This window comes from Saccostrea cucullata, unplaced genomic scaffold (genome assembly GCF_032062105.1).
Source record: "Saccostrea cucullata isolate Sc308-1 unplaced genomic scaffold, CSIRO_AGI_Scuc_v1 ctg3229, whole genome shotgun sequence".
Classification (NCBI taxonomy): Eukaryota; Metazoa; Mollusca; class Bivalvia; order Ostreida; family Ostreidae; genus Saccostrea; species Saccostrea cuccullata.
Window position 1 is genome coordinate 45,095 of NW_026925664.1, and position 104,356 is coordinate 149,450.

Genomic DNA, 104,356 nt, shown 5'->3' on the forward strand with positions numbered 1-104,356 from the left:
TTGAGCTTCTTTAAGGTTCGTTATCTCCGCAACGTGAATTACATTGTAGTACGAAATTTGCTTTTAATGCATACTCGTACATATTAGATAGCCAAACGTCTCCAACTATCGTTGATGGTACGTAGGATACCCGACAAACTAAACAGTGACTCCTTTTATTTTTATGTTTCTGTGTGAATCAAAATGGTAAAATATAGATTTTAAAATATCTAAAGGATTCCAAATACAGAAGATTATTAGTGCCCATCCACTGACCTCAGACACAAACATTGCCGGACGAGAAACACACACAGTCGCATTTCATTGGGAAAAATGCATTTTGACCACTAAAATAATTGTACAAAATGGTATGTACTAGCATTTTATTCCAGTAAGATGACATTTAGATTTCAACAAAAGACATACGAAAAAGAATTCAAATACGTTTTATATCTTAATTCGAGAGAAGAAAATACATTTAAAAGGCAGTATACTTTTGTTACAAAAAATCTAAATAATATTGAGTGTATTTAAACTAGGGATGGCAATCGATTGCAGAAATGCTAATCGGTTAGCCGTTTAACGTTCCGAACGATTACACTGTATCCGTTAATCGTTTCAAGATAAACTTTTTGAGTTCTCTTTTCATACACACAGGAACACTTAAAAAGCCGTTAGAATTTACTATCTGTGAATTATTTTGATCGGATAATGTTATGTACATAAGAGAAAACTAGTATCTTATTTTTATTTCAACAGACAAAAAATAACAAAATTATTAATCTTGCTTGAGAAATCAGACAGGGATAATTTTCCGACACAGTTGTTATAGAAGTTAATTCTGCATTGGTACCATTATCAAAAGTATGTCTGAACTCTCATTTTACATACAAATTACACCCTTATTTCTAATAATATGAGTACCGGTAAATAAATAACGGCAAAATATAAACATACCATAATAAAAAGTGCTAAGACTTTGCGCACGATGTTGGTGTCAGTTTCGGTAACGTCAAAATGACGTTATTTTACGTGAAATTCTAGAAAATCTATTTGACAGTACTCTTTTGTTGCATTTTTATGAGGAAAAAATGAAAACCCAGTAATGCCGACAATTTTATAATGCAGTTCATTGAAAACACATTTTATAAAATTCTTTGCCATTTTGCATGCATATTACGGGAGGGAAATATAAGCATGATTTGTCTCATTTAATAAAAAGCTTTAAATTATGAGTTTACAAAAAGTTGTTCGACAATGCATTTTAAATTTACATGCTTTTCATTTAATTGAGATATATTCAGAACAATTCCATATCATATCAGTAGGCCTTAGAATCTGTCCTTTGTAAATTGTACGATTGTAGACATGTTGCTGATTTAGCATTGAATTTTTTTTCGTTCAAAGTCCCCATTCCCATCCCATCTTTACCCCCATCACATATACATTGTACCATTACATTGTACATACTGAGTACTTTTCTCTTAAGTATAATTATCTAAATATTTCAAATAATTCCATTTAAAACAAGAGGCCCATGGGCCACATCGCTCACCTGAGAAGCTTTGACCATTCTGTTCTTTACCAGATTTCACCCTTGTTATACATAATGCATCCCCACCCTACCCCACTGATCATAATTTAAACATTTTGAAATCTACACTACCCCATGATCCTTCCATGGGCACATATGTTTCAGCTTTTTTGGCCCAGTGGTTCCTGAGAAGAAGATTTTCAAAGATTTTTCCTATATATTTCTATGTAAAACTTTGATTCCCTATAAAGGCCCCGCCCTTCCCCCGGGGGTCATGATTCCTACAATTTAGAATTTACACTACCCCAGAATGCTTCCACATAAGCTTCACTTTTTCTGGCCCAGTGGTTCTTGAGAAAATGATTTTCAAAGATTTTTCCTATATATTTCTATATAAAACTTTGATTCCCCATTATGGCCCCGTCCTTCCCCCGGGGGTCATTATTTGAACAATTTAGAATCTACATTATACCAGGATGCTTCCACATACGTTTCAGCTTTTCTGGCCCAGTGGTTCTTGAGAAGAAAATTTTCAAAGATTTTTCCTATATATTTCTATGTAAAACTTTGATACCCCATTGTGGCCCCGCCCTTCCCCTGGGGGTCATGATTTGAACAATTTAGAATCTACACTATACCAGGATGCTTCCACATAAGTTTCAGCTTTTCTGGCCCAGTGGTTCTTGAGAAGAAGATTTTCAAATTTTTTCCTATATATTTCTATATAAAATTTTGATTCCCCATTGTGGCCCCACCCATCCCCCGGGGGTCATTATTTGAACAATTTAGAATCTACACTATACCAGGATGCTTCCATATAAGTTTCAGCTTTTCTGGCCCAGTGGTTCTTGAGAAGAAGATTTTCAAAGATTTTTCCTATATATTCCTATGTAAAACTTTGATACCCCATTATGGCCCCGCCCTTCCCCTGGGGGTCATGATTTGAACAATTTCGAATCTACACTATACCAGGATGCTTCCACATAAGATTCAGCTTTTCTGGCCCAGTGGTTCTTGAGAAGAAGATTTTCAAAGATTTTTCCTATATATTTCTATATAAAACTTTGATTCCCCATTGTGGCCCCGCCCTACCCCCGGGGGTCATTATTTGAACAATTTAGAATCTAAATTATAGCAGAATGCTTCCACATAAGTTTCAGCTTTTCTGGCCCAGTGGTTCTTGAGAAGAAAATTTTCAAAGATTTTTCCTATATATTTCTATATAAAACTTTGATTCCCCATTGTGGCCCCGCCCTTCCCCCGGGGGTCATTATTTGAACAATTTAGAATCTACATTATACCAGGATGCTTCCACATACGTTTCAGCTTTTCTGGCCCAGTGGTTCTTGAGAAGAAGATTTTCAAAGATTTTTCCTATATATTTCTATGTAAAACTTTGATACCCCATTGTGGCCCCGCCCTTCCCCTGGGGGTCATTATTTGAACAATTTAGAATCTACACTATACCAGGATGCTTCTATATAAGTTTCAGCTTTTCTAGCCCAGTGGTTCTTGAGAAGAAGATTTTCAAAGATTTTTCCTATATATTTCTATGTAAAACTTTGATACCCCATTGTGGCCCCGCCCTTCCCCTGGGTGTCATGATTTGAACAATCTAGAATCTACACTATACCAGGATGCTTCCACATAAGTTTCAGCTTTTCTGGCCCAGTGGTTCTTGAGAAGAAGATTTTCAAAGTTTTTTCCTATATATTTCTATATAAAATTTTGATTCCCCATTGTGGCCCCACCCATCCCCCGGGGGTCATTATTTGAACAATTTAGAATCTACACTATACCAGGATGCTTCCATATAAGTTTCAGCTTTTCTGGCCCAGTGGTTCTTGAGAAGAAGATTTTCAAAGATTTTTCCTATATATTTCTATATAAAACTTTGATTCCCCATTGTGGCCCCGCCCTTCCCCCGGGGGTCATGATTTTAACAATTTTGAATCTACACTACCCCAGGATGCTTCCACATAAGTTTCAGCTTTACTGGCCCAGTGGTTCTTGAGAAGAAGATTTTTTAATGACCCCACCATATTTTTGTCTTTTCTTGATTATCTCCCCTTGCAAGGGGATATGTCCCTTCATTTTAACAATTTAAATTTCCCTTTATCCAAGGATGCTTTGTACCAAGTTTGGTCAAAATTGGCCCAGTGGTTCTTGAGAAGAAGTCGAAAATGTGAAAAGTTTACAGACGGACAGACAGACAGACAGACGGACAGACGGACGGACGGACAGACGGACGGACGACGGACAAAATGTGATCAGAAAAGCTCACTTGAGCCTTCGGCTCAGGTGAGCTAAAAAGAGAGAAATTGAACCTGAAAATTATCGACCCCTTCATATCCTTCACTGTTAGTTCTCCATGTTTCGATGAAGCACAGTATAGACTTTAGAGTATTCAGCGGTTTCCTCTCATAAAAAGGGGGGTGTAATGAAATTGCGTTCAAATTCACATATATTTTAATTTTTTTATGACTAATTGATTACAGATTTTCTAACTGATTAGCATCGTTTTGACCAATTAATCGATTAACTGGTTCCATCCCATTTTGTTTATAATGATTAAATTAAAAACATGAAGAGTAAGAATCTCAATTATCTAAAGGAAATATGTACAATATTCCTAGTTTGAGTAAAAGGAAAACATACATTGGTTAAGAAATTTAACAATTGAAACCAACAGAATACAGTAAAAACATAGATATTATAATCCACATTAAATAGTGTCCTAGAATAAATTTGAAAAAAAATGCAGACAAATGCACTCATTCAAAAAAACCGCAGATCGCTACATTTGAAGAGTGTTTATTCTTAACAATGTTGCTTCCTGAAGCTTGTTGAATGGTACTTGTTGTAGGGAATATTGATATGAATGGAGAGATCCCGAATAGTCTTTACAGATTTGTTGACAGATAACAAGTATTTGCCAAGAAATATCTCTAAGGTGATTTGGTACTTTAACTCCGTCATCATATAGAAGCAGAGTCTGTAGATCACGTATAGATTGTTGTGATCTGACTGTGTCACCCAGTCTGTGGTGATTCAGTATAAACAACATGTGTAACATCACTAAAGGTGGGATGATTAATAAAGGCCAGCCATGCTTCTTGCAAATCTGCTGTTCTAACAAAAATTCTTCTATGTAATAGTACTTTTGAAATAGCATAATGTTTTGTAATATTGCTCTCCTCATCTTAGTACCAAGGGTATTCCTTTCCATGCAGTGCGTGTACATTTCTAAATTAACATGATTATCATACATAATATTGGGTAATGACATCCTCTCATGTGCTTTACGTAAACAGCTAAGTGAATATTCGTATCTACGTGTTCTGTAGAAGTACATAGCAAGATACAGAATTTCAGATAAAAATCCAAACTTACACGACAGTTTTAGAAAAGTATCTTCTTTTGCCTTATAGAAAACCTTATTCCGAATTTCATTTTGATATCTACTACTCTGTAAGTACATGGCAGTATTCCGTAACACATATGATGTGATACATTGTAAAGAGACTTTTTCATATAATTTAAGCCTACTCCCAATCATATTTTGTATCTGTTTCATGTAAACTGCAAATTCTGCAATGCTATGAATTTCTTGATAAAATCTAGATAATTCTCTAAATAATCTTATATCTAATTCAGTTGTAGATATAATACTGTTATCGTTTGCATGAACTCTAAGTGTTCTGTTTACTAATGCAATACTGAGGAGAGGTCGATTGTTTCACTTAATAGTAGACTTGATATCCCCTCACCATACAAATCATACAGCTGACTAAACAGTAAGGTTTGTACAGAACCAGTGACTTTCAGTCTGAACATATTGTTTTGTGGAATGAAAAAATTTGGACATTCTCCTTTATACACCATGTATATTAATAGTTTAAAGCCTTTCCAGAAACAAGACAATAGGTTATCAGGTGTCCAGGACAAGGAAGTATGTTTCTGTATGACCCAAAATACAATAGTTTTTATAAAATATGAGCAGAGAACCGGTGTATTGGTCTGACTATTAATTACTTCATTCAGAAATAATTTGAAGAGACCATAACACAAAAATTGACAGTGATTCATTGAATAAACGAGTTTTTGTTCTGCTCGAGAGAATGAGATTCTCCATTCTAGTTCATTTTCTGGTTTACTTCCGATGGGAACAACATGATATCCACTGTTTAATATATCTGATAAAACATTCTGGTTTGGCCAGCCCGATTCACGACATCTCTGAATCCATGGAAGTGCTACCGTCGGCCAGTGATGTGACTGGAAACAGAACGCAGTGTCGGTCTCTTTATCCTGGGCTAAAGAAAAGGTAGAACAAGGTCCATGATGGAAAGCAGTGGGAACAAAGGTATTTACGTATCCCAAATGGTTATCTCTAAATAATGTACTTGAAATGTAGAAAGTGGTATGTATTGAAACACAGGAGAAATTTATTATTGGATCATTTGATTTATTCATAAGTATAAGTCTGGTAAACCCCGGTGAAAGACCATCACACTCCATCAGAATGATGATGTTTTGTGGAATACGATACAGTTTTACCTGAAAGAGATCACATATCACATAGTGGTTTGGAAGCCAAACCATCCAATCATTATCCGAAGTTTCCAGTCTGAATCCCTCACGTTTACTCCCACTCTTCATGCTGTCATATCTTCTTGTGATAATCGCAGGTTTTTTCACATTCTCTATAGTGTCCATCACTTCTCTTCTGATCCTTACCTCTGTGGGAGTCCCTACCCGATAACAAAGTCCCACGTATAATACTTCTGACATACCAGGTGTGTGATACATCCCAATATATTAAGATACTCAAAAGCCACAACTCTGGAAAAATAAATGACTTTAAGCTTAATTTTTTTCTGTTTAATTTCTTCCAAATATAGAAAAAGTGTTCAGCTTTCGACCATTTTATTCGTTATGCTTTTATTCTTGATTAATTTTTTTTTTATTTTTACAAAGGGCTTATGAAGTTAATGTTATCAATCTGAGGAAAAATTACATTCATGAATAAACTTTTGTATATTTTACACTGAATTAAATACAGTGTAGAATATTATATAAAAAATATAGTTAATCTTTAGTTTAAATCAAAAAATTAGAAAAAGAAAATAGTGTAGAATATTATATAAAAATATAGCTAGGCTTTAGCTTTATAAATACTCTATGATCTGTTGGTTAATAACAAAAAAAAAGGCGCAATACCAACAGTTGACAAAATGAGCAAAGGCATGTAGAATTAGGGAATAGAGTAAATAATAGGAAATGCTTTTAATGGATACATGAATTATTTGGAGAAAAGAACAATATTATTTAAAGGAAACATGCATTGAGGTTGTTGAAAAACCAAATTCATTTTTTTCAGTAAATTAGAAGGCTTCAATCTTTTTTACATATGAAATAAAACAACACCTACCAGTACCTGTTTCATAAACGTCCCAACAAACAAATGAAAAATACCCCGACTAAATTTAACTTTCGGTTTGTATTATGCACGGTTACCTGTACTAAATTCATGAAATCAATACCAAATCAATAAAAGTAACAGCATTTAAAAAAGGTTGCCTGACTAACTCAATCAATAGCTGCATGAGGAGTGATAAATGTTTTGAGTAATACTTTGTGGGTTTTAAATTTTTCCTTACTTTATGTTTTGAAAACCATGTGTAAATGAAATCCTTGATTTTTATTTAACTTACAGAAGAATCATTTCTACACTGCATACTAAAGAGTTGTTATACTGTGTGTGTGTGTGTGTGGGGGCTGCAAGTGGAGGGGTCTGCCTTTGGATGTAAATTGAAAGCTACATTATACATATTATTATATAATACTATCTGTAATGAAATCATGTATTGTGATTATTTCAAAAGATGTATATAATTCAAAATATACATTTTGTTGGAGTGTATTTATTCCACTGAAGTAAACAATAGTGATTTTTTCATTTATTTTTTATCTTAAAAGGAGTGGGATGCCACTATCATATATTTAGAATAAAATAAGAAAATTCTATATTTAGGCCTTTGTGGAAAGAAAAATCCTAGATTTTGTACAGGTTTATTATCCATAGTGTGCATCTGAAACGGGGATCGATCTATACAAATGTTCATGCATCTGGAGACCATGACTTGAACTGTGTTGTGTATAACTGGACAAGTCCATTGATATAGTAAACAATATCGGGATCGGGAAACAAATTAGAACAAAAACCATTTCTTAAGTGTTCCTTGTATCGGAAAACGAAATAGTTAACATTTGTTAACAAATAAGAATTATCGTGCCTTGCAGTGCTGTGTTTATCGTTTCTTAATGATTATTTTAAAAGTAAGGTCACCAAGCCAAGACACATAACAAACCAAAAATAGCAGATACCTAGTCTTAGATTTGCCAAAATTTTCAGATACCAAGACTGATTATCTTTGTTTTTATTCGCTTGATTTTTTTATAATCACAGAGAGACCCTAGTTTATATGCAAAATTACTTTTTAATTGCTTTTATTCTGGAATGTACGGAAGCCCTGGAGGGACATTGACTTGTTATTTGTTATGACTCAATTGTTATAACTTTTTTTGTTTTAACTTATTTGTTGTGAATGTTTCGTACTAGAGATAATTAAACGTAAGAAGGCTATTGAAACATGTTGCTTGGCTTAATTTTTATAATAAAAATAGTGTTTAGTCCTATTTTAACTGTGGTTTTTGAATTAGAAATTGTAAAAGTAAATATTATTTGTGTTGTTATAACTTATAAACGTTTTCCTAAAAAATTATTACTTAATTCTTATAGGTTACTTCCAGCTTCCATAATGATTGAATACAAGATCATGACAACTATTTTATCTTGTCGTTAGTAATAAATTCAGGGACATTTTTTTTTTCTGAAACTATACGTGCCCCAATCTTTCAGGCCACTTTGTGTGAAGTAAACTTGTCATAACAAATTTAAAATAACTACTGTATGTGACCATAAAAGAGTTATAATTGCATTTTTACGCTATATATTTCATTGAAAAACCAATTTTTATAAAAATTTGTTTTGAAAATTCAAGCTCAATTTTTTATGATTTTTTTACTGTATCGTGCAAAATTATTCAAATTTTCTTGTCTTAAAATGATAAACAAAACAATTCTCAAATCACTGAGAATAAATTATAAAATTAACAAGACAAAAATTTCTAACCTCAAAATACTATGATTTCTGAACAAAATTAAGTCTTAGAAATTTTATTTTGTACTTGACCTTTAATTTCATTGTAATGCCTATAGATAAAAGTATTTTGAAATAATATGAAGAAACTAAAAAGAATTCTGCATTTTATGGGTTTTGGTCATAAAAAATGATCAAGAAATAATATTGCATTAGTATTGCAGAAAAGTACATTTTTTAATGAAATGTATAGTTGAAAAATGAAATTATAACTCACTTATAACCAGGTACTGTAGAATGCGAAGTTAAGTCACAAGAATTCTGTCAAAACACATAGCAAGAGGCCCACGGGCCTTATAGGTCACCTGAGTATTATGCAACAACTTTCCAGTGATTGTATTTGGTTCGTGTTTTAATCCAAAAGCCATGAAATTCACAAATTTGGAAAGAGGCACCATTGCTTATCAAAGGGCAGATTTCAAAGCATTAATTTATTTTTAGTCAAAGTACCCCCCTGGTACCCCTGACCCAGCGGCCCTGAAATTATCTATTTCAAAAGAGGCCCCTTTCTTCATTACAAGGCCAGCATTTTTTTTTATGTTTTAGGTTTAGTTATGAACATGAGAATAAAAATGTCCCGAATGAGAAGAGAATATTTTTTTTTTTGATAAATCAATTATCAACATTTGTACATTCTATTTTTATGCCATTCTAATAGGCTCACTACCACTGGACACATAATGCTTACAAATACGAAAGTAGAACATTGCTTATTTCATCGTCTGCCAGTTTGGGCCAGTTAAATAAATTTTGTGATGTTGGTATGTATGTATCTAAAAAAATCAATTTTTTAAATGTCTTTCAATATATCCTCATTTTTTTTTATATGTGTTAGGTGAATATGTAGGTATAGTTCTAAAATTTACTTGATGTCTAAAATTATATAATTCCCATCATAAAACAGACAGGGAGTACTAGGGAGTAGGGTGAACATTTTTTCAATTAAGTGTAAAATAATTTTAATGGCTGATACAAATGATACTTCATGCCTGTATATATTTGTATATTTTTGCCATTTAATAGTCGATTTTTTCTTTATTTCTTCAGGTTATTGTTTATTTCTTCCTCAAATGGACTTAACCTCTCCCATAATTTTATTCATTACATCTGATGCATAAGCAACCCTTTTCTGAAGAATAATGCCTTGACTGTAAGCTATAACAGAGATCTAAACAATGTCGCTGACAATATGCATTAGCTACCACTGGCAGTTTAAAACCTGGGGGAGGAAAATAATTTACAGACAGATGCTTCTGAAACTTACACATAATTATCTCACCAGCATGTCATTGTGCAACAAAGTCGTAAGCATTTAATTTGTCCTTTTAACGGGTGAAACGTTTTGAATGGCACTTGAATCGATGAATTTTACACTAAACCAAGCTATCTTCTCAGATAGATCTAGCATTATTTACCCGCCGTTTCATCTTAAAACCGGAAGTGCGACTTTGTAAATTTGAAATCTCGAACCCGACTCAAATTTGACATCGGAAAGAAAAAATTGTTTTATTTTTTCTGAAAATTCTAAACCTTGAGCGGAGGGTTTATAAAACTGAAAATAAAATAAATCCTGGCCTTAAATACATGTATGTAATTAGATCATTAGCATATTAACCAAGAGCAAAGGATAAGATGCTCAAAGAAGTCATGCATTTCACTATATATAATCATTAGAGCCCAACCCTAAAACAAGAACCCTTGACCCTGGGGCCATAAAATTCACAATTTTGGTAGAGGTAATCTTGTTTTTCATAACTATGTACTTAGTTAGTTTATTTAATACCCAGAGCAGAGAAGAAGATTTTCAAAGAAATCATGGATTTTCACTTTATAATCAATAGAGCCCCGCCTTAACAACAGATCCCCTGAACCTTGGACCATCAAATTCACAATTTTGGTAGAAGCACTCTTGCTCATCATAACTATGTACATAGTTGGTTTATTCAATACCCAGGAGCAGAGAAGAAGATTTTCAAAGAAATAATGCATTTTCACTACCTACTTATTTAGCCCCACCCTAGCACTAGAACCCCTGACCCCAGGGCCATGAATTTCACAATTTTGGTAGAGGACTCATTGCTGATTACAATCATGCAAACAGATTGACTGCTTGATGTCCAGGAGTAAAGAAGAAGATTTTTAAAGATTGCATTAATTTCAGTGGTTTTGGCCCTACCCCTCAGGCCCCAGGGAGGCAGGGATCATGAAATTCACAATTTTTGTTCCCCTTTACCCATACATGCTTTGTGCCAAATATGGTTAAAATTTTTTCAGTGGTTTCAGAAAAGAAGCTGAAAATGTTCAAATGTTAACACACGACGCACGACGGACGACGGACGACGCACGACTCAGGTGACCTAAAAACTAAATCAAAACACTTAAGAAATAAGTCAATATCCCTCAAGGGCGCAAGTAATTAACAGATAAAAATTTAGTTATCACAGCAGTTTTGTACGTTTTACAACAAAACAACAATTAATCGTTCTCAATAGTTTACCAACACTTAGTTAGAACTAACAAAAAAAGATCTAAACAAAATTAGGCAAAACAAATAATTATAATAAAAAAGTCATAACAAGTAAATCAATGCCCCTCCTTGGCTTCCTTATTTATGTGCAGCAAAGAACGAGAATAAAAACTTAACTAAAATACCAAAATTGATTTCAAGAAAATTAAACTAACAACATCTATACACATAATTTTGAAATTTGACAAATCTTCATGAACATTTGACAACATTCCTTTTTTGTAAAGTACGTTATTATACATTAAGGGATACGATTTTAATCGATGGAATTATGATTTACTATGAATACTCAAATATAAGCATTGAACTTCATTCTCTAATAAATATAAAGTGCATTTAGAAACTGAAAAGAAATGATAAATGCATGTATTAGCCAAACTGGTGATTATTGTAAATCTTCAATCCCCTATACTACATTGTATGTCACTAAACTAACATTGTCAGTTTAACAAAACTGCGCGCTGCTTGTAAACGAATGCGATTCGTCGGGGGAGGGGGGGGGGGGGCTAGATTTGCCCTAAGTCACTAAAGGTTGAGATAGCGTTACATTATTACATATAAAATTATTTGGGTAACAAATTTATCATGAGATATAGCTTAATTTTTAGATATTTTATCTTAAATTCTCATTTTTCATTTGACAAGGAGAATGTTTATACACTTTAGTTTAAAATTTTGATATTTTTGTGTTTCTATCAAGAGTTCTTCTTTTAAAGGGTAACACAATAGTCTCAAATTGGCCTCGACCACTAAGCCCATTCAAAAGAAAAAAAAAAACAGAGATGGAAATCGGATTTAAATGCGTTAAAATGAGAAACATAAATTGAACCAGCACTTTTAGTCATTTTGTCGATGTAAAAATAGCCAATGCATGCTTAAAAGAAATTAGTTAAAACGCATATCATAGGTGTTTTATACTATCTTACAATGTAAATACAACCATTCATTGCAATCGAAAATATAAATATTTGCTGAAAAAATGGCAATATGTCTTTTACTTATTACAATTGATTTGGAAGTCTTTTCTTTCCAATCTTATTCATGTTTAGAAAACAATTCTGCAATAATACTTAATTATATTGTGATTTTAACATAATCTGCGGTGTATTTGGATTGAAATTATGCAAATCTTGTTTATATATATTTTTTACCGAAATGGTTTAGAATATAACGACTTATTCGTAAAAAAGTCATCTTAGGAGTCAAAACAAAACAGATATACTTATTGATACATTAAATATCTCTTCATGTTCATACACATGATTGCTTCTCCGAAGAACATTTTAGAGGACCATCTTCGTCCGATGACTCAGAATTAAATAAATTGGAAAATTTCTCTGATAATGAAACGACAGATATATACCAGCAAAAAGTATCAAAACTTGAGTCGCTGAGCTTCGTGGAGAAAAATGATTTTAGTCAGGAACCAAAAGGAACTAATAGTCAACCAACTCAAGACTGATACATCCCTTCCCATTAAATTGTTACACTCCGGATTTGAAACTGCCAGTTTAATTGAAATATTCAGAAATTCTAAACTGAACCAATCACAAAAGAATTTGGAGCTACGTTTATGCCTATTGAAGGTACCAATACAATATATACGGTATATCCAACTCCAGATCCATCATAATCACCAATATATCCAACAAAGGAAGCTTCAAATAACTCAAAATAATTCAGCCAATTATCGTTTTTGGAAGAAGAGTCGAGGTAAAATGAATCCATAACTGAAACTTTATCAGCAACATATGAATGAAGTAAGAGGGTGACTATGGATTGACCCCATTAGACGTGGGTCATACTCGGAGACGCCACGAAGAGTCCGTCTCGTCAGAATTAAGTGATAGTGAGACCGAGGCTTTACTTAATTAAGGAGGAGGCTCTTCTAACGAAGTAGATATATTAAAGACAAAGATCAACTTTGTGGATGATGTATTCATATTAGACGTTCTTCCAGCAATTTATAGTGAAGATGATTTAAGATTATTCATATTGGATTTCTTTTGTTGTTTGTTTATTTGTTAACTTCTATTTTTCTTTCTTTTCTTCCTTTTCTTTCATTCGTTCTTTTCATCTTTTTTTCTTTTACTTTCTCCTTTGTCAAATCATCGATATGTGTAATTGATTAGGAAAATTGAATTAAATCTGATTTTGTTTCAAAATACACCTTAATAAAAATCTCTTTCAATCTTGATTCAGTTCCATCAGATTGGCTTTGTTATACACATACCTTGTACATATGAACAGGTCGGAAAGAATACTCGAAATTGGGTATTATCCGTGAAATCGCGTATAATACTGTACTCGATATTAGGGTATCGTTGAATCCGCGAAATCGGGTATAGGAGGTGTAAACACCTAATAAAACTTAAAGAATGGGATGGCGCATGTTGCCGAGTTAACTTTCATCTAGATACACATGTTTTTTAAAGATATCACTAGCCAAGTAAGAATTTGGATTTCGAGATTAATACGCTCGGGACAACAATTACCCGTGGAGCTCAGTACATTTCATGATCTGTACACAAAAAGGATTCGATTTGCTTTATATTTTACCTTATGTTGAAAGTATATGCATCTTCCTAATGTTCATTCCCTACACAACAGAATTGTAAAGTATCAGTGTACTGTTTGGAAAACAGTAAGTATAACCAAGTCACACTGATGTTCAGAATTCTTTAATCAGTTGCATATGTGTGAATGTGTGGTAAAGAGCTGAAAAAATACATAACAAAAAACATAAGTACATATGACAATCAAGACACAAAACAAAATACAAATTCATATCAAATTAATTCACATAATAACCTAACTTAAATACAACAATGCTAAGACAATGAAAAAATGTACATGTAATTTATAGCAAGGTGTCTAGCAAGGGAAATGACCATGAAAATAGGACAGAATTAAATATTAATATAATGTGCACCATGGGAATAAATAGTAAGCCTAAATAAATCAGTTATTGTAAGAAATAAGATTAACTCACAGAAAATAGATGTCAACTTAGTAAGACTTCAACATGTAAACACGAGAAAAAATGGCGGTCTTTATAAAGTAGCAAGGCAAACTATTTTACAAGATAAATAACCATGCGTGCTGAAAATGCTATTGCAACATATACTTATGAAAACATGATGTATAAATAACTTACATTTTGAGAGGACATAGATGGAACAAAGTAGCAGAGGTATACTGCACAAAACATACATGCGGCGGGACCGCTCCACGTTGGGTCAACGCAGGTAGAGAATACAAGAACACAGGAGAGTTACATTAAAGAGCGATAACTCCTAACATTAACAGTAAACACAGGAAAGACAACTCTCCGTTCCACTACACTCCCCGTCTGGCATGAGTAAAATGCCACTACAAAGTATATATGAGGCAAAATATTTCCAACATGCATTTCTAAGAAAAAACATATAAAAGGTTATGGAAAAATCAGCCAATACATGTACAATGCACTTTGAATACATCTAAACAATTACATAACTGTCACACGTTAAGCCAAAAATGTGTCACTGAGATTCGATCAGAAGCACCAGTTCATGAATAGGGCGGATATAAAAGGTTGGTTTATCGCCTCTAATGGTTCGAACGACCACTTTTCGCACCAAGCCATCATCACTGGTAAACACACGGTCAATAACACCCATTGGCCAACAGTTACGATGTTCTGCAGGGTCTCTCAGCAACACTACATCATCCACTTTTACGTTTCTCTGTTCACGATCCCATTTTCTTCTACTCTGTAAAATACACAAATATTGTTTACGCCACTGTCGCCAGAAAATGTCGGCTAGATGTTGCACATGTTTCCACTGAGAACGGTAAACATCTTGAGGGCTGAGTGAATCGGACACAACAGGTAAGAATTCCACTTTCCCAGTAAGGAGCATGGACGGTGTAAGTATCAAAGGTTCATTAGGATCCGATGAAATAGGTGCAATTGGACGGGAGTTTATAATGGCGCAAACTTCACATAAGAACGTTGATAGTGTTTTTTATGAGTGAGGGTTTTGTTACTACATTCCAAAAGCATAGAGTCCAATATTTTACGGGTCATTCCTATGATTCGTTCCCAGATGCCTCCCATATGGGAGGAATGAGGCACATTGAAAATCCAAGTGATCCCAGATTTGTTTAAATATTTCTGTACTGTTCCTTCTTCTACCTTCACAGTGTTCACCTTCATCTCTTCAGCCGCTCCGATGAAATTAGAGCCACGATCTGATTGTATGAACTTCACTGGTCCACGGACTGCAAGGAATCTTCGTAAAGCATTTATGAATGACGAACTTGTCATTTTCTCAAGAACTTCGATGTGTGCTGCTCTAGAAGTAAGACAAGTAAACAACAACCCCCATCGTTTACTATTTGCTGCTCCTCCACGAGTCTTACGAGTGGAAACATCCCATGGTCCAAATACATCAATTCCAACAGACGTAAATACTGGTCCTGGTGTAATTCTGTCAGGTGGAACATCCGCCATCTTCTGTGTTTCGAGGCTGCGACGAAGTTTGCGACAAGTGACACACTTGTGTATCATAGAAGCAATCATGCGCTTGGCACCAATAACCCAATATCCTGCGCTGCGAAGGGCTCCTTCCGTAAATATTCTCCCTTGATGTTTTACTTGTTCATGAATATGACGAATCAGAAGACAAGATATATGATTCTGTTTAGGAAGAATAATTGGGTTGATTTCCTTTCCATGTATTATTCCAGTAGCTTTGTTTATTCTACCTCCAACTCGAAGTAGTCCTTTCTCATCCAAAAAGGGTGAAAGTGTTGTAATGTTGCTATCCTTGGTCAACGGATTTCCAGCAATCAGTTTCTTTATATCTTTAGAAAAGTTCTCTTGCTGAACTTGTTTCAACACAAAGTTTTCGGCTATCTGTATCTCATCATTGCGGCTGAGTGTGACAGGTTTCTTTTGTAGACCAAGTTTACGACAGAATCGTTGAAGGCATGTAATTCCAGTGATAAGATCACACCAATTAGAAAAATGTTCAAATCTGTTAGTATTGAGACTGGGTTGTGGTGTTGACACAGTGACGGCAGTGTGAATACAAGTAGCGATTTTCACATCCAATGGTCTAACTTCCTGGTCAGTTTCAGGTTCAATGAGAGGATACTGTGTAGGTGTCACCTCTGATTCTGAGTCGTTGCAAAGCCATTGAGGTCCGATGAACCATGGTAGTTGCATGATGTCAACAACCGTCGTGATGCATCTTGTACAAGAGTCAGCAGGGTTTTTCTCACTGGAGATAAAGTTCCATTGGTCCGCAGAAGATATTCTCAAAATTCGGTCGACTCTGTTGCTCACATATGTATAAAAACGACGAGTGTGGTTGTTAATATATCCTAAAACCACTCGACTGTCTGTGTAAAATTTCATTGATGACAATGGAATATGGAGTTGGACAGATATAATTTCTGCAATCTCAGACGCTAGGACCGCACCGCATAACTCCAGGCGAGGGACGGTTATACCCTTGAGTGGGGCTAACTTGCCTTTGCCTATGATGAAACGAACACTGGTAAGCCCATCGTTATCCACTGTTTTCAGGTAGGCTGACGCAGCTATTGCTTTTTCTGAAGCATCAGAAAATATATGGACTTCTGACACTTTGACTAAACTGCCTGATGTATGGGACAGCATACGGGGTATGGCAATGTCACTGAGGCAGTCAATAGAAGATTGCCATTCTTTCCATTTGTGAAGATGATCTGTGGGTAGTGGTTCATCCCAGTCGATTCCTTCTGGTGTACATTCTCGTAGGAGAATTTTGCCACTAATGGTAATAGGAGCAATAAAGCCGATGGGGTCAAACAAGCTGTTTACCGTTGACAGCAAACCACGACGGGTAAAGGGCTTTTCATCCTTAGGTACAGTAAACACGAAGGTGTCCTCCTTCAAATTCCAACAGAGTCCAAGAGATCTATGAACCAAATGATCATTGTCAATTTCTTTCACTTCTTCTCCTCTATCACTAATGTCAAAGGCTTCCATAACTGCAGCTCTATTGGATGTTATTTTATGTAGTCTAATTTGTCCTTCTGTTTTCATGATGTCTTGAGTACGTCTCATCAATCCAATAGCATCTGATTCACTCGTTAAGGAAATGAGTCCATCGTCAACATAAAAGTTATGTTTCACGAAATTTTTAACATCTGGGTCAGCATTTTCTACTGTTTTTAAGAGTCCGTAACAGGCAACTGCGGGTGATGGACTGTTTCCAAATACGTGTGAGGTCATCCTTTACTCTATCAAATCCTCCTCAGGGTTGTTATCTCTGTACCAGAGAAAGCGTAGAAAATCACGGTGGTTCTCATCTACACGAAACCGGTAAAACATCTGTTCGATGTCTGTAGTCATGGCAACCTCATCCTTTCTAAAGCGTAGTAATATTCCAAGGAGGCTATTTATCATGTCTGGGCCCGTCATAAGCATAGAGTTGGGTGAAACGCCTCCATATTTGGCTGACGAATCAAAAACACCCCTTATCTGATTCGGTTTCTTTGGGTTGCTTACACCAAACAGCGGTAAGTACCAGCAGGCGTAGCTTGTAGAATTTGGGGCAACTTCTGCGGCTCCACTTTTCAATACTTTGTCCATGAATTTCACGAATTGTTCCTTTTTAACAGAGTCTCTTTGCAAACTGATATGTAGAATTTGTGCCCTGTGGACAGCTTGAGATCTGTTATTTGGCATGTTGACAGGAGACTGTCGGAAAGGGAGAGGAGCAGTCCATAACCCTTCACTGTTCTTCGTAAATGATTTTTCCATAAGTTTCAAGAATTGTCTGTCTTCCACAGATAGGCCAATACGGTCATCCTCTGGGGTTTTCAAGAAAACGTCATCACCATGAAACTGAAAATCACGGTTACTATCTTTGTAGTCTGATGAGATCTGTTTCTTTACTAGCATATAGTTTGGACAAGGTTCATTACATGTCACTCTTCCGTCATTGAGAATGGAGACTTTCTTGACATTAAGTGATGTTCGTTGGTGAATCTTTCCGTGACAAACTTCACCAATTATGACCCAGCCAAAACCACGCAGGGGGAATAAGGAAGCATACAAGATTTTCTACCATGGCTAAATCAGTGCTGCATTATGACGTCATAGTAGGCAAGATGACGTCAATTTTAGAAATACAGTTTTCGTAATATTGGTATTTAGCTATGTAATTTAAATCTAGAAAATGATTAGAAACGTGTAAACATTAACAAAAATAAAATGCGTTTATCTTGTTATGTTGTAGCAGTCATTATGATTGAAATCTATTATCGATGACGTCATATGGGTACATCAAGTAACTTGGAAATTGATTATGTCGTGTAAAGAGAATTTGGCTAAGACGGCAAGTTCAAAGATACGTAAAATGGAGTTTAAAAGGAATTATCGAAAATACTGTGTTAAATTCATATGGAGTTCAATTAATTTGACAGGTATGCTTATTTATTTTCATCGATTATATTCTCTTTCGAAGACAGTCAGCTATATTACGTATCCGGGTCGGCCTATCGTCTGTCATTCTTGACCAAAAAATGCAACAGAACAACAATAAGCTTGATATTTCAAAACATACGATTAGTAAATATTCAAAGTTTGCGCTAAAACAAACTTGGAAAGTGCTGCTAGAATCCCGAGTTAAGCATGGTTGTACGAAAAATCACGATTCATATGTATAAAATTCAAAACAAAGGGTAAGGTTTCGTGCGAATGTGTGGAATAAATATTTTACGGACAAGATAGTGGGATTTAGCAGCACTTTTTAGATAAAATAGATGTTTTCAGTTATATTACATACTCAAAGAAATTATCAAACTCCGGGGTATTGTTGTTCTGTAAGCCTTTTTATTAAGGAAAATTTTTCTATTGATAGAAGTCACGTGATACCATGGCGGTGATGCACGTCTTTGCCGTAGACAGGTTGTTATCTGTATGCAATAGTAAATAAAAGTTTACGTTTATCAGTGGTTTTGGTAATTTATTAAACTAAATTTTCTTCAAAAAGTCTAAATTTCCCGAGAAATTACTCATATGCTTCCTTAACATACCTGCGCAAGCCTCTGAGCAAATGGCGCTCCTCGGGGTCCAAGGATTTGCTCTTTGATATGGTGGGCTTCCAACAAATCTCTGCCGATAAGTAGGTGAATTTTAGAATTCGGATCAAACTCCGGAATCTTAGATGCAATAACACTAAGATGTGTGTAAGATTTCGCAATTTCTGGTGTGGGAATCTCCGACACGTCATTAGGTATATCTTCACATTCAAGGACAGATGGAAGATCCAAAGTAACTGTCCTGTCAATAGAACGCACTTTTAGTCCAAGAACATTCCTGCCATACATAGCTGTTTTTCCCGAACAAGTGGCTAAGGTAAACTTTGTAGGAATGCTAGATGTATCTAATGTGTCTAACAGTTCTGGTGAAGCAAGTGTCTGATTACACTGATCATCAACAATTGCATAAACACGGAGCACATTGTTTGGGTTATCATGATGATAGACATCCACAAGAAATGTTTTACTACAAGATCTTCCTTGGAAGATATCTCCGCAAAAGGTGGTACACATTGACGTCACAAAACTATCAGTGTCCTTTGACTCCTTAGGTAGTGGGGGAAGATTTTCTTTGCCATGTCCAGATGCTTTTGGTTGAGCAAAGGAATTACGAATTCCCTCCCCGCCATGAACGCTCGCACTTGCAGATGAAGCTTTATCTAGATGTAGTGCTGTGGTATGGTTGTTACGCCCACAAGTTTTACATTGAATATTCACTTGACAATCTCTAGCACAGTGTCTGGCAGATACACAACATCTTGTACATATGTTCTTACTTTGAAGAAAGTTTCTTCTTTCAGTGAGTGGTTTTGCACGAAAAGCCTTGCAGTCATGAATGCTGTGATTAGCTTTATGGTAAGGACAACGAATCTGCAAGTGGCTAACAGAATTAGTGACGTCAGATTTCTTCGCATGGACTTGTCGTTTATTCACTGTAGATTGTCGACTACTGATGAAAGAAAAGGCAGGGTCATTTCTCACTTCACTGATTTCTCTGATGAATGCCACAAAGTATGTAAATGGTGGAAATGGCACACTATTTGTTTTCTTGTATGTTGAAGCTCGGGTGATCCACTTTTCTTGAAGATTGAAAGGTAACTTAGTGATGATTGGGTTTACACCGGTTGACGAATTGAAATAAGCTAGACTGCTAGCAAACACAGAGTTTGTCATTAACGATTCTATCTTGATAAGAATGTTCAGTAAATCATAGAGTCGTTTGTTTTCTCCTGATTTGACTGGCTGAAAGTTTTCTAGCTGTTGGCGAATTGAGGCTTCCACCATTTCCGGTCTGCCATACATATGGTCTAGTCTCTCCCAAATAAGACCTAATGCATGTTTAGGCTTTCCTGGGTTTGCATTCCGAATTCCAGATGCTGCTTGCTTGGAATTTCCAGTAAGTTTATTTATAAGCAGCTCAAGTTCCTCATAAGCTGAAGCTTTCAGTTCACCGATAATGTTCTTAAAGGAGGATTTCCATGCTGTGTAAGATTCAGGTGTATCCTCAAAATTTGAAAAGCGTTCAGGTAGCAACTGCTTTCTCATGAGAAACAATGACATTTCAGACATCATTGTCTGGGAATCACTTCCTACAGCATGTACAGTTTTTTGTTTACTTGAATCGACATTAGGCTGATTAGGGATCTCACTGGGAATCTCATCAGGTAAACTGGACACATACTTAGACGCTCTTTGACTGGAAGTTTCCTCATCCAACTGTAGATCTTCCACAGATTCCTCGTCGCTAGCCGCTTCTATAATGCTTTCTTGTTTAAGTAGTTTTAAGTCAATCTCCAATTCCTCTTTCTTCCTCTTTAGTTCTGCCTTCTGAATGCTCTCTTCAACTTCCAGACGTAGTTTCTCTTTCTTTAACTCTGCTTCTTTTTTCATTAGTTCTAATTTGCGTTCCCCTCTTCTTTTCTTCTCTGAACTAGATATAGATACATTTGAGACCGAGTCTAACAGGTCAAGTTTCAGTTTTTTAATATTGTTGAGAGCTTTCTGCACTACAGATTTTCCCTTATCAAAATCATCAGCACATCTTTGCCTTTCATTTCTTGTTAACTCACTGTTATACTGTCGCAGAAATGACAAATAGTCTTCAGTGTGTCTTTGATAATCACTAAAGGCACTGTTGATTTGACTTTCTAATTCTCTGTAATGATCAATGTTCTTGTCAGTTTGTTGTATGCTAAGGATAAAGTCTTCTATTACCTTCCAACTTCTGAATAAAGGCTTCTTATATTTCATACAGGTTTCTTCAAAATGAACATGTCCTTTTTCACTAAATTTGGTTTCACGTTTTGTCAACGTATTAGTATCTTCAGCCTTGTCTGTGGAGAGTTTCTCTGCTGAAGCCATAGTTCCGTGTTGTCTCAAATCTCTTTACTGTACTGTTTGGAAAACAGTAAGTATAACCAAGTCACACTGATGTTCAGAATTCTTTAATCAGTTGCATATGTGTGAATGTGTGGTAAAGAGCTGAAAAAATACATAACAAAAAACATAAGTATATATGACAATCAAGACACAAAACAAAATACAAATTCATATCAAATTAATTCACATAATAACCTAACTTTAATACAACAATATTGAGACAATGAAAAAGTGTACATGTAATTTAAAGCAAGGTGCCTAGCCAGGGAAAAAACCACAAAAATAGGACGTAATTAAATATAAATATAATGCGCACCATGGGAAAAAATAGTAAGCCTAAATAAATCAGTTATTATGAAAAATAAGATTAACTCACAGAAAATAGATGTCAACTTAGTAAGACTTCAACATGTAAACACGAGAAAAAATGGCGGTCTTTATAAAGTAGCAAGGCAAACTATTTTACAAGATAAATAACCATGCGTGCTGAAAATGCTATTGCAACATATACTTATGAAAACATGATGTATAAATAACTTACATTTTGAGAGGACATAGATGGAACAAAGTAGCAGAGGTATACTGCACAAAACATACATGCGGCGGGACCGCTCCACGTTGGGTCAACGCAGGTATAGAATACAAGAACACAGGAGAGTTACATTAAAGAGCGATAACTCCTAACATTACCAGTAAACACAGGAAAGACAACTCTCCGTTCCACTACAATCAGAATTCGGGAATTTATAATAATTCCACATCAACACGACAAACATGAACAATTTGTAAATAAATCAAATTATACGGAAACACATTTCACACACCAGATATGATGCCATGTATAAACAAGAGATTGCCTATTCTATCTAATTATGCGTAATTAATTACTTTCACATTCATCTTGTGCATAAAATCAAATTTATTTTTGAATGTATAAATAATGCAATGATAAAAATGTCTAAAATTTTGGCTAAAAGAACCCTCTTTCTCTTTTTTTGAACATCTTTTCTTATCTTATTTATCATTCAAACATATTTGCAGAATATGTCTTCAAAAGTTTGGCAGAGACAATGATAGTTACAGGAATACAATTTATGAGAGAACATAACTGTTGATCGTTTAATTACGCTGTCATCAATATTTTACCATTTCCTGGCGACTTCAAAAGGGAGGGGGGGGGGGGCTAAAGGCTTCTTGACCACCTCTGACAAAACAGCCTCGACTGTGTAATACATGTGTCTAAAAGACCTCTCTTTGGATGTCACGGTCGGTTAAACTCGGTCATATATTTTTAATCGTAAGGAAGAATGGGGGGGGGGGGGTTAGGTTCGAACTTTAGTACCTTAATTTTTCTCCAAACACCAAAACTTTACCAATTTTTAGCCTATACTGTGAGGTATCTGTGGAAAGTGGGGGGGGGGGTCTTTACCTATGTAACAAGGTTCAATGTATATACTAAGAATCTACAGTAAAACAAGTTTAGTACGAACACGGATATAGCGATTTCACGAATATAACGAAGTTTTTCTGGGTCCCCGGCAAAATTCTTATCAAATCTTTGTAAAATTCTATGGTTATAACGAATTCTGATATAATGAATTTACGGATATAGCGAACTGCTTTTGAGTCCCGTTGAGATTAAATATAATGAATTTTACATCTTTTATAACGAACTTTCAAAGATTTTAAAATTTGAATAATTGAACTGACTTTATTTTCTCTCAGCATTTGTATATGAAATTCAATTCATAATAAAACCTTAGTTATCAAAGGTTTGTTTTGTAATATTTACTTCCCTAACATATTTGATAGTAGTAACACTTGAAGGAAAACATGCATATTGCGAATTCGCTATATATGGTTATATGAATTCGGATATAACGATTTACAGATATAGCGAATTAAGTTCACTGGTCCCTAGGACTTCACTATAACCGTGTTTTACTGTATTGGGAAAAAAGTGAGTGGGGGGGGGGGGGGGTAAGCCCCCCCCCCCCCGGTTCCGACGCCAATGATAAAGAAAGGAAATGGCTACGATTTTTATGAAATTTTAATGTCCGATGAGGAATTATATTCCCAAAAGGTAAGACAAGAGTTTCCAAGGCAATTGAACACTCCATTATTTTAGATTGTTCATTAACATGTTCATAAACGTAAAAACTATAAGAAATGTGAAAACTTGACTATGTAATTCATATATCAATATGACTGTACTTCGATCTATATTGAGAAATTCAATAAAATAAATTTATTGACATAAAAAAGATACCCCGCTTCAATTAGCTATTTTCAAACTGTTTTCCCGTGCGTATTTATTTCATCTTATTTTATCTTCTTCTTTATAATAACGTTGGTATTCTATAATGGCAGAGATATACAATTATGACTCGCTTATACTGTACTCTCTAACTGTTAGGAGTAATTTATATTTCACGAGAAAGGGACGCCATACATTTTTCAGTAAAAATACATAACACGGCGTTGGTCGTTTAATTTCTTTAAAATTTCACGTTTTGTGAAAAGTGCACAAATTAGAAAATTTAGTTTATCACATATTTTCCCTTTTATCCCGTTGATATAGCTCATGTGATATCGTTTTCGTATCAACACTATGTATTCCTACGCCGCGCGACTTGATGTAAATAAACAGATGCATGTGTATGATAGAGAGAATTACTTAATTTGTCAAATTTCACTTTATTTGATGTATTTTAACAAAATTTCATTCCTGAACTAAAAAATAAGCGCTGAAATATTTTCTCTCTTTTATATTTGTACGAACTATTTCATACAGCGTGATTTTATTTCTTACGTTATTTGGTCCGAGGTAACCGAAAAAGAACTTTGGATTAGAAATAACGACAAAATACACATCTATAGTGAACAAAAATATGTGATAAAAAGAATCTCCCATGGTTTGTGATTTGATATACTTTAATTGGAAATAAAGACAAACGAAGTGTAGTTATTTGTTTTTAGAAATTATATTGGAAAATGATAACGCCACTGTGTCCTCTTTGTTACCCCCAGCAGAGTTTGTTGTGTTATTTTAAAGTTATTTGAGAACCTTATGAATAAGGTTTAATAAAAATAAATCCACAAGATACTGATATACAAGTAACAGTTACTGGCATAATGCGCTGTTGCTTTATTCTTAAGTTTTTATAGAAAGTTGCACGGAATACCCGATTTCGCGGATTCAACGATACCCTAATATCGAGTATTATACTAGATAAGAGACGATAAACAAAAGTGATGAAAATAATGTGCATTCTACAATTTTCGAATTTTGCATTAAGGGTCATCTTTGGCCTGCTGAGAATTATTCAAGTTTAAAGCATCTGAGGTTTTGAATATATTTTACCATATATTGTAATGTATTTTCAGTTTTTCACATTTCTTTCCATCGCATGTCCAATATATCTCCCCCATAAAACAAGACATTTTCCTCCAACAACGAAAATTTGACCGCCCTCCCCCAAGAAAAAAATTATATAGAGATTTTACATTATATATATGCATCATGACATTCTTCACATTGTTTAAAAATAAAGCTCTGAAATTTCCTTAATAACTTTTATTCCAAAATGAGCTTAATTTTTTCCACTGTATTGTGGAGGAGATAAATTGCTCTAAAATATTGAAAATGGTTATCTCTCCTAAGGCAGTACATATAAATAAGATTCGGTTATTCAAAGTTAATGGTTATCCAGGAGACGTTTTCCTAAAAGTAAGATAAATAGCCCAATCAATCATGTAAATGGAATTATATTAATAGGTATTAAAATCCTGAAGTTATATTTAAACCACCAAAGATTTTTAAAAAGCTATCCTACTTAAATAAGTTACACATAATGTAAATTTTGCTTCCTCCTGGGTCGAATTTCAGAGCTTAACAATACAATTTACATCACGCAATGGAATACGTTTTTTTTTTCAAAAACGCCCATTCTATTAATTCAAATGCAAGCTATACATAGTGGTGTACTTTAAACACTGTGTACTTTCCGAAATCAGTTTCCTGTTTTTTGACATGTACTTTCACTTCAATTTCTTGGTAACTGAAATCATCCCTTATAAACATTTTTTTATCAAATATTACTGTGTAAAATAAAAAGAGACAACGTCCTCTTTACAGGTAAGAACTCAATCACCATTTCTGAAAATTTAACACAAATTACAAAAAGATGGTATAAATTGATTGAAAAGAAAATGATATACATGTATAGTAAATTTATGTTTTTTAAATAAATCCTTCAGCTTATTGTTTAAATGATATGAGTGACCAAGTACTCATTTTTAAAACTTTTTAAGAATAAAACTGATTTTTTTTGCTCTTGGATAAAATTTGTTTTCATCTTCAGGAAGGCAGCGATGATATGAATTGTATTTGATAATACACCGATGTGTATAAATTTATTGTCACCATCTTCAATTTCGGTTTATTGAAATAAATATTAGATGACATACTGCATGGCAGGAGATATAACTTTTTTATATTATACTATTGCTTATCAATACAAAAACATTAAATTAAACACAACTTTCATTTGGTCTTGGTGTTTATTCAGATTCATATATAAAGAATAGAAAAGTACCTTAATTCAACCAAAATATTGATCTCTTCTATTTTGCAAAGAAGGATATGGAAATAACGAACAGTATTCAATCTCAAGGTCCATTAAACAAATATACAAAATAAGAGCAGAGCAAACACGTCCCTCCGAAACATCAGAGGTGGGATCAGGTGCCATGGAGGAGTGAGCATCCCCTGCCGACCGGTCACACCCGCCGTGTGCTCGTTGTCATAATCAGGAAATAACGGAAAAAATCCGTGGTTAATTCAGTGTATAAATAATGGACTAACAATTGGTATAAAAAACGTCAGTCAGCATTTCATTCAAAGATAAATTGTATTTGCTGACAAGGTCATTGTATCGACCATAGAATTTACGAAATGATTACTTTAAACGAGACTGTTAATATTCTTGTTTCATCAACGTGCTTGTCAATAATTTACCTCGTTTAAGAAATTGTTCCTACGTAGAGCATGCTCTTGCGTATCGAATCAACTCCGTATGCAGGTGATGAAGGTATATTGCTGCATAAGTAAGGGAAGTTGACGATAGAAAAGTTAAAGTCATCACGTTTATCATATAGCTTGGTTGTTAGATTACCATTAATGTCTTTTTCAAGTAAAATATCCAAGTATGAAGCAGAAGTGTCGGACTCTGTGGTATCTTTTATCTCAAGCTCACCAGGATATATCGTGTCGACGTAGGAATAGAAACTATCATTATTAATTGACGATACGTCGTCGATATATCTAAATGTCGAGTTGAAGGCCACAGCAAAGACAATGAACTGAGTAGCTTTCAAATAAATATCTGTAAATATTATAAACATAACTAGCTAATAACTATAAAACCCAATGTAAATATTAAACGCCAAGTTTTACATAATGGTAACTTATCATAAATACAGAATATCCTGCTTTCACAACATATAACCAAATTATTTTATTCCTTTTAGTATTTGTTTTATTCACATGTTTCAGATGACATATAGATGTATAAGACTCAATATGGATTTTGAACCTAGACAATCGGCGGTGAACAAACGCAAATGTATGTATATGAATATAAAATATAGCTCAGTGGTAGTAATGTTGGGTCAAAATTAAGTATATTATGTAATACAAAGGATTTTTTCATCTATAAGTCTATTAAAACTTCATTTATCTAGACATTACTCAACATAGCCAGGATTAATCTTCAAAATTAAACATTTGTATTGTTTGTAAGGATGAATGCATTTTTCCGATTTTTTTATTGTATTGCTACTTAATTTTAAGACATATCAAATGTCTACGTGTTAGTGTATTTTTCTCTTTCAGAAATTTAATTGTCTATAAATATTTGTATAAATGATTTAAACAATAGGGTCAGGCGAAGAGGAATGTGAATTTGAAGAAAAGAAACGGAAGATTCAATCTGACACAGATCTGAATGGTTCACTACCACCTTCAATTTATCATGGTAAGGAAAGTCTTCTCGAACAGCAAGTATCCAAAATCCAACCAATCAAAATCGGCTCTGAAAATGATGATCAACAAGGAAGAGGAAATAAGAACAATTTGGATTCCGATTGTTTTAGAGAAAGGGGCGAGTTTGTTGCCTACACCATTCACAGAAAAGAAATATTACCCCTTCCTGTGGGAACATTAACCTTTGAATCCGAAACTACTTTTTCGACAAACTTGACAAATGTCAAAGAAGATAAAGATGGAAATTACATTGAACTTGCTGAAGATTCTAGAAAGAATTACAGACCTATTGAAGTAAGCAGCACAAACAACCTTGAGAATGGAAATAACAGTCAAGCACAATCGCCCTAATATAAAGAAAAGCAGTTTGGAAATCTCTCAAAGGAATCAATCCCAATTTTCTTGGATGAGGATTCAAACACTTTTGACTCCAAAACTGAGAGTAGAACTTCACTACAGCTACGTATACATCTACCAGAAAACAAAGATGATGAAGATTTGAATCATCAAGGAGAGACCAGTGAAGTATATAAATGCGATGAAAGGTCTTTGGATTTAGAAAGATTGGGCGAAATCGAGTTTTCAAAACATTACGACATTTATTTACATAAAAAAAGATGACGATACAAAAATAAGCGAGTCAACATTGATTGTCAAAGAAATAGTTATTGAAGAAAAAGTACCAGCTTCTCCAAGTCACACACAGACAGGAAGTATCGATGACGTCATTGGGTCTTTAGAAGAAAATGATGACGACACTGAAGACAGGAATGATGAGACCGATTCAGACAAATATTTGTACAGACTACTGCGACCTGAATTCGAAGAAACTTATAATTCTGGAATCTTTCCCAAAAATAGAAATTCCAGTACAAGCCTTGAAGATCATGTTTGTAGTGGGTCTAGTAGCAGTATAGAGTCAAAGTTCATTTCCTGCTCTAAATCGTTAGACAAGATCAAGCTATTTGCCGGAATGATCCGGAGAAGATGGCGCAACGAACTAAGACACATTGTGCGGATTGACCGCACCCTTATGGGAAGCGATGTAGAGGTAATAGATCTCACTGACACAAGCGTCCGAGAAACACACCTCATCAGTGACAGATCAAGAAGAAATTCCTTAAGATTTCATGAGATTATATTGGTTCCAAAAGAATGCATTCCTGCTGAAAGCGTTAAGAGGATTGGCCATGTGCAGAATGGTTCTTTTCATTTTGATGAATAAAATTCAACAGATATCTTCGATGACAGATATCTTCGATATCAAAAAAAAAGTTAAGACGAAATATTGAAGAAGACTTCTATTTTTAATGTAATGTTATGTGATGATATGACCTTAAACAATATGTCTGTTTGTGATATTTTTAAGCGTAATATTGTTTTCCTATAAGTCTGTTTATAAGTTTCTTAATGCAAACAAACATGCTATTTATTTATTTATCTTTTTATTTTAGAAATGGTCTCCTGCAAATACAATAATTGATGAAGTTTTTTACTATTTGTTGTGTGACTGTGATCGATGTTATTGTAGTACTGAAATAAAAACAATCGTGAATTTTAAATTTGCTTCTGTTTGTTATGGACGACAGGCTTACTGTTCGCTCCTAATTCTTGTTTATTTATTTGCTTATTTTTCTGGAGCACTGTATGCCGTTTAAGAAGAAGGTATGGTTTCTATACACAATTTGCCCTGTGATTTTCTAAAAAATGAAATTGGTGTAAAAGTTGAAAACTCATGCTTTTTAAATAATTGAATTTCAATGCAGAAAAATCATACAAGTCATTTTTCTCACATGTGTTTTGAATGCTAATTATGACGTCATAAACATGTGCATTTTCCCGTATTTTCTTTAAAAAAATGCAGAAGACACCAATTTTCAATGGAATTTTCTTTCAGATAACATTGTCCACAGGCATCGCCCTCAACGATCTTGAGATATGTGATTTGTAGTTGAATTTTGCACAAAATATCAAAAATTTAACGTGGGCGACGGCTGTGGACACTGTTTTCTAAAGGAAAATCACCCTTGACATGTGCCATTTTGAGGCTTTTTCTGCTGAAAATAGAGAAATGCCATATTCTTTCCTGATTTATCAGAGTCATTTATTTAACTAATATTTAAGCCAGTTTCAAAACTTTTTAATGTCATTACATTTTTAGGGCGCAATATAGCTAAAACCATACCTTCTTCTTTGTGCAATAACGTACATGTATTGTGGTGTATTTGCCGCAGCTAAAAACAACTGAATGCGGGTTTATATCAAATTATCTGATCTTGAACATTTAAAATCAAAAGGATAGCAGGTAGTAAACCTTATTCGACACTACATGTAATCAGCACTACTCGGTATGCAGAAGGTACAGAAAATCTGTCAATGCACTTTTCGACAAAGTTTTTCTAGGCTGTAACTCACGAAGATGTTATAGACTGGGTAAAAGAAAAGATTGATATAAAAGACGTGAAAGCAACTCAAGTTATAGAGAAAACAAAAGAAAAACCTTTAGAGTCTGGGGTAAGGGTAAAAAGAATTGAACGGCATCGTTGTTCGAGGCTGCCAAACAAATGTGACTATCGAAGATGTCCCCTGTTTAACTACCAGACTCTTTCATGGCTATGAAAATGATGAATATCATAACCACGTAGTACCTGTAGCAAGCAACATTAAACATGGCACTATTAATAACACAGCCTTTGTAAAAACAGCACATGTCACTTGCAAATATTCAACTGTGCACCTATTTCGCCAAACAGAATACAATTTGGGGATCATGAGGGCAGAATCTTAACGATAACAATCGCACAAAATGAACTTATTGTGAAGGATCTGTTCACCACTAGTACAAATGTCATAATAAACTCACAAACAAAGGAATTTGTTTTAATCATAACAAAAAAGGTCATTTAGCTAAAAATATTTTTAAAATTATGTGTGTGTAGATATTGTAAAGAAGAAGGTCAGAACAAGGTAAGGAAAACTGCGAGGTACTTTCTGGAAAAAAAATGCTACCAAAAATGATGACTTTAAGACATTAAACAAGACTGTTGATATTCTTGTTTCAGCAATTTGTTTGTGAACAATTTTCCCCTTGAAAAAAATTGATCATTCATAGGGCAAATTCCTGCGTATGGAATCAACCAAAATTATAAACCCCTTTTATGCATGTGGGAGGTACATTGTATATTGATATCCATAAGAATAATTTAAGGGAAGTAACTAGTTGACGATAGAAAAGTTAAGAGTACTTTGACACAGATTTGAAGTTATTATTTTCTCCAAAATATTTTAGTAGCATTTCAAACGAAAATAAATTAAAAATCTTATTTCATATAAAAGATATTAAAATTTCAAATTTTTTGGCGGGTTTGATTGACACATCCTTGCACTTAAATTTTATTCTTAATCCTTAGGAAAATTGGCAATCTTGTTGTGTGTAAGCAAAAAATATTAATACTACATGTATAATCCAGAAAATTCAGTGTAGACATGTTTGAAAGCAAAACAAAAACGCAATTTATTTTCAGTCAGTGCAGTTGAGGTAAGCAGACTGTGACAATTGAACGCAACCGGTGAATCATAAACATCAACAATAACAGAACTCGTGCCCTCTTTACAAAAACTATGTACATAACAAGAGTGTGCTCGATTTGCATACTCTTGTTGTGTACACAGTTTTTGTAAACAGGGCACAATAAAAAAAAAACTCTCAACGCAATTCTTAGTTCGGAATGACGATACTTGTTAGGGAATTTGGTTTCTAACATTTCTACTCTGAATAAAATTATTTTTCTAGATAAAAGCTTTAATATTTCTCATAAATGCACAACAAGGTTGCCATTTTTCCTAAGGATTAAGAGTAAGGTAAAATTTGTGAAAGTGCAGGGATGTGTCAATCAAACCCGCCAAAAAATTTTAAATGGAATATTTTATTTTAATTAATGTCAGTGTGAAATGCTATTAAATAAATAAGTCGTTATATTATCGAGAAAATATTGACTTCCATTCTGTGTCCAAGTACCTTTAAAGTGATTATTATAAAGCTTGGTTGTTCGATTAACACTTACATCTTTAACAAGTAAAATATCTTATTAGGAAACAGATGTGCCAGACTGTGGCATTTTTTATTCAAAGTTATTGGAATATGTCCTATCGACATAAACATGGAAATAAACATTGTGAATTCAAATACATCGTCAAAATATCTAAATGTCGAGTTTTCATCTTATCATATATGAAATTTTGGTCAAATTCTGCTTCAAATGAACAAAAGTAAATCTCATTATAAAGGTGCGCCGTTGGTACTCATGTGAAGTTTATCCATTCTGACAAGATATCAAGGTCTACTCTTTCATGTTGTGCCCATCACCTAGCGTAATCTTCCACAGAATCCAGTATATTTATTAAAATATATGAAATACAAGGATTGTTCGACAAGTTCTTTGACTCCTGTCATATATTTTTGTTTAATGTATCATGCTAAATAAATACGGTAGAAATAATTAAACAATAAATCCAAATGATTTGTATATTTTTTTCTTTTTAAATAATCATGATTTATTTCAAACGTAATCAAAATTTAAAACTGCAAAAATCAGATTTTTAAGCAGGTCAAAATTTAGTTATTAACAAACAAGACTCTAAATATATGACAAGTACTGATGTAATATTTTCTGTATAACGGAACAAAAACGGGGGGAATTTCTTAACTTTTAAATTAAAAACTGTTACACTGATTCATATTCCAATTTTTGGTTTAATATTTTGATTCGTTGAAAAGACATCAATTTTGGAAGAAAATTCCTCATTGAAAGCGCCAAAATGATGAAATTGAATAAAATCTGAATGACTTAGCGCCGGATTAATCAATAATATGAGTACCGTTAATATTTACACGTGATTAATCTCTCCTTTTTTTCTCTTAATTTTTTCATTTTAAAATAAGTGTCACTAATTTAACAGGACAGAATTATTTAGACAATTTAATCGCGGAAATAGCTAAAACGAACACTAGGTATTTATGTTATTAACAGTCCTATAATAATAGTTACCAAAATTCTAAGTTGAGTTTATTTTACTTGATTTTTTCCAATAATGTATATATATCTTCCTTGGAATCATGTTAACGTCATATCATTACAGTATATATAACGCCAAAGTTAGATGTTGTACATGAAAAGATAAAAAAGGAAACTATAAAACATATTATTAGAAAATGACAACCGTGTTAAAAACCACAGATTCTAAGTTATCACAGAATAAATTTTCAATGAAACAATCAATTTTCGAACTTCACGGTTTAAGTTCCTTATTTCATAATTTTTAGGGGAAAAAAGAAAACATCTCCATAACACTAATAAATTGAATTGCTTGTAGTGTGCTTATTTCTAATATAATAATTATGCTGTTTATTAAAATTGAACAAAATGTGTTATTTTAATACTATATAGAGTAAAACCAAATCGAATACAATACTCAAAATTTGCCAAATAAATCAGGATTATCAAGTTTTATTTTTCAGTTTTAGCACGCATATTTAGTTACTGATTTATGGAAATGTTACAGAAAATAATTATCAGATTTCTGTGAGACAAGAATTGTTTGATTAAACTTTAATACTGTATGTCTCGTTTGATGGTTTACCACCTGTGAGATCTTAATTACATTTTATGTTACACCAAGCACATTTTCTGTACTCCTTACCAAGATATTAGGTTTAGATCTTGTAAAAGAAAGATGCCTACAACTTTACTAAATTTGAGGAATAAATTCCGTTAATGATGCCTAACAACTTCAGTGTGATAAAATAGATTGTTTTGGACATAATTTGTAGGTAAACAATATGTAAAACCATACTTTAAACTGTCGTTTTCAATGAAAAATTAAGAAAATCAGACATGAATGTGAGAGTTTTTTTCATATTCAAAAAAGAAAATGTATCCATATTATCTACAGTCTTTAAGAAAACAGTAATTTGTATGTTCATGTCCTCTTCTTTAAAATAATATCAAATATAATATAGGTATCGGGATTACTTTGCATATGACTTCAAATTGAATGCGATGAAATACTATATTTTTCACATAATTCTGCTAAAGTCATAAAGTAGGGGAGAAAGAAAGTTGAAAGTGATTATGACGTCATAATGGATAGCACCACAAAATTATACAGAAGTATTGAAACGCAAAATTGTTTGTGAACAGGACACAAAATGTTATTGTTAATGATTACGTTTAATTTTTTAAACCCAGCACACATCATTGTACACTGACTGACAATATTGCAGGGGTGTTTTTTTTTCTTTCTTACATTTCTACTCTAAATTTTCTTGATTAAAGTCAAGTATTTTTATACAATTAGATTATAATTACATGATAAATACATTTTACACTATATCTCAGAGTGGAATACTATAGCAACGTATAAGTCGTGATTTAATGCCGAAACTTTGATAAAAAGGTTAACTTCAAATCTGAGTTCAAGCGCCTTTAATACCACAACATCAGTAAAAACAAATCTATAAAAAAAAGCTACTAAATAGTAATTCGTAGAGAGCAGGATATGAAAAATGAGACCCATTGGGGTATATCCGATATATGGTTTCGATTACTGGTAAAATAGCGGGAAATTAAAAAAAGAGTTTATCAAACATCTCCTATTGTAGCTTTTGAATTTCCTTTTCCCTTCACATATATCTATTTTGTTAAATGGCAATATAAGGCCCTAATTGTTTTCAATTATTTTTTTTTCTATTTTTTTTTTTCTAATATTGGCAGAGCGTGTGATTTATATTATTCCAAACTTTGATGAATATATATGAAAACCTAAAAATATTTTTATAAAAAAACTTACTCCGAGCTCTAGAGCTCTACTCTAGAGCAGTTGCTTCAACCACTGCACCAGGCGGGCGTCTTGGAAGCGACATGTGAGACACTGTGAGGCCTCCTAGGAAATAGCCTGGTCGTGTCCCATACTGGTACGCTGCTTTTTTTCTTCATTTTTTAATATTTATAATTTAGGAGTATTTTTTGAAGAGTTTTTGTTCTGTGAAATTAAAATCGAGTTCTTTAAATAAACAGTCAAATAAAGAACTTTAGAAGCAAGGAGTATGCTGTTTTTGTCACTATGTCTGTTATCTGGAACCTACAAAATATATTTTTGAAGGTCATTACGTTAGAGTCCGTCATGTTTTAAAGTCTGTCACGTTTTAGTCTTACTTAGATTGAAAAAGGAGTAGGTGAAGGGATAAGATGTTAGACGTTACCTGATATTTACCTGATTATATAAATTTACATATATATAAGACAATTAGGAGACAATTTGTAGGGCATTGTAGATGTCTTCGGCGTTGTCTCACACCGATGGGGTTTAAGTAAGCATCAGAATTTGAAAAAGAATTTTATTAACTTAATTTTTCAGTTATTTTCTTTTACTTTCAATTTGAATTCACGATTTACACAGCGTCCTCTGAAAATATCAGACTTCAAAGATTTATCATCCGACTACTACTGAACCTTCACGTGTATAGGACATTTGTTTCTTTGTCTAGAACTGGAATATATGAGAATTGACTTGTGAGTATGATTTTGTTTGCTTGCTTCTTGTTTGACATCTCTCTCAAGAATTTTTTTCACTCATATGGAGACACCACAACTTGCCGGTAGCAAGCTGCATTTTTATCTATACTCGACACGCAGGTCCATTAAGCATTGAGGGATCTTTTTTATAATGGCACCTACTGCGGCACAGGATATCGGTGTCTGCATACTTATGTAGACATGCAACATATTTATGTTAACATGCAAGGTTTGTCAACTTAAGTGGACAAGATATAAAGTTGACGTTTGTCAACAATCCAGAAAGTTGTCAGGACTTGGCTAGATAGTTATCTTGATTTGGCATGATATGCTATGTTAACAAAAAGTTCTCTGCTATGTTAAGGACCAATATGGAAAATGTGACCTTTGCACCGTTTTAATATTATTGCTTCTTTAAAAAAAAAATTAACAAAGCAACAGAATACTTATAGAAAATAATAATGTAATATAGCTATCAATAATGGATAGGTCTGGGCCTTAGTCAGTACCAGTTATATCGCACCTATCAGCTGTTTGTCATGTGACTTGTATAAAAATAGAATTGTTAAGCTGATTGTAGGAAATTGGTATAGTGCAAGGGCATACGCTTGTTTTTCAAAAAAAAAAAAATGATACACATTAAAAGAGGTGTATATCCTATACCCCAAAAGTGCTGGGAGCTAGTCAGTGCTGCTTGCGAAGTACTTAAAATTTTGCCGAAAATGCTTATAATAGCAAAAGATTTTACACTTCGCTTGAATTCTGTTATAAATAAAATTAATGTTATACAGACCAGGATCAGCTCCCAGCACTTTTCAAAATATACACTATATGAGCAATAAATATTCCAAATTTCAGCTCAAACAAAATAGTCTATGCCCTTGCACTTTTGATGTAAATCACGAATACGCTAATCGTTTTAGCGATATTCTCTATATTCCTTATCCCTTTGCAGCTTCAATGCTACTAGATAAATTCATATTCTGTACACATTGTATTAAATGAATTATGTTCTTTTAGTTTTAATGATAAGATATAAAAACTAGCAATTGTATCACATTTATTTAAGCATTTTTGTAATTATTAAACCAGTGAATCTAGTCCTCTGGATCCCTTGTGCTGCGTCATGTCAAGGCTGATGACGTCATGTTTGACAAAAGGCTTTCTTCTATTACTCGAGTGTATTGCTATCAAGTATTGCAATTTTACAAGATTTTATGAATAATCGACAAAAAAAATAAATTCAAGTTGTTATTTACGCATGATCATGTCGTGAATTAATTTTTGTGGCTTGTTAAATTTCAATGACGTCACAATTAAACTTCCAATACGATGTACAAGGAATGTGAACTCAGACCTTCCTTAACATAGCCGAGTTATGTAAATGGCATAAATATGCCACATAAAAATCATATTCTTTTCCAAGATATATTACTTGCATGTCAACATATTTATTTTGCATATAGACATAAATTTCTTGCATGTTAACATAACTTTTTCTTGTATGTAGGGGGAAGAAATATGCCACCATAAAAGTCAGGTATAGAATTGAACAGATAAACGTCTACATTTATTATAACCAAGTAAAATTCACATTTTTGAAATAAAATAACTTTTCAAATATTTCATACCAAATTCAGACGTTTATCTGTTTAGAGTAACTTATCAATTTTACTGTCTATTTGATTGTTGTTATAAATTGGTTGTTTTATACAAGATCTTTAGTTGTAAACTAGACATGGCACCGTCTACGCCAACGTCCAGACCGTGTAGAAAACGCTATATTTTAGAACGTTAAAATAAAGTATTAAACGAAGTACCGACTTCTGAATTTCTACCGTTCATACTATCGACCTTAAAGTTGACGTACTATTGCAGTAAATTACCCCCAGCTTATTTAAACAAAATTTTGGATATAAAAATGTATATGGAAACACCGAATAGTTATTATTTAAGAAAGGCAAAATTTTAAACAGGGATTTCAATTTTTTGGTGCTTAAGTTTGACTTGAAATTAAAAAAAAGTGTTATACTGAAAATAACATGTATATAAATTAAGGGACCTTATCAGAAGAAAATCAAGCAGTGTAGATGACTTTTTACATTTAGATTGGTTGATTGATTATATACTGTTTAACGTCCCTCTTTCATTTAGAGATATCTTTAACAAGTATTACAGATTTCATCATGAAATAAACACATACCAGGAACAATGAACGCATCAGCTGCTGTGTGGTTTTTGTCGGCAATTTGTCTAACTTCTGGATTTAATCTATCACGGCTGATGACCATTTATATTGAAGCCTGTGGAGAAAAGGTCATGTGTTTTGACTGGCCAGGTACAAGAAAGTATGAACCTCACGTGACACTAGAGCGTTGTCTGCCTTGTTCCTGTGAAGATTCCTGCTTCCAGGACATGAATTGTTGTCCTGATAAATACTTTCAAAGACCATTAGCCATTTTAGATACCCCTCACGTTCATATGGAAAAGAGAGAAGAACAAACTCTCGAGCCCTCGTATGTGATAATAACAACCTGTCCTGAATCTGCTTCCGAAGAAGAAAAACAAAAATGTGAAAATGTTTCCGCCGATTTTGATTCTAATACTCCAGTAAGCTCTTTTATTAGTAACATTTCTTATAGAAATGTTTTCTGTGCATATTGTCACAGGGAAATAGATCAAAATTTAATCGATTGGGATTTGTCCATGGAATTATACTATATTTCAATTGTCAATTTTATTGAATCTTTCGAACAATTAATATTGCTTTCAAAAACCTTACGAACAACTGTCCTGTATTCTCCGCCTGCTAGTATGGAGGAAATTATCAAACCGATATATTTTAATCCATATAAGTATTTCAATCACTCTTGCCGGGATGATAAAGATTTAGTTGTCGCTTGCTTATCCTCGTACATTCTTCAGTTCAGACTTCATAAGAATATTTTCTGCTATTTGTGCAAATTGAAAGAGTTAAACAGAAATGGACCTTACGTAGACTCCTGTTCATCACAAAACAATGAAACAATACAAAAATGTCTACAAAGTTCTTTATCAGCCGCCACGTATCCGTACAAAAATTTCTATTGTTTCCAATGTAACAATCCCCCACGGACTCTAGAGAAGGCTGACTCAAGGCATGGCAGTGATTTCAAAGGTATATTACGTTATCACTTCTCTGACTTTTCAACAAGTATAAAGGAACGTTACTTACATGGCAAGCACACCAAGAAAAGATTCCACCTTACGTTTCGTAACTCAACCTTCAGCAGTGATGCTATTCTTAGAATGATAAGAGATTCTAACAAGAGTGACATTCATTTTCCGTTTGAAACAGTGGAACAGAACAATAATGTAGATCTTGTTCAGCTTTCGAAAACGATAGCAGCAATTGATTCCTATCGACTCTGTAGACCAGATCTCTTACCTGAGAGTGTTCGAAACCTGACTGAAGTAGGACAATGTGATTGTTCATATTACTGTCTATTTCGTGGAAAGTGCACTTGTTGCATTGACACAGCATTTCTTCATCCGGTGGACTGCGTCGACAAAGGCTACCCATTTCCTACAATTGAAACAGAGGGAAGTGTTCTTGTTGTTTCAAAATGCTACGAAAATGATATGGAACTGAAAAAACTAAAGAAATCATATGAGTATAAAAACGTCAAACGATTGTGCGAAGAAAATCGTCATGATTATAATATTCTGATCTTGTCGGGAAACATTACTTACAGAAACATTTTCTGTTTTCTGTGTAATACAAATTATACAGTGGAAGATAAAATCCTACTACACGATCCCTATAAAATTGTTGACCTCATCGTTATTTGCGAATTCCAATTCAGTTTTATGTATCTAATGAATTTCAGTCAAGTTATTCAGCAAGCTAAGACTAAAATGTGTGATGTATTCCATGAGACATCCGAATTGATCACATGTGATGACAAACCGTCAGTTTCAACATGGAACTGTCCACATGAAGAAGGAGAAGGGATTGTAAAATGGATGTGTGAAAAGTCCAGTTCCCAAGCATTCGTGCCTCTCGGAATATATAAAAACGAATTTTGTCTAATGTGTAATTCAAATGAAATTGCTCACATACAAGTTTGCAATGAATCGAATACTTTGGATGTAAATTTTGAAAACGCATGTTTGGCTCTACCAGATGTTAGAAATCACCCTTCAGTTCATCCGTTTAGAAACCAGTTTTGTTCTCACTGTGAGGGGTATGAAAAACAAAAGAATAAAACGCTCTCTACCGTAACCGACTGTCAGCCGAAATACGGGACCACAACAGCATCATTTCCTAATCCTTTAATGCGAGAATTATATTTTCCGAAGATAGGCATAAATCAGCAACTATTTAAAAGAAAAGTCAAGGTAATTATATAATTGTAATTCAAGAAAATTTAATATTTACTTCAAATAAAATGAGGAAGGTGTAATTATTAATTGATTTTTAAGAGGCCATGCTAGTAAGCATTTAGCTTTGAATGGAAAGTCAAAAACTTTAATTTTCTTGAAATCAGTGTTTATGGATTATTTCTGTCACAATTAAACAAAAAAATACAAAAATACTGATTTCAACCATAACGACACTGTCGTATCCAAGAAAAAACATTTCCTTAGTTACCAGAATAGATTTTTACTTTCAAAACAGGCAAATATTACCATAAAAGAGTATATATGCACAAAGATGTTGTCTAAAGATTGTTTGCAATTACTTATTCCCTAAAGGAGACTTAATTCTAAGTTCTTTGGTTACCAACTAAGTATGATTACATTTTTTCGGTACGTTGCTATGGTGATGAGAAGAAGACATATGATTTGAACAAAAAAATAGTTGAATTTACACCATTTTTTGAAAGGCTTTTTAAAAAATGCTGTGCAATTACTTATAAACTCTTTAGTGTGGTGTTGTTTGAGTTGGGTTAATTAACGAATTAAGAAAATAAAATTGGGTAGACAATCAAAAACAATGTTGCCATGGAGATTCAAAGATATGCAAATTTAGGCATTTATAGATGATTTCCTGTGAACAGTTCATGGTATTATAAATAATTTATCCTATAAGAAACCATTTTAAATGTTACAGATTGGTGCATCTGGAATGAAAATGAGTCATAATATACCATGACCTTCTTTTCACCCTGACCTTTGACTTCAATGTCAAATTATCAAGGACTATATATAATAAGAGTTAATTTTGACCCCCTAAAAAAAATCAACATTTTAGAATGATATTGAGATATGTTTAATGAATATCTAATTTGAAGAAGAGGATATATTGGAAATATTTCCGAATATTTTTCATATTTATATGCACCCACTGGCTGTAAATGACATGAGAAATAAGGCTATTTTTGCTATCTAACCAAAAAAGGCAAAAATAGGCCTTTTTTTAAATGTTTTGTCTTATTGGAAACAGAGTGCAGTGTAGAACATACATACTTTTTCTGTCAGTAATTAGTATTGGATGGATACATCTTTAGTAAAAATATAAATTTGTCAGTAATTAGTATTGGATAGATATATCTTTGGTAAAAATATAAAGTTTGTTCTAATGTGCTCTATATTTTTTGGAAGAAAAACTGCTTGAAAATAAGCAGTTTTATACAAAATATGCTAAAATGGCGGGAAAATGTGAACTTTATGATGTAATATTTCTAAATCATCAGCATTTTGATCAATTTGAAAATGACCAATAAAGGTTGCATGTATAGCTGTACAAATTAAAGCTATATATACACTGTAAAGTAAAATAAAGATATTCATTTTAAGGGGCCATTTGAGGCATTTATCATATGTTGCTCTTTATATTTTGCTTCATAATTTTCAGACTGCATGGTCTTTGAAGTTGTTAATCTTTGTTTCATTTAATAGTAGGTTCACAGGTGTATACTTACTGTTAGACAGTTCAAGAAAAAAAAATAGTGTTTGGTTAATCAAAAAAATTAATAAATAAATAAAATTGGGTCGACTTTGAAAAACATTGTTGCCATGGAGATTTAAAAATAAGCAAATTTAGGTATTTTTAGATGATTTCCTGTTAACTATTCAGATAACTAGAAGTAATTTGTCCTTTAAGAAACAATATATATTCTTATTTCACATGGGTTCAGCTGTAAAAGGTAATGAGTCATACATTACTTTGACCTTCTCCTCACCTTGACCTTTGACCTCAAGGTCAAACTATTCTTTATTACATATTTTATGTCTCATAATTTCTTAATTAAATCTACATGGTTCTTCATATTTTGAACCCTGCTTTGAATATTTCATACATTGATACACAGTGTTTGTGAATTGTTTGACAATTCTAGAAGAGAAATTCATGTTCTACTGTTGACCTTGACCAAAGCAGCAAGGTCGGTCACTTAATTGAGGTCCAAGTTAATAATTTTAAGTGTTATGGCCTGTTGTTGAAATACACGTACTAAGTATTTGAAACATGTGCAAAGTAATTCATCATGATCAACCTTTTGTCCACACTAAATATTGATGCTTCAACATCAATAATGATTTAACTGCCCTGCAGTATGCAGTATAGTGTTTAAGATGATGAATTCAAAACAACAGCAAAGTTTTTTAAAAAAAAAAATAAAACAGAAAAGCCCATTTAGAACAGTAATGATTAATTCCCCTTTTAAAGTTTCTCCTTTAATACACTACTTCATGTACTGAAAGCACTTTATACAGGAAAATGCAATGAAAAATCTATTTTATCCCCCCCCCCCTTAGCTTTGCTTATTTCATTCATGTCAGACTAGACTAAAAATTATTTAGCAAAAATTAATTTGACCACATTGTGTGAAAACATGCTTAGAGTTCAGGCTACAACTCCCCCCCCCCTTTTTTGTTTTTTTAATTTATGCCCTGCAATGAATAAAGCCGGTGCAATAGCGTTTGACATGTCCGTCTTTTGTCCCTCCTTCCGTCACACTTTGAGTTTAGCTCAGTTCAAAGCTCAGTTTCAAAGAAACCATACAAGATATTTTTACCAAACTTCCAATGCTGATACATACACATGTACAGATGTAAGCAATTCAACTGCATCAACATTTTTGACCTTGTCCTTTCATTTTACCTTGACCTCACTTTCATCAAATTGTGTTTAAATCTGTTTTAAAGAAACCCATTCATAATATTTTTTTTCAACTTCATATGCTGATACATACTGATGGGAGCATTTCAACTGTATCAACATTTCTTGACCTTAGCTTTTACTTTGACCTCACTTTTCTGAAATTAGTGTCAATCATCACTATGCTGATACATACTAATGTAAGCAATTCAACTGCATCACTATTCAAGATATTCTACGAAAGCCCAGAAGGCTCATTCGAGATTCGAGATTCGAAATTCGAGTTTCGAGATTCAAGATCCAAATTAACCAATCAAAAGGCAGGTTCAACTTTGATTACTTCCCTTTATTATGTTTAACTATAAAGAAATCGTTGAATATATTCATAACAAATGGGTCATTTGCTTTAATGATAATGCAAGAAAAAATGATATATGTATTAAAACGAAATAAAAAGGAATTTTGGGCTACATTTTGGAAAATATATATAAATTCTTATTTTTCCTCATTAAACAAAACAATAGATACTTATATAGAATATTATATGGACTTATCGTTGAGTTGCGGAATTACTAGGTCGACATTTTTTTTAATAAGAACATTGATGAGGGAGAAAATTATTATTTATATGAAATACAAATGAGGGTACCTTTCTTTACGTTGCCCCCCCCACCCACCCACCCCCGATAATTTTGCGATATATGAAATACTATAGAAATCATAACTACAATATGCTTGTGCCCCCTCAATAAAAACGTCCGATGCCTTTTTTTTTGATTGTCAAGAAATTTTTGGTAGTTGAAAACTGAAAATGTATGGCTGTGCCCCCCCCCCTTCCCAATGAAATGAGTGTTATGGTTTTACTAGTATATTTGAATCTTTGACCATAACACTATGGTCAGAGACTAAAATATGAAACAATAACGCCACAGTTCTGCAGCTTAGCTAGACTTATCTACTATTTGATACAATATACACTAAATTCCAGTCTGTATTGTATCTATGATCTTTAATTAATTCAAGTTATCAAAGCCTTAGACCAAGATAAGTAATTGAAAACTAAATTTTTATGTGTTTCCTCTATTAGGAAACCTACAAAATATTTTTGTGCCCTAGAAAAACGAAATAACGTAAATAAGAATATCAACAACTTGATTAATAATGATGGCAAATCTGTAAAATAACAAGAGATTTTGGAAGAATTTAGAAAATTTTACAAAAATCTGCATGAAAATAAAGATCAAGAACTCGATGATCTTGAAGATTTATGAACTTGTATATTGATTGGTTATGTATCTTGCGAGACCCGGGCGGTTTCCTTTTAAATAATTATCGAATATATATTTATTGTATCCATGCATCGCAAGATTAACAATGAATGTTGATAACCACACATTTGTCCCCCCCCCCCCCCATTTGGTCATTCCCGTAATATTTTTCCGATGTAATATACTATAGAAAACAGTAACTTTATGCTTATGTCCATTCAAAAATAACTTCCAATTACCATGATAACCCCTATTTTTCGAGGTTGGGGTGGGGATAGGGGGATTAACATTTTTTTTTTATTTATTATTCCAAATGGGTCATTATCTTTATTAAGCATACATGTTTCAGCCATCCGTATTTATGGGCTGTCTATTGGTTTCATAAACTTGGTCACTGGCCACTTTCTAATATCGTGTCACAAACACTATCCACCTTGAAAACCATAGTAGTAATTCTTACAGAGACGAAGCATCGATTTTGAAAGTGGGTTGGGGGGAGGGGGGCAGGCAAAAATATTATTTCAAACCTGAAAATAAAAACACAGAAAAATTTGTCCAAACCCGAAAATCCTATTTCGGGCGTGAAAGGGGGCAGGGGAGAGGGGGGGGGGGGGGGGTCGAACTTCATTTAGTACCTAATTTCTTTTAATACACTACTACTTAAACTTCTTTGACTATGGCACCACTGTACCAAAACGTAGTACATGTAGGGGGGGGGGGGCAACCGTCCTTTCGAAGTAAAAAAAAATATGTTTGCAAAAAAGATGGGATGCATGTACGGTTAATCTAAGTTTACTATTATGTCAACAACCCTGTATCGAAAGTAGATAACACGAAGTATATATATTCTTTATATAAATCTTTTATGACATTTAAGAAGCTATTATGAATTAATTAAGCATATTTTGCAAACCATAATCCAATATTTCTTTAAATTTTGTTTTGATAATATATAACACTTTTTCTTGAGTTGAAATTTAATCAAATGACCTCCTCGGTATTAAAATACTCAACGATTTCTTAATAATAAAAAATAACAAAGGGGAGTAATTGAATCTCAAACCGCCTTTTGATTGGTTAGTTTGGATATTGAATCTCGAAACTCAAATTTCGAATCTCGAATTTCGAATCTCGTATTTCGAATCTCGAATGAGCCTTCTGGGCTTTCGTAATATTCTGATCAAAGAACTATATGCGGTATTAACCAACATTTGCCCCCCAAAATCAAACTTTGATGGAGTAATATTTAATTAAGTCCTTAAACAGGGGAGTATATGCTGACTTCAAAGCACTGAATAATTTCATAAGTAATGACGTCATATGTACGTAATGACGTCACAAATATGACGTAAATTTCAGTTTTTTATGAATTTTGCAGAAAAATGTACATATTTCGTCTATATTTTAAATAAAAGTCACCGAGCGCATGTGTGTTCAGGATAAATATGTTGATATAATGTGTAGAATGATAATATCAATGAAATATGTCAATATTGTTCCTGAACATACATGCGCTCTATAAATTTTAAAGCTTAAATTGTTGAAAGTTTGTCCATTTTGTCCTCTTTCTGAAAAAGGATATAAAATCGGACTAGTTTGTGACGTCATAAAAACAGAAATTGTGAATACACTGCTCTGGTACTATTATATTTTCTGTTAATTTATATTTCTCGTACAATTTATTGAATTCAGCATATTTTAGGAAGTTTTCAAAATTTGACTTTTGTGGGGGCAAACATATGCAATATACCGCATATAGTTCTTTCGCACACTTATACAAATTTTCATGTTGCATTACTAATATAACCTCGACAGGGCATTCATGTCCTATGAACATATTTTTTTAGGGAGGAAGTTTCTTTTATGTGTTATGAATAATGCTTCAACTCTTGACAACTACTCCTTAACATGCTTAAGAAAATACTTGGTAATAAATAAAATCAGAATGTTCTCCCGAATTCCCCATTTTAACTTGGAAAATCCTAAAAATCAAAAATAAAATTTTAGTGGCGGCGGTGGCTACTTTTTCTTGAAAGTCCTATTTCCTAATAGCTCAAAAATACAAGATTTTTTCAATATTAAAAAAAAACATGATATTCTTGGAATATTTATTCATTTAAAATTTAGTTTATACAGACATGATGCTAAAAAAATGCTAAAAAATAATATAAAGAGTCCAGGGAAGTTTCACCTGTGATTTGGGCACATACATGAATTAACTCTCCATATCATATTTATAAAATACATAACACACATAGTCCTCCATTCCATTCCTTCACATTCACTTCTGGGGATAGACTGGTTTTTAAACAGCTATGTGGCAATTGATTTGGAACATGGTAAAACAATTATATTTGAAACTTAAATTATTGTTCGAAACAAGACACAGGACTAGATTTCCTCCAGTGGCTTCTTTAGAGCAACAGGATGTTATTTTCAACTACCTTTTGCTGTAAAAAAACAAAAAGAACAAAGTTTATGTACATGTATTACTCCTGAAAAAGTGATACATATAGTAGGATTAACATAATGTATATGTACATCCTATCTTCTGTGAAGGCTGCATAACCATTATATATGTATGCAATTCCAACTATACTAGTCAATGAAAATAATTAGCATGAATCAGTTAGACAGTGGAACAATGCAGATGAACAAGCTTCAAAATTTAATCTAAATTTAAGGAGTTCTGGATTTTAAAAATGGAGTGGGGTGGTTCAATTCTCGAAGACAATCGTTACTTAATTCCTTTGTCACATTATTTACACATGTATATTTTGACTCTTTTAAGCCAATAATATGAATTAATGATGTCTGTTTTCCTGAAGATAGGGGGTATGGTGGAAATAAAATAATTTATTGACTACTTTATCTCAAAATTTTTATAAATTTTGGAATTGTACACTGTAATCCCAGTTGTTTTTTTTTAATTCATTAATTTTATTTGCACTTTTACGTACAATAACACTCATTAGCAAACAAATTGATTTATAAAGTACCTAAACATAATAAATCTTACTTCCTTTCATATAGAATTTACAGATTCCAATTTGTTTTTGTTTTTGTTTTTGTTTTGGTTTTTTTTTTTTTTTTTTGGTTTTTTGTTTTTTGTTTTTTTGGTAGAATAACTTTTCTTTGTGTCATTAACAGGTCCAGGAAAATCACTATATTTAGCTATATAGGTAAATCTACCTATATAGCTTTATTTACCTATAAAATATAGCTATATTTAGCTATTGTGGAATAAGATTCTATTTTATGAAAAGCAGACAAAAAGTCGCATGTAAATTATGGCTGATATATTTTTTAAAAGGATTGATAAAAACAACCTAGGGCATAGATAGTAAAAACATTGCCTCTTATAAACATTTTTTAACCAAAAAATGCATCTCTATTGTTTGGATAGCTGGAAGTGCGGTGAGGCATGACTAAGTGTGATTGCTTTGCATTGTGGTCAATTATTACCAATCAATTATCTTGTTGAAGAAAACTGCTTTTCTTTGTTAAAGTAGCTGCTTACTCACAGATTAACTGTTATACATAGCCCCAAAACGTTTAGATCTTTGATTGCAATTGCACAAAAGGAGAAACATTTTTATAGGTGGGTTTTTGGTGAATTGTTTTCAGTCCGTTTCAAAGTTGAAAACTAATACTGCCTCATTATGCGACTTTTTGTCTGCTTTTTATAAAACAGAAACTTATTCCAAAATAGCTAAATATAGCTATATTTTATAGGTAAATAAAGCTATATAGGTAGATTTACATATATAGCTAAATATAGTGATTTTCCTGGACCTGATTAAGTAATACATTTCATCTAAAACTTAAAGGTAAAAAACTTTGATGCTATTTTTCCACATTGAATTGGTACATGTACCATTCCTAATCCCTAGTCATTTGACAAATTAGTAGAAAAAAAACTCATTTGTCTAGTTAAGTATGATAATATTTTGTCAGTTTGTTCCATTGATGTTATGAAAGACTATGAACTATGAAAAACTCAGATTTGGAGATAGTTTAGGTTTTGAAACTTTGATTTATAAATGGGGAAGAAGCTAAGGTGAGTTAAAATGATTTATGTGTGTATATACATGGTATGGGACTTTAGTCTTACCAATAGTGTGACCTCATGATCTCTTTAATACACAAATAGCATAGGTATGAATTATTTTAAATATCATATCATTATTAGCATTTATCTATCTTAAATTGTATAAGGAGTAAAATAACAACTGCAGAATTAAACATTAATTAGTGGTCACATAACAGGTTGCTCTTAATTACCCGTAAGGCGGTAAGTTCTTTTCATCACTCAATATCTGTATCACATTGTATCACAGGGGCTTGTATAGAGAAAATAGATCGGTTAAAAAAATTAGTACTTCAGAGAAAAAGTGTTTTTTTTTTCTCCGAGGTACTAATTTTTTGGACTGATTTATTTTCTCTACACAAGCCGCAGCACAGGGACTTGCTCCTGGCGTGTAAAAAATATCTAATAAAAAAAAAACGATAGGCCTATACTATAAAATTACATGTAGTTTTATAGTATAGGCCTATCGTTTTTTTTATTAGGTATTTTTTACACGCCAGGAGCAAGTCCCTGTGGCCCCAGTGAGTGAATAGAGTAGAGAAATTAATCTGAAAGTACCTTCCTAATCTTTACCTTTGCTTTAAATAGATAAACTTATCAAAAGTTTACCCACAAATGTACATAGAAAATACATATTTTACATACCATTATATGTTTTTGCCCAACTATTCCAAGTTAAAAATTTTCCCTTTTCTCCCACATTTCCTCTAGTGTTGTCTGTTCCATTCTTTTCGGTCTCCTTTACTAGAGAGCTCATGCAAGGGAGGCAATCCGATCGTTTTTCATTGAGTTTCCAACAATTCGATCTGATATTTTACTTAAAATTTTAAGAGTCTACCCAATTTTATTTCTTTAATATATTGAACAGAACATACTCCTTCTAAAGATATGTATAGAAATTTCTAAAGATGCACAGCATTTGCAAACCACATAGCTCTTTATGGGATATAATTCTACCGGTAAAATCTCAATAAAATTAAGCACAAATTAAATTTTACTTATAAAATAGAGAAATATAGTTCAAAGCAATTTATGACCCACATTATTAAATTATACCTAGAGTTTTGATGTCAAATATATGAATTATAACAGGATAGGCCAGTCCACATATTTCTCTGATAAGTATGACAAAATGCTCTGGTTGCCATGGAAACAAAAGGTCATATGCCCGGGTAGATATATTTTTTTTGAAAGACTAATCATATGCATCATATTCACAAAATTTGAGCAAAAATTGAATTTTTCCACTTTCCATGTCTATATAGGGTGAAGCTCAATGCTTATTGGCATGGCCTCTTAATTGAATTGATTTAAACAGTTAAGATGATATCATTACCGTATAAGCCGAATTTTTAGCGAGACTTTAATTTTGGCATTATTAGCAAGGGTACTGAAATTGCTTTAGTTAAATATTGTTATAAATTTATCTGCGTTTTATTTGCTATAGCTTCTTTAAAATCGCTAAAATTTCTTCTCCGCTAAGAATAAAGTACTAATTTTTTAAGGACAAATCGCTTAGTTTGCGTCTCGCTAAAATTTCCACTTATACGGTATTACTTTTAGCTCACCTGAGCTGTAAGCAATTGTGAGCTTTTCTCAACACATGTTGTCGTAGTCCCTATGGAAAAAAATGTCTGTTATAAAGACATGTGCGCTTCAGATTTGCTAATCCTGTGAAAGCGGAGTGAAGTAATGATAAAAATCAAAACCCTAACAAGTGAAATTATACATCGAAAATAATTGTTAAATATAAATTTAATGTTAAGTATTAGAAAAATGTTTTAATTAGTAGATATTGGATAACTGTGTGAAATGTATAGGGATAGTTTTTTTTTTAAAATTCTTGACGCTATGTTTTGACGTTACATTGCTGTTAAGTGTGCTCCGCGAGAACAAAACATGTTAATTTTGAAATGAAGTAAATTGATTTCTTTTTAATCGAATGGAATGAAACTTTGCACATCAACAAAACAAATGTTTTTTTCATATTTTATTGTTATTATTTTAAATTCGTACTAAGTAACATAACAAAGATTGAATGACACTGTCTACGAACTTTTATAACAACCCTCGTATTTATATGACTATTAGCTCATCTAAGCAGAAGCTTAAGTGAGCATTTCAGGTCACATATTTCCTTTAGCCCGTTTGGCTGTTTGTTCTTCCTTTTGTTATTTTTTTTTTTACTTTTTGGATTTCTTATAAAGAACTTCTACGTCAATTTTACCTTAACATGACAAAAAGCATCAAGCAACAAGGTCGTGCCCTTATTCAACTGGAGATAATATTTTTGAAATCTCAAAAACCACAAGGCCAAAAAGTTTAAATTGCTAAGGTGTTGATTTAAGGTTGTTAAAATCATGACGCCCATAGCAAGGATGGTTGTCAAATTTTACATGTGAAGATATAGAAAATTACAATAAAACAATAATGCTGACCTCACAATAGTTGTATTTTTTAGATGTGTCTAAATCATATACTGCAGCTGCTATTCGTGCGTTTGACGTCAAAGTACAAATGACATAACAATGTCTTTCATAAAAAAAAATTATTTGGCATAAAAAGATGGATCAATTTTAAACATTTCTTTTCATCTGATAAAAAGGAAAATTAGTACCCGTTATTGTTGCATTTTGAATTTATACAATCCTTAGGATAATTATATAGACCTTAGTCAAAGCAAATTGACCTCGAGTGATCGGTCGATATGACTTCTCTGAGGTCTGTATATTTAGGGGTTGACCTTATCCAACGACCATAATTGTATGATATTTCCTTTGTGACTTAAGTAAAAATATTATTCTTATTTCAGAATATGGACGATGTATGTTACCCCGGGAGGATTTTCGTTGGAGAAGAGTGTTTCCCTGTCATACGACATCCACAACGAATTACCTATGCACTATATATACTATGTGAACTAAACGTTACATCAACAAGCAATGATACCAACAGGCTTATTGGGCTAGCTGGTAAATCTGTTGAAAAAAACTTAAGTCTACGATTTTCAATTACCAGCACTATTGTTTTCAGCGAATATTTCTTTCTACCAATAGCGCCAATTGTATTAACATTCAGTGAGGGGTATTTTCAGCTTACACTGCAAGCGAATTTATATTTTGAATTGACTTACCTTAAATCGTTTGATAGGGATAAGGTAGAAAGATATCTCATAGATTTCCCATCCAATTTGTCCGTGAATGTTAAAACACAAGACGATGAATACATTTCAATTGAGCTAAAAGGCATAAGCTTGTCAAACTTCAGCAAATCTTTGAAATCACAAAAATATTTACTACCCGATATACATGAACTATTCATCGATCAAAAATATAGATCGTTGCTTTATATGACTCCATCAACCTTAGTTTATGTAAGTAATTTACTTTTATGTCGTCAGAGAATGTTAAACACAAGCGAAGTTGAAGTTGACAGCAAGGGTTGTTATATTTCTTCAAAAACGACTAAAGAAACCTTCTACATAGGCGACTATGTGATAGATTTCAACGGGAGATTTCGAGTTTGTGTCAAGTCAGACGAATACTACATCAAAAGTGTTCCGCACGAATACACCGAAACCCTGGAAATCTTTACAACTGTTTTAAACATTATCAGCATCGTGTCCTTGTTGATTTTGTTTGTAATTTACATGAAAGTTCCCGGATTGCGCACTCTTCCAGGTTTGAATATAATGAGCACAACCTTTTCTCTTTTCTGTATGCAAGTAACTTATACAGCAGCCAATGTTGTGCAAAGATCGACCTTGCTATGTCAGGTAATCGGTGTAATGTTGCACTATTTCTGGCTTTCCCTGTGTTGTTGCCTGTTTATCTGTTCTTTTCATATGTTCAGAACATTTGCTTTGCAAAGGTTCACTGGAAATAATCTTGGTCAAAATACCAGGATGGCATTTACTTATTACACCATCTTTTGCTATTCCACACCCTTACTTGTTATTGGTACTAATGTGTTTTTAACATTTGTTTCAGAAGGTAACTCCGGTTATGGAAAATATCTGTGTTTCGTTGAAAACCTTACTCAAAACATCGTCACCTTTATTGTTCCATTGACTCTCATTTGTACAGTTAATACGGTCTTCTTTATTCTTACCCTTTTAAACATAAAGTTTGCTAAAAACATCAGAAAATCTAAAGAGAACACCTCAGAGCTGCTTATTTCCATTAAGCTGTTCAGTCTCACGGGTACAGTATGGATACTTCAGGTGCTAGATAGCCTCTTACACATCACGGCTTTTTCATTTGTGGTTACCTTTCTGACTTCTTCACAGGGTCTTTTTATTTTTCTGAGTTTTTCTAGTGCTCCAAAAATTTTAAGATACTTTAAATCTCTCTTAGAGAAAAGAAACGAAAGAGAATAATCCAACTTTGCATCCTCACGTGATATGGCAGGGCTTCTTTGGTATTTACACAAGCATGATTTCCACATGAACAGAATTATGATGAAGTAACTATCAGTATTTTTTATGGTTAGTTAAACATAATAAAATAATGTATTTTCAGGATACCGCGAATCTAATTTGATGCTGCTATTTGCATTTGCGAATATAATTGTTAAGATAGAATAGAATATGACATTTTTCTGCGTTTGTTCTGTTGCAAAAGTGTTTTTTTAAATGCAGAATTGGATATTAGCTATCAGTTATTATTACACAAAGAGTTGTTGCTCTTGCTATCACCAATCCAGTGCTCGACCAACGGAGCTAAGTAGAACGATATCCACTGCCAAAGCACAATCTTCCTAGTTTTGTGTTTGCGTGTCCGTCCCCAGTTAAAAAAAGAATTTACCATTACTCCTGGAAGAAAGTTTACTTTTAACTCTTTACAACATACTGAACTGATATGCAACATACACTAAATGTTCACGTCGTAGAAATAGAAATTTACCATTTCCCCGCAGGCACCTTCTACCGTGGTACACGTTTCTCTAAAGTTTAGCGTAAATAATATTATGACGCTATTTTTTAATACAAAAATAACTTTTCTTCTTTGATGAGATTTTTGCAAGTATAAAATAATAGTAAATTAGCATTAAATTAACAATTAAATGAACTTTTTAGAGTGCGTGAAAATGCGTGATTGAGGGGAAACGGTATGTGCGTGATTTTGCGTTAGAAATAGGAAATGGTATATGCATTAAAATGCGTGACTGCTGGGAAGGGGGTTAAAGGCACCAAAGCTAGAAAGGAGAAAAATGTAGGAATTAATCTTGAATGAAATCTGAGACTTCTTTCTCACTAGTCAGGTGATCTACCAGCTGAGGATACAGTAATCCATGTCTATAACCACAGCCCAAGGTACTAGTATTAAATATTCTTGCCAAAACGATACATTCATCCATTGCCGTTAAAGAAATCCTCTTTAGAAAAAAGACCAGGGAAATTCATGCATCGTTCAGTTTACTTAGATTTCATCTGATCATGGGACGGGATTTTATTTCCTTTTGATTTCTGTCCTTTCCAAGAAAAAAATTCATTATTAATGTCTGCATAGCTCCACAGGCTTTTATCCCTAGAATAAAAAAAATGTTCTGCTTCTTAAAACACATTTGCAAAAGAATATACAATGTAATTGAATACTTTGATGAGATGCATGAAAAAAAATATTTTTATGCACATGATTTCTTATTGCGAGTAAAATTTATTTCTTCATAAAAAACACTGCTGTCAAGAAGAAACTTTAGAGCTATAGCGCTGATTAATCAGTCAAATATTCTGAAGGTAAAATTAAAAATATATGATATTTTTCATTGAAAGCAATGCTGATGGGTAATTATTGTGTTTCCTTATAATCTTAGTTTTTCAATGTTAGCATGAGTTAGATTTTATTCAAAAACCTCATGAGCAGAGAAGAACACTCGCTGTGGCTCAAAATCTAAATTCAGATAGTGAACTTATGGTTTGGTTCATTAATTCTTTGACCGGGATTTATCCATAAAACCTTACTACATGAACACAATTATTCATTTTACTCCCTTGCAAGCAATGGTAAATACTCGGTCATTTCTGTGAACATACTGTTATTCCCCCCTTGGAAAATATCCGTCTTGTTACGAATGCCTTGCGAGATAACTTCAGAGTAGGAACTTGTTTGATTGTATACTCATGCAGCAGTCTATCTTCTTGCAATCTAATTAAAATTTGGGGAAAGACATTGAAAAACTAGAATACATGTAGAAAAAATAATTTTTCACTGATACAAAAGGGTTATTAAGTAACAATAACGTTCCAAATATCAATAACGTTATGTGACGTTATCCAACGTTTCATAGCCTTATCTTTTTAAAATTGCACTGTTTTCATTTTGCGTTTTAATGAGAATTTAAAAGGTATGCTATAAAATATTTGGTATCAAAATATGTTTGAATTCTTCTCCCTTCACCTTGAAAATTATTCCCACACCTAAGAGATCCATATTCAATCTGCTTTAGATTTCTATTGTTTTAATGCACTGTTGAGGGTCCTTAGAGAGAGTTCGTTATCTTTGCAACGTGAAATAACTTCCACTACAGACTTCGCCAATCATGCATATCTAGCACCACGTTTCCAACTATCGTTGATCGTCCCTAGCAAACCCCACAAAAGTAGACCATGATTCCATATATTTGCATATCAGTATATGAAATAAAATCGTGAAATATAGATTTAAAGATGAGTGGGTTTTTTAAGGCAGCACACAGATCAGAATTCGGCAAAATAACACTTTTTTATAAATTGTAACACTTATAAATCGGAAAAGTCATGAATAAAACTTTTCCAATCATTATGCATTCTATAGACTTCAATAGGACTTATACTACAGGAAGTAACATATCATGACGTCATCACGTGATGTCTATAATTAGAAAATTTGCTTTAATTAAAAAGTGAAAAGTTCAATACTACCCCGGGGATAATTAATTTCAATTTGTAAAAATAATTATGTAAAAACATCTATGTACCATAAAAGTGCTGCTAGAATCCTACTGTCCTAACAAAGAAATAATTATTCAACACTTTGGTTGTAACCTTAACATAGCTGCGTGTCTTAAAAAAATTCTAAATACAAAATTTCATCATTGGCCACCCACTGACGTCAGACACAAACATAACTGCACGAGAACGACTGCATATGATTGGAAGTATGCATTTTGACAATTAAAGTAAATGTACAAAATGCTATTTACATGTATTTGCATTTTATATGGCATTTATATTTCAATGTAGGACATCAGAAAAAGAATTTATTTAAATTCGTTTTATATCTGAATTTGAGATAAAATATTACAATTAAAAGGAAAAATACGTTTGTTACAGAAAACAGTTATGTCAAATAAACGATATTTCTCGATATTGTCGACATCGCTGTAAAATACCAGTCTCCTAATTTAGACACCCCTCTTTACTCAACTAACATCGTTAACTATTTCTACAACCCACTGTTTGATGACATTGAGTTGACATCGTACATTCTCTTACTGTATAACATATTCAGTGTGACACTGTTGGATAATACATGTGTTTATCTCTGTTGCAATGTTTAAAGGGACAGAGCCACAATTTCAATTGCATTTTTAAACCAATTTTAATATAAACAATTCCTAACAAAGGCTTAATTCATCTAATGATCAGCAAAAATTGAACATCATTTGTTGATAATAAAAGCCATATAAGCTGACCCAATTTTATGTTGGTATGGGGTACATTTATTCTTATACTTCCTCATGAGAAAAGAAAAACAATTATTGTGGCTAAAAATCAAGATTCAGACACACACTTTATTGACAATATTAAAGTTTTTTAGTTTTAAAATAGTGAATTATGGTAAGGTTAATTAATATGTCGACTCGATTTATCTCGGTCAACACGTCACAGCGCAAGTGAGTTAAGGCTAAATATGGATATTTCTATGCAAATGAGCTAATAAAAATTCATAAATTGTATATTTTGTGTACAGAGAAAGTTCAAATAGACTTTCTTATACATACTTAGTACCCACAGTTTATTAATGCAAATGCAGATTATGACGTCATATTATGACGTCAATGTTTTCTCCCATTCAAGGTAATGAATCACATCAACAAAATCATGTCGGCGCAAGGGCATATCCTATCTAATTTAAAATAAACGATGTATAATATTACGGATTATGTTCTTAAAATTAATAAAATTGCTGCACAAATCCTATGTACTTGCTCAATCGATAAAAATATAAGGAAACTTACACTGTACTGTGAATTTTACCCTGTTTAAATTTAAAACTGCACGAATAGCAACTAAACAATTGCAGTGCCGACATTTGTGCAGCAATATCTTAAATCCTTTGGGTATCCTGCGTCTTTTTATACCTTGTTTCTGTTATAGAAAGTAAGGTATGTCCTTGCGCCAAAGCGATGTTGTTAATGTTTCTTATAAACTTGTGTAGTGGAGGTCGTAATATGACGTCATAATGTGTACTGGCTATCACATGTCGTGGGTACCAAGAATGTATTAGAAAACAAGTCAAAACATTTTCTGTGTCGTAGGTAGAGCAAATATGGAATTTCATTAGATATTTTGCATATAAACCTCCATATGTAGCCATAACTTACTTGCGAGGAGGGTTAAAATAAGCAAGTCCAAACTGGACTCATACAAAGGACTTTTTGCGTAGCATGCCAGTGATCTAATTTCTGAGCTATTCAGTCTTAAGATATTGTCTGACTTTTCACGTACCATTGGACCCGGTGAAATTAGAATTAAACATTTCAAATAATCTGCCTATCTGAGAGTCTGTTTCTATCTGTGGTTTTTTACTATATAGGATAAAGGCTGGTTAACAACTAAATTATTTGACCTTGGACTGATCTGAGTATGAGCAATTTAAAGCGAGGCTACTCATTGAAAATGGAATACCATAAACATGGTTAACACAAAAGGCTGGCTGCGCGAGTTACTTATCAACAGGAGAATGCACTTTATTCCACTGAACTTTCAGGTTCCTTGTTTTATGTCCTCTTCATTGTTTTCATACTAATATGTTGAAATGATTTTAAAAATAAATCACTTTAACAGTTCAGTTTCTTCATCCTTTACCTTCGCAATTGATCCCACACCAAATATTCTTCGAGATCTATATTCATTCTGATTTAGATTTCTATTGTTTCAATGCAATATGAGCTTCCTTATGGTTCATAATCCTGACAGTGTGAGACTACTTGCAATATGGAATTCGCCCGCTATACATAGATAGACCCGTGTTTACAATTACCGTTGATGGTCCCTAGCATGCACGAAAAACAAGACAGCAACTCCTTATATTTTCATATTTCGATGTTTAAAAAAATTTAAATAGTGATTTCAAAATTTCTAAAAGATTCTAAATACAGAAGGCATCATGTGGTATATGTAATTAGTGCCCACCACTGACGTCACACACCAACACAGCCAGACCAGAACAGCCGCGTAGAATGGGGAAAAAAATGCAATTTGATAATTAAAATCAAAAAACAAAATTTTATGTACTTGCATTTTATTTCAGTCAGTTCACATTTAGATTTCAACAAAGAACATAACAAAGTGAATTCGAATTTGTTCTATATGTTAATTCACGAAAAAAAACATTTAAACGTACAAAAAATACTTTTGTTACAGAAAAGTTTAAATGATAATATGGGTATTTGAATAATTTGTCCATGATCATTAAAGAAAAGATTTAAAAAGTAATTAAAGTAATAAGTCCCTCAATTATCTAAAAGGAATATGTACATTAATACTCATTGGTTTACAGGTATAACAACTGAACCCAACAGAACACAGTAAACACATGGATAAACTGTATTAAACAGTGTCCTAAGGGAAATATTAATCAGTGTTCTAAATAACTTTTAAAAATGTAAACAAATGCACTTATTCAAAAAAATAGTCAGATCGCTACATTTGGGAGAGTGTTTATTCTTAACAATGTTGCTTCTTGAAGCTTGTGAACTGGCATTTGTTGTAAAGAATATTGTTAAGACCGGAGAGACCCTGAATAGTCCCCAAAGATTTTTTGACATATTCCTAGTATTTGCCATGAAATATCTCTGAAGATAAGAGGTACATGAATCCCGTCATCATAGAGCAGCAAAGTGTGTAGATCCTGTAGATATTGTTGTGACCTGACTGTGTTACCCAGTCTGTGGTGATTCAGTATAAACAACATGTGTAAAATCACTAGAGGTGGGATCTGTAATAAAAGTATACAGTGCTTCTTACTGATCTCCTGCTCTAACACAAGTTCATCGATATAAGTGTAAAAACAATGTAGCTTGATATTTCCCATTACAGCTTTCCTCATCCTAGTACTCAGGGTGTTCCTTTTCATGTAATAACTGTACATTTCTAAATTAACTTGATTCATATACATGATGTACGGCAATGAAAATTTCTCTTGTGCTTTGTGTAAACAACTGAGTGAGTCTTCATATCTACGTGTTCTGCAAAAGTTCATGGCAAGATACAGAATGTCAGATAAAAATCCAAATTTACACGACTGTTTAAGCAATGTAGCTACTTTGGTCCTATAGCATATCTTATTACGAGTTTCATTTTGAGATATGCAACTCTGTAACAGCATTACGGTATTCCGTAGAAAATCTGATGTGACAACTTGTATAGAGACTGTTTGATACGACGTGGGCCTTTTTCTAATTATACTAAGTATTTGTTTCATATAAATATCAAAATCATAAAAATAATAAACTCTTATAATAAATGTAGATAATTCTAAACTTAAGGTTACATCCAATTTGGTGGTAGATGAAATAATGTTCTCGTACTTAGGAACTCTTAGTGTTCTGTTTAATATAGCAATATTGAGGTATGGTCTGATTGTTTCACTTAATAGAAGACATGATATACCTTTACAATACAAACAATACAGCTGACTGAACAATGAGGTTTGTACAGAACCAGTGACTTTCACTCTAAACATGTTATTTTGTGGAATAAAAAAGTTTGGACATTCCCCATTATGTACCATGTACAACAACAATTTAAAACTTTCCCAGAAACAAGACAATAAGTTATCAGGTGTCCAAGACAAGGACACATTGGTCTGTATGACCCACAAGACAATGGTTTTTATGAAATATGAGCAGAGAACGGATGTTTTCGGCAGAATATCAATTACCTCTTTCAAAAACAATTTGAAGAGACCATAACACAAAAACTGACAGTGATTCATTGAATAAACGAGTTTTTGTTCTGCTCGAGAGAATGAGATTCTCCATTCTAGTTCATTTTCAGGTGTGTTTCCAATAGGTACAACATGAAATCCTCCGATTAATATCTCTGAAAAAACATTCTGATCTGGCCAGCCTTGTTCACGACATCTCTGTATCCATGGTAGTGCTGACGTAGGCCAGTGATGAGATTGTAAGCAGAACGCACCGTCAACCTCTACATCAAGGATTAAGGAAAACGTAGAACAAGGTCCTTGTTGGACAGCATTAGGGATCGGAAAATTTGATGTCTTTACGAATAGCAAATTTTCTTCTCTGAATAATCTACTTGAAATGTAAAGACTGTTATTTATTTCAACACAGGAGGAAATAATATTTGCTTGATGTGATTGACTCATCAGGTTAAGTCTGGTAAATCCTGGTGGTAAATTATCACACTCCATCAAGATAACAGTGTGGTGTGGGATACGGTAGAGACTGATCTGAGAGAAATCACATATCACCTTATGGTCGGGAGGCCAGAACATAAAATCTTCATCTGAAGTAATTAATCTGAATCCTTCACGTCTACTTCCACTCTTCATTCTATCAAGTCCCCTGATGATATACAGAGGTTTCCTCACCACCTCCACAGTGTCCATCACTTCTCTTCTGATCCTCACTTCTGTAGGACTCCCTTCTTCACGACACAATCCTAAATATACTGTCTCTGACAGGCGAGGTATGTGATCCATCCCGATATATTATGAGAGTCATAAAGCTCAAGTCTGAAAAAAGATTAACTTCATTCTGAACATTATTCTGTTAAATTTCTTATATATAGAGAGAGAAAGTGCACAAGTATTAACTAATGTTTTACGTTGCACTTTGTTTTGTTGTATCTAGTTTTAAAAATAATTTTTGCACTTTCTCAGAGGGCCAAAAATGAAATGTTATAAATCTGATGAGAGCTTTGTGACATGTATAAACACATTACTTTAATGAATAAACCTTGTAATATTTTATACTAAAGAAGAATAGAAAATTATCAAATAAATACATCTAGCTTTTAAATTTGTAAAAATTCTATGAACCGTAGATTTAAAAAAAAGAATAAGCACGTAGTTCGAGGGTTAGGGTAAAGGTGGAAAATGGCTTAGAAAGGATACATGAATTTTTAAGAGATAACGAACGATGTTTTGTCTGGGACAAATTATATTGCAATGAGGTTGTGTAAAAACATGTTTTATCTTTCTTCATGCCAATAAGAGGATTTGATTCTTTTAATATATGTACGTGTAATAAAACATCACCTACCTGTTTGAACAACCCAACACACTATCTTAAATGAATATATACCCTAACTTTCGGTTTGCATGATGCAAACCTTTACCTGTACTCTAATTTTGGAATAAATGACAAATCAGGGTCATTATTTTGAAAAAGAAGATAATATTGATTTCTATTCAAGTAGGTCGCATTACTTTTAAAGCGAGAAAACGTGATTTCTTATTTCACTGAAATATTTAAAGGAAAACGTCAGATCATTCAACCCTTAGTAACAATTGAATACAAATGTTTTGAGTAAAATATTTCAAGTAATTTTTTTACCATAATACTGAGTTAATTTTTATTTATAATTAAAGATATAAGACACAGTTTTAACCTTTGTATCAAAAAAGAGCTTCCGTTTAATATCTTAGTTTTTAATAAATAGATGCTTCTTCGTTTAAACAGAAAACTCCATAATAAAAACAAGTAGAGTGGGCCCTCTGTGATAGTAGAATATTGAACCACAAATTATTGAGTATTAAACGGAAGCCCTCTTTCGACACAAAAGTTAAAACTATGTCTTGGTATCAGCTGCAATTCTTGCTAAAAACTTAAACATGGTACGATTTTTTTTCTGTTTGATTTACCTAAGTATTCTTCTGTCAATAATAATCATAATACGAGAAACATTGCACTACAAGGCAAGATATATCTTTCTTTGTAAATTAATGTAAACTTTTTTTGGTTGATATTTACATGTACTTCAATAATCATAGACACATTTTTCTTTCATAACAGGAAATTTGCTATGTAAAATAACAAGAATTACATACATGTATGAAAAAGAATTAGCCATAGGATTTTACATGTAGAGTAAATGGTCTGACGGAAGACTTTTTAAAAAATTTTATGCAATACAAATTTTACACTTTTATTATTCATAAATATAATACTGATATTTACAAAGTTCACTAAATGTTATAATTATACTCAATAGTTTATATATACGGTACCGATGAGTCACCTACTTGATTTACCAATTTTACCACTGACCTAATTATTTGGAGCTCTTTTATTGAATGATGCTAAATATAAAGTTTAATAAGATAGCATAAACCAATGCTATTCACATATGCATAAAAATGTATCAAGATTATCCTCTAATCTAGTAGATTGGTTTTATTTGAAAGTAGCTTATCCAATTACCATCAATTTACAATAGATAGGGTTGGATAAAGAGTGATAAATATTAAAGCGTTTGGCCGGTGTTCACTATGAAGTAAGAAACGTGCTCACATTTTGAATTTTTACTGATGCTGTACTGTCCCTATTGTTCTCCTTCTCAGAAAGGCTGTACTACATGTACAGTGTATGTAGCGTGAAAATGTTTGTGTCTAATTTTAATTTTTTGAAATTAATTTTCAGTTTCTAGGCAATTAAAATTTTGAACTAAGAGTTGTATTGTTGATAACTGATAAATCATAAAAAAAATTGCGATGTACAATTTTGTGTGAATCTTTTTGAAATAAATGCGAGGAATGATTGCACGTACTTTCTATCCTATTCTTAACCAATAAAGATATAGATATAGCAATTAATATACGAATTAGTCTCATCGATTTATCTTGTCATTGGTCGTTGATGGTAATCTAACAACGAAGCTATGTTATGAAAGTAATGAATTTAACTTGTCTGTCCTCACGTTCCCTTACTTATACAGCAGTATACCCTCATCACCTGCATACGAGGTTGATAAATCTCACTTTATTTGACATGCATGAGCATGTTTTACGTCTTGGTAATTTTGAAAACGAGGAAAATTACTGACAAAGAAGTTGATTTAACAGGACTTTTAGCAAGTCATTTCGCAAGTTCTCTGGTGGAGCATTGTCAGCAAATTCAATTTATCATTGAGTCAAATGCAATAACTGACTTTTTTCATACTAATAGTAAGTCCATTATTTTTACACTAAATTGACGACGGATTTTTCCTTTATTTTCCGATCATGACAAGGATCAGACGATGGGTGTGACTGATTGGCTTTGGATGCTGTATAGCACGTGATGCAACCTCTGATGTTTTCGAGGTCGGCGTTTACTCTGCTCCTATATTGTATTTTTTTTTAAACTTTTGATTTCAAATACTGTTTGTTATGTCCATGCGTTTCACTTCAGAAGCAATTTTTACAAATCTTAAGAGAGTTCCAATGGAAGTTTTATCACAAATTTAAAAAAATTTATACGGTGATTCGGAACGATAGGTGAACAGTTCGTATATATTTTTCCCCTGGTTATTAAATTGTAATCTGCTCTAATATAATCGCATTGGCCTAACTGCATTTTGCGCCAATATTTGTATTCTTAGATACAATAACTCTAAACCGATCTCCTCTGTGACAGTAGGTTTTCGTGCAAAAAAGATTCCTCCCCGCTTAATGACCAAGAGTACCGAGTACAGGCAAAATTGCAGCTCTCCACCATCAAGTGGTGGCGTCTCGTCTGAGTGATATGAGAAATTGACGACCTAATAACTTTTTTTCTGTTTGGTTTTCACTAAAAATTGCTAGATTAACCTCCTTGATGACTTCGCCTTTGACAAACAAGGTTAATTTACGTGTGTGTGAGTTTCTCGTATTTTTTCACCATATTCTTTTGCAATATGAATATCGGTTCCTGTAAAAAGATTTTTTGAAAAACAATATCTGTTGATACAAAATGAAATAATGCAAAATTTTACAATTTTAGTTTAGGACATTTTTACTTGTTACTTGAAACAAGTGGTATTGTACAATCATCTCCTTAAAAATCAGATTGTTTTTCTGATAACTACTCAACCGCGTGTAAAGTGATTGCCTAGTCAATCAATTTTTATTCCACAAATAACTTGTGACTCTGTTCATTTTTAAGTCCTCCATATACATTTTGTGTATATTTACATGTTACACAAATAAGAAGCATTTACTTCTTTTAAAAAGTATTATTTTTTAAAGCTTTCATCTTATTTTCTTGCTTTTTAGGAGTATTTCATATTGTATCATATCTTATTTATCTTATTTTGATATACACTTTATTAATGTATAGTTCCTATAATTCCTTCATATATGTGGCACGCCAAGAAAAAAACCTCTCTTAAGGGACTTTTTGTCGAAATTTGGTTTTTTGCATATTCTAAGAGAACATGTCTTCCCATTTATAAAAATGATATGGAAACCTAGTTATGCGCTTAAATAAGCTCTCTAGCATGAAGCAAAGGGCATGGAATATTTTGACCTGACGTCAATTTCTTCTCGCAACGTCAAACAAAATCTGCTTATCATAAAGTTATTAATAAGAGAAACGTCAAACTCTGACACCTTTAGATAAAACGGAAAGTTCAATAAAATATTTTTTTAAATAGACAAGATTCAAACTTAATAAAAACCATTGCCAGAGCATGCAAGCGAAATATTTTTTTTTAATTTTGATGAAATTATATTTTATTATAAGTGAAAACATTTTTCATAATATAATTGTATCATTCTGGATTCCTAGGATGTCTTTTTATTTCACTACTCCTCAATATCAACAGGAGGACAGGTCGTGTCTTTCCACGGATCCTGAATAAATGGACGGATTCTTTGATACAAATACTTCTGCCTCTCTCTTGTTAAACCACCAGGTAGGATTGTCCTGGGACGAGCATTTGTATCAAAGAATTCAGGATCGCATTTCAAGGCATTTGAAAGGAATCTCTTCGTCGACATTTGATTTTCTGCAAAGCACGAATCCGGGCCTGTCTTGGGTAAATCTAAAGTGTTGATAATTCCCGAAGTCCTTTCAGAGGAGAGAACGTTGATGAAAGAATTCCATCCAATCTACATGTAACCACATCCATGTTTCCTCCTCCTCAAAAAGAACGGCGTTGTTGGAATAGCAAGATTTGTCCACAATATTACATAAATCTGCAATACTGTTGCAATCTGTCCGTCTATACAGACGCTTGATGTGTGCAAAACTTCAATAAATTAGACATCTACAAAATTTAATGGTAATTTATATCAATTTGTTTCAGAGAGTTGATAAAAATGGTTTGAACAATGATGTTCATTTAAAATTAAAAATGAAGGGTACCTTCCGTGACCTGGAATTTGCATCATGAAAGTAATTTGCTGATGAAGTCCCAGGAGAACTTTCCAGCAAAAGTACGCTAGCACATAGCGATTCTTGTTTTGTCCTTCATAAGAGAACAGAATTACATATTTATGTATGGGTTAAATTTTTGATTTTATGATGATTCATTTTGGGGGGGGGGGGGGGAACAATCACCTGCACAATTATCAGCATGGATAACACAGTTGATTTCCCCAAATCCAAAATTTAGCAGAGCGTGATGCAGCATAGAGATCACTGCGCTGGGACCATGGGTTTTAGAGCCATTTTCACCTACAAAGATATCGATATCTTTATTCATTGGATAATTGTTAGATACATTTCCTAAAATAAACCGTATAAATTCAATTCATATAAAAGGTAAAAAGTCTATCATTTTATTTATTATCAATAAAAAACAATCAAAATGTATCACTACGATAATATTAAATTTTCATTGTTAAATCTAAAAAGCATATCATAATCATATATAGTACACTATAAAATGTAATTGTATTCATATACTGATGGATAATCATTATCATATATATACTATAAAATGTAATTGTATTCATATACCGATGGTTTCATTCTCATTAATGAGGTAATTGTATTGTCTTGGTACTCCATCCACCCTCACCCCAAATAACTGTACTTTACGTGGAACGAGAAAATAGAGGGGTCCCATTTGTCATGCATGATGAGGAATAAACATCTGCTGGGAAAAATCAAAGGTGTAATGGACCTTAGTGTAAGTGGAAGAGCAAGGAATTGATGGACCATAACCTCGTCTGACATTTTCAATCTCTGTCATCGATTCCATTACAGCTTGCTGATAAGCTTGTTTTTCCTTGGCAGCTCATTGAAGGTGATCTTGGAATGCAGTGGTACACCTGAGCTTTTCAACGTCACCAACGGCTAACCGAATGGCATTTCTGTGTCTCTCACATACGTGACAAACGTCGGTTCGTGGTGTACTGATCTTTATATGAGGTATACATCTCAACCATACATCTTTAAATGTAGATAATCCTAGCGCCCGAATGTTTGATTGGGCACAGCTTTCAACATACTGCTTGTGTAGAGCATCTTTAGGATATGAACATGGTAAAAAGATAGGAGGTTCTGTGTCCCTTCCTCTGGTTCCTGCTGGCTGGGGTATTCCATGTTGACTCCCATAATTTATCAAGTACTGGACCGCATTTTTTACTTCTTCAAACTTGAAGGCATTTGGGGCTTTTCTTCCCTCGTTACCATGGACACGAGAAGTAATGCCTTGAGATTGCAAATGTTTTTGAAGGCTGTCTAACGTATATTCTTTGACATCATATATAAACTCAAATGCCTTTCTACATATTTTTTGTCCCTGCAATGTGTACGTATACTTTGTTCTCAATCGAGGGTTTGATAATTTTTTCCCGAAGCCAAACTGATTTAAACTGGTCATAATCATAATTTCCTTCTCTGCCTTCTCCAAATCCCGAATGCTGTTTATATGATCAGTAAGTTGCTCAATGGAAAAATTGTCAAGGCAGTTTTTTGAACACGTACAACCAGCTCTTGCAATACAAAAAATTTCACTACAATCATTCTCATCTTGTACACCTGTGGGGTGTGTCTCTGTAGCATGATCATAATCAGAATCAAAGAACAGATGAGCTAGTCTTTCTACAGATAAAGGTTCACGCAAATCAGCATCACATTCAGTATCCAATTCACCAGAACTGTCTTCATAAAATTGATGTTGTGAATGAGCTGAGTTTGCTATACCCAAACGTTCCTCAAATATATTTTCTAGCTCCTATCAAAAATAAATAAATAGAATAAAATATTATATTAATAAAATAAAATTTTAGAATTTTACTTATGTATTCCTATTTTTCATTTATGAAATATTTTTAATGTATCTATACATGTTTTGTGAAAATTGAAATGCCTATAAATCACACAACGTGTAGCCGGTTTTTTAATATTTTTTTTTTTAATTTATTTTATTTTTTTTCCGGGTAGGTGACATAATTTGCTTGGTATAGCACAAATCACTTTTGTAACCATTTCTTTAATCACAACATAGCGGACACTAGACATTAATTTCAATATCAGTTTCTATATGATACTACGTGAACTAAAAGTATCCCCAATTGTTAAAATTAATGTGTTACTTATGTGTACCATTACCAACATATGTATGCCTCCAATTTTTAATTAAATAAAAAAAATTAATCTTATAAAAATCTATTCATGTATGCAATTCTTTTAGAGTGAATAATTATTATTATTATTTTTTTAATATTTATACATGTACTTGAGAAACAAATATTACGGACACGCTGCAGATTCATCTCTTTCCAAATCAAAGCTCAGAGCGGAATGGCGGAACATCCGAGATATCGTTGTAGAACTAGGGTACCACCTTGGAACCTCGGGGTGGTACAAGGACGCCATCAACACAATACAAACCAGCTCAATTGACCCCGAACAAGAGAAAAAATACATCGATTTACTTGGAGATGTGAGAGAATTTCATAAAACTGTAGATAATCTTTCAAGTAAGTTGAAGTTAAAATTGTAGATCAAGTTCTATGTTTATGAACACTGTAAAAAATAAGACGTGAAAGTCACTAAAAAGATTAGTAAATTTACCGGTATCGTCCATACAATCACTACGTTAAAAGAAGTTTTACTAGGTAGTGGATACATTTACTAGATAAGATGAGTAAATATATCATTGACAAATTACTTTCATTTGATATCTAAGTATACAAGCGACCCCCGCTCCATAACTCACTATCCTAACCAGTAAACTTAAATATTTTTAATCACGACAAACTCTTTACGAGGCACACTAGTTAAAAGTACTAGTTTTTCTTTCAGAGAATATACATATACACTTGCGCATTTTAAAGTGTTTATTACACATATGACTTCTACTGATATCACTTTGCCAATTTTGATAAATAATCCATGATTTACCTTTATTATATTACCTTAGATTTACATTTTTCAGCTCATATCCAGATTATCTAGAGAGAGTTGATACTGCCTCATGGTAATAAACGCATGCTAATTAAATTCACATATGACTTGTGAATACGGTTTGTAGAGCACCATAAATATACAGTACTGACCAGATACAATTCTAACATACTAGGTATCCCAAAAAAGTCCTCTGGACAAAGGTCTACCAATCCCAGAATTCTCAGGGACGTCCTGGATTTGTTCATTCACGCGTGGAAAATTTCGAAAGGCAAGAAAGCTCATCCTGCAAAAAAATACGGAAAATAGATAGAAAATAGCGGTATTTCATACTAAAATCAATATCTTATCATATCAGCTTCAGTGGCCCCATATCAGCCCGAGGAATGACGTGACATATGATATGGATTTTAGTATATAGAATTTTATTTGTCATTTATTTAAAATAATTGAAACACGAGTACACATGATATGATCATTGAAGAATGTTTCGGGCCTAGTTATGACTTTTTTGTCGATAATCTAATAGAACCAGTTTTAGATTACTGATAAAACTAAAACGGCAAATGACATTAAAAAATTATTTTACCTGAATATTTAAATAAACACAAGTTAATTAACTTTTGAACTTTATTCAAATGTTACTTCCGGTTTGATATGGATTTTCTGACTGTCGGTCCAATACTTAATATATACTTGATACTTGATATGGATTTTAGAACTGATCCTTGATATGGGGTATTGTGACGTTACCCCATCGTACCGTGTAGAATCAGTGTACAGTGGACCCTCATTTATCCGGACGCTTTGGTTCCCAGTCCATTTGTCTGGATATGTGGAGCATCCGGATATCTGAATCACCAGTTAAACAAGACAAACTAGCATTTAAAATTTTCGTTCCGATGAAAAATCGTCCGGATACTGAAGCATCCGGATATCTGGCGTCCGGATATCTGAAAGTCCACTGTATTTACTAGTAAGTATATGGTTAGGAGAGAAAAATGATGCATGACTCGCTTGTATGTTCAGGACATCCATGGATATTGTACTAAAAACTGATGACAGAACATCCAAAAATACATACTAGCAATCAAAACTTGACATTTTTTACCCAATAAATCATATGCACCGATAACACATCATCGCTGATATGTATTTATCCTGTGATATGGCAATTTAAGAGGAATTGGGTTTTGAAAAAATAAACTTAATAAATAATTCCTAGACCAACCTAGATGGTTAATTTTTTCTGTAATTTCACAGTTTGCTGATTTTGTAAAATAACTTTCATCTACTTGATGGAAAAAGACATTTATAGGGCAGAAATATAAAACAAATACTGAAAAAAAAAATCATTTTTTGGAGCTTTTCAAAGAAATTCCAATAGGGTCCAATAGTAAAAATCGACAAAGAGCTAAAGCCACGAACCATCGAAATACGCCTTAACTAAAAAATCAATGAGAATTTCAATAAAGATAGTGTAGACTTGTAGCTTTTCATAACTGTTTTCCTTTTTTAGATATCTATAATACTTTTTCAAGAAGAGATATGACAGTATGGCATTGTTTTGAATGAAATTTACATGAGGAACGTCATTATTTGTAACGTAACGTCATAACATCGTAAAAAGCCCTTTGCTCTAGAACATTCAACATTAACTGCTTACTTTTGTACACCAAAGCGTTACAATTGTTCTCTATTTAAATATGTACTTTTAAAAGTATTTAATACTCTAGACATATGTCACTGCATTATATGACATAATTATTATCTGATATACCTGTAATAAATTCTAAAAAGTTTTGAAATTTTGTGACAGGATAAATATAAAGTGAAGCCCGGCGCAGTAATGGTTAAATCTTTTTCCTAAACTATAATCTGGGCCTATTATAACGAAATAGAATTATCAAAGTGGGTACGTATGTTTTTGTCTATGTGACGACCCCCGATTATTCGTGCATTTTGACAATGAAATATATGTCTTGCAGAATTCTTGAAGTTTTAAAGAAAAAAAGGGGGGGTGCAAGTAACATTAATTTGATTTGAAAGATGAGTATATATAGATTGTAGCCCTAAATTCGAGTTTTCCTAGTTATATTACCAGGTATGTCATAGTCTGCTAGTTAATATTGATATCATACGTATTTGGATTTAGATTTTTTTCTTTCAGGTATGTATCTTTTCCTTTATGCAAAATTATACAGTGTATTTTTAATTCTCATGTTCTATATCGCTATCACTTCTATTTTGTTTTTTGTTTTTTTGTTTTTTTTTTGGGGGGGGGTTGACGTAAGACATGCGTTTTAATTCTTTAATCTTAAATTATATTATTGTGTACTGCTTTTTAAAAAAATCTGCGCCTATGTTTATTGTTGAAAAAATCAAGTATTTTAATCAACAAAGGATTGTTGCTTGTCTTCAATATTAAACTGAGACTCGTTTGTATGTAAAAATATTTAAAATCGCCATGCACACTCAGCATTGTTAGAATAGTACTACATGTACCCGGGAATGGGACGAATTATATTTCGACCACTTTCTCTACTTTTCCAGGAGATTATTTATCGCCGCTTTTTTTTTCTCTTCCTGCTCCTTTATCCGTGAAAATCACTACATTGCCACAGTTTTTTTTATATATTTGAAGCGAAACAAATCTAACTATCAGTCATAGTGGAGGGGCATCCTAAGTAACAATATGTCCCAATTAGCGTTCACTGTACTGAGATATATAGGTGTTATGTATATAAAATGGTGTGAAAATGAAAGCTCAATTTTTTTATCACTGATTTTTAATAATTGTCTTCCCCAAGTAACGCTTTACATCACTTATGCAGATATTTTCTTCTATCTGTAGATAATTCAGTAATATGTCCGATCCATGTTATGTCTGATCACTAGATGTGATTGAGAAAGCCGCAAGGCAAACCAATTACTACTAGAAGATAAATTAGGGTTCAAAATCCATGTGTGCAAATCGTGAGTCTGACACCTTTTTATTTTAATCGGATAACCTCGGTATTTCCCTGAAAATGCATTCAGATGTTACAGAATTTCGGACACATTTGACACCTTTTTATTTTAATCGGGTAACCTCGGTATTTACCTCAAAATGCATTCAGATGCTACAGAATTTCGGACACCAGTTTCTATTGTAGTTTCGAGACGTTCTTTTTCTATAATGTATACGTGTGCAGATAGATCATCCCGAGTTATTCAATTTCAGAGTTATTAGATTACCAATAAATTTTTCTTTCTTTTTTCGTTCGGGAAAAAAATATGCGTCGTATTATTTTTTTAAAGGTATGCCAAAGAAAAAGTTCTAAGACATCATTAAAGGTTAATAAAGAAGGGAAAGCTGTGGAGAGAGAGAGAGAGAGAGAGAGAGAGGGGGGGCATGCGTTTTAGAGCTTCGAGTTTAAAAATAATATTAGCTAACTAACATTTACTGTAATCTTAAATGCATACTATTCATAAATGCTATATATTTCTTCAATCGAAATATCAGTGTGTAAACAAATAAAACTATTTACTTTTTATGTATCCTAGAATACACATGGAGTTGCATGAATTTTAGATATCAACTTCGGATTAGGCATTTTTTTATGTTTATAAACAAGATTGAAAACAAGTATTACGTTCAACATCTAGTGCTGGCAACATATTGGAAACTCGACACAAATCAATTCTCAACACCTTTTTCTAATTATAAAATTATTTTGACAAACTTCTTCAAATTAAGATGCAGTAGACCTCACGGTCAAATTATGACGTCATCATTGTATCATGTACGTAAGCATGAAAAAAAGAGCGTAATTTTAAATTTTATATGAAAGAACACATATTAAATGACAATTTAAGATATTCTATCACAAAATTATTGACAAATATGGGATAATATAATTATCAAGAATAAATCGGATATACTAATAACTAATTTAGGGTATTGACGCATATAATGAACATATAATTACTACTGAAATGGAGGATTTTGCTTCAATTTCTGAAAGCTCAACATTCATAAAATGTAAAATTCATATTGGCCACACGCGAGTACCTCTAGGATATTTTGCATGAAGGTGCCTATATATAATATTTTCATGCATGCAAAGTTTGGAAAGGGTACTTGAGTGTGGCCACATTCAAATTTCGAAATAACTGCCGTAAAATTGGCGTTTTTAACCAGTTTTTAACTTCATAGGTATATTTGTCTCTGCGCATGTGCTAAAGACGGTGGCCTGTGTACCAAAAAATTATATGCAGCGTACCATGACATTGTGCTCTACAAAATAACATATGAAAGGCTTCGTGATTTGAAAATTAAATTTTGTCTAAAATTAAAGGCGGATATTGATAATTCGTGGCTTTAGCTCTTTTGAGATAACCCCCTAAGAATTCGGGAGAGTAAACATTCGGGTTTTTTTTTATCAGAAAGCAATAAATATAACAGAAAAAAAATTATTTAAAAAAATTATCAAAATCCCTAAGGCAGAAATAATTAGACTCGGCCTCGTTAATTTATCAATCTATGACTTAATCTTCGTGCATGACATTTTCGATTTTCTCCCCCTTTGTCATCATCTGCATTCTTTAAATTACAAAATTTCATACAATGGAAATCTATGGGGCTTTTCTAAAAAATAAACTGTAAGATTTACTGATAACACTAGAGTTAAGAATCTTTTTAATAGATTAATAAAAGCTTTTTTTGTTCTCTTAATACGACTTCAAATTCTGATACTTTTATTAAAATTTTACATTTAATAAAAAAAAGTCTTAATTCTTGATTTGTGATAAAAAATAAAATTATAAGATTTAAATAAACCTACTGAATATTGAAATAGATTATAAAATTATTCAACAAAACGGATAAAAGCATTAAATGATTTTTCTTTCTGCATTGATTCATTTTATGTTATCGTTTGTGCACGGCTATCTGTATTTTCATAACCTTGCTCTCTTTTGTTGCTACAATTGAAATGGTGAAATTTCATTAGCCTACGGAGTAATATTGTTTATCTAATGGGACATTTGAACAAACAATACAAAAGAAGGCATTCTAGAAAACGGACTATACACTTCCTGAAAATTCATATAAAGATAAACACGGGCATCGGTAGATTTAAATAATTGATATTGAAAACCTTTAAAACAGATTGTATAAGAGGCAAAGTATGGCTTATAAATCAATATACAGAACAATTTCTAACGACTATTAACGCATAACTGCTTCGTAATCTGCTCTTATATTTCTGGTAAGTATTTTTTTTTCTTTCCTTATTGTTACTATGAACATACTTTTATGTTATTTATACATTTTGAGTATATTAACAGTATATATAACTCTTCGTTTCATTGTGTATTTTTTATTTTTTTTTTTTTTGTATACTGCTGCTAATGAGCTACGTCAGGTTGATAAGCAATTTACGTCAGGTTGATAAGCAATTCACACTTTAATATTGCAAAGACCAAAGAGTGCTTTTCCTTTATGTTACGCTTACTGTACTGTCTTTTTGTATTTTATTGCTGCCTATGATATTAAATTAAAATGAATTCCCTAAAAATAATTTCTAAAAATTCATAATATGATAATATTCTTTTACATTATATTGATCTGTTTTTAAATTCTCACTTAAAATGTAAATGGAGCGTTACAATCCTTGCAATAGTTCTTTTTTAATCAACCTCAAAGATCTTAAAGAGAAGTGTTATTTTTGTTCAATACCGAAAAGTATTAGGTTTTAGAAATTAGCAGGCTTCAGAACCTAAAAATTTAATTTTTATGGAGAAAAATGGAAGTAAAAATAATTTCAGTATGACCCTTAACGAATATGTTGTTCAATACGTCTTCCTCTCGCGTACGCGTGCGCAAAAAATTTTCCAAAGTTACCATGGTCTCAAGTACCCAGGAATGAATATACATAGACCAAAATTTTGGATAAAATGGATAATTTTTTTACTTGATATCAATGATTCATATTTAAGAAATACGGTATTATTTTAAAACATCTAACGCAATATATAAATGCGGGTTGGTCACGAGATTAAATTCTACATGTATAAAGCCCAAAGGGCTTAATGATGAATTTAATTTCGTACCAACCTGCATTTATAGCCCGATAGATGTTTTAAAATGATATCTTATTACTTGTATTTACATTTGTGACATTCATACTTTATATGTGCCTTATTGTGACTTTTAGCGTGTGAAATGCGTTATTTTTCAAACCCAACGGCATGTATGTAATAAACTGAACACGCATCGACCCTTTATGACGTCACAGAGAAATTACGTCGGACATTTATAATCTATGACCTCTTGACTCCTTTCCTGTATTTATACAGTTATACATACGCATTCCTTTCAGTAGTTATATAAAAGAAAACAATTGCAAATGTAAATATATATATAAATATTTTCAAGCGGGCTTAATATCCAGCATACATTTACATAATTGAATCAATTTAAACATAATTAGATATTTCAAGCAGGTTGAATATTAAGCATACAAGCATTAGTGAATCAATTTTAAAAATGAAAGAGATAGGTTCACTAACTCCATAAAATGGCCCTGTCAATATACCAATTAACCGACCAGATTCTAACGTCCCATTTCGAACATCAACATAAAGTAAAGACTTAGTTCTTTCATTTCCTGTAAAAAAAAAATTCCTCTAGGTGTCCAAGTTTGGAAACTCGGGCGTTATGAAACTGCAATATTCTTGATTTTTGAAGAAAATGGATGAACTTGAGCATCTTCAACTGTCGATAAAAATATGAGCCCACCCCGCAATCCAAAAAATTTTTCTTGGAATAGAATCTTCTGAAACAGTTCTTTCATAATATAATTGAACATTTTAGATCAGAGGTTGGGGGCTATGCAAATTATTCACATACAGCTTAAATTTTTGGTCACTTGGAAATTTTCAAAATTTGAGGAAAATGACGAAATTCATGACGTCATAATACATAGACAAGAGAAAAAATTTCGTCATTCTTATTTGATATGAAGTCACCAAGGTTCCAAGTGAAATTTAACATATTTTAAACTAAAACTGAGTAGTTCTGATTTTTCAAAAATTCACAAGGCCAAAAGTTGCACAGGGTGAACTTTGTTCTTTCATGAATTTTTTTATTCAGCATTTCAGAAAACATAGAATTCAGAATGGATCTTGTTTCTCTCAAACCAACTGGAAACAAACACGAACGTATGTATACATATAAAATATACTCACAGTACAAAGAAACGCAACATTTTCATTTTGGGGGAAAATTATATACGTGTAATAACTATGTACCAAAAAAGTTAGGAAATCTTTAACCTTGCCATAGTTATTTAACGGTTGAATGATTTTCATTCCATTACTGGAAGTTTTTTAGCCCACTAACAAGAAATCATATTTCGCATTTGAAAAAACAATTGAACAATATTTTGGGTTTTCATGGTTTTGTAGCTGTTAATCATAAGTATTGTACTAAAATCCCGGGAAAAAATCCTTTCTTTTCCGGATTTGATGCCTATATTTCCTCAAAATGACTGATAGCAAGAAGGGATATTTTAAATGTCGGTATATGTTCAACAAAACCTCTTTCGTTACCCCTCACGAACATATTGACAGTAGTGAAGGAAAAACTTCAAGAATGCTGTGCAACTATATATTCAAGAAGTAATTTGAATCAGATGTTAAAAATTCCAAAGAACTGTTGGACAATTTGAAATCACACGGTTTTTCCAAAATCAACAGCTTAAAAACTTACGACTTTTCATTTTTATACACAACTATTCCCACGATAAATGAAAATCCACGCTTTTTGATATAATTGACAGTTGCTATTTCAATAAAAAATCGAACTGGTAAATTTACTTACCTGGTCATTGGTCATTTGCAAAATTATTTAGTTAAAAAGATTCTGATTGCACACACAAGAACTCTGAAGTTGACATCAAGAAGATGCTTAAGTTTCTGATTTACAATATCTAATTGGTTTTTAGAGACCAGGTCTTCCAACAATCTATTGATATTCCCATGGTAAACAATTGCGCTAGGTTATTAGCAAACCTATTTCGTGTTCATATGAAGCAGAATTTATGCAAAATCTTATGCGAGAAAATAAAACGCTGTAACCTTCAACTCGACCTTAAGATATACGACAACGTTTTGTCAATTAACAATAGTAATTTCCATTCCTACGTCGATGCGATATATCCAAGAGACCTTGAGATAAGATATACCACAAAGTCTGACACATCTGTTGCATACTTGGATATTTTAAGTGAAAAAGACTTTAATGGTAATAAACGTGATGACTTTAACTTTTCTATCGTCATCTTCCCTTACTTAGGAAGCAATATACCTTCATCAACTGCATACAGAGTATATATATCGCAATTAATTCGATACACAAGTGCATGCCTTACAAATAAACGATTTCTGAAACGAAGTAAATTATTGATAAGGAAGTTGATGAAACAATGATATCAACAGTCTCGTTTAAAGTCATCATTTCGTAAGTTCTACAGTCGATACAATGTCCTTGTCAGAAAATACAGTTTATCATTGATTCAAATACTAACCGACGTTTTTCAAACCAATTCTTAATCCATTATTTATACACTGAACTAACAACAGATTTTTCCTTTATTTCACGATCATGACAATGAGCACACGGCAGGTGTTACCGGTCAGCAGGGGATGCTCACTCCGCCATGGCACTTGAACCCACCTCTGATGTTTCGAAGGTCCGTGTTTGCTAGCTCCTATTTTGTACTGTTTTATGGACTTTGATATTTAATACTGTTCGTTATCTCCATATCCTTCTTAAGGTGTTATGTGCTGTGTAACTTTCTAAGGTTTAAGGAAAAATGATTCAAACAAAAAAATAGATGCTTGAATTGGTATGATTTTTTTTAATTTAACTTCATTGTAAATGATGCAAATAATAATTTTGTAGAATATAAAGAAATTCTACCCTTCTGAAGCCATCCTTATTATTCTTTAAAAATATTATTCACATTTTGTGAAACTTTGAATAAAAAATTAAAACCCACGTGGCAAAACTTATTCATTTTGTTCATTAAAACATGTTGTGATTTTCAAACATTTTGACAAAAGTTTGTTTGTCCATCTGTCCTTAATGATAACATAAAAGATCAATAATTTAGGGAAAAAGTAACAAATAACTCTTAAACATCTCCCTTTCCACCATTCAATTGAAACGTGCTAGTCCGCCATATACAACAAATGCATCCCGATTTTTATCATGCATTAGGTTTATTAATGTCTCAATCCGAACGAACTAAATACTCCTTGGCATTTTAAAATGTATGTTTTTCAGATACTGCGGTTGAATTTTCACTAACTTATCGTAGTGTAGTAACTCTTGGACTTCCGGTAAAAAAAAACTGTCATTTATGCTGTTGAATCACATTTACCTGATGAGTCGTAATGTAGTGTGTATTTGCATCAGCACTCTCCTTATTCTTTATTTTGAGAATTTCCAGTATTAGCAATGAAAATGCTTGCTATCAGTCCTTTTAAAGAAATTTGGGCATCACATCAGGAAAAGAAAGAAGGATTTCCCCCGGGATTTTAGTACAAAGCTCTTGATTAACAGCTACAAAACCTCGAAAACCAAAAATATTATTAAATATTTTATTAAAAATGTAAATTTTTATTTCTGTTGAGAGGGCTCAAAACAACTTCCGGTTTGAGAATTAAAATCATTCAACCGTTTAAGAACCGATTTGGCAGAGATATAGATTTTCTAACTACATGTACATACACATGTACTTATAACCCGTATATAATTTCCCCCCTAAAATGAGGGAGTTGCGTTTCTTTTGGCTGTCAGTATATTTTCTGTAACTTATTGTACAAAAATAATACGATTTTTTAAAGATTTTAATTTTTGACAACTCAGATTTAAAAGAAAGTTACTGTTTATCTCTATATCCTCAAGCTGATTAAAAAAATATATATGTATTTTCTTTTTAATCTCTAAAAGCATTGTAATATACACGAAAAAAAAAACCAAAATTCCTTTGAATAATAGAAAATAAACTATCGTCTGTTGTATTTATAATGAAATCAATTATATATTAAAATAATTTTCTCGATAGGTTGTGATGAGGAAGAGCCTGAAGAAAAGAAAATGAGGTTTCAATCTGTCACCGATCGCCAAGTTAATGATACTGATTGCTCTGTTAACGGACAAGTGCAAACGCCTATTCTACATAAAACAGATGTTGTTCGGATAGACCGAGCATCCGGAAGTCAGACTAACAGGAATAAAGATGTCTCGCAAGAGCAGATAACTCCTGACAATTTATCTACTGATTATTCTAGAGAACGTAATCCGTTAATTGCCAACTCCATTCATCTGGAAGACTCATCATTATTACCCTGTGGATCCGAACCTACCACTCTAAAAGAACTTTCACTTAAAGTTGGAAGCCTTGATAAAAATTTAGAAAACATTAACATACGTAATGAGAAGACCAGAAAAATTACATCTGAATCTGACCTATCAATTCCAGAAGAGTCCTCAAAAAGCATAAAAGATCTTGCTCAATTTGATTCGAAAGAATCACGCCAGGTTTCCATACAAGACGAAGATCCCAATACATTCAAAACAAAAACTGCCACCAAAGCGTATGTAGAACTATCGGACATAATCGAAGATGGAGGAGGGAAAGACTCCTTAGAAGCCTGGAACGTTTTTGAACGTGATCAAGGGTCTATGAGTTCGGGGATAATATGCGACATGGAATCTTCTTCAGGTAACGATATTTATATAGCAAAAGAATATAGTGAAAAAAGACAAGAAACAGGCAAACAACAATCAACCTTGATTGTCGAAGGTGGACTCATCAAGGAGGTTAGTCCAGCTTTCTCCAGTGTAAACCAAACAGAAGAGAATAATGAGATCATAAATTCCTCAAAGAATAGTGACGTCATCACTAACGACAGCAATGAGTCTGAAGACGAAGATGATTCCGAGAAATATTTGTTTCGATTACTTCGTCCTGGCGAATCTTACCTAACTGGAATCTTTCCTAAAAATAGAGATTCTAATACAAGCATTGAGATGCATGTAAGAAATGGTTCTCGGAGCCGTAAAGGGTCAAAGTTCATATCCTGCTCTAAGTCACTAAACAAAATCAAGCTATTTGCAGGAATGATCCGAAAAAGCACTCAACACAAGGTTAGACAAATAGTGCGAATAGATCGGGATCTCATTGGAAAAAATGTTAAAGAAATAGATCTTACTGACAAAACAATGCAGGAAACTTATCTTATAAGTTATAGAGCAAAAAGAAATTCTTTAAAATTCCGAGAGATGATATTGCTTCCTAAAACATGCATTCCTGCCGCAAGCATTAAAAGAATTGGTCAGGTGCGAAATGGCTCCATTACAATTGATGAATATGAAACAGCAGATACATGCAACAAAAAGCAAAAAAAATCTGTAACGCAGACAACACTACATTCAAATAACTTGTGATATGAAATTACGCTTGTTCTGATTTTCTTTGAATCTTTAATATTTATTTTTATCTTTCACATACTCTTTTGCTAACAAAAGTAACCCTTTGATTGTGATCTTCAGAGAGTACTGTATATCTTTATGTATAGTCTGCTGTTCTTTTTCACTTCACTCGTAGTTATATCTAAATAAAACTGCAACAAAAAACCATCATCTAAATAACATTACAATCATTTGACTACAAAAAGTATGTATTCAAAAGAAAAAAGGCGTTAATTCTTCCAATTACTTTATCAGATGAACAATTTCGGAATTCATTTGGAGCAAAATTTATTCAAAAAGTTTTATATAAGAAAGTGGTTGATACTTCTGTCATCTAGATATTTAGATAAACCGGCTAAGTATTATCGATTAACTCTAGTTACTTTTATTGATGTGTTGACTCTATATATTCCAGTGAAGCGGACATAAAATATACCTTTGACTATAAAACTTGTTTTATAACCGGATATGTTAATAAAAATAAACCTTTTTGGTTACCTAACAACAAAAGTTTATAATAACGAAAACTTTAAAATTGTTTGTTTGCGATCTCCACACTCAGGATGAAAATCTTAAGTCGGTAGTTAAGGACAAAAATCCTCTGATAAGTTTATTATCTTTGTTAAACAATTCATTTTACAGAAGATATAAAAAAAATTCTATCAGGAGTTAGAAACGTTTTTACTCAGGCCTTTTTATGCAGTAGGTCAGGATAAGGCAACCAAACAATTACATGTGTATTTAAATATGACCTAGACGTGATGAATTTCACTGTTCTATTGTTAACTTTTCTTTACTATATAGCTATGTACTATCATTACCTGAGGATAGGGTTTACGTCTTTCGCTTGAATGCATAAGCCAGAGGATTCCTACATAATATCTCAATGGGAAGCAAACCGAAGCAAGCTTTGACTAAACAAATTGACGAAACAAGAATATAAGACTTGTTGAAAGTGATCATATTGCGAGCTCCGATCCATGGTCGATACAATATCCTTGTCAGCAAAAATAATCATCATGTCAAAACGGACTAATGGTTTAATACTAATTTTTAGGCCATTATTTTACTCTGATGTGTTTAGTGATTTTCCATGTCTTACAAGGAGTTCACAGCGACTGTGAATAGTCGATATTAGATTCCTTCCTTGGTGTACGTCTCAATTTAATATTTTAAATTGCAGTTTGGGAGAATTTACATTTTATTCAAACTCTGAAAGTCAAACCTACCACACTCACATTCTTTTAAAGAAAAAATTCTCCAACATTACATTTCAGTGTCTCTGCATTTTAATCAATTAGCAACTTATTGTCATGATTCCTGATTTCATAAAAAAAAACCTTACAAAGATAAATTGCTTGGTACAACAAATACTTTATTCTTTTCTTCTCACAACCAATAATAGTGACTGTCAAGGAGGAACTTTAGTCGAACAGTTCCACAGCATGTAGCACAGAAGCATGGAAGTTGATGAAATCAGTCGATGATCATAAAAAGCAGAACTTATAAAATTGCTCCAATGTCTTTAATATGTATCAAATCTAACTTTTTTTCAATTTGTGTACAACAATTCCTCAAAATAAATTAAAATCAAAGTTTTTGATACCATAGACAATAGCTGCAATAATAAACGATAGACTTTGAGATAAGTCATCAGTAGCACTGCTTCATTAAAAAGGATTGTAATTATTTAGAAAAGTAATCTGAAATTGAAATTCAAAAGATGTGATATATTTCATTGACAACATTTACGAAGGCTTCAAAGGTTAAGTGGTTCCCATAAAATTATTGGAATTCCGATAGGTGCTTATTATGTTCCTTTATAAGCTGATATATTTTTATGTAAGTATGTGACAGATTTAATTCAAGAACACTACTGTGGCTTAAATTTAAAAAAAACACTACCTCATTTAAAAGAAATAAATCTTGGTAAGGTTCATTCATGTGTCGACTCACTTGATCTCAGATAACTCGTGTTTCAGGCGGTGAAAAAATCATGTCTCAACTGGGATCCCATCCCAGAGCCTTTGGCGTACCATGCTAACGCGCTAACCACTTACCTATAGAAAACCAATATATTGACTGATTTTCAGTACCTAGTGACATTAAATGTTAAGATATCAGAGAGTCTGTCACATCTGTTCCTATTGGGTTTTCTCCCCTCTTTTGAAAGAATAATGGCCAATAAAAAGTAAATGGCATAGACTTGTCCTGAGAAGGAACAATTTTTAAAGCGAAAGGTCTAGAGACATGTCTGAATCATCTACAAGGGATATTTTCTTCTCCAATACACCTTATTCCACCTCCCGAATTTCCAGCATTCCGTGTTGATTTTTATTTTTCATTTTTGTATTTTTATAGGTTATTGAAAATCAATCACTGTTCAATTTCTTCACCTTTACGTTGGAAATTTATCCAACATCTAATGTTTTTAGAGATCCATATTAACTCTGCTCTAGATTTATGTTGGTTCATTTCTCATTTGCGCTTTCTTATGTATTTATTTTTCTGTATGAAATCAAATTGTAAAATCTAGATTTTAAAATTCAATCTCATAGATTCTAAATACTCCATGCCTCGCGTGTAAATGTTACTAGTACCCGGCCACTGAATCCAGATACAAACAAAATAGGACGAATACATTTTCATATAATTGGAAAACTGCAGTTTGCCAATTCATAAATACACAAAATGCTATGTACTTGTATTTTATTTAAGATGACATTTAGATTTCAACGTAAGACATATGAAATTAATCTAAATTCGTTTTGCATCTGAATTTGAGAAAAAATAAAATTAAAAGGAATGACACGTTTGTTACAGAAATTCTAAACGATAATATCTGGGTTTTAACAATTCGATTATATCTATTAAAGACAAAAAATATTTATAGAGTCTCAACTATCTGAAAGTAAAATTTCCGTATATTACAATTATTTAACATGCATTCACTTACACGTTCAAGAAATAACCCCAATTATAAACAGCATATACATGAATAAATCATACTGTATAGTTTCCTTAAAAAAAGTAGAGAAAAAATTAAAAACACATTCACTTATTCACAAAGAAGTCAGATCGCTGCATTAGAAAAAGTGTTAATTCTTAGCAATGTTGCTTTTTGAATCTTGTGAAATGATATTTTTTGTAGGGAATATTGATAAAAAAGGAGAGATCCCGAATAGTCCCCACTGATTTGTTGACAAATTCTGCTATGTATTTGCCATGAAATATCTCTTTCGGGATAAGGAACATAAAATTCGTCATCATAGAGCAGCATATTCTGTAGATCCTGTATAGATTGTTGTGACGTCACTGTGTTACCCAGTCAGTGGTGATTCAGTATAAACATGTGTAACATCACTAGAGGCGGGATAAATAATACAGGAAACGATGATTCTTAATGATCTCCTGCTCTAACACTAATTCATCTATTTAACAGTAGTTATGAATTAGCCTAACATCTTGAAATATTGCTCTCCTCATCTTAGTGTCCAGGATGTTCCTTTCCATATAGTAACTATATATATCTACATTAACTTGATTCCAATACATAACATACGGCAATGAAAATATCTCCTGTGCTTTATGTAAACATCTGAGTGAGTCTTCATATCTACGTGTTCTGTAGAAGTACATAGCAAGATACAGAGTATCAGATAAAAATCCAAACTTACAAGACTGTTTTAGCAATGTAGCTACTTTTGACTTATAGCAAACCTTATTCTGAGTTTTATTTTCATTAAGTCTACTCTATAAGTACATAGCAGTATTTCGTTACACTTCTAATGTGATACATTGTAAAGAAACTGTCTCATACGATGTAAGCCTTTTCCTTCTCATACTTTGTATTTGTTTTATGTAAACTGCAAAATCCTCAATACAATAAATGTTTTAATTAAATGTATTTAATTCTTTAAAAAAGCTTACATCCAATTCAGTGGTAGACATAATACTGTTCTTGTATGTATGAATTCTTACTGTTCTGTTTAATATTGCAAAACCAAGGAAATGTCGGATTGTTTCACTCAGTTGTAGACATGATATATCCCCTTACTATACAAATCATACAACTGACTAAACAATGAGGTTTGTGCAGAACCAGTGACTTTCACTCTAAACATGTTGTTTTGTGGAATAAAAAGGTTTGGACATCCCCCAGTACATGCATAAACCTTGTAAATCAATAATTTAAAGCTTTTCCAGGTACACGATAATAAATTATCAGGTGTTTAAGGCAAGAAGCATTGGTCTGTATGACCCAAAAGACAATAGTTTTAATGAAGTATGAGCAGAGAATGGGTGCATTTAGCTGAAAATTAATTACATCTTTCAGAAAGATTTTGAAGAGACCATAACACAAAAACTGACAATGATTCATTGAATTAACGAGTATTTGTTCTGCTCGAGAGAATGAGATTCTCCTTTCTAGTTCATTTTTAGGTGTACTTCCGATCGGAGCAACATGAAATCCTCCGCTCAATATATTTGAAATAACATTCTGATCTGGCCAGCCCCGCTCACGACATCTCTATATCCATGGTAACGCTGACGTAGGCCAGTGATCTGACTGGAACCAAAATGCACTGTCTGCCTCTTTATCTTGGAATAAGGAAAAGGTACAATAGGGCCCATGAGGGACAGCAGTTGGAGCATCACAGGTATATAAGAATCTAAAATGGTTTTCTCTGAAAATTGTATTGAGATATATACATTGTTATTTATTACTATATAGGAGGAAATTATTTTTGCCCTTTTTGATTGACTCATTAGGTTTAGGTTCATTGATACTCATATGACACAAATGTCTATTATTCCTTTATAAATTTGTCAAGTTTAAATGCCTTTTTTGTCAAATTTTGCCCCGCAAGCCATGCTATAATTGTTTGTATTTTATTCAGCTTATACATTTGCTTTGGAAAATCATAAAAGCTAGAGAAAAAAATCTATGAGTGAGCAGAGGTTTTATGACCCTTAAGTCTGGTAAACCCCGGTGGTACATCACCACACTCCATTAGAATCACGGTGTTTCGTGGAATACGATAGAGATTGATCTGAGAGACATCATATATCACCCTGTGGTCTGGAGGCCAGAACATCCAATCTTCATCTGAAGTCTTCAGTCTGAATTCCTCACGTTGACTCCCACTCTGTATTCTATCAAATCCTCTCATGATGAACACTCGTTTGCGTTTATTAACTGCCTCAATAGTGTCCGTCACTTCTCTTCACATTCTCACCTGTGTAGGGGTCCCTACATGATAACAATTAAAGTCCCACGTATATTACATCTGATAGGCGAGGTAGTGAAACATCCCGATATACTATTAGAGTCATTAACCACACTTCTGAAAAATAAATGACTTCATGCTTATTTTTTCTGTTCAGTTTCTTTAATATATGGAGAGAGAACTAATCTATTGACCAATGTTTGAAGTGGTGTTTTGATTTTTTAATTTTTATTTTCGTGGGTTTTTTTTATGATAGTTCGTTTGTTTTTTTCTTCTGTTTTCACTATGCAATATATGGAGAGAGCAAAGGACTCAAAACATTTAATGTTGTCAATCTGAGAAGAGCTTTGAGACATGGACGAACACATTACTTTGATTGATAATCACTAAAATTAAAATTATATACATGCTTCGTTATGGTGAAAAACTTATCTTTTTTATCTGACAATTAGTATATTTTGATCTTTTCAAATATGTAATAAAACACTACCTTCTTGTACCTGTTTCTTAAACGACCAGAAAAAAATCTAAGTTATATTTTACTTTCGGTTTGTATTATACACAACATTATCTGTGCTCTATTTCTGGAAATCAATTACAAATCAATATCACTGCATGTATTTAAGTAAGGGTATTATCGATGTCAAATAACGTAGATCACATTACATGTAAATGGAGAAAACGTGAATTAATATCTGACTCATATTCTGAAAGGAGGTTGTCGGTTCTCTGAATCCTTTATTATCGTAAGAATAAAACTTTCTTTAATTGGAAAACGAAAGTTCAAATTTATTTACAAAGTAGGATTTTTCGTGCCTTGCAGTGTTATGTTTAAGGTTTCATGATGTTTTTTTTTAAATGTAATCCAGCCTAGACAAATCATAAATTAAAAATGGCAGATATATGAACCTAGTCTTAATCTAAATCAAAGTTTACAGATACCAATAGTCCAATACTAAGTATATTTTAGTTTTTATTCTCTAAACAGTTGTCTTTCAATGTTATATTACCAGAGACTTTAGTTTACATGAATAACTACTTTCCACTTGTTTTGAATATTGAGTTCAGTGTATAAAACGAGAAAGCATTACTAAAATGCCTCGCTGATTTCTAAATCAATAAACATTTGACAACATCTATACAAGTTGTAATTCTCAAATCATCTAACATCAATTTGACAACATTCCTTTTTTTATTCGTAAAGTACATAAATGCCCTTTGAAAGATGTGGTTGATTTTTTAAATGGTGGAATGATGATTTTAGTATGAATACTCAGATATAAGCACTGATTTTTGTTCTATAATGAAAATGGATACAGCGTATTTAGAGACTAAAAAGTATTAGGAGAAACATATATTAGCTCCATTGGTGATGCTACTTCATGTCTTTTAAAACAATTTTGTGTTTATAAATTTAATATAATGTTATAAAAATTAAACTTGGAAGAAAACTTTAGTTTATACGGTGCAATATTGTATGGGGTTCTTATGAGATTTTAGTTTTCCACTTACATGGGTGACGGATTTTGGGTACATGGGGATATTTCTCCATAAATAAGAAAAGTTGTAAAAATTACAAAAAAGCAATTATAAGTTTATTTCTTTATATGTGTAGTAAACAATTTAAACATTTTCAAAAGTAATTTGTACAGTAACGCAAAGGTGTTCTTCGTAACGCAAAGGTGACGGAGTTAAGGAATTCGGGGATATTTCTCCATATATGTCAGAAAGTAAATTTGACGAGAAAAGAAATTGAGGTCATAGTGTTTATTATAATGTTTAACTGTTAGATTAATTAGATACATGTACTATCAGCATCTTTTTTGAAAATACCTACGTAAGAGATGTGTCAAACTCTGTTGTATATATTTCTTATTTTCAATTCTTAAATATTGTGGAAAAATAAAATCTCTGAGATTATTAGAGGCTTCATTTTCTTTTTTAACACTCTTACATGTAAGCGAAAATATTTATTTCATGTTTTACAATAAAAAAAAAAGCAGAAATGGAACCCGGATTAAACTGGGTCAAATGAGAAACATTGAACCGATAAGTATTTTTTTCCGATGATAAAATGTTCATAGAATGCCTATAAGGAATTAGTAAAAACAGATTTCATGGGTGGTTTATAATACCTTACAACGGAAATCAAGCAGTATCTTTTATTAATTGTAGATGAACAGATATATACTTTTTGAAAAATATACTTCCTGTTTTCATCATATACTTTCATTCTATTTTCTTTGTAACTGAGCATGCCCTATATAAACAGTTGTGAAACAGATAAAATCGTATATCTACTAGAGGCTGTGTCTTCATAACAGGTAAAGTCTCTCTCTCTCTCTCTCTCTCTCTCTCTCTCTCTCTCTCTCTCTCTCTCTCTCTCTCTGGTGTATTTAAATAAAGCAGATTCCGATATTTTTCATCATATGTACTCTTTGTCCAATATTTGACTGATAAAGTATTATTATTTCTACTTTTCTATAATAAACACAACATAAGAATGAAAAGAAAACTCCTGAAGCAGTCGACAAAAAATTGAGAAATATATAGACACTGGTTTCTAAAACAAATAATTAATTTATTTCATTAATTAAACGCAAGGCTTAGACCATATAACCTGACATTAAGTCCTATCTCTTCTTGAGATAAAAATATAGCCGACAGAGATGTGATATGTTTAAAACAATAAATTTGTGACATTTCGTTTAGAAGGAAAAATATGTTAGGTCTTTGTTTTTTATTTAAATATTTCAGGTGCAACAAACAACAGAATGGATTCTGTTTCTCTCAAAACCTTCGAGAATCAAAGCAAAGGTTTGCATTTTTTTTTTTTAAAAATGTGTAACGTTTGTTTAATTTTCAAAAGAATTTTCAAAAAAAACAAATGACGATCGATGTCTTATTCATTTCAATTTATTTTAATTTCACTGTTAGTGCATTATGTGATAAAATGGTTCATCCAATCTTATATTTCATATTTAGAAAAAATAAATCTGACTAATGCTCAATTGCATTGTACATTTTCACCACTATCTTCAATATCTTGATGGAAATGATCTAAATCTAATTTTTATAAATTAATATATTATAGATAAATTTCAATTTTATACAAAAAAGGGTCAGATGATGAAGAGTTCGTCGTAGAAAAAGGGCTTGTCAGTTGGGTAAACAAATCAGATGACTATGGATGGGCCCCATTAGATGCAAGTCACGCTCGGAGGCGCCACGAAGGGTCAAGGTCGTCAAGGATAAGTGATAGGGACATCGGAGCTTTATTTGATCATGGAGGGGATTCGTCAATAAATTACCAAAACGAAGAAGATGTATATAGACATAGACCAACTTTGTTTGAGGATGATATATTCACCAGACATGTTCATCCAGTGTTTAATAATGAAGACCAATTAATATTTCAAATATTTACATGTATATTGGATTTCTTATGCGACATATTTGCATGTATTTGTGTACTTATTTCTTTCTTTCTTTTCTTTTTATTCGTTTTTTTCAGTCGTTTTTAAAGTCATAATTTCGTACGTTCTTTGGTCGATACAACCTTGTCAGCAAATACAATTTATAATTGAGTTAAATGCTGACTGCATGGCGTTTTTCATATTTATTGTTAGTCCATTATTTATACACTGAATTTACGAGATTTTTCTTTTATTTCCCGATCATGACAAGGAGCACACGGCGGGTGTGACCGGTCAGCAGGGGATGTTCACTACTTAATGGCACCTCATCCGACCTCTGATGTTTTAGAGGTTCATATTTTCATCTTTTTTCTTTAACTTACCGTTTTGTAAATTCATCAAAAGGTGTAATTGATTGGAAGAATAGAATTTAATCTGATTTCGGTTTGTTATATACTGCAATGCAATTTTCATTTAATCTTGATTTAGGCATGAGTGGCTGTCTTATATCTTTGAAAAACTTGTCTTTATACAATTTTAGTTTATTTATTTATTTAGATTTAAGAAAATTATCGCAAAAAAAATTTCAAAAACATTATTTGCATAAGATATGGTCTGTAATCTTGTCAATAAAATTCGGATTTTCCCTACTTCTCAAAGTAATTTTTTATGTCGATTGAACTTCAAATATGAAAAACAAAATTAAAAGGGAAAAGAAATGTTGTATATAGTGATATTTTCGCCCTTTTTTAAATGCTAAAAAGTTTGTTCCTTTCAAATCCGCGCAGTCAAAGTTCTATTTTAAAATTTATATTGTGCTCTTCTTATTCGCCCTCCTTTAAATTTACCTACTTGTGACAAGGGTGAAAGGGGCGAAAATAATACAGGGACAAAAATTTCCCTGTATACAGTATATGAAATCAGTTTCCAAATAATGAGATAATACATTATTAACCAATATATATATATGATTATAAATATGAAGTAAAAGTCAATAATACTGTTCCTTGGTTCAAATGTTTACGGACAAGCTCCATTCCAAAAAGGATACACAATAAAAATGAGAAATATCACTATACTATTATCTTCATCATATATTTGCTTTTTAAGAATTTACTTTTTAATTTAATATCAACGTATACAAAATATCATTTTACTTTCAAGATATTTTTTAAAAATTATAAATGATAAATGTTGAAAAACTTTCCGATAAAAAAAATATAAGCATATGATAGAAATATCATTTAAAGTAACGTAAAATTGTCCAAAATGATTCCTCTACTTTTGTTTTACAGAGCGTCATCTGGTTTTCCTCTCCTTTTAAATAACATGTAATTATAATAAACTGTAAGTGTAATTAGAATTCCTATTTTTGGAATAATTTTTTGGCTGTGTACCTTCTGTTTTATAATTTCTATACGATGGGTATCGCTTCCAATACTAGTATTAAAAAATTATATGTATCTGGGTCGTCAATTAGAGTACGCTATAAACATACAAAATATACTATGTCTTCTTCTCCGTAAAGATGACCCGAAAAACAACGTTTTGTCAAAATTACTTATCTGTTCCGAAGATTTGTAAATTCACTAAAGTTTTGAATTCTCTGTTTTATGACTTGATTAAGGACAGATGATACAAACAAACTTTTGTCAAAGTCAAAAATTTGAAAATAACTACTTGAGAAATGTTTGGAAGAGTAAAATGAATTGGTTTCACCGCGACATTTTTACTTTTTTATTGTTAGAAATTTATTATTTGCATCAATTTTAATGAAATTAGGCCAAAAAAGTATAAACCAAAATAGGCATCCATTTTTAGTTTGTATAATCTGTCCTTAAAGTGCCGTTCAAAGTGAGAAACACAATATAACATCCTGCGTCTTTACACAGGTTCATTTATATATGTAAATATATATAATAACTAAGGCCATTTTTCTTGTCGTTTACAATCAGAAATAAAGAACTTTCAAAACGGGGTCATCCACTTATCAAAATATGACGACGGTATTGATTAATTAGCAATATTTCAAAAATCCCATTCATTTTCATGTAGAAAGTATTGATTTGTCCTTGCTGTAAACTTTAATTGGAACGTCATAAAAAACCCTTTTTTCGTATTTATTTGTTTTAAATAATCTTGATAAATTCCCTTCTAAACGAGCTGATATTTTAGTCAATATACAGTAGATTAATTGCTTGTTGGTATTGAAAAAGGTAACCTCTTCTAATGCAGTAAAATTATTAAGATTGGGTTATTTAAAATAATGGTTATCCAACGGACTTTTTCTCAGAAGTAAGATATTTTAAATCGTCTTGTTAAAGGAAATCTATTAATAGGTTTGAAAAATCCCGAAGTTATATTTAAATCTCCAACGGTTTTTAAAAGGCTGTTATATCAAGATAACAAACATGTAGATAAGGAGATACGTGCATTTTTTATCTTTTGATAGGATTGTGATCTGTATTTTTTTCACAATATTAAAATTACATCCTACGTACACTTCTTACACATAATGTGCTATTTTTCCTCTTCTGTCAAATTTCAGACCTTTACAATACTACTTACATCACGGAATCGAATAAGTATTTTTAAAAACGCCCATTCTATTGATTTAAATGCAATCTTTTCATAAGGTTGTCCTTTAAACACTGGGTACTTTCTGAAATCAGTTTCCTGTATTCTAACCTGTACTTTCACTTCAATTTCTTTGTAACTGAAATCATCCCATATAAACATTTGTTAATCAGATAAAATCTAGGTAAAATTAGAAGAGACCGCGTCATCTTTACAGGTAGGTACTCCATCACTATCTTTTACAATTAATTACAAATTTTAGAAAGATGGAAAAATTAATTAAAAAGTAGAGATATTCATTGAAAAATGTATACTAATGAAGAGTTGTAGATATGAGGAATATGAAAGGCATTGGCAAAATATTTGTGATGTATTGTAAGCAATAGAGTTACATATACATGTATATATATACCATGTAACTTATATGAGAGATTTTATATATTCTTTGTGTTATTATCTGTAATAAAAGAATTGTTTTTTCTTGCTGACCCCCCTTTTTTGGTCTTTTCTCTTAAAAACAACTTTTCACATTTTATAAGTATAATTAAGTATTGTGAGTAGATCTGATGTACGTGTATACAATATTATGATGAAATTACCATAAATGTACATGTGAAAGTGCTATATCAATACAAAAAAGTAGAGATATACCGGTAGTTAATATGTGAATTTAATGTCAATCCTTGCACTTATTGTTGTAAATTTATATGAGTAACCGAGTATAATTTTTTTTTTTTTTTTTTTTTTTTACATTTTTTAAGAACAATCCTAACATTCCTTCTCTTGGATAAAATTTGTTTTCATCTTCAGGAAAGCTGTGTGATAAATACATGAATTGTATTTAATAAAATATCGATCTGTATTAAATGTCAAAAATTTTAATTTCAAATAATTGAAATTCAATTTTAGGACGTTACGTATATCAAGAGGGCTAAAAGTTTCCTTTTTCGCGGTTTTGTTGTATGCTGCTTATACTTTTATTCGTTATGTTTGCATAATTGCAATATAAATACAAAAAAGCACATTAAAAATACCTTAAATAATTTTGATTATTAAGCCGTTAATGGTTCTTTTCATCTGGTATTGGTATTTGTTCAAACCTTATGTAACGAATTTAAATTAAATACTCATCTTAAATATGAATTTCCTCTCTTTTGCCACGCAATAAAACTCTGAAGCCGCCATATAAAATCTACCAATATTATTAACATAACTTGCTACACTGCACTAGTTATTTGAGCAAGAACTATTGAATGCCAAATTTTACATCAGGTAAAGTAACATGTTTTTATCATAAATACAAGAAATCCTGCCTTCAGACCTAATAATTTAATCGACGAGTGTTAATAACAAATTACTGGGTATGTGAGTCCTCCTTGAATTTGTTTTATTTCAATGTTTCAGATACCATAAGACTCAATATGGATTTTGACACTCAACAATCGGCGGTGAACAAACGCAAGCGTATGTATATGAATAAAAATATAGTTAAGGAATAATATTGTTTGGATGATATAAATTAAATTAGATAATACGAATGATTTTTGAGGAAGTAACATGAGACCATGGAGACTTAATATATTGAGGTATGACTCAATAAAGTTGGGGTTATTCTGAAACATACGATTTATGAAACGGTATATTGCAATTTTTCGATCTTTCTTGACATTGTGATGTACTTGAAAGAACATTAAATTACAATTTCAAAAAAATATAGTTTTCTTATCTCTTTTGTACTTTGAAATGTCTAGATATTTAAATAAATGATTTAAACAACAGGGTCTTGCAATGAGGAACGTGAATTTGAAGCAAAGAAACTGAAGCTTCAATCTGACACAGATCTGAATGGTTCACTACAACCTCCAATTTATCATGGAAAGGAAATTTCTCTCGAACAACAAGTATTCGAAACCCAGCCAATCAAAATCGAGTCCGAAAATGACGATCAGCAAGCAAGAGGAAATAAGGACGACTTGGATTCTGATTGTTTTAGAGAAATAGATGAATCTGTTGACGAGTCCAGTCACGGTAAAGAAATATTATTTAATCCTGTAGAAATATTAACCTTTGGATCCGAAACTACTTCTTCGACAAACTTAATAGATGTCAAAGAAGATAAAGATGGAAATTGCATTGAACATGCAGAGGATTCCAAAAAAACCTATATACCAATTGAAGTAAGCAGCACAAAAAACTTCGAAAATGAAAATAAAAATCAAGCACAATCGCCAAAATACATAGAAAAGCAGTTTGAAAATCTCTCAAGAGAATCAAGCCCAATTTCCTTTTGGGATGAGAATTCAAGTGCTATGGTCTCCAAACCAGAAACTACTATTTCAATACAACTGCAAGTACCAGAAAACAAAGAGAACGAATATGTAAGTAATCAAGGAGATGCCAGCCAAGTCTCCAAATGCAATGAAGGCTCATTTGATTCAGAAATACTGAGCGAAAAAGAGTCTTCTAAAAATTACGACATTTATATTGAAAAAGATGGCGATACAAATGTAAGCGAATCAACGTTGATTGTCAAAGAAATAGTTATTGAAGAAAACGGACCAGCCCCTGAAAGTCTCGACCACTCAGAAAGAAAGGAGGAGGTCAGTGGGTCTTTGGAGAAAAATGATGATGGCACTAAAGACAGGAATGACCCTAAAGATAAGGACGATTCCGAAAAATATTTGTACAGGTTACTTCGACCTGAAGAAACTTATAATTATGGAATCTTCCCCAAAAATAGACATTCCAGTACAAGCCTTGAAGACCATGTTCGTAGTGGTTCTAGTAGCAATATAAGGTCAAAGTTCATTTCCTGCTCTAAATCGTTAGACAAGATCAGGCTATTTGCCGGAATGATCCGGAGAAGCTTGCGTCACGAGTTAAGGCACATTGTGCGAATTGACCGCACCCTCATGGGAAGCGATTTAGAGGAAATAGATCTCACTGACACAAGCGTCCGAGAAACACGCCTCATGAGTGAAAGATCAAGAAAAAACTCATTAAGATTTGAAGAGATTATATTGGTTCCGACAGAATGCATACCTGCTGCAAGCGTTAAGAGGATTGGCCATGTCCAGAATGGCTCTATTCATATTGATGATTAAAAATCCAATAGATATCTACGATACCACATATGAAAAAAAAAAACAAAATTGGTAACGAAATAGTGAAGATGCCTTCTGTTTTCATTGTGACATTAAACGATATGTGTGATTTTTCAAGCTTTAATAATTTTTTTTTCTTAACAAGTTTATATTATTAATGCATAAAAATATGCTATTTATTTTATTATAATTTATTTATTTATTTTCTTTAAATTAGAAATACTCTCCTACAAATGAAAGAAATTTTGCATTTCCTTTTCTTTTTGTTGTGTGACTGTGATATTAATAAAGAAATTAAATAACAATTGCATGTATTTTGACTTTGTTTCTGTTTGTCATTTACAAACTTAAGATAACTTTAAATAAAATTCATAGTTTTACCTGCGGAATTGTAAGGATGTATAGAGATATCGAACAGTATTCAAGCTCAAAAAGTCCATAAAACTATACAAAAAGGAGCAGAAAAAACACAAAAAAACAGAGGTGGAAAAAGATGTTATTGGACAGTAAGCATCCCCTGCCGATCGGTCTCACATGCTGTGTGCTTTTAGTAGATAAGGATAAAACATTGGACAGTCAGTATATAAATAATGCCTAATAATTAGTATGAAAAACATCAGTCAGCAATTAACTTAAGGAACCTCTCTACACCTTGCAAAATAATTTTTGGAAGATTTACCCCCCCCCCCCCCCAGGAAAAAGGTTCAAACACAACACAGTATAAGTGAGCAGAAATAACTATTGTTTTCTACCATACAGAGAACACACATGTAAATAGCACGTTCAATTTATTTATTATCTTGGCCCTTTAAAATTCTAAAAATACTTGAATTATTAAGAAACATCAATAATATACTGTAAATTTCTATTTATGTATTGGAATTAAGATTGAAGTGTAGATAACTCTTACTGCAGAAAAATGCAATAGAATTATAGTTCTTTAGTGTGCAGTGTAGAGGGGATTCTTAACGAAATAATGTATTTGCTGATAAGGTTTTTGTAACGTCCTTAGAAATTACGAAATGATGACTTTATACGAGACTGCCAAAATTTTAATTTGTTTCATCAACTTGTTGTCAACAACATACCTTGTTTTGGAAATTACACATACGTAGAGCATGCGGTCTTGTGTACAGGTTACTTAATATGAGCCCCGTGTGTAGGTGATGAAGGTATATTGCTGTATTAGTATGGGAGTAGACGATTGAAGTCCTCTTAAGAGTCGAGTTATGGCCCTTGTCATGGGCGACAGACTTTTCTGGTCGCTCCGAGTATTTTGAATTTATTTGCTTATTTTTTCCTTGTCTGGAACGATGTATGCTGTTCAATTAGTGTAATTAAGTGTTGTGGTTCATCTGCCGCATCTAAATACAACTAACTGTAAGTATCAAATTATCTTATCTTGAACATTGAAAATCAAAACAGATAGTAGTTAGTGAACCTAACTGAACAATACTCAGCAATACGCGGTATGCAGAAGGTTCAGAAAATCTGTCAAAACACTTTTCGACAAAGTTTAACTAGGCTGTAACTCACAAAGATGTACTAGAGAGTGTAAAAGAAAAGATTGATATTGAAAACGTAAAACCAACTCAAGTTACAGCGAAAGACTGTATCCCGCTAAAAGGTGGGCAAACAAAAGAAAAAAAACGTTAATGTGTGGGGTAACAGTAAAATATAATTAAACGGTATCGTTGTTCGAGCCTGTCAAACAAATGTGACAATTAAAGATGCCCCTATTAAACTATCAGACTCTTTCATGACTATAAATATGATGCAATTTCATTACAACGTACATGCAGCAGTAGGCAGCATCAGACATGGCACTATTAATAACACAGCTTTTTTTTTTAAATAAAAATGCACATGACACTTGCAAATATTAAACTGTGCACCTACTCCACCAAACAAGATAAAATTTGGAGATCATGAGGGCAGAATCTTAGCAGAGAACACTCGCACGAAATGACCTTATTGCGGAGAATCTGTTCACCCCGAGTAAAAATGTTATCATTAACTCACAAGCAAAGGAATTTGCTTTCATTATAACAAACACGATCATTTAGCTAAAGAATTTGAAAATATAAAAATTGTGTGAAGATATCTTAAAGAAGAAGGTCACAGCTAGGAAAGCTGCGAGACACTTTGTGAAAAAAAAATGCTACAAAAGAAATGATGACTTAAAACAAGACTACTGATATCTTTGTTTCAGCAAATTATTTGTCAATCATTTTCCCCGGGAAAAGTTTATCAACATATACTCAAATTATTTTTTATGAATTCTTTCAACAAATTGTGAAAATATAGTAAATATATTCAAAAGTCCTGAAAAAACATGAGTCAATTTTAACATAAAATTGACACTTTTAAGTAATACAATGTATCTATAAATGTACATCATATAACCCTAGTTTTGATGTTCTTTTTTGAATATTTAAGATAATGGTAAATTCAGCAAAAGTTTAAGACTTTAAATGAATTTTATTGCTTACTATATTTTCAATGCCAGAAAAATTATATTTTGTGATTGCAGAAAGGTCAAATAATTGATAATTGCGAAGTAATATGAAACTTTTTCTTAGTCACAATTTTTAAATGTCTTTTTAAAATAGATTTATGATTCATTTTGTTCCATGCTTTATCTGGATAAAAACATTGGTGAGGAAATGTAGAAAATGTAATTTTTAATGAAGACACAAATGTCAGTGAAAAAAAGGTCATTTTAATGTACTATAGCGCCAAAATTAACAATGACCCCATTTTTTATTTGATTTTCGATTAAGCTATGTGTATAGAAACTAAAAATATACTTGATAAAAAAGTTTAAGACTTTAAATATCAGAAGTTACCTCGTTAAATAATGTTAACTTCATACCGTTACAGTATATTTAATACCAAAGTCATGACGTTATACCAATGCAATGAATTACCCTATTTTCTACTTAATTCTGCTAAAGTCGTAAAGTACGGGAAAAACAAACTTGAAAGTGATTATGACGTAATAATGGATTGAGCACAAAAGGATTGAAACGTAAAATGGTTTGTGAACAGGACAAGAAATGTTATTTACGTTTTTTGTTAAACCCTGCACACATCACTGTACTGTGACTGACTGACAATATTGCAGCGGTGTTTTTTTTTTATCTTTCATACACTTCTACTCTAAATTTCATTGATTAAAGTCAAAAAATTTTATACAGTTAGATTATAATTACCTGATAAAGTACATTTTCCATTATAATTCAATATGGAATACTATAGCAACATATAAGTCGTGATTTTATACCGCAACTTTGCTAAAAAGGTTAACTTCAAATCTGTGCCCATGCGCACCCATTTAACACCTCAACATCAATAAAAACAAATCCATTTAAGAGCTAGTAAATATGATTTCGAAGAACGTAGGATATGAAATGATATCAATTGGGGTAAATCCGATATATAATTTCGATCACTGGTAAAATAGCGGAATATAATAAAAAAAAATTATTATTAAGATTATCGTATATACAACTCCTAGGCCAATTGCAACCTTTTAATTTCCTTTTCCTGTCACATAAATATATTTTGTTAATTTTTTTTAAAATCATTTTATTTTAATATTAGCAGAACATGTGCTTTATATTGTTCCAAACTTTGATGAATATATATAAAACCCGAAAATATTTTTTTTAAAACTTACTCCGAGCTCTAGAGCTCTATTCTAGAGCAGTCGCTTCAACCTTTTGGTCTGGCGGGCGTCTTGAAGGCGTCATTTGAGAGGCTGAGAGGCCTCCCAGGGAGAAGCCTGGGTTGGTGTCTTTGGAGAACGGGAAAAGACTATTAAAGAGGCAGGAATGTAGCGGTCAGCTTTGTACGATCGCCGGTAGTTAGATATCTCTGTTGGTAGGAATGTGGCGGTCAGCTGGGTACGATCGCCGGTAGTTAGATATCTCTGTTTGATAGGAATGTGGCGGTCAGACGGGTACGATCGCCGGTAGATAGATATCTCTGCTGGGGAGAAATGTGGTGGTCAGCCGGGTACGATCGCCGGTAGAAGGATTTTGAGATAACCAACAGTATTCAATCTCAAAGTCCATAAAACAATACAAATGAGGAGCAGAGCAAACACGGACCTCCGAAACATCAGAGGTTGGATCAGGTGCCCTGGAGGTGTGAGCATTCCTGCTGACCGGATACACCCGCCGTGTGCTTCTTGTCATGATCGGGAAATAACGGAAAAATCCGTCGTCAATTCAGTGTATAAATAATGAACTAACAATTAGTATGAAAAACGTCCGTCAGGATTTGACTCAATGATAAATTGTATTTGCTGACAAGGTCATTGTATCGGCCATAGAACTTACGAAATGATGACTTTAAACGAGACTGCTGATATTTTTATTTCATCAACTTGTTTGTCAGTAATGTACTTTGTTTTAGAAATTGTTCATACGTAGAGCATGCTCTTGCGTATTGAATCAACTGAGAATATATATACTCCGTATGTACATAATGGAGGTTTATTGCTGCATAAGCTGACGATAGACACGTTAAAGTCATCACGTTTATCATGTAGCTTGCTTGTTAGCACGTGAAAGATGTATGCAATTTATTGTTACTAGCACAGAAAATCAGGCAATGTGATATTCAGATGTTAGAATTTCGAATTTAAAAAGCAACCCTTCATTATATTTTCTAATGTGAATTAGATAGGTATGATAGTACTTTATACAATTATTGACTTTTGATGAGGTCTACTCGTGACTATATATACGGATCTGATCAGGTATTAGTTGACCGAGGCCGAAGTCATGAGTAGACCAAATTCAAAAGTCAATAACCGTTTTATTAAATGATTAGGAATTTTACAAAACTTTTGACACTTTCATTCTTGTGTCCATCAAATATAAACATCCATAATATAATGTAGGGTGTAACAACACTTTTTTACATGTTGATATACTTCAACAGCTTAACAAATAGTAGTTTGAAATTAAAAACATTATTATTAAACAATAAATACTCAACCAATTACTTTCAAAAGTGTTAAATTTCCTTCGTAATGGCGTCTGACATGTTTACATTCACACCGACACATGCTTTGAATCATGCAATCTGATTGGTCGAAAAAGCTGTAAAAATAATCTATGGTTGGTCAAGAGGGAAATCCCGAATAAACCCTATATGAGGTGAAGGCACTCTGAGGTACATCTCAGGAAAAGGCGTCTAGACCAATCAGAGAGCACCAAAATTCCTGATCATTTAATAAAAAAATTTATCGACTGATTTCAAGGGCAACATGCGTTTTGTCGGACCCTAGAACCAAACTGTCTGCCCGATGCCTAACAATGATCTATTTTTCGCATTTTTTGCGACCATTTTTAATTTGCAAAATATAAAACACGCAGAAATTACCGGTATGTCAGCTATAATGTGACATAAAGACATTATCATTTTAAACAAAAAAAATCTTCAATCGCAAAAAATGACTTACGCAAAATAAAAAAAACTGTACTTATTTACCCTTTTTTTGCAAAATTTTCAACACGCGAAAAAAAAAACGGACATACGGTATAAAATCCTCCTTAACAATCTGTTTTCTTTTCTAGTAGCTAGTAGATGAATGTCCTAATACAGTGTATTACATTTCAATAGCGCTGATACAATAATATTCACGACATTCCTATTCCAATTTAAAACGAATTCTTGTTCGTTAAATTTACCTCAAATGTTTTATAAATAGGATAAAGTTGGAGGTAAAGATCCTGTGTTTGCAGAAAGAGATTTGTGGTCTTTCATCTCCCAAAAATGTCCAAATTTCCTCAAACATTATTATACATATCAAGTGCATCCACATACCACAAATTATAACTCCCTAATTATCAATTATTAATTTCCTAGCATTTTAGATAGACGTACACAACGAATTTGCTTTTTTATAAGCACTTGCTTGAAAAGAACTGAAACCTTTGATGTCAGAGCAATTGACGCCTAAAATCGCCGACCAAAATAAACATATTGAGAAATTCTCATTTTAAATCTTCGAAACTTTAAGAATTTTGATCCTCACTATCAACAACTTTTAAATGGCTGAATTTAATACTTTAATATCTTTATAAGCTAATAATTTTAAACAAATTCGTCGACAGCGGAATTGAGTTACAAAACTTTTAAGAATTAAGTGCTGTTAAAACTATCAATATTACATTTTTCTAAGCTTTTTAAGACTTTAAAATTAAATGGTTATAATCACTTAAATTATAGACAAAAGTGCAGATACATCTGCGTAGACAAGTTCTTAATTTAACGTCTTTCTCGTTCATAACCCAGCACACAAAATAGAATTTTTTTTTGTTAGTCGTGGTCTGGCAGACACCAAAATAAATCTTTCCTAATGACTTTTCCAGGAAAAATAACGTATTTAATATTCTTATTTGCATAGATAATTAATCAAATTTTGAAATTTTGACACAAGCACTCTAAATGTTTAAGTTATTTTAAGTAATATCTATTTGTATTTCACCAAACCCCTTGCCAAGATCATATCCATAAATCGAGGCAGTATTTGATATCGATCCCGATGCAAATTCTTATGTACCTCCGCTTCGCACAAGACAAGGCCCACACACACACACGATTGTGCTACCATTATACCCTCCAACTTTGTTGCAAGTGAATAAATTTTTCGTGGATAATAGAACAAGGCAAAGACAGTGTATAATTTTGCTTTTTTATTTCGAATATTGTCAGTATTGCGCCGAGAGCATTTTGAAAAAAAAATGTTCTTATAAATAATACATATTATTTCTTTATGCAAGCAAAACTCGGCGATTGCAGATTGTGCATCCAATTTCATTATAACCGCGGTGTAATTATCTTCAACATCTCGAAGCAGAAGCACTGACTTTTACAGTTGGCTGTTTACATCTACTTGGACATTAAACATTCACATCTACGGAAGTACAGAATTAATATCGGAAAAAACTCCTTTCATTTTTTTAACGTTTGTCAACTCGAAGGGGAAAAGACCATGAATATACGCCGAAAAATGGAGAGGACAGCGAAGAGGAATAGTTAAAAACTCAAAACTTCGATTGAATGGTACCGTCACGGTAGCTTAGCCGGTAGACTGCTCGTTCTGAATTCGAATCTCGGTCGCGACTGCCTTAAATCGATATAAAAAATTGGTAGCAACTGTTTCTTCGCCATACGCTCGGCTCTGTAAAATGAAGGTTGCGGGTCCTTCGGAAGAGACCTTAAAAGTCGAGGCTCAATGTCACGGTAGACTTTGGAACGATAAAGATCCCGCATTGCTCAATGGTCGTAAGTGCCGAGCAAAGGTCAAAATGTGAAGCCCTATTTATGATTGACATACTTTCGAATGGGACGTAAAAAAAAATGTACAATCAATCAACCGAATAGGTAAAATTTGTAAATAATAATAATAAAAAAGGATTTATAAATTTTTGTTCCTTTTTTTAAATAAATGTTATATAGAATCCTCCTAAATAATCTGTTTTCTTTTCTAGTAGCCAGTACGTGAATGTCCTAAGACAGTGTATATTACATTTCAATGGCGCTCATGCAATGATATTTATGACATTAAAAAGAATTCTTGTTTGTTAAATTTACCTCAAATGATTTATAAATAGGACAAAATTGGGGGTAAAGTCCCTGTGTTTGCTGAAAAACGTTTCTCGTCTTCCACCTCCCAAAAATGTCCAAATTTCTTCAAACATTATTTTACACATATGTGCATCCACATACCACAAATTATAACTCCTTAACTATCAATTATTTATTTCCTAGCATTTTTGATAGGCGTACGCAACGACTTTGCTTTGTTTTATAAGCACTTGCTTGAAAAGAACTGAGACCGTTGATGTCAGAGCAATTGGCGCCTAAAATCGCCGACCAAAATAAGCATATTGAAAAATTCTTATTTTAAATCTTCGAAACTTCAAGAATTTTGTTCCTCTATCAACAACTTTTAAAAGGCTGAATTTAATACTTTAATATCCTTACTTTCAGAATTTTCTGTCATAAGACTTTTAAAAATAACTAAAACACCCATAAAAGACATATCTTTGCAGGTTAATTTTCATACGAAAGGTCTCAACAGCACATACCTCTAAAAACCCAACAGCCAAAATTGAACATGAAGATATGTGATATCAATATTTCTTGTAGTTATGCACCAAATCAAATTAAATTTATGTTAAAACTTATGAAAAAAATATTCATTTGCCTAGAGAATATTTTCAAATCTTTACTGCAAAACATTAACAAATTGATTTTGAATCTGTCCATGTCTTTAAAAGAAAAAAATCTCAATAATGTCTTCATTTTTTATAATTCTCAAATATCCAACCTGTATTAGATGCCATTTTTACTTTAAAACTATTAAAAATTATATCTAATGTTAACAAAAATACATAATTTATTTGGTTGGCACAAAAAAATGTCTCTGGAATTTTAACAAAACAGCCTTTTGAAGACGTATACCCCCATTTTTGGAATACCAATTTTTTCAATTATTCATTGCAAAATTTTTAAAAAGAAATAATTAAATGGATTATATAGGCTTTAAATCAATAAGAATAGATCTCAGGTTAGTTTGACTGAACAAAAAGAAAATTAAAAAGATTTAGGTCCACAAAAGCAATTAAGAATCTTGTGTCTGTGTATGTACTATAAATGACATATTGATTTTCTTATAGACAGATTTTGTGCAAATTTAATTTCCATAAATAATGTATATTAAATGCTTTGTATGCACAATAACACTATAATAAATAAAAATATAATCAATGTTCGTTTTCAATCACCCAAAAAGGTTTAATATTAATAGACAAGTGAAAATCAGAATTTTATATTGATGTGTAAAATTAGAACCGGATCCGTAAAAGTGTGGGCCTTCCTTAATACTTTAATATCTTCAAAAGCCAATAATTTTAAACAAATTCGTCCACAGCGGAATTGAATTATAAATCTTTTAAGCATAAAGTGCTGTTAAAATTATCAATATTATATTTTTCTAAGCTTTTTAAGACTTTAAAATTAAATGATTATAATCACTTAAATTATGGGAAAAAAGCAGATATATCTGCGTAGACCAGTTCTTAATTTATTGTCTTTCTCGTTTATTACCCAGCACACAAATATAGATTTTTTTTGTTAGTCGTGGTCTGGCAGACACCAAAATAATTCTTTCCTAATGACTTTTCCAGGTAAAATAACGTATTTAATATTCTTATTTGCATAGATAATTAATCACATTTTGAAATTTTGATACAAGCACTCTAAATGTTTAAGTTATTTTAAGTAATATCTATTTGTATTTCACCAAACCCCTTGCCAAGATCATATCCATAAATCAAGGCAGTATTTGATATCGATCCCGATGCAAATTCCTATGTACCTCCTCTTCGCACAAGACAAGGCCCCCCCCCCCCCACACACACACACACACACACACGATTGTGCTACCATTATACCCTCCAACTTTGTTGCAAGTGAATAAAATTTTAGTGGATAATAGAACAAGGCAAAGACAGTGTATAATTTTGCACTTTTATTTCGAATATTGTCAGTATTGCGCCGAGAGCTTTTTGTAAAATGTTGTTCTTGTTAACGATATATATTTTATCAAAATTTCTATGTAGCACTCAAAAGAATTTAATAATTTCTCATGCTTCATTTAGATTTTAAATTAAAAAGATACTTAAAATGTTTGCATTTTCTTGACAACACTCTTAGAATAATGGAATGATCCTCTCTCCAAGCCCTCCTTTTTATGTTTCTCAAAGTTTCATATTACATCTGAACATATGGGTATTTTTTGGATTTTACTAAAGCTTACTCCTGTAAATGTTTAAGTATTTCTACTCTCTTTAATTATTCGTGTATTAATTAAGAAATAAATAACAAGTTTATAAACTTCAGTGGGAATTGAAGTGGGTCGGTCACGTGATCAAATCCTGTGAAGGCCGAAGGCCTTCTCAGAAGATTTGATCATCACTTCAATTCCCATTGAAGTTTATAAACTTGTTATTTATTACTTATATATACATTTGAGACAGACAATTGAATGTTTTCGAATTTAAATTATTGCACTAACCATCCGTCGTAGATTTTGAAAAATGACGCAAGGTGTAAATCGGCTTGCATGGCGGTTACGCTTCGAATTCATTAGGCCAAGGAATCTATTTCGAGGGGAATATTTTGTGAAAGGCTACTTTTGATCAGTAATAGTGAACAGATTGTTGTCTGGGAATATTTTATTCGTGAAAAATGATAGTCAATGCTGAAAAGACACAAGAAACACGTCCGAAGTTTGAGGATAAAAAGTTGGAGGAATTTCGGTCGCTGGAAAGGGATGGATGGATCCGATGGACTGAGACACTTGTCCGAGACAGTTAATTTGCAATTTGATCAAAAACATTCCACGGTTTCAGTATCTAAAGGCATACTTATCGTAAAACACTGATAAACAAACACGGAGACACTGGCGACAGCTTTACATTGAACTACGAAAACGCCGAGGTGTTTGGCAGCTGTTCATGGCATGATTGCAAAGACATTTTCCAACAGATTTACACATTTATCGTGAGTAAAATTTAAAGATAAAATAAAAGTTTATCATGAAAATTTAACCAAAGGTCTATCCAAAAAATAAGGATGAACGTTAGAGACTGTGCAGCTGACAAAAGTGAAGAAAAATGTAAACAAACGCTAGGCACCTAGTTTTCTCTATGTACACAGGTTGAATCGATAGCCCCAAAACTGTATGAAATACTTGTTTACATTTAAAATAAAAGATTTATCATTTTACTTGCTTATTTTATTCATTTTTATACATGAAAAGCAAGTAGAGCAGGTCATTTTATAATTTATGTACCGGTAGATATTATTGCGCCGCGTGATTAGGTCACGTATTGACCTCTGACCTCTGACAAACTTCATACAGAATTGAAGATATTTTCTCTCTGTATGTTTATATAATGGAGAGATACCACAAATGTATATATTTCAAAAACAATATGGTCGGAGACATTTTTGTATTTAATTGTAGAATTTGTAATAAAAGTGGGTTTTTAGCTCACCTGAGCCGAAGGCTCAAGTGAGCTTTTCTGATCAAAATTTGTCCGTTGTCTGTCCTCGTCGTTGTCGTCGTC

At 32.5% G+C, this 104,356-nt stretch overlaps 6 protein-coding genes and 1 pseudogene across 6 annotated transcripts; 3 read left to right on the forward strand and 4 right to left on the reverse strand.

Moving 5' to 3' along the window:
• Positions 1–14,567: 14,567 nt before the first annotated feature.
• Positions 14,568–18,232, reverse strand: LOC134269538 (uncharacterized). The gene has a single exon (XM_062751739.1). It carries the CDS (start codon positions 17,531–17,533, stop codon positions 15,233–15,235), a length of 2,301 nt encoding a protein of 766 aa, XP_062607723.1. The 5' UTR covers positions 17,534–18,232; the 3' UTR covers positions 14,568–15,232.
• On the reverse strand, positions 17,537–21,708 carry LOC134269543 (uncharacterized). The gene is made up of 2 exons (XM_062751745.1): positions 19,342–21,708; positions 17,537–18,148 (listed from the first exon to the last, which is right to left on the reverse strand). The coding sequence occupies exons 1-2, from the start codon at positions 21,706–21,708 to the stop codon at positions 17,537–17,539; spliced, it is 2,979 nt and encodes a 992-aa protein (XP_062607729.1).
• A 4,108-nt stretch (positions 21,709–25,816) lies between these two features.
• Positions 25,817–28,431, forward strand: LOC134269539 (uncharacterized). Its single transcript, XM_062751740.1, has 3 exons — positions 25,817–25,864; positions 27,284–27,353; positions 27,669–28,431. The coding sequence occupies exons 2-3, from the start codon at positions 27,284–27,286 to the stop codon at positions 28,121–28,123; spliced, it is 525 nt and encodes a 174-aa protein (XP_062607724.1). The 5' UTR covers positions 25,817–25,864; the 3' UTR covers positions 28,124–28,431.
• LOC134269544 (uncharacterized) lies at positions 28,179–29,018 on the forward strand. The gene is made up of 2 exons (XM_062751746.1): positions 28,179–28,235; positions 28,332–29,018. The coding sequence occupies exons 1-2, from the start codon at positions 28,179–28,181 to the stop codon at positions 28,995–28,997; spliced, it is 723 nt and encodes a 240-aa protein (XP_062607730.1). The 3' UTR covers positions 28,998–29,018.
• An 8,645-nt stretch (positions 29,019–37,663) lies between these two features.
• Positions 37,664–59,721, reverse strand: LOC134269545 (uncharacterized). Its single transcript, XM_062751747.1, has 3 exons — positions 58,936–59,721; positions 38,774–38,911; positions 37,664–37,774 (listed from the first exon to the last, which is right to left on the reverse strand). Exons 1-3 carry the CDS (start codon positions 59,719–59,721, stop codon positions 37,664–37,666), a joined length of 1,035 nt encoding a protein of 344 aa, XP_062607731.1.
• Positions 59,722–64,054: 4,333 nt separating this feature from the next.
• On the reverse strand, positions 64,055–65,180 carry LOC134269546 (uncharacterized; annotated as a pseudogene).
• Positions 65,181–91,467: 26,287 nt separating this feature from the next.
• Positions 91,468–93,423, forward strand: LOC134269540 (myb-like protein X). Its single transcript, XM_062751742.1, has 2 exons — positions 91,468–91,557; positions 91,873–93,423. Exons 1-2 carry the CDS (start codon positions 91,515–91,517, stop codon positions 93,195–93,197), a joined length of 1,368 nt encoding a protein of 455 aa, XP_062607726.1. The 5' UTR covers positions 91,468–91,514; the 3' UTR covers positions 93,198–93,423.
• The last annotated feature ends 10,933 nt before the right edge of the window (positions 93,424–104,356 follow it).

Bases quoted from the DNA above. Each gene is read 5' to 3' on its own strand.
- LOC134269544 (XM_062751746.1), top strand. From the start codon at position 28,179: ATGAGGATTCAAACACTTTTGACTCCAAAACTGAGAGTAGAACTTCAC. The intron at 28,236-28,331 runs GTATACATCTAC...CTTTGGATTTAG, and splicing joins TAGAACTTCACTACAGCTAC to AAAGATTGGGCGAAATCGAG.
- LOC134269539 (XM_062751740.1), top strand. From the start codon at position 27,284: ATGACATATAGATGTATAAGACTCAATATGGATTTTGAACCTAGACAA. The intron at 27,354-27,668 runs GTATGTATATGA...TTTAAACAATAG, and splicing joins GGCGGTGAACAAACGCAAAT to GGTCAGGCGAAGAGGAATGT.
- LOC134269540 (XM_062751742.1), top strand. From the start codon at position 91,515: ATGGATTTTGACACTCAACAATCGGCGGTGAACAAACGCAAGC. The intron at 91,558-91,872 runs GTATGTATATGA...TTTAAACAACAG, and splicing joins GGCGGTGAACAAACGCAAGC to GGTCTTGCAATGAGGAACGT.
- LOC134269543 (XM_062751745.1), bottom strand. From the start codon at position 21,708: ATGGCTTCAGCAGAGAAACTCTCCACAGACAAGGCTGAAGATACTAAT. The intron at 18,149-19,341 runs GTATGTTAAGGA...CGTGATTTTCAG, and splicing joins TTGCTCAGAGGCTTGCGCAG to TTTCATGGTGATGACGTTTT.
- LOC134269545 (XM_062751747.1), bottom strand. From the start codon at position 59,721: ATGGATCACATACCTCGCCTGTCAGAGACAGTATATTTAGGATTGTGT. The intron at 38,912-58,935 runs GTAATTGATATT...TTTCAATTGTAG, and splicing joins TCAAATTGTTTTTGAAAGAG to GAAATGGGTAGCCTTTGTCG. The intron at 37,775-38,773 runs GTAAGAGATCTG...AGTATTTATCAG, and splicing joins CAGGTTTCGAACACTCTCAG to GACAACAATTCATGTCCTGG.
- LOC134269538 (XM_062751739.1), bottom strand. From the start codon at position 17,533: ATGACCTCACACGTATTTGGAAACAGTCCATCACCCGCAGTTGCCTGT.